This window comes from Puntigrus tetrazona, chromosome 2 (genome assembly GCF_018831695.1).
Source record: "Puntigrus tetrazona isolate hp1 chromosome 2, ASM1883169v1, whole genome shotgun sequence".
Taxonomy (NCBI): Eukaryota; Metazoa; Chordata; class Actinopteri; order Cypriniformes; family Cyprinidae; genus Puntigrus; species Puntigrus tetrazona.
In genome coordinates, this window is record NC_056700.1 from 5,336,705 (window position 1) to 5,460,796 (window position 124,092).

A 124,092-nucleotide genomic window follows, 5' to 3' on the forward strand; every position below is an offset into this window, starting at 1 on the left:
GAAGGTATCACATCGTGATGAGGTTTGCCTGTGAATAGCAAAAACATGTTTATAAACATTTAGTGAGATTCAAAATATTGAGCTACTTGGGTGTGTGTTGAGGTACAAGTTTTGTCACCAGCATTATGGTCATTATTCGCAAAAGAATGGTCAAGTCAATGTTAATTGTACTCAAACACAAAGATAAACTGATGTTGTATTGCCATTAAAGAGAGGCCCTACACCATACACTACTTCAGTTCTCATTGTTCATCCTTCAAAAAGTTTCATATATATATGCATGATATATATACAGAGTAAAAAGGTGTGGTCACATAATAGAATAGTCATCAGCAGTCTCACCACAAAGTGAAACTGTTATATTGCCCATTACACACAGCATCACCTGGTACAACGCTTATTTTGATGAATGACACCACTAGGCTAGTTATTAGCTTGTTACCGCATCACTTAACAGCTAATTGTTCACAACACTATGTTGCCTCAAATGGACTTCTGTGGAATTTGAATATAAGACTGTTGATTGATGTCATCCAAAGACACGACATGAACTTGTACAGTGAGGCAAGACATAAAGAACACAGAAAGGCTGGTTGCACCACAGAAGCTCTCAAGCCAAACACACAGATAGGCAAAGAGCTGAAAGAGGGTAGAAAAGGTGTACAAGCAAATAGGATAACAGCAGCCTCGGAGAGATTGCAGCTCAAAACCGGGGAATAGTGACCATGTTGAGCCGCTTCGTTATGCACAGACATGTAAAGACATGGCTTCAGTTGTCACATGCATCAACTCGGACAGATTCATTTCTTTGTCAGGCTGAATTCCGCAGACAGCACAGCAGCCTGTTTATGATCATGGTATTCTCAGCCTTAATAGTTAAATAGCTGCCTGAGCCCACCATAGAAATTATGAAAGATGCGACAGTTGCACTCAACAATGCAAAGACAGCTGTCACTATCGTGAGTAAATTTCTTGCTCATTTCCGAGAAAACACAGACGATTGACTACACATGTCATTGTACATAAGAAGTAAATAAATGTCAGCAGTAGTAATTTAATTATGGTTGACTAATCGATGTACTTTCTTCTGTTCCATTTGCCTTCAGAATACTTCAGCCACTTCATCAAATGTTTTAAGAAGACACACATTTATGCCGAAAGGAATTAGTAGCAGAGATATATCTATTATCTGAAGAAGAAAATGGTTACACAGACATAACATTGTGCTGTAAAGCTGGTTCATGTTATGACACTAAAGTGAAATACATACCAGTCTGTGTTATTAGCTAAAGTTATTTCAAAGTTCGACTATCAACCTCAGTTACAGTTATTCACGCCTTTCCTTGTAATGAGATTAAATTAATAACATTCGCAATGAGAAGAGAATGTTGCTGTTGTTTTTTTCTCTCTGAAGTGTGAAACAACTCTGAAGTATGTTGTTAGGCGTATTCACTGCTGGCAAAGATGAAGTACAGTTCATCTCAGTGATAATGGACCGTGATAAAAGCAATGAACAGCCACTTCTGGTTACTTCTTCCCGTGTATTTGAGAATGTCACAAATTGTTCACAAATATAGGCAACCATGAAATATAATACTGTCTATTTGTTATTCTGTGTACAGTGTACCCACAACACAGATGGAATTGCAGGTGTGTGTACTAAATGATGTAGCAATTATCTCAATTAGTATATTATAAATTATCTGATAATTTTTCTTGAGTCATTTCAAATTAATGAGAGTTGTAGTAATCACTGTTTTAAACATATTTTTTTGTTGTTGAATAGGCAGTAAAATTTACCAGAAGTTCAACGAGACTGTTGTTATGTTGATCACTTTGGATATAGTTAGTTAATATGAGTTTGTTGCCTATTTATTTGGAGAGCTGTTTGTTTTTTTCAGCTGCATTGTTCATCGATTGAACACATTTTCAAATTCGTTCACACACTCCGGTATCTCATGAAACAATGATTCATTTTCTGCCAGCCAGAGAACAAGACTTCAAATTTCTCAACATATTTCACCTTTGAGAAACATTACTAACACTATAAAGATTGCAATATTTTTATTATGTGTAAGTAAAGATGCTGGTCTCATCCAGCACTGCCACAACTTTTGCTCACTTTAGTCAGACTATTTAATTACTTGACAAGAATAACATCTTTCATTTACCCACTAAAGAACACATAATAAAAATGTGCTGAAATGTGTTTTTGTGTATAGTATAAAGATAAATGTTGATAATTTTGACGCATGCATTTTGGTTCAGAAAGCACAAGAGAAAATGAATCACCAGCTCAAGACAGAGTCTTGAGGTGTGAGTCAGATTTGAAATGTGGTTTCAGTATTATTGAAATAATGCACAACTGAAAACTTAAACTTAATCAACAAATACATGCATGGGCCAGCAAACTTCATAACCAGCTAAACTAGCTTACTCCAACAAATTCAACACATAACACAATCGAATATAGACTGAACTACAGAGTTTGAATTTACTAGCTATATTCCTAACAACAAAAAAATGTATTTAGAAACAGGATTCTACTAATGCTCAATTTGGTTTTAGGATGACTAAGAAATCATGCTGATGGGGCTAAAATTTCAATGGTTCAGGATAAATTTACTTCACATTTAGTTTACACACACACACACAGTTCCACCCTAATTATTTGGGAGTGCACTGTACCTGGGAATGTAAAACAAATAATGGCCATTATTCTCACTGGTTTACCTTCACCCCAGTGCTCAGTTTTGTGATATCTCTAGAATGCACTGAGGGGAGGAAAATGGCTCAGGAGTTCATTGGTCTAGTGTGTTTCATTGTGGCTTTATCACTTGAGTCCATTTATCACTGAGACAGACTGTACTCATCTTGCCAGCAGAACAACTGTAAAAACATTATACAGCATTAGCTGTTTCCGCACTTCCCAGAGAGAAAAACAACAACGGTACTCTCTTATCATTTCATTTCCTAATGTTAATTAGTTTAACTCTCATTATAATATGGAGCACGTACCAGCTGTAATTATAATCAGGGCTGATTAATCCAGACTGTAAGTGCTTAAATGCCTTAGGATAGTGTGTATGTGACTTCACTAGCAGTTTATTCAGCACATGGACTCAAGCAGTTTTGATGGTGCTGCCTGCAACTAATTTTCTCTGCTTCAAGATGTCCAGATATGCCTCTTGCCACTAATTTGCTCAATATCGTGCGCCTTGTCCTTCAAAAAGACATTTGATTAAATTCCTCGAAGTGCCTACAGAGAATCAATACCATGACTAACCAGACCTGAACTTATACAAGGGTTTCTAGAGAAATGGCACTGCTAGTCAACCATAAATTCCCAACCGTCTGCTGACTGTTTGTTTACTCTCTATATGTACAATGTATATAGCATGGAGCGATCAGTCTGTGCAGTTCTGCCTGTGTGTTATGAGAGTCCAGTTGTCTTGATAGTGGCCTTCAGCCTTTTGCATTGTTGTTCAAGCATATCGCATCTTCAGGATTTTCTTGCAAGTTAAGGTCAGCAGTTTGCTGGCCTATTAAGAACAGGGATACTATGGTCCTGTAAAACCAGGTACTGGTAGCTTCCTCACTGCCCTGCATGTCCTAAGCCCTATTGAAAAACGAAACTGCATCTACAAGTTATCAATGTGACAGCCAGCTGCAAGGCTCCTGTATATGTCTGTGCATAGTAGTTCTGGAAGCACTGACCTGTCTCAGTCCATCAATTTCCCCACATTTTTGGAATGGGCTTTGTTCACAACTCTCCAGGGTGCTGTTATCCTCATTGGTTGTACACCTTTTTCTACCACATCTTTCTCTTGCCTATCTATTAATGTGTTTGGACACAGAGCTCAGAACACAGCCTTTTTTGCAATGACCTTGTGTCTTGCCTCCAGCAAGGAAGCTAATGTCGTCTTGACAACTGTCAAGTCAGCAGTCTTCCCCATGATTGTGTAACTCAAGAATCACACAGAGTCCAATGAAAGGCCTTATAGGTGTTATAATTAGTTAATTAGCTGATTAAAGGGTGTGAGTGGCACTGTGTGTCTTCACAAACACACAGTTCATCAAAATTAAAAGAAAATATTTGAATAGAGTCTGTGTGTGTGAATGAATGAATATACATAATAGTTTCACTTTTGAATGAAATTGAACCTTTGATGATATTCAACTATGTGACCACAACCTATAGAGCAGATATATATATATATATATATATATACAAACACACACAAACAGGGATGGACAATGAAACTGAAATGAGTATTATGTGTAGGGCCTCCTCTTGTGTGGCCACACAACATCAGTTTGTTTCTGCAATGACAGATACAAGTCTGTACAGTGGCCAGAGGGGATGTTGGTTTAGCCTCTTTTGGCAGAATAGTGCACACATAATGCTGGGAAGAAAATCCAGCTCAACACAATCCCAAAGTAGCTCAATAATCTTAGATCTACAGACCAAAGTGGCCATGGAACTTCACTTTCATGTTTATCAAACCATGTTTACAGTGTATTGCGGATTATCATCCTGATACACTGCATCACCTTCAGGATATAACTCTTGAAACCATTGGGTGCACATGGTCTTCCAAAATGTAGAACAACACAACCCCCGGCATTTATTCAGCACAGTAACTAAATTAATAAAAAAATAAAGCATCAACAGGTGCTAATATTCCCCAACAGTATAGCTTGCAATGAGTTCATGAATTTTTACTTCTAAGATTAGTCACCATCAGAGATAAAATTGCACTATGCAGCCACAACTATGCTCTCACATCAGATAGTGAGCTTAGATCTCCTGAGGAAAATTAAAATTTTCTTCTATTATGAGGGAGAAGAAGACTTGTACAACCATAAATCATCTAAACCAGCAATATGCATGTTAGACCTGTTCCATCTAAACTATTAAATTTACTATTAAATTTAAACTATTATCTGCTTCCTGTCATAAACTGCATTTTGAACATTATTAATTCATCATTGTCTACAGGATATGTCTCAAAACTCAAAATGGATGTAGTTAAACATCCTATTAAGAAACCACATCTTGATCCTAAAGACTTAGTAAATTACAGACTAACTTACACTTCTTTCAAAGATATCATGTGTTGCATCCTCACAACTGTATTCCTTTAGAAAAAATGGTGTCTGTGAGGATTTAACTGTGTTTTAGACCGCATCATAGTACTGAGATCGCTCTGTTGAGTTACTAATGACCTGCTTATCATCGGATCTGGCTCATCTCATTGGGTGCTATTAGATCTAGCGCATTCAATACTATCGATCACAACATTCTCTGGATGACTAGAAACCATGTTGGCATTAGAGCAGCGTTTTAGGCATGGTTTAAACTATAACATCTGACCGCTATCAGTTTGTGGCATTAAATGAGGAGGCATCACATCAATCACAAGTGAAATAAGTGAGTCTCAAGGTCTGTTAGGACCAAGCATTTTCAACCTGGTACATGTTACCTGGGAGATGACGAGTCATGGTGTTAGCTTTCACTGCTATAAGCATGATACTCAGCTTCATATTTCAGCGCAGCCTGGTGATACACACCAAATTGAGAATCTAACAGAAGGCATAGTCGATATAAAAGCTGGATGATGAAAAATTTCTAATGTTAAATCTGAAAACAGAGCTAATAACTGGACCTAAAACCCCAGTAATATATAATAATCTAGAACACAGCCTATCACTTCTGCTGCCTTGTTAATTCTTCATCATCAGTTAGGAACGAAAAGCAGTTTGACTTAATCTTTCTTCAAAATCATGTTTTCATCTGTAAAACTGCTCATCTTAAAAATATATCTAAATTAATGCACTTATGCTTTCAACCCTAACGCAGAAATATTAATTCATGTGTTTATGACCTCGAGGTTAGATTATTGTGAATGCTTTATTGGGTGGTTGTTCTGCACTTGCTACACAAAACAAACTTGGCTAGTCCAAAATGCAGCAGCCAGAAAGTCCTTATTAGAACTAGGAAGTTATGACTACATTAGCCTGGTTCTATCAACACTGCACTGGCCCTATCAAACATCTAACAGATTTTAAAAATCTTATTAATTACCTATGCCCTGAATGGTTTAGCTCCTCACTGAGTGAGCTCTTATCATAATATAGTCCCACGTCCGCCATGCTCAAAACTCTGGCCATTTGATAATACCTAGAATATCAAAATCAACTACATGTAGATTTAGCCTTCTATCTAGCACCTAAACTTCTGGAACAATCTCCTAACTCTTGTTCGGGAAGCAGACACTCTGCCAGTTTAGATCTAGATTAAAGACACATCTTTTTAATTTACTGGCACATACACACCAACACACCTTTAATATTCAAACTGCTAAAGGATTTTTAGGCTGCATTACTTAGATTTGCTGGAACCGTGAATACTCATTTACAATACGATGTAATGCAGACATCAAAAAGAATGGCATCTATGCGAATGATATCTAATTCTTTCAATCTGTTTTCACAGTTTAACGACTAGATATCGATCAGCACCTAGAGATTATGTTCATCAGAGACCAGAACACCGGATGCGCCCGACGATCACCAGATCCCGATACACACACCACACGCACACACTCAAGTCACGCAGCACTACCTGACACAGCTGCGCGAAATTGAACTGAAGACAAGGAAGCCCAGCTCAGATGAACTGACCCACTGAGTCTGGTTTCCGAAGGTTTTTTTTTCTCCATTCTGTGCGTATGGGTTTTGTTTTGCCGCTGTCGCCTGGTCAGCTTGGTTGTGACACTATCTCTTGGTAGTGATTATTGCTGAATTGACTGACAGAGACTCACTCTGAATTTAATAAGAAATTAATACCTCACAATATGCTGATCCTGTCCTTATACTGTACAGTGCTTGATGCAACTGTTGTTAAAAGGCTATATAAATAAAATGATTGATTTGGATGGAAAATGAATCGTAGTCATTGGCAGTATGCAAACATCTAGCATGGGCATTGGTGCCTAGGAATGCCATGATATTGCAAACAAACCATCATTATACACCACCAAGCTTTACTCTGGACATACAATGTCTGATGGTAATCTCCTGATATGGGAAAGACAGTGAAGGCATTCATTAGAGTGAACAAGGAGCATGCTTCCACATTGTCCACAACTCAAGATTTTCTACTGCTGGCTCCACTGAAACTGACGTTACACTGCACAAGTGACCAAAAATTTGGCTATAGCAGCCCGGCCCATGCATATTGGGACCCTGTGGAGCTCTTGATGGGACAGTTTAGTAGAATCAGGAGAGATGCGACATTTAATTTTTTGAGTGAGTTGGGCAGCTGTGGTTTTATGGTTTTGGATACAGTCTGGGTTAGCATATGACATCCTTTTCAGACAACCCTTTGCATCCACAGTTATACTCCTGTTGAATGTGGTTCATTCTCCTGGTGGTTTGCTGACTTACCCTGATACCTGGCTTTGATCACAAAAATTGCTGTCTGGGTCATGGATGTAAGCAGAAGAGATGTACCAAATTATTTGTCCTCTTTGAACTCTGGATACGTCACCTATAATGTTGTATGCACTTCTGCAATATTTACAAGATCAGCACATTCTCCTGATTAAAACCTTCAACACCTGCCTGCCTTACTGGTTGAATGTGCAGTCAATAAAGATTGTCCACCAGGCCACAACTTAGCCATGAATCTCCAACACTAAATTGGCCAGTGTTTATTTATATACACACACACATATTTATATATATATATATATATATATATATATATATATATATATATATATATATATATATATATATATGTATGTATGTGTGTGTGTGTGTATATGTGTGTATATGTATATAGACAAATTTAGTTGAGTTGAATTTTCACTGTTTTCTGTTCTTAGCAGTTTATGTCACTAAAGTACAAATTTATTTCTTAAAGCTCCATATAAATCCCATATAGAAAATTCCACAAGTTTGCCTGACTGACAGTGTAACTTCTTCACACACTGCCATTCTGTCAAACATTATAATCATCTTCCTACATTTAAGAGATGAATGAAACTACTAGACTTTTGACTGCTGATAGAAAACCAGAGGTTGTGTTGTGGAAAATATCACTTAGGTGAAATGAATATAGCTTTTTCAAAAAGACATTTTATTGATTAAAACTAAGATCTCAAATGTTACAACTTTTGGTTTAACCAAGTTACAAAGATGGTAATAATATATTTCTAAATCCTAATGATTCACTACAAACACAAACAGTAAGTTTTTATCCTCTATACAACACTGTGACAATTAATGTTAAAATGTATAAATGGAAAGTTCTTCACATTATTATTACTATTACACCAACATTTATGGTAAGTAGTTTTAATAAAGTCTTTAATAGTCTAGCTACAGTTTTTCAGAATTTGTATTTGATTTGCAGGTCTTTCAGCATTTTTACCTTCTTGTGCATCTTATAATAACTGTACAATGTCATTAGTGTCAAAAATACTGATGTAACTGCAGAGCTCTCTTTTGCATTATTCAAATTCTGCATTATTGAATCAAATATAAAATTTGCAAATACAACAAATATGGTTACAATCTGCTCCGCATAAGGAATGAACAAACACAGGTCATGAAACTAATTAAATACCCATTTTTCATTTATAAAAGCCTACACAGATAACTGCAACAAATGCTAAAATAGCTTTTGAAAGCATCATATTTCAAAATATTATAGACCCTTGAACTCTGTACTGCTTCATCTCATATGTTAATTGAATGATAACCTCAGAATGCACAATCAACAGTCTCACCTCAACAAGTAAAATTATAATAACTTCTATGCAAACATTGAGAATCATAGAGAATTAATAAAATGCATAATACAGACCAGGATTTTTCAATAAATATACATCAGTATTTACGTTCCTACATCACTATTTTGCTATAATTGTTGTGTCTCAAATGTAACTGCAATAAGTCTGGTCATAATACACAATCTTTTCTTTTCTGGTTTGTTCTAAATCATCATAGTTTGAACATGAATAAATATCTGAGAAAAAATGTTTGAATTAGCAAATACCATAAGCTATATTTTCACAAAACAAATAATATATATTATTAAAAACATGGAAATTTACAAACTGTACATCTGCTATACCATATAATAACAGGAAGGCAAGGTTTAGTAAAAGCCATTGAAAAAGTCTTACCAACTGCTCTATGAAAAAATTACTGATGAAAACCCCTTTTTTAAATACCATTCAAAATGAAAAAGGTGTACATTGATACAAATTACTGCTTTTTCATTAGGACTATTATAAAAGGAGGTTTTTCAAACACCTTAAATAGCTGTTGTTTACTGTACTGAGAGTAGTCTTTTCTCCAGCAGACCTTTGACAGGCTCATGTACATTGAATCTAAACCTGAATCTGGAGAATTTCAAAGAAAAATTAGAATCACAAAGCTACATATTACTGCAAGAAAACACCCATTGTTGAAAGCAGACACATATGGTAGAGCGAAAATAACCCCAAAACTGTTTCCCTCGGATCTCTTTCATTTTCTCCCGCTTGTTATAGCAATTACACGCAATATTCTTGAAATCTTCCAATCCACACACTGCATTTCCTCTATTTGTGTGAAAGTTTTCAAGTGTCACCATTTTGAAGCAGAACAACTCTAACCATTATAATGGGGCCACAAGGAGAATTCACTGCAGGTTTGGCATTATCTGTTGATAGAGGTCGTCTTCAGCTGGAATGCCTGGTTGCAGCCAGGGTCCCAATGAGCAACCACAAAGTGAAGTTGGTCTGTGCATCATTCAGGCCGAACTGGTTTAGTTACTCCTAAGAACTCTTTCAGACTAGAACATCGCTGGTGTTGGTCACAGTTGGAAAAGAGTCTGGAAACATCTGTGTAGAACCAACACAGATAAACTCAGACAGACAAGTAAAATGGCTGATCAACAAGTCTAAAATATTCAAATTTATATACACTTACAGTTTGCAGGTCTCTTACACTTGAATTTACTTTTTGACATGCATTCTATATTGTGATTGCACATCCAACATGTCAAATTGAAGATAAAATATGTGCATATACTGTAAGAATTAGTTCTTAAACTGTTGATTTTATTATTCAAATTTAGTACAAACTCATTCTAATTTTTTTAAAAACTACTGCATTAATACTACAGTATATAATAATCTGGTCTCACAAAATATTTACTTGCATTTTTTCTTATCACTATTGCTTTTATGCACCTTACTGCATGCTCTGCAAGACAGTTTCCAAAGAGAAATGTGCACAGAGGATGCTGAAACACAGGTTCACGTGGACCTGGTACATTTATTACGTTAATATAGATGTATTATGGTTTCAAACTGAAATATCCAGGGACTGGGTCGCTAAAAGCAGAAACCCATCATGCTGTTAACATGCCCTACACCAAATCCAATTCAACCCAACGGCGAGTTAATAAATGCAAAACCATATAAAACACATTTGTTGATGCAACCAAGCACACATAGCTGTTTTGTCAAACCATGTTACGTGGATTGAAGCCGATGTGTACATAACATTCGGGCAAAAGCACTGCTCAAATGTCCCAGCATATTAATATTGTCTTTAGTTATACCACAATATTATTCAAGTAATTGTGAGATAATTATGTTTATTAATTGAAACTTAATTTAAATTCAGTGAAAAGGAATAAAAGGTGTCAGAGTTTTATTGGTTTTAGTGATCATTTCACAGTGATTTCATGTCATGTGATCAAGAGACAAGGTAGAAGTTTTGTAATCTATTTTGTTTCCTTATTTGATTTTATATGAGCTTGCAAATGAATATATCCATATTTATTTTCTAGTACCTGTACTTCATAAGTGCTGCATCCCACTTAATGAATCATTCTCTGCTAGTAACTAAGAATAAGCCTATCAGCTATGGCTGGCTTAGACATCACCACAGCCTGCTTAGAATTTGATTATGTAAAAAGGCTCTTTCTCATCCAACATCCCCTATCAGTCCTGTCATTTGCAAGAGACTGTTGTCCTTCATTCATCAACAGTGCCATTTCAAATGCTATCAAATTCTACTTAATGATATTTTACTTACTCTAAACAGAACAATTATGCAATTTGAAATTGAATAATTGCTGAATGACACTGGCTCAATCATTTCATGGCTGTAATTAAATGTCTGAGAGTAATCTGAGGTAGTTGTGTCCATTCCATTCAGCATAAAAAAAGAGAGAGAGACAGAGTAGAGGAGAAAAGGTCATTGCATGGTAACAAAGGTAAGACGCAAATAGTTATGAAATGACATATTAATACAATCAGGTATTGTGCCACAAGACTGACTTGTCATTTTAACAAAAGGCATCACTAATGGGTCTGTTTTATGTGACAAAGGTAAAGACTAAAGAAATTAAAAACACCGCATACTGTATAACATTGAAAGATAAACTATAACAAAGACAATTCATGTAATAACTTTGCAACAATGAAAGGACCAAAGTTTAAAAGTATGAAAATGTGGTAGAAAATGGATTAAATAAACAAAACTTTAAATGCTTTCAATGTGAGTGAAAGAATATCATTTAAAAGATTTGAGGCTTTTCATGTAAAGACTAGACTGCATCTGCTAAGCAAACTTCTGTTATTAGTGATCTTGACTACCATTGTGATTTTTCAAATAAAAGACATAGCCAGGTTTGTTATGTCACTTCCCTTAAGAAAACGAGTGTACTTAGTATAACGCATTCTGTTAAGTATACTTATAGTCAACTACATTTTTCTCAAGAAACTGTGTATTTGGAAATGAGGTGCTGAGATATGTTACAAAGTTGACTGTTATCCAAATTATAACAAACCACAAACACCAAAAACAGTAGCTATCAACTGTTTAAATAGTTGACATTCAGGCAGATTAAATTCATCTCACTGCTGAAACTTCACTAACGCCACTCAGCTTACACATGCCATATAAAATGGTGTAGCCTATTATTATGGACAGTAAAATAAATATGCATAGTTTTTTGCTGCTTATTTAATTTGGTATGAAATGATTTTATTTGAGTACTTCAACTTTATTTCCTGTGACAATTGAGAACCTGAGATTAAAAGTTAAATCTACACAAATTCAAATTAACTCAAACTTGTGGCATAGTTTGTAATTCATTATATATTTTACAGAAAAATAGTAGTTATCTATATGACATAATACTACAACTATATAGTAATAGAGCAGAAAACATTCAAGTGGAAATAATAATAAAGTTTCAGGGAAAAAAGAGAATTTATACATGCAGTTTTTCTGTGTGCTCAAATGAGCTATGAAATCTTCAATTTGTAATTTAATTTCACTTGCATTACTTCATAAAATGAGTTAAGAGGAAGTAATATAGCATTCCTCTTCCAGCAATGACTGTCATCCACTATTTAATATGACAGCAATGCTATTTAATTTGGTCTAATAAAATTTCAGATGTTAAGAACTATTTCACAGGCTGTACTAAATTGATTAAATATGGATGGCTCATCACTTCTAAATGTTATAAAGGAATACAAATGTTTTATCAGGAGGCTACATCAGACTATGACATTTGTAATGTATTATGCATGTTTTGTTATTAAAATTCTTCACTGGTCTGATATCAAAGATTGCAGGAGTATGAAACAGTAAAACCTATGCCCTAACTATACGTTCAGTTGATCAAGTTTTATATCTAACAGATATTTGAGTCACAATTGTCAAAAACTATGGAGAAAACACAACGCCATACTCACCGGAGATGTTCTGTTTCCTGGAATCTCTGATGGATGTTGCTGACCAAGAAATGTTACTTGTATCTGTACAGCATTTTTAGTCTTCAACTCGCCTCAACTCACAGTTTCCATAGTTACGGGCTGGGAGGAATTGAAGACTGAAAATGACATACAGGAGAATCTTTCTTCATCGACTGGAGTGTGATGAATATCCGGAAACATCACTCAGTCCTTCATGCAGTACATTGATAGATTTGCACCAATCAGAATTTGAGTGGCATGGAACACTGAGCATGAGTAACCTTTCAAGCAAAAAAAAAAAAAAAAGGTTTGTATCTCTACCGTATCTCAAATGTGCAGATTGTTTTCAAATGGATTTCTAATTCTTTAGTGACCTGAAAAACAACTCACTTCCTGTTAATTAATAATGAAACGCTATTTATTGTATGTTATTCAACTGTTTCATTTGGTCTATAACTTCCACCAGACTTAGCCACTGAATTAAATACGTTTTGACTTACGCTCTTAGCTTCCAGCTGCCTGTAGAACTCACAAAATGTACAAAATGACTGACAGGCAGAAAGCATCATGAAAAACCTTCCTGACTGGCTGGAAGCAGAGTTTCCTAAGTTTGGGGTTTGTGTGGACACGCAAGAGGGTGATGAAAAGCTAAAAAATTAATTATGTTTAAAATAACTCATTTTAAAACAAAAGCAAATCAGAATAGTCTTTACTTCTTTACCTGCATGTGACCATTGTCACATCCTGAGGGAAATCCCTGAGCCAATAAAACATCTGATCATGGCCTGTTAACTTGGTTAGTAAGTCAGACATTATTATGAATTATTGGTGAGTCAGCACACTGGAGTACCTCTGAAGAGCTCTTAGATCACTCCTAGTTCTTTGCTGATTTTCAGTTGGGCTATACAAATAATTTACTCAGCACTGAGACTGAGGCTTGCTTTGAATTAATCACTTCATTGACCTAATGGTAATCCCCGCCCCCAAATGGATTTGCTCACTGTTTTGCTATGACAGCTGCAGTGTGAAAATCTTTATCCCACACTTTTGGACACAAAGCTAGTGGAGAGGTTTCATATTACAGTCGGCCTGTGACTACATCCCTGATCAACACTGTTCATGTATCGCAGAGGGTACAATTAAATTAATGCAACATTACCAGTTTTCAGTGTAAATGTTTGTTTATGTTTTTGACTCTACACAAGATTTGCGAGAAAAGTCCGCTTCTTTAGGCTTGTACATAGTTTTTCCCTTTTGATGCATAAACCTATTAAAGCGATGCAAACCTTCGCTTCTTCAATTCTTTTTCCACTCTATGTGCAACTAATACTCAACTGCCATTGGCTCATCTGCATTCAAGGGGATGGGTTACCCGATAGAGTTAATTAGAGTGTATCCATGCAATGTCAAATTCACAGTTAAACCATTCAGTGTTATTTAAATAAAAGCGAAAAAGGACAAAAGAATGATAAGTTTCAGGCATTGCTGTAGAGGATATTAATCTTTTTGTACCTCCCCACACATCAGGACTTAAGAAATTAATATAAAATACTTATCAAGAAAATAAATAAAATACAGATAAACAAAATAACTACAAAAAGAAAATTGTTTAAAAAGATCACCCCTAACTGAGCATATAGATAGATATTTCTTCCCACATTGGTCCGTGCTGATGATTTTTGTCAAGGGGAATCTATGGCAGCTCTTTGAAGGCTATATAATGAAAAATGGAAAATAATAAAATTTGGCACACTGTGTAGATGGCTATGAATATTGATCTGACAAGTTTAGTATCTCTATAAAATAAACTTCACTATCAAAATGCACTTTTTGCTTATAACTTTGAACAGTTTGTCAGAAAATTATGATCTTGGTGTCTGGTGGTGAAGCAGTGGATGTCAATTATGTTAGGGGCAGATCAAATCGTGTGTTTGAAATTTTGAAATTTGTCATGAATTGCAATATTTTGCAACTACAACAATTTGAGCATATCTGCTCAAAAATATTTAGGATCATCAACACCATGTCAACCATGTAAACACCGCGTTTCCCGAGCGTTTGAAGACGGCGCCATTTAGTGTTGCTACATAAATTTTGTGAATTTTTAAAACATTGTTCAAATGATTTTCAAAGAATATTAAAATAAATGAAAAACAGTGTTTCTCCTACTGCTCTCTAAATTTTGTCCAAAAATATGATAATATGATCTTTGGATCGAGCCCCACAGAAGTTACTGAACAGATCTTTTATTCATATTTGTTTAAAAGTTATGACATTTTGAACTTAAGGTGATTGGCTCTCAGGCAAAACTTTGATCAATTGATATGAAGCTTGATGCACTTCGTCAACACCATATACTGGTTGAAAAAACATTGTTCAAATGATGTTTTATTAATATAATTTTCATTCCTGGGATTACATTAGATTTGTATTTTGAAGAAAACCAGTTTGAAAGGAGCATATTTTGCTTTTGGGTTATGTGACAATCAGAGATTAGACTGCACATACAAATTGGAAATCTACACTAATACAGTACACGCTTATACTCATAGTCACACATTACTGATGTTGCAGCACATTAACAATTTGAGAATAAAGTGTAACAATAATAAAAATATGCAGGGTTTGATGTAATATGAGCTAATCGATAGATAGATTTAATCACCATGGGTAGCAAGATATATGATAATGCTTTTTCCTCAGTCAGAACAAAGCATGGCAAATTTCAAATGACAATATCAATGAAAATTCTTATTTGGGTCATATATTCCAAGACATAGTTTAGAATCTATAATTAAGAAGTACAGGTTTCTCACCGGTGCAGTGAAAGACAGCTGCACAATCACCCCAAAACATTAGATTAATCCGCACCAGAGCCACGACTGAGCACAAAACGACGCATAAAATATAATTCTGCAAGGTTTTCCAAACAAAAGAAGACAACAAAGAGGCAAAACACAGCATTAAGTGGAATGAACTGGTTATTTTTACAGTGTAGAGCAATCTGAATGATCTTTTTGCCAGGTTTAGGGAAAATTGTGATATTAAGATTTTTATTAAAGTGGCCCTTGGATATGGCATCATTAGTAGTATATTACCAAATGTGACCTAATAAATCCAACAATAAACAAACATGAATCAACTTGGTTGCCGCAATTATGCAGTTCTTCCTGTGTAATTTCAGAATCTAGGCCTTCAGTTTCTTCCTTTGAAAGTTTGCTTAAACTGAACTGGTCAAAAAAAACTATTTAAATGGTCTATTTAATTAATAAAGAATTAAAAAAATTCTTTAATAAAGAATTTAAAAAAAATGCACCTAGAATGGTTTTACTGTCTGTGGGATGCAAGGTGAAACCTCCTTTAGAGCTCTTAATTGCTTGAATGTTAAAATGTTGCTCATGCTTTTCAGAATGAGTGCAAGGAGCTGACTTGCTTTGCTTGCCATCTATGTAATATTTATGTTTCGTAATATGCATTAAATTTTCTGTTCTCAAGTCATTAAGAGCAGCCTTTTGGACATTTCATTTTGGCTGTGTTTCTTTTTAAGTCTAGCAGAGAAGGAGATTTACTGAAGGAGTATTACTCTTTTAAAACCCTCTTATAGATGCCCAAAACAAGTCTTGATTAAAAGAGAATTTTGGTTTAAATTAATAAATAAAATCAGTTCTGCTCTCAGTTGTGAAGAAAAGTCTTTATGTTGCAGTAAAAGGTATTAAACCTCAATCTGTAAGGTTTATAGAGAGTATTATTCGAATATGTGCAAATATGGCATTACAATCTGAGAGACTTTATGTAGAAATTAAATATTGATTAGATCTGATATTAATGATGATGAAAGTAAAATATTTTTGAGAATGATTTGTAAAAATAGGTATATGCTTTAGTGGTAGGATTATGTATTAAGCCAAACATTGCATACATCTAAATCTGTAGTGGACAGTCTTGATGTTGTAGAACAGTAGTTCCCAAATCTGTCCTGGGGACCCAGGACAGATTTGAGAACCACTGCTGTAGAAGACTGTGATTGACGGATTAGAATGATCTAGAACTGTGTCCAGCACAGCACATTCATATCTGCTCTTTTGAAAATTGAGTAGCCATTGAGAGATAAAACAAATTTTACAAAACATTTAGAAAAAATTAGGAGGGTTTCTTGGAGGAATGCTACATAAATCCTTTTTATTTTAGAAGATCTAAAACCTTTCTATGTTTGGTAGGAGAGTTTAACACCTCATTTAACTCAAGTCTATGTGGTGAACATGAGGCAATATTTAAGCACTAATCACCTATCAACCACTGAGAATATGACAGTTGAGGAAAGTTACATTTCTTAAACAATATAAATCAAACGCAAATCAAACGGCCTCTCCAATTGGTCTTGGAAATGACAATTAGAATGGTTTAATCAGCGAGCCGTTGGAACCGTTGTGCTGTCCAAACCCTCAATGTATTTATCAGCATCCTCCAGAGATTCAAACAAATGTTTCTTACTCTTAGTAATGCTGAATAAATCAGGAAAGCTTTGGCGCCTATCTGGTGGAATTTTGCTCTTATGGCCAAATACACCTTCCTATTTTGTGCCGTCTCAGGATTGTAATCAGCCTACAATTCCAGACTCGTTCCTCCAAGCAGAATGAGTTTTGCTTTATGTGGCCCCTTGAAGGATGGCTTGCCTGTCAGAATAGTGGAGAAGACGAAAAATCATAAAAACAAGATTTGGGTGAGTTGGAGTTTGAGTACACTCGATGAGCTCTGTCAATCTCGATCAGCACGGACACGCTGAAAGCTTGAGGATCCATTTAAGTATCATTTTCACTAAAAATTGACAGGATCGTTCCCTTCCATTCTGGTGAGAAGGTTGTTTTTGCACAACCAGAGGAGCAGCAGTTTCAGGATGGCTGTTCTAGGACCACAGTTCTAGGACCGTAGTTTTTGTGACAGTGCCATCTACTGAAAGGGATCACCAAAAACACTAATTAAAGATGGGTGACATGGATAGCAGATATCAGTCTGTGAGTACCGTACTCAATTAAGTTTTATTTTCTAAAATTTAAATGATGAAATTTACAAAGGTAAAGTTATTGCTGAAAATTATGAATTACAAATTAATTCCCACAAATTAAGAATTTATGTGATAGTTTTATTAAGTCTTAATTTAAATTTTATCTGATTTAATAAATCCTTGTTGAGCTTTAATGACTATAATGAGTAAATCTAGCCAGCACAATAATTCATGTGGATTTGGTTGTAGGACTCATTGTAGGACAGATTATTAAAATGGTGCTAATGCTAATGCTTGCTGTTCAGTAGTGGTATAATAGTATATTTATATTAACATTTTTCATAGGTCATCATCTATGCCCTGGCTGTCCTGTGGAATGCCTGCTTGCAGGAGGCTGAAAAGATCATCCGGATTATCACTAGAGTCAGAGTAGAATATAAATTACTTTTTGCCCACTGCACCAATTTGTTACTGATATTTTTGTTAACACAACAGTGATTCTTCTCTGATAACTATTTCAGTGAAGTGGAAGAATTTAATAGAAAATTTTACAAACAATTGAGGAAAAAAGGTATATATGTTGGTGGGTACTGGTCTTATACAAATTTGGAGTTTGCAATTAGATATCAGTATGATGGATATTCTATATATACCTGATATAGAGATATTAGTTACAATTAAGGATGTTAATCAATATACAGTATAATTCAAGAAACTAAGACTTTGAATAATCCACTTAGTTGTTTTAAGATTGATATAGATTTTTATATTTTTAATTAACATATAACTTACTTTGTTTCAAATTTAGAATTGTGACTCAAACTGGTATTGTAATTAACATCTGACGCATTTTTAATCAAAAATCACACTCTTGATTCTGGCTGGTAGATTAACCAGTCGGACATTGTTGCAACACAACTGATCTTTTCAAAATCAATGCATTATCATTGCATCTGTTCGATCTGAGGCAGTGATATTCGGTGTGATATTTAACAAACTTTTATTCGCAGGGTCCAATTCAGTGTTGAAAAACAGCACCATTATTATTAATATAGTCATTAAAGGGAATAAGAGCCATCTTTATTGCATCTGTCTTGCATGCTGGAAACCGTTTTGTGTATAGCCTTCTTTTGTGCTTTGACTGCTTGGCTAACAATGGACCACATCGTCCTTTAACATTTTGAGCCACTTTTTGCCAGCAGCTTGTTTTTGAGGAGACATCCCCTTTGATCTCTGGTCAAAGATAGCGAGCTAAGGCTAGCATATGATCCTAAATAGCTAACTGTACTTCATGTACAGTGTAGGTCAGAAAAAACATAAAAAGGTCTATATTTCAGTGCCTGTCCTAGTTAAATGTCAACTATTGAATCTTACCCTAAGGTACATGAACAATGTTGATCCTGGATTTTATTGTTTGTGACAGTGGTGATCATAACATGATGCTTCTACCACTTGCATTGATCTGTAAACACTCACTTCCAAATTTATCTTTTTACCGGCCATATTTATTTTAAAATCTTGTATATAACTCCATGGCATATTTAATTCACTTGAATGACCAAAAGTAATCAAAATTCTCTTTGGAAAAGGTTTGCATACTCACAGGTGTCACTGTAAGACAGTTAGACTTTTTTGTTTGTCCGAGTTAACAGTAACGGGGGGTTCTGGCTTAACAATAGGTCAGTTGTATAAAAGTCTAGTTAGTTTTAAACTCACTATAAGCACACTGCTCAGTAAAACTAATCTATCAGAATATGTAATCCTTCAGACACCAGATAAAAGCTATGCAACAAAGCAGGACAGAAGTTCTGATATGACATCACATCTGACAAGGGTGACTGAAACTGTCTTGAGAGACCTGTCTCAATGACAGACATGACTTTACATGCTTCTCGGCAGCTTCTTTGCTGTCTGTGCCTTTGGTACATCTGTATGCATCTAGCATGACATCTTTTCTGAACTATTCTAAAGTTTGCTTAACTTGGATTAAAGCACTTTGCAGTAGATCTGTTATTTCTAAATAGACACACACAGCCAAAACTTGAGTTCTGTGTCCACACTGGAGGAAACATGCTGACATCTTTGCATTATCGTTTTTTGTTTTGTTTTGTTTTGGGGTTTTTTTAAACAGCACATTCAGATGTTTGACAAAGCATATCAAAACAAAGAGGTAATTTATCAAGCAGGATGAATGCAATGTACTTCTTTTCCTCAGACATTGAAAGACTATAAAGAAGTAGGAGCAGGATGCTGACACATAATTAAACTCCACTGAACAAAATGCACTGATATAGTGTCTAAACATAAGTCAAGACTGCATCTGCATTTTTGCTGATGACCATTTTAATAAGCATAAAATAATGGTTTTCCTGCTGATTCACAATCAAAATAAGACTTGTTAAATGACACCACAAAAAAAGAGTCAGAAGACAAACTGCAGTCAATACATTCAAACCATTAGATTCAGGAGAGATTACAGTATGTTTTGAGGGGCATAGAGTTGTAGAGTTTAGAGTGGAGCTTGTCTACCCAAAATTCACACCTCCATGTACGGTTAGTAGACCCGTTCTGGCAGGGTCAAGTATGGTTCTTGGACCTGATTTACCGCCTAAACTGCTCAGTCAGGGAGTTCATTGAGGAAGTTCTGGGTTGAAGTGAAGTCTTTACCACCTCAGCTGGGAGACCAGAAGCTATGAGCGACCAGAACAGGGCTGCTAACAGTAAGCAAACACGTCTCGCGCACACTCATCAGAACTCCCGAAGCAGAGTGATTGGGAGAAAAGTGTCCAGATGAAGCCGTGGCCAGGTCTGTACTATAGCATCCAGTCCCAGGGGGGCTGCAGGAGCTAGAGAGAAGCAGAAGGGACATTGCGCATTCAGATGACTCGCAAAGAGGTCCACCTATGCCTGATTTCTCTATATCTGCTTCAGACGAATCCACCCACGGGCCTCAGCCCCTGCCTCAACAAGGCGCTCTGCTTCCACATTCAGACAGCCAGAAATATGAATTATGAAATATGAATAGGAATTTTTCTGACTCCACAGGAGGATCTGGCGTGCCAGTTTAAACACTGGCCATGAATGCAGACCGCTGTGTTGTCAGTGCGCACCAACATGATGATTTCTCAGGTCTGAGAGAAAGTGCTTCAATGCTCAAACACGCCAGCATCTCTATGCAATTGATGTGCCATGTAAGATGGCGACCAATCCACAGACTGCGAACTGAGCGGCCTCTCATGACAGCCCACCAACCAGTGAGGGACGCATCCGTTGCTAGTATCATGCGGCAACAAGGAGCCCCTGAACACTGGGCCTTGATTCAGAAATCAAGGTTTCCTCCACATATCTAAGGCTCGCACACATCGTTGGGAGACCTTGATTTTGTGAAGAGGATTTCCCCTGGGAAAACCCCTTGGTCTCGAGCCACCACTGTAGGGCTCTCATGTACAGCAGGCCAGAGGGTATCACGCTGACGACGATAGCTGCTATCAGACCCAGCAGGTTCTGAAACTGCTTGACAGTGAGTGAATGGCCTCTCTCACTCTCTTGACTGAACTGAGAATTGACTCAAATCGAGCAGGAGACATTCGTGCCTGCATAGTCGTAATCCCACACCATGCCTAGATAAGTGGTCCTCTGACCCAGAAAATGCACAGTCTTTTTGGTGTTCAGTCTCAACCCCAAACATCTGATATGATCTAGAATGACATTCAATGTCAGATCACTTCACTCTCCGACTGAGCTAATTATCTAATTAGCTCAGTCAGAGAGTGAAGTGATCTGACATCGTGACAAACCAGTCCTTGGACCTGATTTGTGACACAACTTGTTTCAGTGTGAGCATCTTGAACTTCAGCTGTCTTCAGTTGCCTGAGATCTAAAATGGGCCTCCATCCTTCTTGGGAACTATAAAGTACCGGCTGTAGAACCCGGACTCCCTTTCATGAGGAGGAACCACCTTGATGGCCTCCTTCCTCAAGAGAGTTACTACTTCTTGTTTCATCACCAGAGCCTGCTCGGGGCCAACCAGAGTGGGTGTAATGCTGCTGAAACACAGCAGAGGAAACTCAAATTGATAACCTCTCTCTACAGACTGCAGGATTGAGACAAATTTGGTAGTAGATTCCATGCTGCTAAATGGTTTACTATGGGGACTGGTTTTCAGATTCAGAGCGTGGACACGCAGGAGGCATTCCCATAGCATTTTGGACACAGTTCAAGTTCCCAAAAAGGAACTACTTTTTACAACTAAATGAAAGCTGTGCACCTTTGTGGCCATAAGGGGTCTCAAATTGATAAATGTAGTTCTTAAATTCCACTATGTGTGTGACTGTGTGTGACACAGGACCTGAATGTCAAGGATGGGTGGCTGATTGTGACCATTAATGTTAACATTGTACCAAGTCACCACAAATAAAACAATGCATGGGAAACAGCTTTGGTGTGTTAGTTGCAGTAGCATAAGCTATTGTAAAAATAAGCTAACATTAACAAAGATAAGTAACATTTGAATCACTAACATAGCAGATTCATCGAAAATTACATTGTTAATCAGCTTTTTGGCCACAAATAATTAATTAATTAATCAGCATCAACTACATTAAAGAGAATCTCTCTTTATTTAAAGTGAATAAAATACCCTACTTACTGGAGTTAGACAACTACTAATGAACTGAGCCGCAGCCACATACCAGACTTGTATATGTGTAGCACAGGTGAGATGAACTGGGAAAGCCGGCAGTGGGCCAAACCACTGTGGGGACAAGAAGGGGAAATCAACTGTTTCCAAATGCATTTTTGCATTTCTATTCCTTTTTCTACTTACACAGTTATTTTGGTATATAAACATATATTTCTCACAATAGACACCATTTTTAAATGATTTCAGGGGAAGGACAACCCTTGGATTGGGAGGAGTCACCTGGTTTGAGGAATTGATTTTTTTCATTAAGCATCAAGTTTGCACTCTTAAAATTTAAAATGCATACATTTACAAAATAAGTCTATAGTGGAAATAATAAATACACGGTCCATGTAATACAAATATTAATATTCTAAAGTGTTACCGGATTAAAAAAGGTAAGAAAGTACTGTTCAGTTCCTGGTGAGCAATGAATTGGGCCCTTATTTCAAGAGACCAATCTACTTCGAGTATTAAAACGAGCCAATGCACATTGGCATGCACTGATTGCATCCAGCTGCAGATGATCACAGAGGGAGTATAAACAGGAAGCTGGTGCAGTACATATTCAGTGTTTTCCTTTATAGCTGAGTAAGATGAAGATCTTGCCAGATCAGCATCTATTGGGTGTAACTGTATAGGATACGGATCCAGAAATGGTGGCTATGCTTGCCTGGGCCACCGAAAGGATTGGGCTCAAGTGGAAACCTCCACCGTGTCCTGGTCGGTTGAGATTCAATTGTGTATAAATACTACTACCACTTGGTAGGGCAAACCATTTCTCCCCTCTTGATCCTATAGGCACTCGTCGGCTCTGTTCGGCAATGCTTTTGTGGCTTGTGGAGAAGCTGCTTCCACCATACATGCTATGGCATTATTGCAGGTCACTCAGTCTAAGGTACTGGTAAGCTCTGCACCACAACAGACCTTACACTACAACCCACAAAGGTTACCACATGGTCACTGGAACATGCGACATCTACCATGATGAGCACCATCTGTGGTTGTGTCTGGCCAACATGTGTGAGACAGACAAGACACGACTCTTAATGGTGCTATGTCCCAGACTGTCGTGGCTCAGAATGACAGACTGAAAGGAAATGTCTGTTACGTATGTAACCCTCATTCACTAAAGGAGCTGTACCACCGCTGAGCACCCGGGTCACCAGCTTGGCTTCTTAGCGAAGACCTAAATATGTGCTGTACGAGCTGCCTGTTTATACTCACTCCTAGGAAAAAAAGAAGCCTAAGCCTACAATGACAATAAGCAACAGTAAAAGTTAATCAAATTAATTGTGAAAGCTGTTTCTAATTGCTCAAAATACTAAGTCAGTATATTTAAAATGTATCTGTAACGTTGTAAGAATTAACAACCATTTCTGCAATCGTAGCAAAGATAGAGTTGAGAACGGCCATTTATATCAGCTAAAATGACATTCACTTAAGCTATATTAAATGTTTAACTGTATTAAGAATATGAATTAGGAAAATGTTTTTGTGGTTCCTATGACCTATAAGTCTATTAATAAAACAAATTTGTATAGGCAAATTTTAAACATGTAACTTTTCTTAAAATTAAGATGGCTGACCTAAATATATAAAGGTTAACCCTCTTGTTTGTGGTTCGATGTTTCATTCATGTTTTTTTTTTTTTTTATGTCAGTGAAGACAAACCCACTTAAGTTAAAGAAAGAAATTAAGCATTAAGTAGTAATATAATAAAATGCATATATTAAAAGTTGAAATTCAGTTAAAATCAAGTGTTTTCACAATGTTTTGTTGAATTGTTTAATAAATGAAACATTGCCATGGTACTTAAATATGGATTGTAAATGGCCAAAAATTGCGTTTTGTTCACATACCTTTGTTTCATTCTTTGAAAGCTGTAAAACAGATTGAGAATTGATAGGCTGCAGTTCTATGAATGTTTTGCCCTCCAGGTCTTTGAGTCGGCCAGCCTATTTTGCCAATTTGTACTGTAAACTTTCTGGCCTCTAAAATTAAAAATCTTCAGAAAAATTCACATTTCTGACAAGCAATATAATCTAGAATTAAGCCTGAGCCTGGTTTCTCCTAAGGTTTCTTTTGCCTTGCTAAATTGGGGATTTTTTACAATATTAGTATTTGTACACAATATTTACTTGTCTGCAAGTAGAGTGAACCCATGATAAATTAAACATTAAATAAAGCAAAACAATGGGTCATAAAGTAGTCCTCAAATTCCATGGTAACACAAAATTATTTTATGCTAGATAAGAAATTATTTTGTGGAGATAAACTGCTGAATAAACTGAATGTGACAGTCCAAATAATAGTCGGAAATTACATACTGCATGTATGCAATTGGACATTATCTTGAATTGATTGATTAGTAGATGTTATTACAATGTGTGTTATAATTAATATCATGAGTGTGCTGTTAAACAAGTATGGTCCCAACACTGAGTGACCATGTAACTCAGGGAAACAGTCTAGACTACTAGCTAATATCTCCAACAATTTGTTGTCATATGGTTATGGAGTACATTAAGGTGTAGTACAGGAAATACAACCAAGTACGTCTCTGTCCAGCGGGGGTTCACAGAAACAAGTTGGTTAAGGAATTCTTTAGCAAGAACCACTAATGAAAATAATGAGCAGGTAATGTCAGAATTGCAATGGCTACACAAGAGACTAGAGGGAAGGACTCTTTTAAAGGAGGCTGATTTTCACAATGTGGATGTACTAGCTTTCCATTCTGAAGCTACATGGAATGTGAAACTTTATGTTGTGCTCTTTGGTTTGTACATAACACTAGACAAGACAAATGACAAGCTCCATCAATCAAACCAGACTCTGGTGCCTAGCTGTGAAACATATCTGGGATTTAGAGGAAGTTAAGCATCTAACTGATGTGGTTTTCAAACTGCAGAGCTGACAGGCCGTTTATGACCTTTGCATGGCATTCCATCTTTCTCCAGTGAGACCTGTTTTCCTGTATCAAGGCAACACATTGGAACACTCTGCAAGTAGGGAAAAACACATTTGCCCTAAAAACCATCTCTTAGAGCCAAACAGAGTCAACTTTATTTGAGTTAGGGGATTGTTAACATAGTCTGCTTTTTTAAGTTGCCAGAAGCTTGATTTGCCTGTATAAATAGTAGGTCCCTAATCACACGTGGAGGGGACAGGCAGCTATTTACCCTCTTCATCAGTGCCACATCGCACAGCTGACACTTTGACGGATGGTGCAACAAGAACAATGAATTGGATTGTTTCACATGAGAGTACACCAGTAAACCAGTCGCATCACTTTTAACAAACTGACAATGTAGATTGATTGGACCACAACATCTCTGGCACCCACTTTCTGGAGACTCGGAACATCACTGAATGGCTCTGCTTTCATGGAGCAACTTTCTGTACATGTGGTAAGCAAAACTCTTGAGAATCGATCACTTTTGAGCAGACCCACTCAGAATGTGTGCACCAAAACACAAACAAACTGCAGATTCTACTAGCCAGGATTTTTATCTCTTGTGTTAAGTACATATTGGTAACATGGTTTTGCATAATTCATAATTGGCTTTCTTCCTAAATTGGTAGCCAGTGAGATGCTGATTTTTTGTTAAATTAAATAAGCAGAATTGAAATGGAGTAAATTTAAAGAAAGAAAGAAAAAACTGTTATGTACAATTTACCACATGCTGTTCACCCTTGCCACTTAATATAAATATATATATATATATATATATATATATATATATATATATATATATATATATATATATATATAAAACTTAATAAAAATGTCCTTTATTAGAAGTAGACATTTAAACATTGAATATTGAACAATGACATTTTGAGTGAAGAAACATGATTAAATAAAAATAAACTCAGTGTACTTTCATTTTATGTACGATAGCCACAGTTACCACTAAATAATTTAACCCAAAGTCCTCAACATAGATCACAACAACAATAAATAGACTTGCCAATCAATAAATAACCAATTGATAATTTCTTTGAATATAAATTTTACCATTCTTTTAAATAATTTTTTTAAAACTATGGGACTACATCTTTCTTTATGCTTACCTGTTTATTCATGAAAATGTAGATGATAGGATTGATGACCGTGCTTGATTTCGCTAAGATGGATGGCACTATGCTAGCCTCCACAGTCACCAGTCCTGGGGTTCCAAAAGTGGCTAGCAAAGCCATGATCCCATAAGGCAGCCAGCAGAGTAGATAGAAGATCACCATGGTGATCACCATGAGTAGAACCCGTGCTCTCTTTGCATGGCTCATGGGGGTGTTCACACCACTGACCTTCATAATCAAGGAATAGAATGAGATGGGCTATCAGTAACACTGTTAGGCAATATTTGTAAAAACAGATCTAAAATTATCATTAGCATAAAATTATAGCACATTACACTGGCCAATAATATTACAGTGTAAATCAAAACAGCATACATTTTTCATTTATCACAATCTTGTACAGCATGAAATGTGACTGAAAAGCATCTGTTAAGTTAAGAAGACATGGTCAAGTGGATAGAAGTTGGATGTTAAGTCTATTAGCATTTCTCTGTAAAGTCTAGAACACTGCTGACTAAGAAATCTTCCTTTTTACTTAGTTGCCCCAGGGGGATCAATAAAGTATTAATCAAGAGCAATTCAGTATCCTCTCATGAACTGCTCAACAACTCTAGATTGAATGCTAAAGGCTCAGGGACTTTCAGGGCTGTTTATGTACCAAGGGTAACACAAGTAATTTCACTTTTCATCTAGGCGATTTAATTCTGTAAAACCTGACATCTGTCTATGTAATCTATCTAACGATCTGTCTATCTGTCTGCCTAATATGTAAATAATAGACTTTTAATTAAACATTTTAACTTTTAGACAGCTGTTATCCCTATAGTATGATATAGAGTATGGAGCTCATGGAAAAAACATGACCATATCACATTTTAGAATGTTATCAGATCTAATAATATATATATCGGTAGTTGACATATCAGTGGCGTTACAGCAAAATCAGCAAAATGGTGTTTGCTATTTCACACCATAGGACCAATTTTTATTCGTCAACACATATACAAGTCAAATTAAATGCTTTGACAATAAACAAACTCTTATTAAACAATGGATTTTTTTGAAAGCACAAAACACAGAACTGATCAGAACTCCTCCTGCCATACACAGCTATCCCTGAACACAAGACAAATATACAAGCTTGTTCGAATGCTTTCGATTTCTTGAAATAATAATATCTGACTTCTAATTAAAACCTCTTTATGTAGGGTTCTCACATTAATCACCCTTGTTGTGACTGAGCACAAAAGAGAGGAAGGAAGGAAAGTAGACGGACAGACAGGCTAATGGATTGAAAGAAGGCTAATTAAACATCTGAAGCACTGTGAGAAAACAATAAAGTAATTGTGTTCACCATAGGTCACATATTGATCATTGTATCATAATTACCAACCACCATGTGTTAATGAGTAGAGATTAAAAGAAATTTTAGATGTGCATCTCACCCCCTCCATTGTTAGTTTACACAAGGAATAGTCACTTATAGTTAACTATTGTAATATCCTCTCCTATCACTGTCCCAGATACAGATCCAGATGTACAATGTGAGTGGGGAGATTTAGTGAATGGGTGTGGCTTCAGAGTTTCGCTGGCAGTGTGTAATAAAATCAAGCTACACTATCTCATCATTGCTGTAATAAAGTAAATGAAAGCCAAACACAGACCAACCCCCTTCTAGACTTCACTTTCCCAGCACTACACCATCTGAACAGAGTAGTAATATTTCAGTAGATTCCACTCTGCTCACTCGGTCCGTTTAGGGTCACTGGCTAAACCCAGATTGTTCTTTGTAATATGCTGCTTTGAAAATTAATCAAATACTGCTTTAATGAAGCTGAAAGCTGCATAGCCTAAATGCACAGTAAACACAGATAACAGTAAAGCAGATGAAACTGAAAAGTAGTTGTGACTGTAGCCATTGTTCCCTGAGAAGGGAACAAAACGCTCCACTGATGATGATGCTATGTGAACATTTCCATCTGATTTTGTCTGAAACACTTGAATCACAATGTCACTTGTGAAACATCGCCCTATAATGAGTGACAGCGTACTGTGAAAGCTATATAAGATACCCAGAACAAAACATTAGTGCTTCTATTAATCACGGGCATGCTGAAATGCTTGCTTAGCTGACCTTGTGAAAGCTCTCAGTGACACAGTTGACTGTGAAGGTGTTATGAATGGTTTTTAGTGAATTGTATGGTTTTAATAAAAGAATGGTTTATCCAACAATATAATTTTTTTTTCTTTTTTTTTGTCCAGGCAATAAAAGTCAATATTTTGGATCTCACTGACCTCTTCAAAAATAAGTTCAGATCTGTTCCCAACAAGACAACTGAAAAATTTCATGTGATACACATTTTAATTCAAATGAACTACAGTTAATGTACCTGTTCAGTCTGAAATAAAACATTCTTATTGCTTGAATGTATTTATTTACTTTTACCTTAGAGCTGTTTCAATCTCTCCAATCATGCTGTGAGGAAAACAGTCTAATCAATAAGAATAACACCTTTGGTCATGTGCCCATTGCTGCTGTTGCAGAAAATTATAGGAACTCACATATTATGCTCTAAGCAACAGTCAATAGTAGAGGATGAATTTGGACTCTTTCTCTGTAATTTTGCTTTTGGTTTTGTTTGACAGACATCTTAACAAATAAAAATCAGATATAGGCTGTTTAACTTCATTATGCTAAGCAGGAGTCAGAAATAGAAAGTTGTGCAATGTTGTTTCTGTGTGTGTATTAATTGTAACACCTATTTTGACCAATATCAGTTCTAGAATAATAAAGTAAATAATAAAAATACAGTTAGCACTTAGCTATGTTACATTTCTACTTTATGTGTGTCCCACCTACTGTCAGAGAGTGAAAAATCATTTTCATTCAGCCCATCTCTCTCTCTTTTCCACACTGCTCTGGATAGATAAATCCAAACATTCATGACAGAGTGAACATGCCTTTTTGCATATCCAACCAACTGTATCTATGTTCGCTGCCTGTATTACTGTGGGCATTTTGAGCCAGCAGTCTCTATAAAAATAAAGTAAAAATTCTGTTTTGTTTCAGACTTTACAGAAAAAAAAAAAAAAAAAAACTTGTTTTGTGCATTATCTACTAGTAATGTCATTTTTATATGGAATCCATACAGTGTTTTGTTATGGACATTGGAAGTTCACTGGCTTTGGAGTTTAGGGAAGATTAATGCCTTATCAGCAGACCCAGGTGGTATTTTGCAGATGGCTTTTGGCTGATTTTTTGGGGGGAAATAGAATGGATAGTAAACATGGTGATACGTTTTAATATGAGTACCATGCCCTTACTGGTAAAACATAATTAAATTATGTAAAATATAAAATATGCTAAGTTCAGTGCATATGGGAAAAACTGATTGACAGGCACTGCAATATTAAAAAATCTGCAGAGTTTTCTCATGAATTCTGTAGGTGCTTTGAGAGTAAAAAAAAACATACACAGACAAAAACAAATGAAACCCTGTGGCTTACAGTAGTATTTTTACCTCTGATCCACCGCAAAGTCTTCCTGTCCTGAGAGTGACAAGACTTCTTCTTTTTGCTTCACGGCAGATAGACTTAAAAGTTCTTTGTGCTACCTATCTTTCAAACTGATCATTGAAAATCTCCTAATTAACCTACCAACCCACATTCAAGAGTCTTCATAGAACTGCGTGTTCATTTCCATCCACCCTCACGCGTGACATGTCAACATGCTGTGCAATTTTAGACGCTTTCGCAGAAGCCATCTGCTGCACAAACTCTTTCAATCAGAAGTCAGTATCCCTATGCCCTACTCTTCTCATTATTGTTTAAATATTGTCTCACTGTGTCTTATTTGTTATTTAACATTTTATAACTGAATGTGCTTACACTCGCTTACACTTAAATCATATTTCTATTACTGACAAAAAAGATTTTGTATCACATTAAAATAAAGAGAAATATAATCAGCCTATTCTACTTACCTCTGTATGTGAAGTCAAAATTAAGCCCAACTTCCCAGAGGTGTAAAAAAAAGTTGTATAAATACTGTTATATTTTTTATGCAGAACAATTGTTTTGTGTCTTAAGATATCAATGTATCACTGTGAGCCGTAGGGTTTAATTACATTTTTTTACAATGCATGTTTTTGACTCTCAAAGTGTAATGCTAGGTAGTTAGCTAAAACACTGCTGATTGAATTATGATTGAGCACTGGCTATTCTCAGTCAAGTGAATATAACACAAATCGCATTTACAAGAATTGATATTGGTTAGTGGTTTCATCAGTTAGTATGCTATTGGGGATCTGTAAAATAACTCATGGTCAAGAGCACAATCTTGTCAAACACATTTTATCCTCTTGAGCCGTAAGTGGTTCGAAGATGAAGAGAGGCAATATAGGGTGTTGAGAGAATATTTAGCATGCACTGGGAGTGCTGAACTTGCCGACAGTAGTTGATTTAGATGCAGAATGCAACAGCTACATGTTTGACAGTATTTGAAATAGGGTTACTCCTGTTTTTGAAGTTGTACAGAGAAATGACATAATGCAAATCTTTCCAGCGGCACCATACATTATATGCTCCTCAAGGTTTTTATTTATTTATTTATTATTTTGATTATTTTTGCTCTATTCTAATAATAAATCATTTGGTAGATACTTAAAGTGATAAAGTGAAGTACAAGTGTAAGTGTAATGCAAGTGCAATGTTACATTACACTATGCTATTATTATTATTGTTCTTGATTATTTATTTTAGCAGATATTAAGCAGACTGTCTACTAATACTCTAATAAGTGATAGATGCAACGTTACTTATAGCTAGTAAAATGTCTAAAGTGGACTAGCAAAATGACGTGTTACCACTTGCTCAATCAGGTCTGGGTTCGGTTTGATAGCTTCAGGTTCAAGTCGGACTCAGGTTTGTAATTGTATGCAGTACGCTACAATTTCATTGATGCCCACAAAGATTATTGCACACAAAGACACAGCACAAACACAGTAACACTAACGCATGCAGAAACTTTTATTAATAAAATAGCTTTGATCTTGACTGGTTGCATTATAACTGTGTAAGTGGGTAAAATCACTGTAATTCATCTTCATAGATAGAGAGAGGGAAAAGATGCATGTGATTTACATACCCAACAATCATCCCCTCTGCCACCCTAATTAACTCAAATAAAAGTTACAAATAATCAATTTAAATAAATGAGAACTTCATCTCTGTGTCTGATTAAAACCAAGCAGAATGCTAGAACAAGCCATAAGCCACAAGCCACTATTCCTTCAAGTTGTGCATTAAATTATTTTAAGTCACATGCTGGATTATTATTTACAGATAACATGTGTCTGCCATTTGTTGTATAAGCTATATTTAAAACTTGCCTTGTGCCATGATAATCTGTTTCTTTGTATTTGTTTACTGACTGTTGCATGAAATTGTGAAATACAACGTATTTGAACAGTTTGGCTATTCACTGTGAAAATTGATTTCAGGTTCAGGCTCTACAGTGCCACTCAGGTCAGGTCGGGTCGGGTTAGGGAATCTTGGGTAAGGGCCAGGTTCAGACTTCAGTTTAAAACTGTGCAGACCTCTAATATTGATGTCTTTTGCAGCTTTCACAGTCACACCAGGCTTTCACCTGCCAACACATCTCACTGCAATTCGTATGTATTTTATAAAGTAACTCATTTGTACAAAATTCATACAACTTGTACGATTTTGTGTTGATTTGACTAATGGGTAGTTTTAGGGGCAGGGTTAGGTGTAGGCAATTCATACAAATTGTGCAAATCATAAAATGCGTATGATTAATCAAAAATATATGAGTGAGGTTGTACTTATGAATTATGAATTAGCAATCTTTTCAAATATATACAAATAGCTATAGATCGGGCTGCCCTTACTCACCCAGCCATCAGAGTCACAAACTATTTTGCCCAGCATTCTTCATGTATCTCACCCTTTCTTACTCAGCTATTAAGCACACATATCACTCAGTCAGCGATTACCTCATCTCCTAGTCATCCAAGTCATCATCTTGTCTTGACTACCTCCTTGTGCATTTGCGCCTACCAAAACCAGTTGTTCTCACTTTCCTGCCAATCCTCATTATCTCTATAGCCTAATTGTAAAAGTTGCTCCCATTCTTAAACTCAGCCAGGTTTTATCAAAAGCATCCAGATAGACTGTCTTCTGACCGGTAAGCAATTCAGTGTAGTTTGCAGTCAATACGAAGACAGATGGTATCTGAGAAAGCAAGAGAGAGTCTTCAGCAAAGGACAGGCACACAGTTGTCCTCAGGGTTCTCATTAGCCTAGAGCTATAACACAGATACTGCTATGCAGACAGCAACCCTGAGCTGAGTGGATGATTATACTCTAACGTCCATGTAATAAGTCAAAATTAGGGTTATGGAGTGCAGAAGTAGATCAGAGGAAAAGAAATTAACTGAAACAGGGGGCAAATGGACTTATGCAATCTGTGCTAGCGTCCTGGGCTAGTATCATCAGAGAGATAAAACTCCAAGTGGTAATTATATTAGACCATGTATAGACTTACCTGCTGAATACTCTCAGAAACAGAACATGAACCCTGAGACATCAAGCCTGTACACATGCAATTATATTTCATTAGTATGGCAGCAGGCATCTGTACAGCCTTCTGTCATTAGCTGTAGAATATTTGCGAAAACAACCTTCCAAACAAATATTTGATCTTTCAACCTCAGTCAGACACTACTGCTTATTGCTTGAGTTTAGTTTCAGATTCTTGCCATTAATATTGTGGTTGTTTTTGACTTGTAAAAACAAACTAAGCAAAAAAAACACACTGCTGTTTGCTCAAGGAAAGACAAATAGGTTGATCCCATCATATGGGATTTGCCTTTTTGAACTGCAAAGCCAATATAGTCAAACAAAAGAATGTTTTCCATTGATCTAAGTGTTTTAAACAGCAACATTATGAGACCATTTTGCCTCACACCCTCCAGAGTCCCCACTTCAAGCGCTCTGCCCTTTATAAAGAGTAGACAATATAGGGATGTTCAGCGTTTCATTTATGTATTCGGTAGACACTTTTACCCAAAGTGACTTGCATTGCATTCTGGGTAAACATTTTATCGGTTCTTGCTTTCCCAGGAAATCGAACCTATGACCTTCACTTTGATCTATTGCTTGATCTGCAGGAAGACTTCATCCAAAGCCTCACCACACTACACAAAAAAGCTCAGACTAAATCAATCCACAAGATCCTCTATCAAACAAACAGAGAAATGAGGATGCTACCAAACAGAGACAAATGGGCAAGAATACAAAGAAACAACCATATCAATCCAGCTTATTTTAGTAAATCTGGTAGCAATAAGTGATTTTGTACTCTCAATTTTTTTTTACTTAATATTAGAAAAAAGGTAGGGAAAAGGTCTGGAACAACATGAAGCTGACATGAATGAACAGATGAATGGCCAGGCTAATGTAGAGGTAGCACACAGTTAATAGTGATTAAACATCTCTAATTTACATATACTTTTATTTCCTTCTAATCATAGTTTTTGATTCACTTCATAGATAGATGGTTTGGTTCATGTTTTAAAACTCTGTAAAGATTTTATTTTATAAATTTTTTTCTCTTTAAATTATAGAAACAAACAAACAAACAAACAAACAAACAGAGTGCTGTAAGGGGCAGGACTTTTTCAAATCAGAGTGCTTTTAACTCTTCTTATACAGAGAATACAGAGAATTTTGAATATTTCCTATATAAACATTTACTTTATGCTCTCTGACAGAGCATAAAGTACAGACAGAAACAGAGTAAAGAGAAATTTGTCTCAGCCTTAACTATGAGTGCATACATGGACTTGCTGTCAGTCTTTTCTCTTTTGGTCTGAATGTGATGGATTACATGACCTGGATCATGTGTGTTAGCTGTCATGGGGACTTTTCAGCCTTTTTGTACTTTTCATGTCACAAGAAAATACAGCTTCAGATTTCTCTACAGCAAGAAGCCTTCATCTTTGTAGGCATGCTCTCTATTTAATCACCCTAAACCCTATCATGTCTGTCATGCCTCTTAGCATCTCAGTTTGTGGAGGTGTCGCCCTATAAGCCAGCTGAGCAGAGGGAAGTATTACCCTTCAAAAAGTAAAAATACATATAAATAAAATGAAGCTTTTGAGTCATTGTGAAAAACAGAAAAGCCATTCTGTTGAAAAACACTGCAATCTGTGACGCCTAAAGAGCCTGTAAGTGGTAGGGAAACAGTTATAGCATCTTTCGTTCATCTATGTTGCAAAGGCACTGTGGTATATAACCAAAGCCAAGAGCATCGAACAAGCACTTATTTCAATTCTGTAATTTTGATGTCCATTTACCAAGAAATCCAAAAAGCAGAGTGATTTGTATCTATTGATGCTTCAATGCACCCTTATTTTTTCAAGGAAAATTGCACAACTGAAAGAGGTAAATGCTTAGGCTGCTGCATTAGATTTGCAGACCTCCGAATTTAAAGAAATCAGAGAATAGATTTTGAGTCTTTGGATGCAGCTATTTTATATGTGACAAACTGCAAGTCTTGTGACCAATCTAATCATTTTAAAGCCATTTTCATAATATATTTGGCATATACAAGCTTTTTTATTACTCTATATATGCATCCTCCCAGTGAAAACAGATGAAATTAATATCAGATTTACTTGCATACTTGGTTCTTCTCTCTTGTTAATTAGTAAATTCTCAGCAATAATCTGCAAAAAGCCTTATGTCAAAAATATTTAACAAAGACTGCATCTACCACATTAAATCTCATTCCAAAGACTGTATAATACAAATGCACTTATGCTGACATTAAACTAGCTATAATCATATTCAAAATGCTAATTATTATTCACTGGCGCTGTGTGACTCCATCATAACTTGTTAGGACACTAAAATTTTAGTAGCAAACTCATTAAAATGATGAATGCTGTTATGCTAATAAGACATGGGTGATTAATAAAGCTAAACAAATATGAATTTAGTTCAAAAGTAAGTTCAAAACATACTGTGCATAATACGTTACTTTAATTCTGTATTATTTCTTATTTAAAGAACTTTACATGAGTTCTCATATGTGTCCATTAATAGCTAATGAGACATAGAATCCAGTTTCAATTGTTCCTCTGGCCAACAAAGGAAAGTAATTAATCCAAAACTTGCCTTGCATGGACTTTATAAGCAATGTGTGCAGTGTTGAAATGAAACAAAAAATATGGCCAGCAGTGCTAAAAAGGACAAGACAGGTCTCCAGATGACAGCAGTGTCGACTATGTCAGCAAGTTCTAGAAATGATTTTGTCTTACTAGATAAGGTGTGATTTAAGCTTAAAATTGAAGGTGAAAAACAATATAGTGATATTTTAATTGTATTTCTCAAATAAGTGGAATTGCTGGTAATACTGCACATTTTTTCAGCGCTGATAGCGCTGATTTTATGTTAAGATACAGATAGTATTAACTGCTATTAACACCAATTTAATCTGAAAAGAACTGACCCTCAATTATAGAGCAAACAAGTTCAGTAATTGGGACACCTTCAAACTCAATCTTATTATTATTATTATTATTATTATTATTATTATTATTATTATTATTATTATTATTATTATTGCGTTCAAACATCTTTTTGAGTTTGTTAAGGAAAACTAAAACTATAGTGACTTTAACTGCACAAAAGATTCATTTGTAATGAAGCTTAGTATACTAAATTAAAATAAATTAATAATTGAAAATTATCTGCTATTTAAAAAATAGGTAATCCTCAGACTTTATCATAAAATTGTTAAGAAATGTCTTGCTCATCATTTTGTCAGACTAATAAAATTCAGTCAATATATTCCTCATAACCAAACAAAACGAGTGTAATGCCATGCCAGCAGAGTACTGACTGGCTCCACTTCCTCTGCAATCACTTCCTGTATGGCCAGCATAAAGCCAGAGCTCACAAACTCACCCAGCTCACCCTGCCTTACTAAGCGTTCTCATTGTTCATTCTGATTGCTGTTTGTGTATGATCTCTGCCTGTTTGCTCTGTTTGATTCTGACTGATTACATTACTGACCCTCTGCCTGTTTCTGATTCTTGTCTCTCATTTGTCTAATAAAACCCTGCATATGGATTCGAACACCGCCTCAGTGCCCTCCTTACAGAATACTTCACCTACCGAGAATCCAGTGGGGACTGTCAATCTTCAAGCAGCAAGACCTGCTTCAAAGTTATCAGGAACAGCTCAACAAGCTACAGGCTGTAAACGAACATTTTACACACTTCATTCGAGCTCTGCCGTCACTCACACTTAAACCGGTAAGCTTTGCTCTACCTAACAATTTTGATGGTACCGCTAACCAGTGTAAGGGCTTTCTATGCCAACTCCAACTATACCTAATCAGGGCGACAGGCGATCAGAGGATAAGAAGTGCACATTTATCATGACTCTACTAACCAGTAGAGTACTCGATTGGGCTTCAGACTCCGATGGTCAAATCTGGTTTTCGGTAGACTATTTCGCACAACAACTTCAAGAGGTTTTCGAATACCCAGCCAACAGGAAGGATGTTTCCACCCAACTGATTTACATTACCCAGGGTAATCGTCCAGCGGCTGACTACGCTATCGAGTTTAGAACTCTCACTGCTCAGAGTGGCTGGAATGATATGGCCTTGACAGCTACCTTTCGCAAGTTTAAATTCCAAGTTACAGTCTTAGAGTTAGAGTGTAAGGGGGAAGATATGTCCTTTTCAGATTTTGTCTTAACAACCATAAAGATTGATAATCCGATGCGACAGCACCCCAAGACGCAAGAACTACCAACACGAAACTACTTCCACTGTCATGCCTGTTTCCCAACAAGAATCCTTAGTCGTTGAACCCATGCAACTGAATGCTTTACGGCTATCAGAGAAGGAGAGAGAGACGGCGACTTCATAGCCTGTGTTTTTACTGCAGTGAAGCAGGTCATCGCAGCTCAGGCTCCCCACAAATCTCAACTTGCTCCCAAGGTGAATATTGAAACTTTCTCTCTACTCAGTAACAAGGCATTCACATTAACTTACAATGTGATGATTTATCTCTTCATCTGATCAACTCGGGGCAGCACAACCTGATAGACAGGAGACTGGTTTCAAAATTCAACATTCCCACTCAACCTGTTTTGCTTCCAAACCGGCACTCTGTATGACCACCAGTATTGAGAGCCCTCTTACTCAGAATCCCGATAATATCCCTTTATGTCACCAGGACCTTCTTGACATGTTTAGTAAAGCCAAGGCAACTCAATTACCCCCCTCATCGTCCATGGGATCGATCTCGTACCTAATGCCATACCTCCACGAAGGAAAGTTTTCCGTCTCTCTCGGACTGAAAGTCAGGCCCTCATCCTCACCAGCTGCAGCCGGGTTCTTCTTTGTTGAAAAGAAAGATGGGGGCCTGAGACCCTGCATCGGCTATAGGGGTTTAAATAATGTCACAGTAATATTCCGCTACCCCCTTCCATTAGTCCAATCAGCACTAGAGCAATTGCGTGAGGCAACTATCTTCACCAAATTAGACCTTTGCAGTGTGTATAATGTCATTTGCATCAGGGAGGGCGATGAATGGAAGATGGCATTTCTCACCAGCAGGGGGCAATACAAGTATCAGGTGAAGCTGTATGGGCTAGACAACACACCAGCAGTCTTTCAATCCTTCATAAATTACATCTTCAGAGACCTGATTGATCGATATGTCATTGCTTATATCATTTATTCATTTATCATTTATTCTAAGTAGAATCAGACCATACCCACCATGTAAGAACTGTTCTGTCCAGGCTCTTAGAGAACCAGCTCTATGTCAAGGCTGAAAAGTGTGAATTCCATGTCCAGCAGAGGTCCTTCTTGAGTTATCATGCGAGTTATCATGAGGTGAGCATGGATAAAGGAAAGGTTCAAGCTGTCACCGACTGGCCACAACCCACCACTTTCAAGGAGCTACAAAGACCTTCTACCGCCGGTTCATCCGCAACTACAGCACTGTCGTATCGCCCCTAATTTCATTATTAAAGGCCAAACCTAAGAAACTCAGATGGACTGAAGAGGCCAGTCAAGCTTTTATCGCTTTAAAGGGACGATTTACGTCTGCTCCTATACTGAAACATCCTAATCCTGACCTACCATTCGTTGTAGAGGTAGATGCTTCTGATTTCTCAGAGGTGCAAATCCACAGACAAATTACACCCATGTGCATTCTTCTCCAGGAAGCTATCCCCAGCAGAACGTAACTATGATGTAGGAAATAAAAAACTTCTGTCAATGAAAGCAGCTCTGGAGGAGTGGAGACACTGGCTAGTGGTGGCCAAGCACACCTTCCAAGTGATTACAGATCACAAAAACCTTGAGTATATTAAGAGTGTAAAGTGCCTGAACCCTCGCCAAGCCCGCTGGTCCCTTTTCTTTACTCGTTTCTGTTTCACGGATACCTACCGGCCTTGCAGCAAGAATGGAAAAGTGAATGCTCTCTCCAGACGCTGCGAATCCTACAGTAACTCTACTGACCATGTGCCTATAATTCTCCCCTCAGTTATCTTGGCCCTCATCTCATGGGATCTTATGGAGAAGATACAACAAGCCCAGCAGAAAAAACTAGTTCCAGAGAATTTTCCTCCTAACAAATAGTATGTTCCTGCAAATCTTCGACTGCGAGTGATTCAGTGGGTCCATTCGTCCCTTGCCGCCGGACACCCAGGCATATCTCGAACCATCCAACTAACTCAAAACTCCTTCTGGTGGCCCCATATGTCAAGGGAAATCACCAATTATCTAAAATCATGCCAAGTCTGTGCACAGTCCAAGACCCCTAAGGTACTACCCTCCGGACTCCTTATGCCATTGCCCATTCCCCAACGGACCAACCCCATTAGACCACTTTACCACCATACTAGTTATTATAGATCAGTTTTCCAAGTCTTGTCATTTAGTACCCCTCAAGGGGGTCCCCACAGCCATTGAAACAGCTCTAGCACTATTCCACCAGGTTTTTCGGATCTAAGGTATCCCAGAGGACATAGTCAGTGACCAAGGTCCCCAATTTACTTCTTAGGTCTGGAAAGCCTTCTGCAAGCACCTGGACATTAATGTGAGCCTAACCTCAGGATATCACCCGCAATCCAATTGTACGGCTTAACCAAATAAATCGGATGTTATCTGAGAACTTATTGCAATCGAGAGCAGCATCGGTGGTCTAAGTTCCTACCCTGGGCTGAGTACGCTCAGAACTCACTTACCCAATCGTCCACTGGCCTCACCACCTTCCAATGTGTGTTAGGATTCCAGCCTCCCCTGTTCCCATAGTCAGGTGAACCATCCTCAGCTCCTGCTGTCGATGATTGGATTTGTCGTAGTGAGGGGGTGTGGGATACTGCTTACATTCGTCTCCAGAGAGCCATTCAAACTCAGGAACTCCAGGGCAATCAACGACTTTGCCCACATCCTCCCTACCAACCTGGACAACGGGTCTGGCTCTCAACCAGGGACATCAAACTGCGGCTGCCCAGCAGGAAGCTCAGTCCCAGGTACGTGGGCCCATTTAAAATTATAGAAAGAATTAATGATGTAATGTACAAACTTGAGCTTCCTGCTAACTACCGTTTCTCTCCGTCCTTTCAAGTATTGGAGCTGACCCCGGCCATGAAGCCCCAGAACCACCTCCACCTCTAGATATTGATGGACAACCTGCGTATCAGGTGCGTGAGTTGCTGGAATCTCAGAGAAGAGTGGGTCAGCTCCAATACTTAAACAGTTACGGACCTGAGGAGAGAGCGTTGATAGCCGCCACAAGACATCTTGGATTCCTCTTTGACCCCGGAGTGTCATCAAGCCAGACCCGACTATCCAGCATCATGACCACAGGGGCGTCCACTTCGAGCTCCAGGAGATTCTGTAACGCCACACCAGCAAAGGGAGCCGTCACCGGAGTACTGCCTCGGTTCCACTTCCTCTGAAATCAGGCCAGCATAAAGCTAGAGCTCACAAACTCACCCACACAAAGTATTGCCAGCTCACCCTGCCTTACTAAGCGTTCTCATTGTTCATTCTGGTTGCTGTTTGTGTATGATCTCTGCCTGTTTGCTCTCTCTGCCTTTTGGATTTGCCCCTTTGCTTTGTTTGCCTGATTGGACTGTTCACCTGTGTATCGACCCATTTCCTGCTAACCAACCACGTCTCTGGAATTGCCCTGTAACCTGGTAACCAATTCTGACTGCCTACGTTACTGACCCTCTGCCAGTCTCTGATTCTTGTTTCTCGTTTGTCTAATAAATCCCTGCATATGGATTCGAACACCGCCTCAGTGCCCTCCTTACAAACGAGTCTTTGCAGAAATAATAGTCTGAAAATAATCATAATTTGGTCATAACCAAACAAACCCACCATGTTCAAATTAACATATTTTTGCTATACAGAAATATCTGAGAAGCACATACTTATTTATTTAAGCTCAAAAGACCTTTAAAAATGTCAAGGCCTATATTTGTAATGCTTTTAAACCTAATTAATAAAATGGGTCCCACTTCATTGGTGGCCTTAACTACTGTGTACATATATTTAAATTATTAATTTGGTACAATGCACTTACATCATATTAATACATGTAATTAATTTATGTAATTACACCTATTTGGATTACATACTGCACATGGATATGTTTAATAGCTGTGAAGCATCTCAACACAATGCTCAGATTAGACAAAAAGTTTAACTACACTTTAACTGGAAAAGCCTACCAATAATAGCCTGTAGCTTGAAATTAATAACTACCTGTTTATACATGCTTTAATAGTGCATATGTGCAAGTGGGTCAGATGGAACATTTGATAATCAGCTCAAGTCACTGCCCTGATTCCTTCGTGCAGCTCCCATAGGAATTACGATTGATACTCCCTAAGGGAGTTGCAAGAAAGTTAATAATGACATCATATACACCAAATCCCAGCAGTCTCATACCGAAATTTACAAGGACCACTTGTCAACAGCTGTGCCTTCTTACAAATGCCAAACTGTTCTGTAGGTTTTCTGAGTACTTAATTTTAAAACTGGTTGTGTAAGAAAGGACTGTATGTTTTTAGTCAAAACAAAGTAGGCAGACACCCTAAATCAATTAGCAAGGCCTCAGTGACTAATTTCACAAATATCTGGCAAAAGGCCAAGGACCCACATGATGATCAGATGCAAGATTAACATCAAATTACAATCAGAGACTCGATTCAGCCCCTCTGCACAAAGGATCTTGCGATGTGAGGTTTTGTTTGATTGCTGCAAATTAAGAGAATTATAGAACCTGGAAGCTGGAAGTAGACTTTTGTAATGTGCAGAGAGTTAAACTTGAATCACCCATATGAGCAAGAGTTGCTTCTCATTCCCATTATTGTCTCAAACAGCCACAGTATTCTACACGAACATTTAAGGCTGGTTCACAGCAAGTATGATAACAATAAGGATAAAGAAATCAAGAGTTAATTTGCAAAAAAAAAAAAAAAAAAAAAAAAAAAATTAATGCCACTTTAAAAAAAACTGAGCTGATTGCATTATTCTCCACATATAGCACAATCTCCTAAACAGGTTTTGAGACTGAGGAGACGAGGCTCAAAATAAACTTAAATGGATTTAATCTCAAAATGACAAAATAAAGATATAAAGGCAGGCAGGTAGAACAGGCAGGCAGGTAGGTAGAACAGGCAGGCAGGCAGGATAAACACGGGTGTAGACATTGGGTAGGGACCTTGACGCTCGGACAAACAGAACTCAAAACACAGGACTTAAATACACAGGGTAATTGACGAGACACAGCTGATGACAATAACATAATTAACACAGAGGGAAGGTAGGGCACAGGGAGCACATGGCATGAAACAAAAACATAAACACAGAGTCCAGAGATGTGACATTACCCCCTCTCCCGGAAGGTGCGTCCTCGCACCTAAAGGGTAACAAATGAAAACAAACAAAACCAAAATGACTAGGATTTGGGGATACCGGGTCTTGGGAGGAGGTTCTGGTGGAGGACGGATCCCCAGGAGGGGGCAGGCAGAAGGCAGAAGGGTCCAAGGAGGTGTAGATGGAGGAAGGAGCCAGAAAGGAGACAGGAGGAGTCCGGAGCAGGAGGAGATCCAGAGCCCAGCTATGGTGGTCCACGGTGGAGCCGACGGAGGAGGAGCCATGGAGGAGGAGCAGCCATCGACTCCATGGGGCCGACCGGCGGCGGAGCAGGTGGTGGAGGAGACTGAGGCGGAGACGGAGAGCCGAAGAGCCAGGGTGACGTCGAGGCGCTGGAGGTCCAAGGCGACGCCGCAGGCTTCGGCGACTGACACGGAGACGGGGGACGGGAAGGACGCGGCGGAGCCAGAGCGACTGAGGACTGAGGTGAAGCTGGAGGAAGGAGGAGCCTGACAGAGCGGTGGGATGGGTGGACGAGGCAAAGCCGGAGGAGAGGAATCCAGAGGCGACGGATGGTCGACGACAGACCAAGGCGGAGCCGGAGGGACGATGGAGCCTGGTGGAGCTGGTGGACTGACGGACCACGGTGTAGAGGAGGGAGCTAGGAGCCCAGGGGGAGCCGACGGGTCTACGAGCCGAGGAGGAGTCTGGGTCTCGGAGGCAGGACGGTGAGGCGAGGGATCCTTCAACCTCGATGGCGATGGAGACCGGCAGACCCGTGGCGAGCTCCAGATGGTTTGCTGAGGATGAGCGCAGGGGCTGCTGGGATCCATCGACGTGGTGTGGCATGGGTGGGAGGGTGGGAAAACTTGAGGCGGCACTGGAGGAAGCGCACGGGCGCGGGCACAGGAACGGGACGAAAGCGCGCACGGGCGCGGGCACAGGAACGGGACGGAGCGCGCGGGCGCGGGCACAGGAGCGGGACGGAGCGCGCGCGTGGGCGCGGGCACTGGGAACAGGACAGAGGCGCCGCGTGGCGCGGGCACTGAACGGGACAGAGCGCACGCGGCGCGCGGCACTGGAGACGGACAGAGCGCCGCGTGGCGCGGGCACTGAACAGGACAGAGCGCGCGCGTGGCGCGGGCACTGGAAGCGGGACAGAAGCGCGCGTGCGCGCGGGCACTGAACGGGACAGAGCGCACGCGGCGCGGGCACTGGAACAGGACAGAGCGCCGCGTGGCGCGGGCACTGGAACGGGACAGCGCGCACGCGTGGCGCGGGCACTGAACGGGGCAGCGCGCCGCGGGCGCGGGCACTGAACGGGACGCGCGCGCGCGGCGCGCGGGCACTGAACGGGACGGCTGGGCGGAACCAGCGGGCTAACGGGACGGCTGGGCGGAACCAGCGGGCTAACGGGGCGGCTGGGCGGAACCAGCGGGCTAACGGGACGGCTGGGCGGAACCAGCGGGCTAACGGGACGGCTGGGGCGGAACCAGCGGGCTAACGGGACGGCTGGGCGGAACCAGCGGGCTTACTGGGTAGCTGAACGGGAACAGGAACTCAGGATACAGGGGAGGTGCCCAGTCTAAGTCCAAGTCCAAATCCACATCATCCAGCTCCCTTTGCAGATCCAGCAGCCCCAGGTGGATGATCAGCTCATCCTCAGCCGATGTGTAGTGGCGGAGCTCACTCCGCGCTCTCCTGACAGGCGGCTGTCTCCACCGCGGGAGCTCCGTTGCTGGCTCGCGCACCTGGTCTGACGTATACGGCTCGGGTCCTGTTACGCTCCACGGCTCTGTCGCTCTCTGTGACGATGGGTCCGTGGTCACGCTCGACTCCGCCCCCGTGTCAGCGGTGGGCTCAGGCTGGGGCTCGACCATGCGGTGAAGGGATGGGCTAGGCTCTGGATCTGGAGTGGGGCTGGTGTCGTTGTCCTCAGGCGCAACCATCATGGTTGATTTGCAGGACACCAGCACCCACTCGGACGTATGCGGCGAGGCTCTCTCGAGGACCGCTCCCGGACAGCTGCGCTTGGCTGGAGGTGTTAAGTTCGCGGAAATAGAGTTCGAGCAGAGAGCAGTCCGGGTAGCGGGAGTCGTTGGCCAGTTCGAGGAATAGTTCTGTATAGTCCTCGAGAGAGCAATCCCCCTGCTCCAGCAGGCGGATGAGAAGTTTGGGTCTTTGAACTGGGCAAACATGGCAAAAACACAAAAAAATAAGGGGAAAATACGCGCTATTTACTTTTTGTTGGTCCGAGCGTTCTGTCACGGTTGCGCTTTCGCGAGACTGAGAGACGAGGCTCAAAATAAACTTAAATGGATTTAATCTCAAAAATGACAAAATAAAGATATAAAGGCAGGCAGGTAGAACAGGCAGGCAGGCAGGTAGGTAGAACAGGCAGGCAGGCAGGATAAACACGGGTGTAGACATTGGGTAGGGACCTTGGCGCTCGGACAAACAGAACTCAAAACACAGGACTTAAATACACAGGGTAATTGACGAGACACAGCTGATGACAATAACATAATTAACACAGAGGAAGGTAGGGCACAGGGAGCACATGGCATGAAACAAAAACATAAACACAGAGTCCAGAGATGTGACATTTGGCAAAAAAAGATGGTATTGTCCACTTTCAAGGCGTGGAAAATTCCTGTTTTATTACAGTACCCTACAAGCTCCCTCGTTTTTGAACAGGAGCCGATCAATTTTAGTGGATCAGCACACTGAAAGGCTACTTTCACTTTGAAAAGCCACACTAGCTGAAAGGACATAGCTGACTAAATGTGATCAAGAATTAATAATTTCTACTCTCTTTTTAAAGTAAAAAAGTCATTTTCACTGAACCTTGCAAAAGCTATGTGTATTGCATGCAATCACACCCATACAATAGACTTTAAATTAACTTTAATTTTGTAAACATTTTGCAAACGTTACATCATTCAAATGGTTTGTGACTGCAGTAGTCATATCTAAAACTATTGGCGGTTTCTCACCATAGGAACTTACAAATGTGTCACAACTTCATTTGGGGGTTGGATGAGAGATAAAACCGCAGATGGTGTGCACTGCTTGACATGATCATCTGGCTCTCTGCTCTTGTGAAAAAGTGTTTACAGATCAACACACAGCATCACAATTTCAGCCTTGGACATTGCTTCAGTCCTCTCCAGATGAAGGATTTTATTAGTAAACCAATTAACCCTCGTATAAGCTGTTTTTGATGGATGTAGAGATATATTAATAAACTTATCCTGCATCTGGGAACATTAAGTATTCTCTTTTTAGACATGTTTAATTATACAAATACATGGAATGGAGTTTAAATGCATATTCATCTAATTCTTATCTTTGCTCATAACCAGGCTACTGAATTAAAGCCATTTCTATCTTTTGCATTAGTGTGTCTTAAGGAAATGTGCGTGTTATATTCACGAACAAACTTGCAAACATTTTAATTGTCATGATTTATTTAATAGTCATGATTTTTAACAAAGAATCCCACAACAGATGGTAAGGTCCAAAATTTGATCTCACCATCATCACGTCAGTCTAGAATTACACTAGACAGACAACCTAAAACCATGATAGGACTGTGGCAACTTAATATGTAGTGTAATATCCATTGCCCATCATGTTTGGCCCCTTGCAACTGAGGAGACTCAGAAGTGTGATGAGGCACCCTGACACAAATCATTTTCAATGAAAGTGGTAGGTGGAATTTAGAGCAGGCGCAATCTCATAAAACTGCTGTGAATGTGCAATAGATAAGTGGAATGTCTGAGAGCTGCAAGGCTGCCTACAGATATTGTCTATCACCAGGGTTTGCTGCTTAACTTTTGGTTTTATTCTATAAGTTACGTGGATACATGTATAGTACACTGCATGTAAAATTATTATTGCTTTGTCGGATTTGTATATAGTTATATCATAGATATCTCGATGCCGCAGTCTGTTGTCAAAGGCCAGTTCCAGAACAATCTATTGCCATGTAAGGCTTATTTGGCAAACTGCAAATTCAAACTATTTTCCTTTCCAAGAAACAGTCAACTGCCATCTGAATAAATATTTTTGATACAATTTGCTTACAAAGACATTCCGCTTGAACAAATCACAGGAAATGATTTGAGAGATGAAGCTATCAACCATTATGCCAGCAATTTCTGCCGAACAAAGTGAGGAGTAAGACACAACATAATTGAATGTAAATTACAGGCATGGGGCACTGGCTTTATTGATGAGATATGGATGATGGGACATAGCAATGTGCACACTGTCAGCAATTGAAAACCTTCCTCAAATTGATTACAATGAGTCAAGTTCCTGACACAACCAGTACTTCAAATGTCACTCACTCTTAAAAGAAACCATGTACTAAAGGATCTCTCACAGGTGGATAATTTATCTTTGCCTCAGTGTGTCAGTCAAAGCAGCTCGCACAATATGGGAACACATGAGATTTTAATTAAATAAAATGACAGTGAATGAATAGGAAATATGCTTTCAAGAGAATAATTTCTTCGTAAGTGCTCAAAGATTGCATGGTGTTATTCCCCATGAACTTTAGTTATGATTAGTCCAGGTCTTGCGTATAATGAAATGCAAATTGCTGAGGTATTTGATAATGCCTGAAAGTAGCAAAAATGGGCTTTGGGTGTTATTACATTCCCGCGTATCACTGCTCAAACACATATGCTTATATTGAACTTGAGCAAAGTTTTAATTGCAAGATAACTTTAATTCTCATGAATGCATTCACATTTTCAAATGTATCCAGACTACAACAACAAAACTTTTACAGTACTTTTTTACCATACAAATAAACTTTTTCAACTGCAAAATGTATATTTTGTTTAAAAATCAACGAAAATTAAAAAAGAAAAAGAAAAAATGTACTCAGAGCTGCACTCATAATATGACAATGAAATCGTAACATCAAAAAAAAGAAATATTTGTGCGTTCACTCATTAAGAAGTTATTGATCAGACAATACAAAATCAGCTGGTGTTGGTATTGATGCAGATAAGCCTGCACTTTTAGCTAAACTAGTGCAAAAGCTGGATGGTTCATGAGTGACAGATTTTTAGTGCACTAATGGTATCAGCTTTTAAACTTGTATCTGTATGTTGAAACGCATTATTATTATTATTCAGCATATGTAAGATGCGCATATCACTGTCACCCACCATTACGTTATTCCAGAGACTTATACTGGACTTTTTTCTGCACTTGCATTGATTTGTTTTTACTGTTGACATTGAAAATAATTTGACATGGAAATAGTTTGTTTGACATGGAAATAGAAAATTTTCACATTCTTTTGACAGTGAATTGGCGGTGAGAAAACATGCCAGCTGTCTAAGCTTTCAGACACACCTTATAAACACTTCAAAACAAAAGACATGCCATAATTAACATGATTTGAAAACATGATTTTGAAATGTGAACAAATGCCTAACATGGCATGAGGGTTAAAAAACCTCTGACAACCTTCTAAAAGTACTTTAATGATTAAGACGTGAACACAGAATTATTCAAGAGTAAGAAATGCTATTACTTTTTACTTGACAGCGTAGCATTTGAACCAATCAGACAGATTTTTCATTTTGCATTAGATTAAGTATCACAGACCCCTGACCTAATACACAAACTGCCAGTATGTCTTTGAATGACCCCAGGCCCCCGATTACCATGGTAACCAGGACACCTCTGCCAGATCAGATAAACTTTATAACCTAAAAGTATGTAGAGAGAATCTCCCTTCCCACTAATTCTCTCTAAAACAGACACAAACTGCAATGGGAAATTGCTCCTTTCATTATCTCCTAGACAACTTGTCCATGGATTTCCTATAATGCATATGCCCAGGTCATTGTGTATGTTGTTATTGTTCTTATGTAACTGTCTTTGGTATTGTGTTATCTTTTATGTTTGTTTCTTTCTAGAACACTAGTTAATATCACCTCATTTATGCCGTGTTTGGTCTTGAATGACTCGTTTTTACATGATCTAACTGAGAGTTTATATTATATGTTGAAACGTATAAGTGCTCTAAGAATCTTTACTACTTGACTATCAACTTCCAATCCAGTGCATATGCAAATTACTATGCTTAGAGACAAAGAGCCATAAAAATCTCCAAAAGTTGACTTAACCAAAGCAGGCCTCACTCCAATGCCCCACCTCAGTTATCTTTTTTTTGGTCTCTTCCACATCTCACTACTTCTCACCTTCTGAAACGGCACCCCGGCTACTGTTGTTCTGTGGGACAAGGAAAAGATGTGAATTTGCGCCAGGTCTTGCAGCCTTGACTTTCCATTCAACCAAAGATCCTCGGATCTCAGCAGGTCTCTCTTTTCAACTTCTTTTGTGCATACATTACATGAGTTTATGGTTCTGCCTTGCAATTTACGGAATTGTAAATTGATAACATGAAGTTAAGAGTTCTCACTTTAAATCAAGTTACAGAAAATAGGAAGTGTTAGTAATTAGGTGCTTTAAACCAACCTTTATTGAACATTAATTTCATTCACATATAGTGTTAAATGTTAAAATGTTTACAAATACATTTTACAATATTTTATGATGATTTTATTATAGTGCATACCAAATTGCTGCGTGTTTATACATATCTACTATGCAGACTATTCAACAAGCTATGACATAATATACAGTGTAACACCTATGATAACATGCTTGTATGTGCTACAGTGCTATAGTCACAAGTTCTACTGAACGCTACAGAACTTGTAACCCCAGTTGCATTTAGAAAACGCACTCCAGGACAGGAAAAAGGTGGGCCAGATATTCAAGGCTTACTAATGACTCCTGATTGCGCATTCTGCCTGGTACAATTAACAAGGAGAATATGTTCTTCAAGCATGAATAACACACACACATACTGCACTTCACTGCAAATAATTTTAGGCTCAATCTCACTCTACAATCCGAAAGGTGCTAAGTAATCATGAGAAGCAACGCATTGAGCTATGGAGGTGGCTAATTACATGTTTCTTTCACCAATCAGGGTTAACGTAAACTTATGCAGGGGAAGCCTAAGAATGCCACTTACTGAGTTTACAAGCCTCTATTACACGGTCGTACTTAGAAATGCTGTAATATTAGCTGTAGTTCATACCTAATTAAATCCAATCAAAGCTACATAAAATCCACACAGAGTTTTGGTTCAGCACAGAGAATTACCAACAAGAGCACTTGTATCCTTTTTCTTTATACACAGCTTTTTTTCTCTCCTGTAGGTTGGAGTGTTAGTCTTCAGGCTGTAAAAAGCATGTGTGGTTTTGTATCTGTGTGCAAGAAGTCTGCGCCCAAGGCAATGAGCTGCCCAGACTGTAACCTCCACACAGCTGCAGCAGGACTGATAATGTCCAAACTGGTCCATCCAATGTCTCTGTAGGCCCATGAACACATCCAGCACCTGAGGCCAAACTCAGAGTTCTGTCATGTCCTACACTGAGCTGTCTCTCAAAGTACTGCTGAATCACACCAATGCAGGCCCCGATGGCTGTGCTCACCAGACTGATGTGAAACATGCACCGGTACAATCGTTTTTTAATTAGAAATTATATCTACACATCCCCAGCCTCTTCTGACAAGCACGTTTCTCTAGACCCCCGTGTTCTGAAACATGCCTAGTCATTTTGGTAGCGTGACACAAGTGATATGAGATATTGGGTACACTGAGCATTTTTCTGCCACATTATGATAAGTAGAACGAACATTCTGTGGTTGCATTATAAATATCTTGCTATATAACTCATACAGTGATTCATGTGAATCAACAATGATCAATGATCATTATGAAAACTAGCAGACCATGACATTACTTCCATGTTAGTAGAAATCAAGTTACCTCATTTAAAATTTAATTGGTAGTGTCACTATTTCAATTACTTTAATGCAAATTAACGAGTTACATTTGATTACTTTTATAAATGTAAATTTCAGATTTTTTAATTTTTTGAACATTTTATCATTAACACTGATTACTGTCAGACTTTTAAAATTCTTCATCATTTGAATTAAGATTATAATAATTTTATTGTAATGCACAGCAACCACAAAATCAGTGTTGCATTGCGAAAATACCTTTAACAGTTTTAATCTTCCACTAATGAGCTAAACAAGAACACTGCAAGCAGGCAGGCACACTGACTATTACCACATGTAGTAAAGACAAGAACAGATGATTAAACAGAAGCAAACTAGAACTTATATACACACTGGAAATTACTAAATTAACTAGACACACCTGAACACAATAAGACAATTAACAGCAAGTAAAAAATGTTACACCTCTATTTTAGTAATCATTCTAAAGTTAAACACAGAGCATAGCTTAGTATTTGATACTGTTTTGAAATCAAATCTTTGTATATAGCTATGGCAGGAAACGCTGTCATCTAATGCCTTTCACTAAAACAGTTAATTCAAGTAACTGTAATTAAATTACTTTTTTTGACTAACTGTAACAGATTACAGTTACCACATACTCCCCAACACGCTCTATCAAGAGCTTTTTGCTCATATTAAAAATGTTTTAGGTGATTTCAGCCATTTTTTCAGCCAACTTTAAACACACTCTTACTGCAAACCTCACTTTTCAAAAACAATCCACCGTCAGCAAATCCAAAGGCATTTCTATTTTTCTGTTTACAGGGCCATGTTAAAGAAAAAAAAATATCACAGAAATTCACACCAATTTCAGCCAATATCATGAATATCTGCCAAGTGGTAGGGACATTTTTGTGCATTATTCAAAACAAAAAAATGCTTACAGCACCTTACAGCAGTTCCCATATTGTACAACTTTTTGGAGTTTTGTTTCAGAACTGACCATAGCCTTGGTTAAAATCTATAAAACGGGTGGACTGGACAGAATCGATCACCAAAAATGCTGGAGTTTGCTTTCTTCTTATCAGAAACAGTTCAATAAAGTATTGTCTTTTAATTAGTTTTTATTGTCTGTTGTTAAAGGTGCATCTAAAGTCTTATTTCTTCTCACGACTTATATACAATCATGTGTAACTGTGTATGCATTGTTGTGATTAATTGTATCTAAAATAAAAACATAGCTGTAAAAATAGTTGCCTGCTGAAACTGAAATGTATAATACTAAATAATACATGACTAATAGGTAAGTTTGTCTTTACTATACATGTTAGATTTGATTCACCTCATAGTAGCAATCATTACTATGATCGTAGTCAGATTCGTCCATCCTTGGAGTGAGCGTGTAATGTTTCAGGTCAGTCAATCTAATTATGTGTGTAGTTAATTAAAGGTAACCTTTTCAACATGTGTCTGTGTTGTTGTTGCTCAGTAATGTCGTGGATGGAGGGCGGTGTTTGGGTGATAACTGAAAGCAAGTAGATCGGACGTCATACTTTTACAGCAGTCTCAGCAGCTCGTGAAAAATCACAGCTACATTATGCAGGGTATGTGCAGTTTACTGTGGATTGAGCATTTTGAGACTTATATGGTAGTTACATAGCCCCTAGACCTTAATTATCATAAAAATGCCAGGTAATTTCAGATTTGACAATATGGGACCTTTAAACAATTGCACATAATAAAGGAATTATCTTTATATTGTACTTTCTATTTGGAATGCAGCACATTAGGCATTAGACAGCTGTACTGCCCACACAAGCATTGAAGATTATTTTAAAAGCTGCTGAAAATGTCAAGTTGATGGTTTAGAAAGCATGCTTAAACAGCTACTAGATCTCTGTGGTTATAATCAAACTAAAATATTCATGTAAACAGTGATTGAGGTGATGTCAAAACAAGAGTCAACGCAGAGAACATAAATCAGAACTAAAATAAGATGTAAATATTATACAGTACAAGATGCAAAATTATATTAATCATAGACATCCAATTTCTCCAGGAAACACATTAATAAAAATATTTTTTCCTGATCCTGATGTTTACCATAAAAAAGATTTGTACATCTGATCTCAAAAATAACACTTCTGCCAAACTTAATGTATGGAGAACTTAATATCAGACATCAAGAACAATATTATGATGTAAAATACTGGCCACTTTATTTACCAGACCTTCCATTGGTACTACATAATAGGAAAATATGTCATTTCGAGGGGGATGTTTTGGATTAATTATTACATGAATTAAAATATATGTGTACATACACATACAATAAATATGCACACATACAATGTGTACATACGGTCCAAAAAACGCTGGGTTAAATACGGACAAGCAGTTTGTCCATATTTTCCCAGCACTAAGTCACATTTAACCCAACATTTTTGCATCACCAAAACTGCTAAGAATCTGATGCACATGAATATTTTTAAATGTGAAAAGCTGGAGAATCAACTCCCATCACATGAGATGAAAGAAAAGAATGAAAGAGATCAAGAGACACAGAGTTTGTCCGCTTGCGTTTCTGAGCCAGCTGACCGTGCTAATTAAAGAACTTAATGTATTTTCATATCTCTCACACATATAACACAATGTTCTGAGTGCATGTCAACACTTTGTGTGAACTTAACATCAACAGCCAACATGCAAACAAAACAAGTAGTGTGTAAACTTATATAACAGTCACCCAGCTTCTCCACGAAAGTTACTAATGACAAGATTTTCCAAGGGTTTGGAAAATGGTCTTGCTTGCGGCTATAGAAAATTGTCATTTAGAGATATGCCTGTATTCCATATTCGTAAAGGTCGCATTTACAGTATGTTATGCTGAAAAAGAGGCTCAGTAGCCCTGAACTCATCATAAGAACTTTTTTTATAATTGATTACTTTTTTATGATAAGCCAGAGAATTAGTTGTCTAATTTAAAGCAGATTAATTGGTTTTGCTCTCGCTGCAACATACAGCAAAGCAAAAAAAAACTTTATTAAACTGGGAATTTAACACCATCAGCTAGTCTGCTTTATTAGTGTGCTCTCTGCAACAAGGAGGACACTGTTACATTTGTCTACAGAGTGCAGACGTATGTAAATTAATAAATAAAATATCTAGGAGCAGCATTTTGCCTGTAGCTGCAGGAATCTTGAAATGCTAGTTGATGGTAATGTGGCAGATGGTAATGTGGTAAAGTAATAGTTATACAGGTATAGCCATTTATATATATATATATATATATATATATATATATATATATATATATACACACACACACACACACATATGCACACACACACACATATACTGTATATAAAGCTAAGGCAGTTTTGCAGTAATATACCTGCAGCTCAACAAAGAATATCAACTTGCATGCATATTCATAGACATTTATAGATATTTTCCTGCTCTATATTCTACTCACCACACTCATTTAAAGTGATTTGTTTCCTAGTTACTGCAAGTATTATTGGAATAATGTTATACTCCCCTCCCACTTCTTCTAAGGGGCGGCCGTGGCCTAATAGTTAAAGAGTCAGACTTGGTGGGGGAAGTGAATTACCAGCATACTCTCCCCTTTCAATAACATGAATGAGATGAGACCCTTGAGAAGAGCACCGAACCCTCAAATGCTCCCAGGGTGCTGCAGCATCAGCTGCCCATTGCTCTGGGAGTGTGTGTGTGTGTGTGTGTGTGTGTGTGTGTGTGTGTCTGTTCACTACTCACTGCTGTTTGTGTGCACTTGGATGGCTTAAATGCAGAGCTCAAATTCTAAATATGGGCCACACATCCTTTTCGTTTCGTTTCCTTTTCCTTCTACTGTCTGTCTGCACATTATTCTCCTGATTTGCTAGTAGTCAATGTAAATAAAATGTAAAAAATAAAAATAGAAACATTTGACAACCACAATTAAATTATCTTTAAATTAAATTTAAATACATCTTAATTATTGATATTTACACAGAACTATAATAGGATTGTTTTCCCACATGCATAAAGTTTTCCATCTTTAATTGAAAACAGTATCATGCAGACAACCCCTTAGAAGACAAGCTGCTTGCAGAGTTCAGCTTCATCCGGTCCAAACACACCTGCCTGGATGTTTCTAGTAACCTGGAAGACATTGATTAGCTTGCTCTGATTTGTTTTATTGAGGGTGGTGCTTAACTCTGCAGGATATAGTTTTTCAATCTTACAGGATTCTGTTTTACACCACTAAGAGTAACTTCATTGCTAACATTTTACATCTCAGCTGTCAGTCAGTGATTGTAGAATATACGTTTTCATGCATGCTGAAAACAGTGACAGCAGTAAGTTAAAATAGGTTGTTACAATAAGCTAACCAGCAGTTAAACAACTGTTACATTATTATCCTATCCTCTGTGGGTCAGTGGTCAGCACACGCAATTTGCACTTCATTTCTCATCTTTTATCCAAGCACTCTCCATTCCAGCAAACTAAAATGCAACCAAATATGAAGTCATTACTGATATACAACACATCAAAAGACAAGCATTGCCATGTATTATTCAGAAATGTCTGATAAGCAGTATTCGAAATTGAAAGCTTTCACACACAGTGAACACAAATACACACAGTGTATTAATAAAGTGATTACCCTCTGAGATGGGCAAGCAATATTCCAAGTTGAAGAGTTTGGTTCAGTTAAAGGACATTTAACAAACAAAGTGATTTGCTGAATTGTTAAATTAAATTTTGAATTCGTAAGCACTGATGTAAAAAAGAATTTAAAGTTATCTAGCCACAATAAAAAAAGAAAAAGACATTGTTTTCACTATTAATTATTTGTAATATATGAATGAAACCTGTACCTTCCACAGAATAAATTGCACAGAAAAGGCAAGCAAAGAGCATGTACATTTTCAAAAACAATTAAGCACTTAAAAACTCCCTTGTACTCGTGTGTGAATGGTTATAATGTGCAACACGGAAAAGAGTCACTTCCACATTTGTCCATGTGTGTTGCCATAGTATTCATAGGCGGACACTTGCGTCATTAATAGGCAACGATGACCTATTAATGATGATTCATTATTTAAATACTGAATTTCTATGAATTTACAAAACCTAGAGAACTTTTGAGACAAGGTAAGCACACAACTGCATGAAATATATAACACTGTGCAAGTGGTTTTTGGATATTTTATTACAAAAATCTTACATATTGTGCCTTTAAGTATTCGACTTGCACTAAATATAGGCTCAGAGAAGCACTTGAAGGAGAATTATTATTCCCCTTTATACAATAGGTCTCTGGAGTCTCCAGAATGTGTTAAATTTCAGCACGAAATGCACCACAGATCATTAATTATATCATTTTGAAAATGCCTATTTTGAATGGAAGCAGTAAAGGCAGAATATCTGTGCCTGTCTTTTTAAATGCAAATGAGCTGCTACTTCCCGCATCCTTTTCCAGCATAGACCTGCACCATTACAGCTCATACCCGCTAAAAACAACTGTTTTGTTAAAACTTCTGATATACCTTCTGATGCACACATCTGAAGGACATGGACAGAAAGTGGCTTTCAAAGGCATGTAGTAAACTAAGTTCTCATTCACACACAAGTTTACATTAAAATCACACAAATTAACAGCTAGTTAATTATGTCTGTGGCGGTTAAATAATCAATAAATCCACTGCTCTCTTGTCTCCCCAGAGGCTCTCTTATCACGTTCTGCTCATACTTTCTCCATGGCATTTGAACTGGTACAAAGTTGTCTATTACGTAACCAAAATGACGGCAACTTGGGTGGAAGCTCACAGATTAAGGGGTGGTTAATGAGATCCCTATGCAACATCACAAGGGAAGTGAGATCAGACACGTTTTCAGAGGCTTGCAGAAAAAGGCTTACTAAAACAAAATTACTGGGTTAATCTTTTTCACGTTTCCTTTTTCGGTAGATGCAATTTTTTCACTTAAAAACTGGAAAATTTAGATGTTCATGACATGTCACCTTTAAAAGCATTTAAATGAAAAACTAAAACAAACAATAAACCAAAACCATCAAAGACCAGAATGACCAGCAAACAGGCAACCGTTATATTCAACAAGGAACTAAACAAATGCTAGGGATACACAGGGGCTAACAAGCTTAACAAAATAACAAAACACACTAATCAAGGAGAACCGAAGAACAAATGGACTACAAACTGACTGTAAACACCGAGAGATGGGAAGTGGCATAAAAGTCTAAGACAATGCACAGAGAGCATGTGACAAAAACAAGTTGATTTGTCGAGTTGATTTGTGAAGCAAAAAACATCTCAAAATTGAAAAAAAAAACTTTAAAAATTCTCTTGAGCATAACGGATAAATATTGTAACCTTATAGATGAAGACCCTGTAAAAATATATATATAAATAGTATGCCAAATAAAAACGTAAAACTATGGTATTGCTACGCAAAAATTTATCATGCATATGATATGGCGTTCATGTAATACATGATACACATCTACCCGACAATCCTAAGCCTACCCACTGCATATCATATGCATGAGAGAGTCAATTTCTGCATATAAACTGTACACCAAATCAAACCATAAACATGTGCACTTTCATGAGATTGGATGGTATATAAAACAGGTGATTCACAGCTATCCGCATTCTCGTAAAGTAGCCTTGTTGACAAATTTAGGTGAGTAAGAGCACAGTGATATAATTCTTTTAGTGCTCTGTAGTTGGCAGCATCACTTTAGACAAAATAAACTGCTGCAGAAAAGCTAGGTTACACATAAAATGTATTGTGTAATTGCAACCCTTTCTACTAATGTAGTGGAGTAAATAGTAAAGATGCTTATTCAAAAATGTAGTGAAATAGAGAGTAACTAATATCTAATCTAATAACTAATTGGAGAGCATTCAAAAAGATCCTGTAATTAATTGCATTTATACCTCTGTGGCCATTTTATTGAGTTCAGGTATTTTTGGTTATGGAGTTTGGATGTGAAAAGCCATGTAAAGACTCTTTAGTAATCTACTTTTATATTACATTAAATACGCATGTTCAAAACAACATGAAGGGTGAATGAAAGCAACTTTCATTTTGGGGTCAACGTTTCCTTTAGAGATGCTGGCTAGAACTATAAAGTTTTGAGATCCCCTACCAGCACTGTGCCCTTAGGATGCTCCCTGCAGCGAACGGACTATAAGCAGCTGCTAAATATCAAATATCCTAACCTTAATCAAATGTTGAACTACCAAGGGCGCATGCAAAATTTTTAGTTGAAAAACTAATTTCAGATAACCAATGAAATGAAAATGTCACTCACCTGTTTAATAGCATGCAGCAGCTTACCATAGCAGAAGACAATGACCAGGAAGGGGGCAATCAGGCAAAAATAAAGAGGCAAATGATGTAAGAGATGTTATTGGCTGTCTTGGTTGTCCAGTCTACAGAGCAGGTGGTCCCAGGGCCTTCTGGGCCATAGCGGCTCCAACCAAATAGAGGGGCAGAGTCCAGATTAAAAAGTAGACCCAGGACATTACCACCCCACCGGCCACCTTCCTATAGTTGGTGGCATCCGCCTCTGTGGAGCCCATCATTGTACAGTAGCGTGCTCGTATGATAGAACGGCCAGAGAGATAAGTGAAACAATGCCTGCAGAAAAGATAAAGACATTTTTCAATAATGTTACAATATGATTTAGGTTTAAATAGTTAAACGTGTCATTCCATTATAGTAAACCCTCTATCCTTCATTCAGAAGGGCAGAACTCATGTCCTACTATTACTTAAAGACTGGTACTGACTGGTAAAAAGCAGCTCAGATGTCCATGAGAACGTTTTGAAGTTCAGTTGAGTTTCCTGATAAGAAAGTCTTTGAGTTTTTATTCATACTCTTTATTTGTTGTGCAGTTTTAGGTGCATGTGATCCACAAGCCAGCTCCTAAAGCTGAAGTCTATAATTTATGTACTATTCACCTTGTATCCTGTCTCCCATTTACTCTACTAACAGCAGAAGGTCTCGGTAGCACCACAGAGGCAAAATGTTTATGTGAAGGAAGTAAATTCAAATGTTTGAGATTCATTTTATTATTACTCTTACTGAATTTCTATTATCAGTGAAGTGGATAGAAGTAGTGTGTAATTTGAACCTTCAAGCCTGGGACTGACCTGTCAAAAGACTTGGGATTAGCTAAAATTCCATAACATCTTGTGCCATTTTTTCCATTTTCCTTCATTAATCAGATTAATGGACAAGAATGTGTACATGACTAATGCATTGTACTTTGAAATCAGATTATGTAAATCTTAAATCTTTTTATTAGGTGAACTAAACCCTTTAGGTTTCTCCAGAGGTTAGGCTCTAGAGCGTTTATTTGATTTGGAGCAACACACAGTTACGTATACATTTTAATTAGCAAAGATCCTGCAATTGATGAAGTAATCAAGGTAAATCCCTGTGTGTACATCTGTTAGTGTTGAATACTTTAATTTCCAGGTCTGTCAACTCAGACCTGAGATACTTTGATGTCTTTATAACAATTAAATCTCCGTGGCTTGTTCATTATTTTTCAGCATCAAGTTCCCCACAATATCACCATTACTTCTTGTGAGTATTAGGGGAAGACAACATTCAAACCTGTGGACACTGAGTTCAGCTGACTGTGTGATGGTTTGATAAGGAGGCCATATGACATAAACTGAAGTACCCGGTTCAAGGGCATGACCGCAATGAAGCTCACTCGAAATATAATCCGTCTACAGCCCGATTGCTGATCCATTAACTAAGCCACTACACCATGCTGTATATACCAAATACCCCAGTTTTGAGATTCTAGTAAAAACATCTTGATCTTGAGTCTCTAGATGCACTTATCAGATGGCCATTTGAGATGGCCATCTGATAAGTGCATAAAAAAAATTTAAGTTACGTTATAATCAATGAATTTTTCTATGCTGCACAATGAATCTCCTACATGATGGTGACACTTTGTTTGAGATGATTTGTGTTGAATACGACACATGAACAAAAGCTCTAGCAATTCTAGTATTGAATGGATTTTAACTTAAACGTCCTTGATCGGTTGTTTGCTCCAAAAACATAACAGATACAGCTACATTGCTTAATGCTTAACAAAAAAACACACTGAAATAAAACCAGATAATGAAATAATCTCCAAATCTCAAATGCAAAGGATAGTTTGCCAAATCTGCAATGAAATGCCATACAGTTTGAACTGACAGTGCTATAAGAACCTGGTCTGATACACTCAGCCTTTCAACTTGTTGCATTATTTGTTCTTCTTTGAAATATAAAAAAAATGATATGAACAATATGCATACCATGAAAGACCAAAACAACATTGGTCCCCAATGAAAATGGGGATTAAAAATTTGATTGGTATACATGTATAATGTATTACTTTTTATATTAATCAAAATAAAATTTAATTTGTCACGTAATTATACATATTGTGCAATATGCAGTGAAATGTGCAGGTGTTAAAAAATGCTGTAAACAGAGAATGCTTTCAAAAATGGAAGTTTTAAACCTTTTTTTAAATAAATGAACTAAATGCAGTGAAAGAACTAATTAGAAATCTAAATCAAATCTATATTTGGTGTGACGACCCTTTGCCTTCATAATAGCAGCAGTTCTTCTACACTTGCACACAGTTTTTGAAGGAACTCAGCTGGTAGGTTGTTTTAAACATCTTGGAAAACTAACCACAGATCTTCTGTACTTCTTGTTCTTCTTTACGCTGAAGATAGTTATTAATAACTTCGGCTGTGGGTTTAGGGTCGTTGTCCTGGTGCAGAATAAATTTGGGGCCAATCATACACTTACCTAATCGTATTGCATGATGGATAAGTATCTGCCTGTATTTCTCAGCATTGAGAACACCATTAATCCTGACCAAATCTCCAACTCCATTTGTGGAAATGCAGCCCCAAACAGTCAAGGAACCTCCACCGTGCTTCACTGTTTCCTGCAGACATTCATTATCGTACCACTCTCCAGCCCTTCAATAAATAAACTACCTTTTACTACAGCCAAATATTTCAAATTTTGACTCATCAGTCCAGAGCACCTGCTGCCATTTTTGTGCACCCCAGTTCCTAGGTTTTCGTGCATATTTGTGTCACTTGGCCTTGTTCCCATGTCAGAGTTATGGCTTCTTGGCTGCAACTCTTCCATGAAGACCAGACTTCTCCGGACAGTAGATGGGTGTGCCTGGGTCCCACTGGTTTCTGCCAGTTCTTAGCTGATGGCACTGGTGAACATCTTCCGATTTCGAAGGGTAATAAGCTTGATGTGTCTTTCATCTGCTGCACTAAGGTTTCTTGACCGACCACTGCGTCTAATTTTCTCAACATTGCCATTTTTTGTGCTTCTTCAAAAGAGCTTGAACAGCACATCGTAAAATCCCAGTCTGCTTTGAAATCTCTGTCTGGGAGACCTTGTCTGGGAGACCTTGTTGATGCAGTATAACTACCTTGTGTCTTGTTGTTGTGCTCATTCTTAACATGACATGAAACTGTCTTTCACAACCTCACCTTGGAGGCAGAGTTTGGCTGTTCCTCACCCAGTTTTAAGCCTCCTACATAGCTGTTTCTGTTTCAGTTCATGACTGGGTTTCACCCTACGTGTGACACTGATGATCATTAACACCTGTTTGGTATAACTGGTTGATCATACACCCAACTATAATCCTACAAAATCCTTTGTGCAAGTATACCTATAAGAATTGATGTTGGTTTAAAGGCAAAAGATTATTTAGATTTTTCTTTTGTTCGCTCACTTTGCATTTTGTAAACTGACAAAAATAAACAATCATTATTTATATTTCTGAAAGCATTCTTTGTTTACAGCATTTTTTCATTTTTGCACAGTACTGTATATGTATATGTACATATAGGTGACATAGAGGCCATTGAATAAAGTAGCAATATGCATATTACATAGTTTTTAGTTTATGTAGTTTACCATTGTAATATTTATCATGCTCAGCAACCTCGGTATTATTAATCATATTAATAACACATTTGGCAGACATTAATTTAATTTCTTCTAAGTTAAGGAGAGATGTAACTTTAATTTTGATGCACTACATGGTCAGACTTTTTAAAGTGCTCCTCTGGGATCAATGCTCAAGAACACAGTGCTGCAGTATGAAATGACTTTTTGATTACTTTCTTCAAATTGAATCCAGATGAAACCAACAATCATAAACATTTTATGAGACAAGAAGCCATTTGTTTTTGTTTTTGCTTATTCTAATGATAAATTGTCCACATAACACATTAATAGGATATAGTAAGTATCTGAAAAATTGCATAAGATCTCAAGCCATACTGAGGTGGATTCAAAATCTAATATTCTGGCTATGTTAAGCTGCCAAGAGGTGATTTTCCCAAAAACAAAGCAATCAAATGTGATTTGTCTTGCTCTGCAGCATTCACTGGCAGCCTTGTGATGCCAAAAAAAAGAAAAACATTCTTTGCTCAGAAGAGACTTACTGGAGAATATAACTATACTGATCCTTCTCTAGACATACTGTAAAACAAAGAGGTTTCAAAACAATCTGAGGTTCGAGCATGGTTAGGGCATCTGATCTGATCAAATGCAAAAATAAAAATAAATATATACACATATAAACACAGAACAAATACTACTTATACATCCAAGAGGTATTTTTTGTCCCTGCAATGTGCAAATGTTTTACTTTAACACAAATTCTTCAACAAGAAACAGCTTGGGACATTTAAAAAATGACTCCTTTGAGATACAATAACTTTATACATGGTGCACTTTTAAATGTAAAACGCAGGATGTTTTCATTTACAGATGTGTTACACACTGCATGAAAGGTCATTTTCAAAAATCCATAATAGGGGACTTTAAGTCTGAAACATGACATGAGAAATCAAACACACACTTTTGGCAACATTTAACATCGCAAATACTAAATGGATTGATAGTAATGGATTTGATGTATGTGACTGCATGCTGATGACATTTTTATTACAGTTTACTAGTGTTCCTGACTGAACAACAGATCCTTTTTAGCAAATAAGGAGTTACATCTTCAACATCAATGTTATTATCTTCACTGTTCTATGCCCTTCTAATGTAACAAATGTTAATGAATGCTGAAAAACACAGTGGTGACTGTTGTGATTCAAAGTGATGAATGATTCTAAGATACTATGCCGTTCTAAAAAAAGAAAAGAAAAAAAAACTGAAAATGCATTTATCTATAACAACCTCGCTTTCCAACCAAAAAGGTATTTTTGAATCACTAAGCTCACAGACGTGCTAATAGTTATCAAACCCAAAGGCTGAAGTGAGCCTGACATGCTATGTTCTGCTGAGAGGTCAGTGTGCTTGTCTCAGATTTGGTCACATAGACAAAGAAAGGATAAGAGAAGATTTTAACCAATGATCTTGATTTCTTTGTTTGGCATTGTGCTTTTTCTAGCATTTTCTTTTTCCTTACATTTCTGTCTTCATCAGACTCAAGTCCTTAATGGCATCTCCCTCTGTCTCAGCTAATAGTCCATGTACACATTAATAACTGTCCAATATTTTATTTGTAATGATATCTACTAAAATATACAGTCACTGAAACAGTAATCAAAATTTGTGACAAAACTGCATTTTATTTCCTGTAAGTTTTGAAGTCGTGCATCAATAAAACAACAATATAAGTAATATAAGTCAATCTGCTAGACAAATGACATCAATCAAACATTGTGAGAGGAACGAAATCTTTGAATTATGAAAAACATCAAATGCTTCATGTCTCATTTCAGTTAATTTGTGATAAAGGTAGGCAAGCACAAAAAAAAACAGGAAAGCTGCTATCCAAGTGGTGTTTCATCACTGAGCTATTGACTGAGAATCACATCAGTTGAAGGTACTAAATTTACTTGGGCATAAGATTTGCTGCCTCCAGCAAGAACCTTCAGACTCATCTGCAGTTATAAGCTGCAATTCTGTCTGTGTACTGATGTGGACTCTGTCTGTTTGTAATGGATGTAAGAAGATATTCAAAACTGCATTTCTATGAAATTCTTTAAAACACTAAGAGCTTTTCACTTTTTGGACTATATTAAAGCTGTGACATTTAGATTCTTTAATTCCGGAAAATGAAATGGCGGTATACACATTTATTGATTATCATTTTTTTGTTTACATATTACAAAAAATTTCGACTAATTCAACACCAATGAGTGTTACAAGTTTTGCAGAAAACAGTTTGTATTATATTTATGCACGTTTTCTAAAGTGTATGAAACTAGCATTTTTAAGAGTGACACTTGTCTTTTAAACTAGTTTGAAAGGCTTCTCGTCTGTGGTTAATCTAAACTTGCAACTGAATACTTTAGCTACTGATTAACAGTTTTTGAACGATTGATTCCAGTTGAGGTCTTTACTGAATGAAAAAACGTAACATCTGACGAACTGAACAACATAGCTTACAGTAGATGCAGCAAGGCAGTTCATTCTCCAAAACACTCACCTAACAACGAGTTGGCAAAGCCGTACCACACACATCCAGTCTCGCCGATGAGCCATCGCCCTTGAGTGCTCGCCGCGAAGCTGAACGGCGTTCCCAGCACGCAAACCAGGAGATCACTCAAGCAGATATTCACCAGCAAAAGTTGATGGGAGACCGCAGAATCTTGTAGCGGCAGAAGAGCACGAGGACCAGAAGGTTGTTGAGGAATCCGAAAGTGCCGATGAAGCCCAAGGTCACCGCTACGAGCAGGTGGCCGGTGGGACTGAGGTTGCGATAGGAGGAGGACGCCTCCAAATGTTCCTCCACTGCACTGAGGCACAGCGCGCTGTTCGCCCTCCTGCAACTGATCGCGCTCGAGTTGGACGCAATCATCGCAATCCGTTCTGAGCGCACATTGAGCAAAAGTCACTGCATTGTTTTTCTGGGGAGAGCAAAACATTTAATGTGCTGTGGCGTTTTGACAACAGACTGCGATCCATAAAGAGGATAGTTATTTGAAGAAGATTTTAAGTGTTGGATGAGACGCACGGCGATTTTTTTTTTTTTTTTTTTTTTTTTGCAATTGCTGAACTTTGTTGCTTCGGTTCATCGGTTCAAAAGTGGGAATAAAGTTTGGCGTCCCTTTGCTCCACCGTGTGGCGATTACAATCGTCATATGCCGTGGAACTGTAGTCTACCGTTTTGATGTTAGTGTACCTCCTTCTCATCTGACGTCTAAGTCCGTCTGCTCTCCTGAGGATTAGTGGGCGCAACATCCAGGTTAAGAGGACAAAAACCTCCGCAGCGCAGACGCTCCTTCCCGGTTCTGTCGCACGACACATCGCACGATTAACGTGTCAGATCATTGATCGTACGTTTTAGCGCTGTCCATGGTGCTCAGTATTTATGTAGCGTAAGCGTCGACCTGTTTAGAGAAGTTAAAAAAAGAGAGCTTAAAAACCATCGGTCCCTAATTGTCCACGACGATAATTAAATAATCCTGTGAATTTCTCATCTGATAAAATTGCTTAAAAAAAAAAACATAAATCGTTTCAATCGAGCTCGTCAGCATGAATATATCAGCCTGTTGAACAGTCTATGCATTATAGGCTGTTAGGATTACTTTGTAGTCTAGAGAAGAGTTTGCACATAATCGTCACATTCCGTTTCAACCACTGTGATTTTCTGGGTTCCTTAAAATTATATTTATTTCTCACTCTGGATATCACAGAAATTTATGTAGGGCTGTCAGTTCGCATTGAATAAACGGATGCGCGTGCACAATACTTACTGGAGAAGGGGTTGGGGGTGCCCCTCTGTATTGATCTGAAGAAAAGAGCCGGTTTAAATGCATCCTAGGACAGTGCTGGGGGCTTTGTTTGATTTTAAAGTGATTTTAAACATTTTTTTTAAAATGTTAATTAAATAAACGTTAACCTAAGTGTTTCACAATGCAAAATTCAACAGTCGGTATACATGGACTATGAATTGTAATTCATTATTTGTCTGTATCTCATTGATTGTGTTGTATATTTAATTCATTAATGCTCCTTCTCTGGTTCTTTGGCTAGTAAAACATTTATTTGGTAAAAGTAAGGTTTTTTGTGAAGCTCAGAAATTGCCGAATCACTTAATCTTATCAAGGTCTAGAGGTGTCCTTCTTTTCCAATGAATTTGGAGTGTTTTTTATTCTTTGTGAGATCTAATTAGTTTTACTGTCTGCAAGCCATGGCAAAGAGCCACTGCGACGCTCGTGCCCTCTGTTATCATCCCATATAGAACAAACATTTCTCAATGTACACCTCATAAAATAAGTTCACGCTTAGTTAAAGGGATTTTCAGTCAAATTGAAAATGCTGTACTTTTTTTTTTTCTTTTTGCAACTTTTTATATGCACAAGAGGGAAAAGTGCTCTATTGTTTGGCTTGTTAAACCCCATTTCATGCTATAATCTTCTAGTTCAATTGGATGGAAAATAAGAGCGGTTATACAAATCTGCAACTGCAGAAATCTGTTCTATACTGTGGTTAATTGGACCAATGTTCTATTTTACTCAGGGAGCAATTCAATTTAAAAATGTGGATATAGTGTCTGAATGAATAATGCTGTAGCCAACAGTGAACAAGGAAGTTTAGGATCATGTCTCTGACAACTGCAGGAGCTGCACCGAGAGCATTAATCTAGTGAATAACCTGCAGAACAGCAGATGCAAATTGTGCAAAAGTACATTACATGCAAGTAGACTATAACAAATATACTTTTTCACACACACACAAATAATTATTAAGTGAAAATCCAATAGTGCACCGTCAACATTACTGAAGGGCACCTTCAACTTTGAATGACATCGACTATTCAAGTCCGCAATTAATAATATAAATAAAATTAGTCTGTTGCTAAACATCAAAATCCTGAATGCCTCAATTAATGCACCCATCTACTAAGCATACAGAACGAATGCACTGGTGTTAAAGTATCTACAGAATTACAAATTCTATGTATGTTGTTCTAAAATCATATTTGTGCTTTTTCGCTCATCGGAAGCAGCATGAGGGTCCTTACTGATCATCCTTAGAGGAAATGCTGTTATGCTTCAAATCTTACATTTTAGTCGTAAAGCCAGACTGTTTACCTTCAAGTCAACAACATCTCTCAGTTTGAAGGATACATGATGTCGAATGCTAGAGGCTGAGACAGATATAGAGTGGTTCACATTGTGTGGGCTGCATGGAATGTGAAGAGTAATAATTTATCCATTCAAAGAGGCCACTGCGGTGAGCATCTTGTCATGCAATAAAATCCTACATTACCTGATGCTAATAAAGACCCAACCCCTGTTGTGAGCAGGCTAGCATGCGGTGCATTCATAAATAGGGTGACCAAATAAATCGAATAAAAAATGAAATAAAAATTCTCTTATCTTGGTCATATATGGCTTTATTATATTAATCGTGAGATTAAGAGTTTTTCAAAGCATGAGATAAATACGATAAATAATTATTGTAACCTTAATTGAAATGGGATAGACTGAAAAGCAGCAGTCCAAACAAATTAAATTTTGAATGCACATTCTGTACAAAAGATTAAAAAATAAAGTCTTATGGATTTAGGAGAATATAGCGATAAATAAATGAATGATAATCTTTATACCTATTATGCAATGATAGCGATAATAAGGGGGGATGAACCGTAAAATATAAGAGTTTGAGAGCCATTTATCTTATTGTTTCTGCGGTTAGAGTACTGCAATGTGTGGAAATAGCTTGTGTAGTTCAACTAATTAAACAGTCACAGAACGTACTGCGGAAATGGGCCACTTCAGTTCAACTGTGCTCTTTTGTTCCCTGATCTATGTCAGTCAATTTATTTTCAAATTGTATGCGATTGGTGTTTCCAAGTATGTGTATGTACTACGCAATGATATTGTGTGCAATGAGTATAATAACAAGACCTTTTTTTTTACTTTTATTAATGGCTCCACAGTAAAATCTTGACTAGCCTATAAGATCTGATCCTGTCACAGGACAGAAGAGAGAATCGGGCACATTGTCAAGACAAAACTGGCAGTGTATTTCATAAATGGAGGTGGAGCACACAACATTAACACCTTCATGCTGAGTCTCACCAACCTTCTCACCTCTCTCTCCATAGGGAGCCAGCATATCCTATACTCCTGACAACGACCTTGAGTTGCCCACCCTTGTGACTAAATTTAATGTGCTACTAGCAGGGTACACAAACCAACTGCTAATATTTCATGCTTCTCTACACACCTGTGCATTAAAGGTTAAAAGTTGTCCGTTTTTTATGTGTGGTTTGTTTGTCTATTAAACAGATGGCCAGAACGTTCTACGTTAATTTTAAATCACCATCAGAGATTCAGAAATAATTAAATCCAAAGGAGGTTTTCTTTGTTTGTTTGTTTGTTACAGGTTTTGCAGAAAGGTTTTGCAGCCATCACTAACTCTACTACATTTATACAAATATGCAAAATGAACATTTGCTGCATGCTTGATGTTACTGAGCCTGTCCTGTCCTGTCCTCTAAGCAAAAAGCACCTTGTTATGATCTATTTTTAAGTTTTAAATTTAAGCGCTCTCAAACAGGCGTAAAAATAATGGATGTCATGAAATGATGCATGACTCTCATTACCGATCAAAATGTGTGTTTATTTAAATGCAATGTGTGGACTTTACACCGATCTCATGGTATTTGATCCATTTTTTTCTTAAAGAAATAGTTTTACCTTACAGAAATAGTGCAAATCCTATAGTGCATATACATTTTATATAAAAAATGCTTTATCTGGGATCGAACCCATGATCATATGGCACATGATTACATATAATCATATATAACACAATCTGCTACCAACTGATTCACATGTAACCTGACACACAACGCAGATAAACGAGTACAAAGCATTAATATGAAAATGTTACATTGCCAATAGGTTTAAGACCTATACGAGAGTATTGGTTGAAGGACAGGTTGGAGCATTACTTATCATCAAAGAAACCATTGTCAAGATGACACATCATCAGAATCTTGATAACTACAGTACAGCGTGAAGAATTTATGGGTTGTCAATAATGATTGGTGTTGAGTCAGCCTGTCATTCTGAGGCCAAGATCTCATTTTGCAAACATGACAGACTTGATAATGGCTAGTGTACCGAAGTGGTCTGCTGCACTTACTGAGCTCGCTATGATTCGTGAAGTACCACAACAGGCATCTAATTATTTCTCTGTTTTCAGTAAACTGCACATGGAACCAATACAGAGATATTGAAAAGAGATTGCACTGGTTGACAAAAACAAATTAGTGGGAGTCAGCACTTTGAAATATAACTCACACTGATTTTTAATGGAGGCTTGAGTTTTTAGAGCTATGTAGTCACAGTGTATGGGGTAAAACATTACAAAGTCATGAACTAAAATTTGTATGTCAGATGAGATGAAGGAAACAATATGTGCAGTGTTATGGGGACATTCAGTCCATGACTGAGAAAGAAACACTGATCTATCCAAAAGTCAACAAAAGTAAGCTATTTCCTGTGAATTTTCCTAAAAGTAAAAACCTGAGACCTTATTTAAAATACATTTTATATTGTGGCACGTGATGTCTGAGGAGTAGCATTATGAATGAAGGGGGTGTGGTTAGCTATGTATTAAGATCAATGGAATGAGAATGGTAGGTGTTTGTTTCTGGCCGGCAGAAATAGACTGATACTTGTTTGTTTGAGGGCGGTTCGCAGGTGGATCTCTTCGGATCCAGGAGATGGGTCTGACTCGATTTGAGATTAAGTGTTTTAAAATGTGGTTTGTTTTAGCGAGAATAAAGGCATTTCTCAGTTCTACGAAACCTACGGCTCATAGGCGAGAGATTTGTAAATGCCGTTTTGGATTCCTTACAAGGTTAGGAGTTTGTTTGACGTTTTTTATGTTTTAATAGATGATGGTTGTCTAACTATAAATAATAAAGTTGTTGTATTATGTGTGTCAGCTCTACAGAGCCCATTTGTTGCTCTTGGTTTACTTTGAGTTTATTTTTTTGGTTTGTTTGGTTTTGGTTTTGTTAGTCCGCTTGGGTATTTAAACTGGTAATTGGGCCAAATTAATTTGGAAACAGCCCTTTGGGCAGACTAGTTTTTTTTCTTTTTTGTATTTTGTTTGTTTCTCCCATTGCTTATTCCAAGGAGGACACTATATGTCTAATGCTGATGCAGAGTTGAGCTAGATTTGAAGTGGTATTTACGGTTGATGAATTGTGTAAATCACAAGGTCTTCTTTCCTATTATAAATTCATTTGTATGGGTTTTGTGTAATTTTTTTGTGTTCGGCATGGTTTATGCTCAGCTCTTGCTGGATAAACTTATGTGTAAAGTCTCCCCTTGTGATTTTAAAACCATTGTGAAGCCATCAATAAATCTTGGATTTATACACGAACCTGATTCAGTGCTGTTTATCTGAAGGGGTGACCTCTGTTACTATATTATGTTACTCTGCCATTACGTTTCAATTGCAATTGTAAATAAAACTGCAATCATACCTCTCCTCCTCCTCTTCCTTTGCATGACCTGACATGAGAATGATCATCATGGTATGTATAAATATATGTTTATATACATAGTTTTAAGTCATTGTCATGAGATTTTGTTACTCTTCATATAAATAATGTTGTGCACAAAATTGTTATTATGATTATTGTGGTATGTCTAAATAGTTTAATTTTGTTCATCAAACAAATTTCATCAAACAAATTGCTGTGACCATTTAAAGGAAATGTATATTTTCACTTTAACAAATGGGGCATCGTCTCTGCAGTTTTGCTGAGCTGGGTTGTGCCGTTTGACACAAGTGAGCATCTAAAGACTGTGATTGAATTTTAACTCCATCTTGCTTGTCATTATAGGTAAGCTTTACACTACATCCTCATCCCTCTTCCAAGGAAATGCGTGTCATGTTCATCAGAGAATAGTCAATAAAATGACATGCCTGAACACAGCAGTACTCAGATACTTGGTTACTAAGACTTTTGTTGGCAAAACACATACTGTGTCTGAGGGAACAGCAGAAGACCATGAGCATAATTACATTCAAAAGACCATTAAAAAATAATAAATAGTTGTTTCAACTCGAAATATTTGAAAATACTTGCAATTTTTAAGTTACTAAATGTTAATTTAAGTGACAACTGGAATATTCTAGATGACTAAACTAAGCATTTTTAGGCAGCAGGATAACAAGTTATTTCAATTGAAATACAGTGTTTTTACAGTGCAGTATGTGTTCTTTCTCTCACAGTGAGTATTAAGCTGTATCTTAAGCATTACCATTCTAACATGCCTCACAAAGTTGAATTAAATGTAAAACTGTGCATTGCTTTTTTACTCATGGGCGGCAGGTGTATCACATTCTTTTCTTATTTTCTCTGAATGGAGATGCAGGCATGTTTTTTTTTTTTTTTTTATAATTGGAAAGAATTCCAGGCACGAAGCTCAAGCCATAAATGTTTAACAGGTGGTTCCTCTCATGATATAAAAGGCATCTGTCGGATGACATCCCCCAGACCGACCAGAATGATCACAGGCCCACTAGAGCCACTGCATGAATTTTCATGGGAATATGAAGCCCCAGACAAGTATTGTGAGAATGTGTGCACATGTGTGTGTGCGGGTGTGTGTGGAATATAAATAGGTATGCATTGAAGCTCACAACTCTGGGCAGGTGTGGAGGAGATAGGAAGGATATGGTTAGCTTGTCTTTTGCTTGTCAGCCATGCTTAGGGTGATTTTACAGTATGGCTCCAGCATGTTAAGTACAGTTTGTCATCTAACCTTTTTTCACAATAACTTTCATGAACTGGAGGTAATGTCACTAGTCGAGCACCAGAAGTGTACACACCATGTGACATTATGCAAATGCGCGCAGCTTATCTAACAGCGAGAAAGATGATTCTTAGAAATGGAACATGAATGCAGCCCCCTTATCCAGATAACCTGAATAATGTAACATAATGAAAAGGCGGAGCTGTGAAAAAATAAAAAATAAATAAATAATAGCTTGACAAAAAGAAAATAGGCCACTTTCTAAATGATCTAACTGGTTTAGGAGAAGTTTTGACTTTCGCTTATTTCCCAGCACTGTGGGTGCCTCATCTCCCAGGAGTGCAGATCTAGACATGTAGCACTCTCCCTTAAACATAATAGGGCTACATATTCGACTGGGTCATCAGGCCACCGCACAGTCATTTATCAAACCGCTGCTTATTTAAATGCAACAGCGCAGCGAGGAACAGTATTCTATCTGTATTCTGAGGGCCAGTTTTTCATGCTAAAAACGTCTGATGCTCTACAAAAGCATTGACAAGAAATTATCTGCTCATTGTCATCCCGGCACACATCCTTATGATAAATTGAAGGTTACTCTGATAGTGTTTCTAGAGCGAGGGAAGTATAAATCATAATCCATTAGCCTAGGCATACAGAGCTAATCGTTGTGTCTGCTAAATCAATACGCAAAGTTATGTTTTCAAAATGCAATTTCACAATCAATCGCCACTGGGCATTGACGGGACTTATTATGCTGCATGCAAAAGCAATCATCCAGGGAGTGTGGCATGATTACCCCTCTGGTTCTTATATATCTTGTTCACATGGACCTGGTTGTGGGTCTCCAGGGGAATTGATTTTAAAAGAATTTACATCTAAAGCTTCTGGTGTAGCGCTGTCTTATGGGTCTCCATTCAGCTCCTCCTGTTCCTGAATCCTGCCCCTTCGCCTGCTCCATGCCCTCCTCCAGAACCCAATCCAATGGGATTTTTTTTCCCCAGTGTCCAGTCTACACCTTTCAATATGTTGTGTATATTCCATTTGTTGTGTTCTGGTTTAGTTTCCTGTACTGTTTGCCTACGTTCCTGCAACTTGTTTGGCTAGCCATTAGTTCCCACACTTGAGGAACTTTTGAAATCTGTTTTACTTTGAATATGGTTCTCTGTTAATTAAGCCCTGATTCTACCATGGTTTCTGATGCAGCATTGTTTATTTCAGTTGTTGTGTTGAATTTTCTCCTGTATCCTTGTTGGCTTCATTATTAAATGTGGTGACAATATTTGGAAATATTATGGACTTTGCTGCATGAACACTTTTGGTTCTTTTAAAAGAGCTACAAACACTTCCAAGAGCAACTACTGCCTGCATGTTAGCTGCAGCACTCCAAACATTTTCAAACGCACTTCACTGACGAAAGAGCGGAAATCTATCGATCATCTAAACATGTGCCTCTGCCCTGAGTGCCAGAAAGCGAGAGAGAGAGGCTCATCAAAGTCACTGAGTGATAATAATTCAGACTGGCACTGGGCTGTGCTTCCAAAAAGAGATGAAGTATGTGAGGACAGATGGATGGCTTTTTTGCAGACACAACCAAGGCTGTTAATCAAAAGACAAGAGGTCCCTGTGGAACACAAGGCATTAAAGAACTCCTCCTGAGTTCAGCCAGTCAAAGATATAGCAGCTGATGGCTAAACTGAGAAATACAGATTGTCAAACTGTCTGAGTGCCAGAAAGTCTGGTTTGGAGTACTATGGATTTGACTCAAATAGTAGAGAGAAAACAATCATGTTCACTTTGTTTCAGCGAGTCCTCATTCCCTGTGGTCCAATACAGTTTCCTTTTTTTAATTCACAAAAGCAGATAAAAGAAATTAGTAAAGACAAGAACGGGCGAAAAAAATATGAGTAAAGACATAGTAGCTGTGTAACTGCATTTCTCAGTATGGGGGCGGTGCCAGAATGTAGCTCTTTCATAGTGAAATTATTTTGAACTAACCTAACAAAGACAAAAAAAACTCAAAAAAATGCAAAAATGACCACTAGTGAGAGTAAACACTAACTACTGTTTATTTGTTTTTATTTGCAAATGTCTTTAATTTTGCAGGAAGAATTATGCTTATGTAATTATGTATTATTATATACAGGACTGGCAGACCACTAAATTGCTTTATCCCTGCGCAAAGCTGCTGACAACACAGGCTTGATTATTCAGATGTGTTCCACTCACACTTTGAGACAGCTATCCTGTAAATACAAAATGCGATCCATATAATCTCCCTAGGAGGCCATTTTCTCCACTGCACAGGTCATTGTTGTATGCTCTCTACCTCTGTGGTAAGCAAAAATTTATATGACTGAGGGCTAAGGGCAGGGAAGCAAATAATTACCTGAAATTTCTATTTCATCCTTCCTCGTATAATCTCACAGAGTTTAAATGCCTTTTGCTTAGAGTGCATTATGTCATTAAGAGCTTCTGAGCAAGCTTATTTTTTGTAAACCGAAACTAAAACTAAGAGCAAACGACTAATGAAAAACAATGTCGTAAACTGAAATAAAATAAAAATGACAAAATAATTGAACTAAAACAAAATTAAACTAACAACAGTTATTGAAAAATAAATAATTATTATTTTTTTAAATAATTAAACAATAAATATTAAAAATAAATAATTATTTTTGTTCTCACCTTAGCGGGAAAAATATACTGCTTTGTGGCGCTTTAGGGAAATAAATGGCACATCACGCACATGGGGTTATGTGGTGGAGAGATGTAAAGCAATAAAGCCTGCACGGGTCCTGTTTGATCAACCTGCACCTGCAATACTTAACAGAACTCTCAACTCATTTTCTGACAGCATCACTAATTTGATTCTGTACCAGACCAGAACCATTTGGCATTAAGGCCGCAAGTCGGTCATAAATATAAGCCTACTGTTAAATGAGCACTCCACATTTTTTGGAAATAGGCTCATTCTACAACTCCCCCAAAGTTAATAAATTGAGTTTTACTGTTTTGTAATCTATTCAGCCAATCTCTGTGTCTGGCGATAACATTTTTAGCATAGCTTAGCATAGATCATTTAATCCAAATAGACCAGTAGCATTGCATTCAAAAATGACCATAGAGATTCAATATTTTTCCTATTTATGACTTGAATCTTCTATAGTTCTATTGTGTACTAAGATGGGTGAAAAATTAAAGGTCGGGATTATACTCCTAATAATCAAGGACGCTTCCTTTATCATTACGCTGGAATGTTCCTTTGTTTGCAATTGCCGTTATTTTTGAATTTCTGCCGTTATGATTTATGCACAAATGTTCACAAAATAAAGTGAGCAGAACAGTACAGTTACAATATCATAACTTTTTTTGTATTAAATCTCAACACACATAATTAGATAGAAAAACAATTTCTATAGATTTATTTAATAAAAAGGCCTGACTGTTTCATTTTGGCACACACCTATACTTAACTAATTTCCATTTATATACTGATCTGTTAATTCTGCTAAACTTTAATTAAAACTAAAACTGAAACTAAACTATATAAAAACGTGAAATGAAAATGTGTTCACAAAATCTAAATTAACAAACTAACAAATGCCCTTTTTGTTTTTGGGATTCGAACAGTTATTATTTTATTATAGTTAAAACATTAAATTATTGACAATTTACATATAAAAAGTATATCACAAGTTTTAGTGTTTTGTTAAGATGCGTTTTAAAGGCAAACAAATCCTTGTGACGAACACTTCTGTGATGTTTTCTTTTGCTATTGGTCAAATGAGAAAACATATATATCTTTTTAGATTCTGTTTGCCACTGTAGAAGTCAAACCATTATGATAACCCCAGAAATGTGAAAATGATACATTTACGCAAAGAGTAAAAGCATCTTAATGTCAGCGCATAATTCACACACTGATATTGCCTCGATACAATGAACAGAAGGAAATAGAATGACCTAGAATAGGTGATTGTGCATACCTTGGCACAGTCTTTTTATGGTGTTCAGAATGTTTAAACGCCAGGAATTCCAAAAAGAGCGGACACTGTAACAAAGGGGGATTGTAATATTTATAGATGACCTTCCTCCCTCAAATGCATGGTGGCATTTATGTAAAGAGAGTGACATATTCCTGAGAGGGGTGAAGACGGTCACTATCTTCTTGGAGAACAGCTCTTCCTATGCAAACTGATTGCCCTCATCACCTTGAACAATCACAGTTTACACGTGACAACATTTTTAACCCATTAGGCTTTTCTTCTTCTTCCTCCTCTTCTTCTTCTTCTAAGTATCATAATTTGATAAATCAGATGAGAGTTTTTATGTTTCAAAGGCAACAGGCTAAAACGAATGAAATTAGTTACTTTCAATTCATATACTACTGATCCTGGAATATATATGATTGCCTGAAAAAGCAGGCCAGGTGACCGCGCTTTTGACTACAATTTAATGAATAATCGCCATTCTAAGTTCTTTAATTGTCCATTCTCATTTGCCTTCATTTCTCCTTAAAGGAAAGGTCAAAAGGTGCTATGTATGGGCGTAGTATAGAAACTTAGTACAGAATGGCAAGTCACCATTTTTGTATAGTGCTTTTTACAGTGCAGCCTGTGTTAAAAGTAGCTTCACAGTACTAAACATGGAAATAGTATGTTGTTCTCCTCTGGTCAGATGAAACCAAGGCATCTTTAGGTGCTGATCCCACCATCTGGTCTGGATCCGGCTGGCTGGAGTGACCATTTGATCTGGATCAAGTCTAGATCTGGGTGGCTACGGTGATCTAGCATAGATGCCATTCTTCTGGTAACAAGTACAAGGGATGTTATGGGAAGTGTACCTGGTTCTTGTTGACCTAATTAATGCAGTCTAAGAATCCTTTAAAGTGTCTTTAATTATGGGTTATGAAAGGTTCATATTTTGGTTTTGTAAGACACAAACAGCCAGTAAACATGCATGCTTAGTCAAAAAACACTTTCATTTTCTTGTAATATGCGTTTATTTTACCTTATTTATTCGACAACTCCCTAAAGATTCGTAGTAGCAAAATTAAGTTTCCCCAGGCCTGCTCGTGCAAGGGATCAGGTAATATGCTAATACACTCCTGAACAAAATCTTAAGACCAGGGGATACATTAGAAGTACTGCTTCAAAATACCAAAAGAAGAAGCAGAACCAAGAGACAAAAAATAGAAAATAGGCAATTTATGGAAAACTGCATTTAAACTCAAACATGCCGTTTATCAGCAGATCAAATGTTTATGACCTTAGCCTTAAAAAGTTAAAATCTGCACAAAAATATGACTTTCATGTCATTGTTCTTCAGGCAGCAAACACTTTCACGCTTTCCTGATGGCAAAGACAAAAATGGACTTTAAAGACGTTTTCTGTTCTTGAAATCTTTCTCTCACAGGTGACGTCTTATGGTTATTGGTCTGCAGTCAGCATCAAAAGGGCTTTCACTTGGGTCAGAGATCAGCCTGTGTCTTCACAGACAGCCTGCCATATCCTCCAGCGCAGAGCAGGTAATTTTTGGGGGTTCTGTCACTTGACTTTTGAACTCTTTTCGTCTTGCTGAGTTTAAACTCGGCAGTGATGGCATGTTGCAAGTGGGGCTCTACAATCCTGCCACACTCAAACATATTTTTGTGCAGATTGTTTTACATTTTAAATTTATTCTTAACATTTTGATCAGCTGATGAACTGTCTGTTTAAATGCAGGTTTTAATCAATTGCCTATTTTTGTCCCTTGGTCCTGTTTCTTCTTTTGGCATTTTGAAGCAGTACTTACAACCTGGTTATGATCCAACAGATGAAATATGAACACCTGTAATGTTTCCCCTGGTCTTAATATTTTGTTCAGGAGTGTATGTCATCTTGACACCAACATGAAATGGCTTGGGACTCATTTTAAAAACAAGTTGTTTCAGTAATTTAGAGTCGACAATTGAATGACATTTACTTTATACACGGTGCAATTTCAGATTTAAAACATTGCAGGATGTTTTTTATTCTCTTAGAGTGAACACTTAGCGTTATGCACTGTATGAAAGGTAATTTTCAAAAATCCATAATAAGGCCACTTTAACGGATTTGAATTATAAAAATGTGTTAGGTGTTATGTGTAAGCCAGGTTAAAGAGATGGATCTTTGATAAAGTCTTAAAGGAGTTTGGGTGCTAAATATGAAAATGATTTGCCACCTGCAGTTGATTTTGGTATTCTAGGTATTATCAAAAAGAGTATCGAGATCATAGCAGTTCTTATGATGCAATATGAGCCCACTCAAATATTGTGGTGTTGAACCATTCAGGGCTTTATAAGTGAGGTAGCCAGTGCAGTGTTGACAGAACCAAGATAATGTGGTCAGACGTCTTGGTTCTAGCTGCTTCATTTTGAACCATTATAGTAATCTAACCATTATACATTTACATTTATGCATTTAGCAGACACTTTTATTCAAAGCAACTTACATGGCATTAAAGTTACAGTTTTTACATTTTATCAGCCCTTACTTTCAGCACCATGCTCTAGTACTTGAGCTACAGGAAAGCATGATAAATGATATTAATAGTAAATTGTAACATTTTAAAGGAGAACCCAGCATCGTGTTTTTTTAAATCAATGACTATGACAATGCATTTACCATTATGCTATTAATTGATAATTATCAAATAATTAACATTTTAAGTCAAATACCCTTTAGACACATTTTTAACCAGCTTGCATCTCACGGTGTATTTCTATGCAGATTTTGCTCAGCTCAAACAAGCCTAATGTTACTTTAGTGTCACTGCCTCCACACACTTGTGCTGTGAGCTTTCATCAGATTTAAGACTGATTCAACATACGTCAAACATTGAAATGTAAATCTCAACCAAAATTATGGTTTGAAAACTCAACATTGTATCAATGTTACCTTCGCTCCTCTACGCTCTTAAATTGTTCTTCTATACCTCAAATTCTGCATAGACAGTTCAAATTCAGTTCACTAAAACACTATTACTTATATTCTCACATACGGTGAGAGTCTACAGAAATGTAGACAACCCATCAGTTCAGGCATGAAGACACACGTGGACATGCTGTGTGGTGATCCACAGTGGTACAGACTGCATGTAAATGAACAACAAGCCCACATAAGAGATGCAACTCGCTGACACAGACAAAATGACAGCCGCATCCTGATAAAATTCACTGAGGTACATTTTCCCTTGCCTGCTCAGCGACGCAGAAGCTGACTCGGAATTGCTAAAAATGAATTCATAATTCCCTGTATTTCAAGGATGAGATGTACTTGTGCTTCCATCATTTCAATTTTTGGTGTTTGAATTATGTTGTGCCATGCCGAACCTTTCATGGAGGCAAAAAAAAAGAAAAAAGACTTTATAATAACGTTCAGTTGCATAGAACTAATTGTGTACAAGTCATTGTTTATTTTAAATTATTAATTAATGATATTTTTCAATGCTTTGTGGCTGTTTAAAATATCAATGTTTTGTATATATAAATAATGTACAAGTGATTAGATGATGATTTCATTTACGAAACTATACATTCATAAATGATTATTAAGTAATATGCTAATGATTTACAAATCTTTCATAAGTTATCTTAAATAGCATTATGAAATAATCCTTAGTAAAATGTTAATACACTGAAAAAACGAATTGATTTAAATGTAGTTAAAATATTATTTACCAAGAATGTGTTTGATTATTTCATGATATGCTATTTTTAAAAACAATGAACACATAGTTATTCTTTGTAAATTATTCGTTCATCATCATCAACTAATCTCTAATAAATGCCTTACAACTTATATTATAAAGCATTAATAACACATTTCATTGGGATAGATATACATTTGGTTGTTTTCTTTCTCTTTTACGTTGAAGTCGACTTTAAATTCTGCCAGCAGTGTCATTGGTAAGACTCTGTTTTTCAAGTGAAGGAGAAAGGTAATATAGGTTCATGGATGCATAGAGCTTGTGATTTTAAACCAAGTCCCATTAATAATACAAAACCCTCCAAAGACACCTCCATGCGCATTACCCAAGAGACAGTGCAATGAGATTTAAATTGAAGGAGATAGAAGACATATTCATTGAGTTGTTGTTTTTGTTGTTGTTTATCTTGGTCGTCCTTGACTTAATTTGTCTATCAGTATTCACAAGACATTTTTCTCCCACGCGATATCAAGTGATGATCTGTGAAGTCGAACAAATGCAATGGTTACGAGGCCAACCTGCAGTATAGTCATAAACCTACAGACTTACACACATATCGAGAAGATCCTTGCTATCAAGGAGCAATGTAAAAAGAAAACCTTTGCACAGCAACAACCAACCGTTTAGGATATGTCAGCAAAAGATGTGTGTTTGTGATCAGTGTTTTGTACTTGACTTATGTGACCTGTCTCTATAGTTTCTCATATAGCTTAGACTCTAAATTTATCTCAAAGTAAACATTCTACTAAAAAAAGACATATGGGGGATATAGTTCATGTTGATTATGAATGTGTATGGAGAAACACAAAAATATTTCACCTATTTTTTTTTGGCAATTTAGTCAATTCAGTAGGATCTATATGTTCCTGGGTAAAAATAAATGTAACTTAAATGCATTAAAAATAATAAAAATCAGTAAAACTTTATTTTAAGGTGTTTAAGGCGTTACTCACTTTTTAATTACTATTACAAAAACAATAAATTATGCACAATTACATGCAATAGAAATGTATTACTTAAGTAAAAACCTATTCATTCATATGTATTTAGGCGTGTACTAAAATTCCCAGTTTAAGAGTATGCATACTTTTAGCATAAAGAAATTAAAGTGATATATTTGTAATGTGGCAAAAAGTGCTACTAATAATATAGAAATGTGTACTTGATTATAATATTTCAAGACCATGTAGTTAAGCATTATAAAAATGGAATGCATAATTTTATTTCATTTAATCTATAAAAATTTGCATTATAAATACATTTTGTATATATATTCATTAATCTCACTTATTAATTAAATAAGGTATGTTATAACACATTTTAGATCATATTCATGGTGTGTTTTATTACACTTTTCTTTTTTTTTTCCTTAAGCTCCAAAAAGGCAGAGTATTGCATCCTACTGACTAAAACATTCTTCAAATATCTTATTTTTTGTTTAGACAGAAATAAGAGCTTAGAATGGCATTAGGGTGTGTAAAGTATGCATTTGCATTTTGGGGCAAACTAAAACTTTAATGGTGGTTGGCATGCCAGTGTAAAAGATGCTGAAATAACCCAAAGTTCCAAGACTAAGAAGAAGGCAAAAATCACCATAACTCATCACAGACTAGTTTATCAGTTATTTCTAGCTATATGTTACTAAGGCCACACACTATATGTACACATATCCACTGGCAGTCAAACATTTGGATGCATTTAGCAGCAATTAGGTTTGTCATTCACGTAATGTTTCATTTATGGCAGAACTGGTGAATATTTTATTCCTTCTATGAATTCCAATTTAACATATTGTTTGCATAATTTCTAGTAATCAAGCGCACAAATGCTTAATTAGGATGCATAGTGCTCAGGTACTCATGTAAAGAGAACCTTTCCAATCAAAAAGTTTCAAACATCAGTCGAAGGCAGCACATTAAATTAACTAGATGGCATACAGTAACACTCAGGAATCACTTTGCAATCTTTTGCAATCACTCCACAGAGTATTGTAAACACACTGTTTTCGGGATGCTTTGTGTGATGTATAAAATTATATATCCAGTGTTTCTGAGCCAAACTAATTGCGATGGGAATGAAGTTTTGTATACCAGCATCACCTTTGTGATCATTTTTATTATCAAAAACATTCATACATAGAAATATGCAAGCAATATGACTAAGACAGCACATTCAAAAACAGAAGCCTTTTAAAGACCCTTAATCAAAATTGTAGTTTCAACTTGAATGGGAACTCACACTGTACCTTTTGATGCTATAGGAAATGCCATCTGTGTGACCCATGCCTGAAGTATGTGCCTTACACATGACAATCTTGCTGACCAATGACAGTCCATTATGTTACTACTCATGTATCATCAGTATAAGAGGGTGTCTGTAGTAATGTCTATTATGGAATTGCAGTTAACATAACTCTGTATGCTTAATTCTTGTTTAGACCAGTGCTGCATGTTTTAGTGGTGCATATAACTTCCTCATGCATTGTTCGCTTGTTATATTAATCATAGAGGCACAAAACTGCCGGCCCACTCTGATCATGTAAATGAGCCAGCTTCCAAACAAAGAAACATTATCCCACTTGAAATGACACATTTTACAAAGTACATAAGCTGGGTAGGGCCCACAAAACACCAGAGGGCCCCTTTGCTCTTAAAGATGATTTCATTTTAATTTAGTTTTTTAATTAGGTCAGCGGTTATGAAAACATTTAATGTTCATTAATTTTAATATGGTGTTAAGCATTAAACAAGTTAAAGTGTAACAAGCTGCGGAAGAGATATTGTTTCTCAAGCGCTTTCTGTGGGCTGGGTTCGAGAGGACAGTCTTCTGCACCCCATGGCTCAAACCTGTAATAGTCAAAGCAGAGCAGAAATTTAGTTTGCAGGATGGAAATAAAAAAAGCGTCCCCTTTGCATTCTTCAGCCCCTAATTCAAGAAATCTGTCCTGGAAGCACATAAGATGGAAGTTTACTTGTAGGCTCGATGAGCAATTTCTGTCCGGACATAACTGTTCTGCACCCCTGAGTCTCCCGTTGCTCCCTGATCTCCAGCTTGCAATTATCCTCTTTAGTTGATGATGTCTTTTGCAGGTGCCTGTTTATGCTGGGCTACCAGTGACTACCATAGTCAATTGCATTGATGTATTTGTACAAATTTGTCTTTGTATTCAGACACAGACCACAGGGTGGAGATAATCCTACAGCATCAGCAGTTCACATATCATCTCATTAGGAAAGTGGGATACATAACTGGGACATTTTATGGCTTTAGTCCAGCTAATTTAGGAGTTAATTTATCTGCTAGTTTAATCACAAAAGTTCACTAAATCATTTTCACTAGGTATATGCCTTTAATATTTATTTACAGCTAGGTTCATATATATTTGGAAAATAACACCTTTTTCATAATCTTGGCTCTGTATGCCACCAGATTAAAATTTCAATTAAAAAGAAGAAATTGAAGTGCAGACTTTAAACAATAATTCAAGAGGATGAACAAAAATATAACATTTTTACACAGCCCCCCTTTTTCCTGGATTCAAATGTAATTGGACAAATAAATATAAACATAAATATAATGTTCATTTTAAACAATTTGTTGAGAATCCTTTTGCAGGCAATGACCGCCTTAAGTCTGGAACTCATGGACATACACATAGACTGGGTTTCCTTCTTTTTGATGCGTTGCCAGGCTTTACTGCAGTTGACTTTAGTTGTTGTTTGTTTGTGCATTTAGTTTTGTCTTCAGCAAGTGAAATGCATGCTCATTTGGGATGAGATTAAGAGAATGAACTTTTTACCTTCAAAAACTCCTTACTTTTGTTGTATGTTTGGTTGTTTGTTTGCACTATAAAGCATTGTCCAATTATCTTTAACGCATTTGGCAGACAGTATATACTATGCACTATGCATGATTCATCACAGTATTTAACTTTCAGCATTGTAGGCTCAGTTATTCTCATTTACTATCAGTTATATCAGTTATTATCATTAATCAGAATACTGTGGCTAAAGGACATCAATATTGATTGCATACATTAAAGTTGAATATAATTATTGACAATTGTTGAAATATACAAATTAAACAAAGACTAATTCAGAAGTTAAAAGGATGCCCACTGCATTGCAAAACATTTCTTAAAAATGACAATAAAAATAATTTAATGTATCATCTTTGAATACATGGATATATTATAACTAACACGTAGTACTTGAAGAAAAGAAAAACACTAGAGTATTAAAACAAATATTAACAGATTGTGAAAAGCCCTTTTTATTTTATCTTTTCTACACTGTCCAATAATAATAGACAGAATTAGATTTATGTGTCTCATCTCATCTTGTACAGTTCACCACCGTCAGTAAGCACATTAGTGACCAGTAGGGAAGCATTGATCTGTTTCTCTGAATAGAGAAGACCTGGAGTATAGAAAAGGGTAAAAGGTTACAAGTGAGAGAGAAAGAGATTACAGGCATAATACTTTAAAAGCACACATACCTAAGTGTATGGGTGGGGAAGGACAACTAAACAATGTGGCTTTAGTTGAAGTAGCTAACACTATTGACTTTAACAGCTCATTGAAGTCAGATTGAGTGGAAGTGGCATGTTTTTTATGTCTTCAACAATGAAAAGTCCCAGGAGACTTTATTGGTAGAATTGATTCATTCAGTAGTGGTTTATTCCTGGTTTACCCAGACCACCTCATCTTCTTGGCTGCTGTGTGATCCAATAATCAAATTTACGTCCCCATGCTGGAGAATCGATTTCCAATGTGAAAGAGGAGTTAAAGGAACTGTGTTATACCATCCCAGCATGTGACATTCAACACTTTTGTACTGTAAATATTCTACCAATAGTCAATGATGAGTGACCTCACTGCTTTCAAAATTGTATTTCTATTTAAAATACTTTCAACTGCTTCATATTCTCTTGATGTACAGAAAAATCTTTTCAACTTATATCAAAGGAAATTCAAAGGAAGCAGTTTCATTGCTATATAACTACAAATGCTTAAATTTAGCATTATTATAATTATTGCAATTTTGAATTCTTATTATCAGTGTTTGGGGTAAATCACATTTCAGAGTAGAATTACTGAATTCAGAGAAACAACTATGTTATTCTAAATATCTAAAAAATGTTATGTTAATTTTGCCTTTAGAACAATCAAAAACATACATTCATCACCTTCAAAGTAACAAGTTACTCATTACTTTTTTTACACATTACTTTTTTAAATAGGAAGGAATTATCCAAGTTACTTTTTTCAAATAAATAATATCAGTTCCACCAATGTGTAGATGGAGGCAGGAGCGAAGCCTACCATTAAGTCTTCCTAGTAGAACTTGCTCTATAGCAATGTCAACTTAACTGAAATTAAGGGAGTCCTTACCTCTGAAAACAGACATGATCACTGTCTTACATGTCTGGATAGTAAGCATGCTGAGATGGCACTCATGGCTATGGCTATGCTGAGGCCACGGCTCTCATGCATTATAAAGCTGCCCTTGGGCTCTACCCAGGCCAGGCCGCCTCTGTCCTGCTTGCCATACAGCGACAAGCAACTAGAGTCACCACGCTGTTTCTCTTTGTTGGGTGATGTCAAAGAATATGTACTGCTATTGTAGAGAGGCAAAGTCAAACCTCGCTCCTCATAGGCCAGGGAGAAAGCTTCTATTATTTAATGTGATATTCGCTGTTTGGCGACAGCCGACCCTCTATTCCTACCTCCAAAACACACAAAGAGTTGGTCAGATCCACACATCTGAGCTATACGGTTGACATAGAAAATCTATGTCTCACGGGACACAGACTCAGACTATGTAAACCTGCAGAAGCAGGGGAGAAAGCCTCTAAGACCATTTATTTTTAAAAAATGAAATAAAGCGACCTTAGGGATACAGTCAGGCTGCTCTAAGACTTTAACCAGCCCTTCAACATGCACAAAGGACTGATGGACAGAGCCTGCAGGTCTCCTACATTAGTGTCACATATCAGCCTCATATGCAAGGGTTTTTTCTCACGACACATCTAGGCTAGTCCAGGTCTTATTCAGCGGCTACCCTGTAGATCGCTTACCTTAATGCAGCCATTTCCTCATTAGACTCAAAAAGAGTAATTTTTATGCGATTTCAAAGTATTACCATGCTAAGCCAGTTTGGTGGCCAGACATCAAGATCTCAAAAACATGCCCCCAGCACGCGAACAATGCAGAAAACCACACTAACCTACAAGAATAATGATTTAAGAGCAATATTACAAGTTAACCAAGATTAATGTTTATTTTGCCAGGCAAGAATAGTTTCCAAATTGGTTTAATTCATAAACATAAATCAACAAGGAGAAAGGATGTTGTTTGCTCTCTTTTTGAAGTCCTTTTGTTCCTTTGGATATCCTTTTCAGATTAGTTTTATTGCATGGCAGGTTTTGGTTTCAAGAAATGAATCCGCTCCTTACATTACATAAGAGACTGCTTTAGCACTGATTGCACGGCCAGAACCCAAGATGGTCATGGTACTCTTTTGGTCATGGAGTCAAGATGGTCATGGAGTCTTTTTAGCCCTTGGTAAGACCCCGTATTTCTATGGGCAGGTGTGCCTTTACAATAGGCGTCAAGGCATGCTGTTGTTACCACAGATGCATCCAAGACTAGCTGGGGCACTGTAAGCAATGAGTTTGCAGCTTCAGCCTACTGGAAAGAACCTCAACTGCAGCGGCACATCAATTGGCTCAAGTTTCTAGCAGTACAGCTTGCTCTTTGCCGGTTTCGTCTACTGCTTCAAGGCAAGCATGTACTGCTCCAAATACAGTGATGGTAGCACACATCAACTATCATGAGGGAGTGTATTCCTGTCGCATGGTGCTCACCATATCTTCCTTTGGAGTCAGATGCAGCTCAAAACACTGTGTGCCATTTCTGGTTCAGAAGAGCTCAATCATGCAGCCGATACACTTTCATGACAGCTCATGCTCCCAGAAGAATAGAGAATTCATCCTGAGGTGGTTGAGCTTATTTGGAGTCGATTGTTCGTTTTCCAAGAGTCTTCCCACTGCTGTCTATTTTATTTCTTGACCAGGCCTCCCATTGGCACAGATGTGCTGGCACACAGCTAGCCCCTGAGTTTACTCAAGTACACATTTCCCCAATAAACCTCCTTGAACAGACCTTGTGCAAGATCAGAGAAGACAGAAGCAGGTTTTTTTGGTTGTGCCGTTTTGGCCTATCTGGACCTGGTTGGCCAACCTCATGTTTCCTTCAACAGCCCCTCCCTGTAGAATTCCCTGAGGAAGGACCTACTTTCTCAGGGGATGGGCACATTTTGCATTTTGCAAGGAGACTAAATCCTTCTAGATCACACCTCACCCACTTCCTAGTATTTCGTTGTGGTCCTGTCAGGATTGCGGACTGCCCCCTTTGAGCCGCTTCATTTGGTTGAGCTGAAACATCTGTCTCTCAAGACTTCGTTCCTGATCACATTCACTTCAGTTGGGCTTGCAGTGCAGCTTGCTGAACCATTCCTTATGTTAGGATATGTGTGCTTGATTCAAGTTGTTCCCTGTCAGTAAGTTCTGGGTCCTCCATTGGCTCATGCAGTTCCAGATTTGGCAGTGTCCAGTAAAGAAAATTCCATTCCCTTCCCTCCGGACCCAGCATTAATGTTTCTATTTGCCAAGGGTGGTCTTCCACCTTGTAGTCCTGAAAATTTATATATTACTTGTCAGGGGTCGCCTAGGCGGGACTAGAACCCTGGTCTCTGGTGTTCTGAGCAGGTGATATTAGCTCTGAAGCTAACTTCCAGGCATTGAAACCCAAGAGCAGAAGAGCAAAAGAGCCAGGAGACTTGAGTCTTCAAACAAAAAAAAATATCTTTACTAATGAAACTAAAGTCACAAAGTACAAACAAATTTGGATAGCCGAGCTTCCGTAAAACAAGGAACAGAAAATAGACACAGGGGTCAAAAAAAGGTACAACAAGGTACAAACTTGACTTGAGAGCCAGCAACCACAGTCACGTAGGCTCAAGACTGAACATAGATGCAGAGAGCAAGCACACTTATAAAGGGTTAAACACAGGTGCAGGGAATCAGGGCTAATGAAGAGCGTATTAAACAGGATTAGGTACAATGGTGCCATCTAGAGTCTTTGGGGAAGCATAACCAAAGGGTTTAAGGAGGGCATCCCCTGCAGGTTGGGAGTGGAATAGCAGTGTAGGGATGAGATCATTACAGGGCCCCTCCTCTAGGAGCGGCCCTTGACGTTCTTCCGACTGTTCCCTTGGGCTCGGCGAAACTCTGAGATAAGGGTGGGATCTAAAATATCTCGTGCCGGAACCCAGGACCGCTCCTCTGGACCAAATCCCTCCCAATCCACAAGATATTGGACGCCTCCACGAACCTGTCGAGAATCCAGCAGCCTTCGGACTGTGTAAACTGGCTGGCCATCCAACATGCGAGGAACTGGGGGGGGGTTCCTAGTTGAAGACAGAGTAGAGCAAACAACAGGTTTTAAACGGGAGACATGAAAAGTGGGATGCACCTTCATAGCCCTAGGCAGGAGGAGTCGATAAGAGACTGGATTAATCCTCTTGAGGATCTTGAATGGGCCAATGTATCGTGGGGCCAGCTTGCGGGATTCCACCGCGCAAAGAAGGTCTCGGGTTGAGAGCCATACTCTTTGTCCCGGGACGAAGCGTGGGCCCTGCCCTCCTGAGACGGTTTGCATGCACCGGTGTTGTTGGACAGCCCTTAATAAAGCCACTCTGGCCTTTCTCCAGGCCCGTCGGCACCTTTGGAATAGCCTTGTGGCAGCTGGAACATCCACCTCTGGCTTCTGTCCAGGAAATAGAGGAGGGGGGAAACCAAACTGACACTCAAAAGGTGACATGCCTATGGAGGAATGGTAAAGGGTGTTATGTGCAAATTCGGCCCATATTAAATGAGAGCTCCATGTAGATTGGTTGTCTGCAACCAGGCATCTTAGAGTCTTTTCAATCTCTTGATTTACCCTCTCAGTTTGGCCGTTAGACTGGGGATGGAAGCCAGAAGACAGGCTAATGGAGGATCCAATGAGTCTGCCAAATGCCTTCCAGAACCGGGAAGTAAACTGTGGGGCCCGATCAGAAACCATATCATGTGGAAACCCGTGGATCCTGAACACCTGCCTCATCAACAGTTCCGCAGTTTGGCCGGCTGTGGGAGCTTGGGCAAAGGTAGGAGGTGACAGGCCTTTGAAAATCTGTCAACCACTACTAGGATTACCGTGTTTCCTTGAGACCGTGGCAAGCCTGTGATGAAGTCCATCGAAATGTGAGACCAAGGGCGTCTTGGAATGGGGAGTGGGTGCAGCAGGCCATGAGGGTGGGTCCTTGGCTCCTTGTTCTGGGCACAGACCATGCAAGCGGCAACAAATTCCCGGACGTCCCTCTGTAATCTAGGCCACCAGAACCTTCTTTGGATGAGCTTGCATGTCTTAGTAGTTCCAGGATGTCCAGAAGGAAGAGAAGCATGAGCCCACTGTAAAACCTTAGGCGTAGAGAGTTAGGAACAAAAGGCGACCTGGAGGGCCATTACCTGGGCCTGGCTGCTGCATCTGGGCCTTCTTGACCGCAGTTTCAACGTCCCATTGAATGGGAGCTACCACTCTCACGTTGGGGAGAATGGGTTCTGGACAGGAATCCACTTCTGGTGGCTCAAACTGCCTTGAGAGTGCATCTGGTTTGAGATTCTTCGAACCTGGGCGATAGGAAAGAGTAAAGTCAAACCGGTTGAAAAAGAGGGCCCAGCGGGCTTGTCTCTTTGCTTCCCGAATATAAGTAAGGTTCTTGTGGTCAGTCCAGATTAAGAATGGGTGTTTGGCCCCCTCCAGCCAGTGCCTCCACTCTTCCAAAGCCATCTTAACAGCCAGTAACTCCCGGTTTCCAATATCATAATTTCTCTGTGTCGGGGTGAGCTTACGAGAAAAAAAGGCACATGGGTGAAGCTTATTATCACTCTTACATCTCTGTGACAAGACAGCTCCCACTCCCACATCTGAGGCATCCACCTCCAACACAAAAGGCAGCTCTGGATCAGGAGGGTTAGGATTGGGGCAGATGTGAAGAGTCGCTTTAGTTTGTTAAAGGCTTGACCTGCTCTACAGGTCCACATAAATGGCCTTGCTGACTTCCTGGTCAATGCAGAAAGGGGCTCGGCAATGGAACTGAAGTTCCTAATGAATCTTCTATAAAAATTGGAAAAGCCAAGAAAGCGCTGTACCTGTTTAACTGGCGTAGGTTGAGGCCAGTCCAATACAGCTTGTATCTTGCCAGGGTCCATCTGAAGGCTGCCCCTTGATACCCTGAAACCAAGGAAGAAACTTCTGGAACATGAAACTCACTCTTTTCCAACTTCACATAAAGTCTGTGTTTCAGTAGTTGGGCCAGGACCTGTCGGACATGTTGAACATGCTCTGGGTAATTGCGAGAAAATATCAAAATGTCATCCAGATAAACGAACACAAATGTATTTAACATTTCTCTGAGAACATCATTAATAAAGGCCTGGAAGACGGCTGGGGCATTGACTAGGCCAAATGGCATTACCTGGTATTCGTAGTGCCCTGTTGGTGTGTTGAAAGCCGTCTTCCACTCATCCCCTTCACGTATTCTAACTAGATGGTATGCATTTCGCAGATCAAGCTTAGTGAAGATAGTGGCCCTATGTAGGATCTCGAAAGCCGTGGTCATCAGAGGAAGAGGGTATCGGTTCTTGATGGTAATGCGGTTTAGACCTCGATAGTCTATGCAGGGTCGAAGTCCCCCATCCTTCTTTTCAACGAAGAAAAAACCCGCTCCTGCAGGTAGTGTGGATGGACGTATAAGTCCATTGCTCAGGGCTTCCTCAAGATACTTCTCCATTGCCAACCTCTCAGGGCCAGAGAGGGAATAGAGCCTTCCACGTGGTGGGCATGTACCAGGAACTAATTCAATAGTGCAATCATAGGATCTGTGAGGGGGTAATGTGGCTGCTTGAGTCTTACTAAAGACCTCCTGGAGGTCTACATACTCCTGGGGAACTCGGGATAACTCGGGACACTGAATTAGAGATTTGGTTGTGACTGACCTCATCTCGGGGATGGCCATGACCTCTGTGGATTGAGTATCAGAAGAGGATGTTGTTCTCCACATGGGGATGTCAGCTGAGGGTCCTTGAAAAGCCTCTAAAAGCTTGGAAGAGCAGCAGAAAGAAGTATCAGAAACTTGACAGTTAGTTCCCCAGGCCTTAACAACCCCTTGGGCCCAATCAATATGTGGGTTGTGTAAAGTCAACCAGGGAAAACCAAGGATAAGAGGAAGCTTAGGAGAATGAATCAGATAAAACTCTATCTGCTCCTGGTGATGTCCAACCTGTAGCTGGAGAGGTGGAGTACACTGACTAACTCTCCCTGAACCCAGAGGACTGCCATCAACTGCCGTGATACTTAGGGGTCTTTGGAGGGTAACCGGCTGAACATCAAGTCTCTTAGCCAACTCATAGTCCATAAAACTCCCAGCAGCCCCAGAGTCAATAAAGCGAGTGCATGGTGGAGTTGGTTGCTCTGGGTTATTGTAGCTGGGATTGTCAAACCTGAGGTTGCTGAGCAGGGGAAGGATCTTATTCTCGCCCTGGCCCCCCTCCTCCTGGACGAGAGTTGACTTTTCCCGACAACTCAGGACAAGTAAAACGAAAGTGACCTGACTTGCCACAGTAGAGACAGCATTTCTCCTTCATCCGTCGGTTGCGCTCAGCTTGGGAAATTCTAGTTCCACCCAGTTGCATGGGCTCCTCCGGGGCACTAAGAGTTGAAGGCAGTTTAACAGGGTTGGGGACAATGGTGCCATCTAGAGTCTTTGGGAAGCATAACCAAAGGGTTTAAGGAGGGCATCCCCTGCAGGTTGGGAGTGGAATAGCAGTGTAGGGATGAGATCATTACATTACTGTTTTCACATGACCTTACTTCTGTAATTTTTCTCTGCCCCTGATGGTTGCCTGTCAGCATTTGCATCTTCAATTTAAGAAACACTTTCTTAATTTTTGCATTTTCAATTGGGACCTATTAACGCCATTTAAGTTGATGTGAATGCAAGCTGACATCTTATATACCCGTTTCTTATATAGCCTTTTCCACTAGTGCTCAGAGGTGACTGGGGCTCCCAATTGAGAACCCCTTAATTTCAGTTAAGTAAATGTAATGTCTCTGTTCCTTCCTTTAGGGAATGACGGTTACATATGTAACTGAGACATTACTTTCCTATGTGTTGAATGACAACACTCCTGTCCACATGTTGAGTGAAATCGGGAGTAAGAGCAGTGGTGTTGTGTGCACTGTGTGAGAACTCATGTTACTGTAGTTCTAGGCTACATGTCACAATGCATTTACGTATCTGCATAAAATAGATTCAGTATTCCTCAAAATCAATTAAAATAGTCAAAGGCAAACTCTGAATATTATACAAACCAACAATAATTTAATATTTTAAATGAGATAAATATAATTTATGCATTTAATCCCATTATATTAAATATTGTCTTTGCTACTGACCTTCTGTTATCCAATTCAACCACACTAAGCAAATATTTTCAATTTCAATTTTATTGTGCAATAGTGTTGAATTCTCTTATCCTGAATTATATTCTTCATGCAATTTGTTTGAGCTGTTCTCTCCACTGTACAGACATAAATTTACATTTTCTTCAGCCTCAGCCTCATTAATTTCCCTTCTGTTGTAAAAGAACTTTTACATTTGTAAAATAAGAATTTTATATATTAAAAACAAACAAGCAAGCCCTGCTTTTTACTAGGAATGTAACAATACTCATAATATATCATACGGTTTATGGTAACAGTCCATATGTTCACTAAAATGATTACCTGCTGCAACATCTTTGCAATTTCTTTCCAGAGTGTCCCCTTCCAGACTGAGGATGATGACTAGGCTATCAAGGTAATACTGCAAGTAATGGTCATCTCCATTACAGGAGGTCCTGTGAAGCTCCAAGCAATTTTCAAAGGATCTAGAGGAAGATGGGCTTGTCGATAAGGTGCCATAACCAGAAGTCTCAACCATCTCTGTTATATACAGAGGGGACTTTAAAGATAAGTGGCATCCCAGATGATCTCTCTCATATAGGCCACCATGATTACTTCAGCCTCTCAATGGACATGTTGACACCTAATCCCAACTTCATGGCCGTGGATTAGATGTGTCAGACCTGTATGAAAAATGAGGCTCCAAAAACAGAGCCCAGAGCCTGTTCACTCTCTATGGAGAAAGTTGAGCATTTATACAACACATGAGATTAGAGAGGAACTTTGGGCTGGAATGTATAGACGTGTACATTCCCTAAAGAGTTTCTACTCTAATGCTGATCAGCACTGTGAAACAAATACATTCATATAGACTCACAGGAATCCATTTAAGAACTCAGTCTGCATGGCAAAACTTTAGAGGGCAGATCAATATTAGCAGTCCAGTGAAATCACCTTAGAATGCTTGTCAATGGCGTTAACCCACTTAAAATACACAGCAGGGGAAGCAAGAGCTCTGGTCACACTCAATTTCTGCATTAACAGTCGATAAGTTTCCAAAAGGCTGAGAGGCCTATGGTGAGGCTCTTTATTGAACATCTGCTGACAAGATATCTAAATCACCCTTTGATGCTGGGTAATTATTTGTAATCGATAGCAAAATAGCAACAACAAAATAAAATGGAAGAAAATGAAAAAAAAACCACTGTATTATGATGTGTTGCCAAGCTCCTAATGAATAACATGCATTTATGTATTTATTTCTAATCCTATCCTTCACAATTCAATATTTAAATAAAGAGGACACTAAGTCCTGGTCACATAAACAGGAACGAGCTTAAATAGGTTAGATCTCCCTCTGACTTCATTATGAATTGTTAGGAGTCAACATACTTGCCTCATTTTCAGACAAGGACAATTCAGTGATTTGTTAACATGAGATTGCTCCGGGTGGATCACTAAATTAGTTTTGAAGGTGGTCTAGTAAAGTCTAAAAAGTTTAAATACATTTATTTTGATAAATGTATTAAACATAGTGCAGAAATGCATGAGGTGCACAAATACAGTACCTCAGCACACAATTCGCAACCATGGTAATCAACACATTTTAAAATGTAAACATTTCAGTAAAAATATGAACCCATATGAACAGCTGTGGCAACAGCAGTATGCATTAAACCAGTAAAATTTTAAACAATGATAATAATAATTAACATTAAATGTTTTCAAGCTGCAATGCAATGTGGTAAATGCAATATTGTTCAGTTAAAAAACGTTCTAGAATATTTTGATATGTTGAACAAATACTACAACAAATACTAGTGACCTGTTAATAATATGTAATATGTAATTACAGTAATTACAATTATTAGGTAATAGCTATATACTAACCCTGAGCCTACATCTAAATCTAACCCTACGCCATGTAGTTACCTTATATTTCCAGTTCTTTCTATGCTAGGTACACTGTAAGTATATCTAAGATCATTTTCTGTACAATAAATTGCAACCAAAATTTTTTTACATTAGTTAGTAGAACTAACTAACTTTTCGAAAGTTACATTTTTGACAGTGTATTATGTATTATGACAGTATCATTAATTGCATAAATTTAAATATAAAACATACAAATACTGCATTAACAAACCAACACAGGTGTACCAGTACAAACCACCTGATCCCAAGGAAAACCTCAGATGCTCCAATTTCAGTCCCTCTTCTCGTGTTGACGGACAGAATTCTCATTACACAGTCAAGGGTTTTGCCCCCAGACTGTCTGCTCCAGATATGACAGTACCATTAAAGCCACCCGGTCTCATGCAACACAATGAAACAAAGGATAAAAAAAAAAACTTTTTAAACTGTAACACCCTTCTAAGGAGCATCAATCATGTTTGATTATAGCACTGAGGGGTGAGACATATCAGGGATAAACACTCACAAAAAATTCACTATATATATATATATATATATATATATATATATATATATATATACACATTTATAACTTATAACCCATAAGACATAAGGTTAATCTACAAAACACAAAGATTCTGTCCTTCTACTAAAAGTACAGATAAGCAAAAAATAGGAGATCCAAAGGGTCATAAAGGTGTCTTAAATCCACATTGGCTGCACTTTTTAGAGAGACACAAAATAAGTATATACAACTATAAGAACATATTACTGCAGTTTCCAAAAGGAATTAACATTAAAGGCAGTAAATTACTGACACCTTTTAGACAGAGTTTTGATTAATAAAGCATAATTTTCGCACAATTACTTATTACTCATGTGACTTTAAAACAATATTACTATGCTGGGAGATTTGAGAACTGGTGCTTTTAAATGTTAAATGGCGAGAAGCTCTGATTTGAATCCTGTGTAAACAGGGCTTGACATTACCTTTTTTGCTTACCAGCCACTGTAGCTAGTGTTTTTTTTTTCCCCTTATCGTGTTAAATCCATGCATAATCTTTCAAAACAAATTCTTACATTTATTAATAATTTCATAATAAGATAGTATAGGGATGTTACCAATCATACCAATCAACCATTTGGTTGGATGGTTAATAACACTTTTTATAAACTCACATTTAAAGGTTGACTGTTTTCACATGTTGCAGTCACACAAATGTGTTTAAATACTTTATATTTGGCACAATAGATCCTTTTTTAGGTGCCTTTAGGACTTTAGTTTTACTATAAGTTTTGGTTATTTTGCCATTGCCTCCTTTTGGCATGCTTACTAAAGGGCACTTTATTTTCGCTAATATTGCCAACGTGATTGCACAGGCACTATTTGAAAAGAATTGAACTGAGTTGACGATGACATCACTGAATCAATGATAAACTGACTTTAACTGGAAAACCGACTGTTTAATATTGCCCTCTTTTTACAGCTGCTTTACAACAGAAATAAAAGATGCTTTCATTACTGAAACACTATACTTTCTTATTTAACACTATAAAGCTTTGGCGCAATCTGTATTGTATAAGCCTCTATATAAATAAATGTGACTTGACTTGATTATCTGGACTTTGGGTAGAAGGACAGAAACATATCTTCATCTTAATTTGTGTTCTCATGATGATTTTTCGTATTTGGGTGAACTTTGATTGAAAGCTAGGTGTAGGTTTGGGTTGGTTAGCACCTACTTATTACACAGGAATTATAATATTATTTTTGTTAGTCCATTGTATGTGCAAAGAATTTTTAGACTCCAAATATTCAAAGAAACTCACATACTTTTGTTACAAGAAGGCTTACGAAGTGTTTCCACTTTACAGCGCATGCAAATCACAGAAGATTGTCTTGAAAAGACCAAATGATTATTTCCAAGCCTGGATTCAATTACAAAGCTTAGGAAAGGTGAAGGGGTGGCAATGATAATGTGCTTAAAAATGCAATCCATGTGCGTCGACTGAATTTCTTATCGTGCTTATATGCCACATTGAGGTTTTGTGTGACATTTCAGAATGATGAGATTTTTGTAAATGCAAAGGCCATGATTCAGAAAACAGGCTGATTGAAGCACATAACCTGTAGGTTAGGAGAAGATCTCTGGTAATCCACTCTGGCAACACTGGGTGGGTCTGACACACAGACGTACAAACAGCTTGAATGTGTGAACAGGTGATAAACCTGGCAAACTGAATTATGGTTTATATGCTTTCTGCATTTATCCTGCCAAGCAATAAAATGGCCTTAAACATGTATGCATTTTAATCTGATTTATTCTGTGATCAATAAATTTGATTTCATACCTCCAGCCAGAAGCACAGGTTTTTGAATAAACTGTGATTGCAAAACATCCTCTTTGGTAGATAATATTCATACAGAAAAGCTATGCTAAAGGGATGACATTGCTGTAAGTGTGTGAGATATGTGCATCTCCAGTAGAAAAAAAGAGCCAATACTGAACCCAGTTCACTTGGGAGCTTTCGAAGAGGAGAGGTTGTTTGGGTGGGCATCAACGCTTCCTCTCTTTAATATTTGATAATAAGATTCAGGATAGCATTACTTTTGCATCAAAGTGACCCATTTCTGTTCTGCAATGTAAAACACGTTTATCTTTTAAATTTAGTGTTAAAAGGCTGACCAAAAACAGAAAAAGGCAGTTGGTGGTATTTGAATTAAGTCGCAATCCATCAGCTTGTATATGTGACACAAAACCCATCTGCTGCATGAGGAAACATGCTCAGAATTTCTTTCTGACTATTATGCATGCTGGCTGTTGGTCTCACATCTATCAGGATCAGCATGTACTTTCAGCATAGGAAACGTGGTTGTGGTGTCTTGCGAAAGCAGTGTTGCCTGTTCTCTATGAGACTACACTGATATGCATTCTATCTCAGGGAACGCACTTATGAAAGTTCAATATGTACTTAAGTACAGGCTTATTGCAGATATAAGTAATCCATACAATACACAAGTTTTGTCATACCATGAATGAACATTCATGATTTTCTGTATTGCTTTTCGACATTTAAGAGCGAACTAGATTGTTAATAAAAAGGTTTATGATTCAGGGTAAAACATCTTGAGGGATAACTCACCCAAAAAATAATTCATATTAAAAAAAAATGTGTCTAATTTGCTTATTCTCAGGCCATCCTGTCAGCATAGACTAGAATTAGGAGAGTAAACCATAGTAAATGGAGACAAGGAAACAGGTGACAAAGAGTCCAGGATCTGACAGGAAAAGGGAAGAACACACAGCTCGTCTGGTGAGTATCCAGGTGAGTAATGATTGATGAGCAGATAGTAAGAGAATCACCAGGAGACAGCTGGAGAGGTTCAAAAAAAAGACAGATGCAGATGTGGTACAGAAAATTTGTAGGCCCCGCATATGTGATTTTATACACAAGAGTAAACGTTTAAAGCTATATATAAAAATGCTCCACACACTGCTTTAAACAAAGCCCTGTGAATTTTCCACCCCCTCGTTACAAGCTTGTACACATGGCCTAGACTCTCAAAAATGACGATAAAGGACCACTTGTACCTTTTGAGTTTTTAATGAACTGAACAAGAGAATAGCATTTAAACAGTTAAAAAAAGAGAAAAGGGAAGAAAAAAAAGAGAAGAATAAAATCAAATGCAAACCACACTTTCTCTGCTGCAGCTCATTTACGATGATCACCTTTGGGATGCAAGCTTGTAGTTACTGGCAGAAAGTACATATAGTACTTTTGCACTTGAATTGGGTTTTAAAGTAGGAATCTTACCACTTTGTGAATATTTTTAACGTTGTTTGGGAGAAGGGTGAAAGTAAAACAGCATGCGATTAAAAGTAATATATTGTTGAAATGTAATTAAATTAATTAAGAATGTATTAATTTCACAATGTGGTTTTAAAACATGCACAGTTCACAGTGCATTCTGCACTGCACAGTATATGTAGTAGTATAAAATGTAAAATATGTATTGGAATTTAATGATGTAAAAGTTTGTCCAAATAATGAATTAATGAACTGATGAACTTAAAGCACATTTAAGCCTGATGGTTTGTTACCCACTACTGACAAATCATGTGCCTTTTACTGAAAGGGTTAAATTGCATTAACAAAAAAAAAGTTACATACTGAACAGGACAGATGAGCTGATGCAGAATTCAAAACATTGTTCCATGAGACAGTAAACACAGTAAGCGCTGCACCTGAGCCCTCAGGAATGCTGCAATACTGACACCAACAATTGATGAGCTTCAAGTATAGCACAACAGGAACAGTAAAAACTAACAGGCGAGTGCAGAATTATTCATGAACGAGACTCTGGGCTTACATCTTCAAGGCAACAAGGATCATTTTCTTGAATATTAAACCACATCTTAAACACCTGAGGTCACCTTCTCATTCTCATACTGAGAAGATAACAAAAAGCTAAACAACACATTCTCACTCCCTACTCATCACATATTGCCCCTTGGTCAAGGACCCTTTGGCGTCACTTTTTGATGCACAGGGTACCTTTTAGCATAATTTTTCAACAGTCCTCCATTGCATTAAATAAGAAACCCTTTGTCATGTCTTTGGACTCTTTTGTTGTCGTTTTTGTCTTGTACCATGTGCTCTGTGCCCTACCTTCCGTTCCTGTTAATTGCGTCATTGTCTTCACCTGTTTCTTGTTAATTTAGTCAATTTCCTTGTGTATTTAAGTCCTGCGTGTTTTGTATTCAGTTTGTCCGATCGTCGAGGTCCATACGTGGTTTATGTTCTGCTTGCCTGCCTGTTTGTATATTATTATTTTGCCCGTTTAAGAGGATTAAATCTGTTTATTTTACTTGTCGAAGTGCTCTTTTACTCTAAACCACACGTGACACCCTTGGAGTATTAAATTATATATTGGATAATGATGATAATGGTAATGATATTGCCATTACTTCATACGTGTTGGGGTGGGATTTTTCATTGTAAAAATATTAGCATGTAACCCAACCCCTGACCCTAAACCTACCATTTGTCAACAAAACACACAATATAACATGCAGATAATACTATCATCACTATTTATTCAAAAATAATACATTTTCTAAGTCTTCCAAAGCAACACAGATCCTTGTCCAGGCACTAGTCCTGAGTAGACTTGACTACTGCAACGCCCTCCTTGCTGGCCTCCCAGCCTCTACAACCAGACCTCTTCAGATGGTCCAGAATGCAGCGGCAAGGGTGGTCTTCAACGAACCAAGGAGGGCCCACGTCACACCCCTCTTCATTAGTTTACACTGGCTTCCTATAGATGCCCGCATCAAATTCAAATCCCTGATGCTGGCCTACAGGTCAATCACAGGCTCTGCTCCCTCATACTTACACTCATTAATTAAATCATATGTTCCCTCCAGGTGCCTACGCTCTGCAAACGAAAGGCGTCTTGCAGTGCCTTCACAAAAAGGTGAAAAATCACTCTTGCGCACCTTCACCTGGTCTGTTCCTCGCTGGTGGAACGATCTGCCCGTTTCCACTAGGGCAGCAGAGTCACTAGCAATCTTTAAAAACCAACTCAAAACTCATCTTTTTCGTCTACACTTGACCCAACATCGATAGCACTTTCTTCTTCTCCTGCTCCTTCCTATCCTTTTCTTGTTAAAAAAAAAAAAAAAAAAGCCTCGTGTCTGCGTTAGGTAAGACCCCACTCAGAGCACTTATGCACTACTGCCCTTTTGCTGATATTAATTTGCTTCTATATGCCTACCTCATTTGTACGTCGCTTTGGATAAAGGCGTCTGCTAAATGACTAAATGTAAATGTAAATGTAAAATGAGTGATTTGTTAGAAGAATAGGTGCTCTCACCGTCTCCGTCCACAGCTCTTGCTTTTTTCTACAATCTCTGTCAATCAATCAATCAATCATTTTTATTTATATAGCGCTTTTAAAAACACAGGTTGCATCAAAGCACTGAATAGTATAAAACAGAAGAATCCAATGATAGGGATGTATAATGACAAGATTGCACAATTTGTTATTAAATGCAGAGACGGTCTCTGTAATCATTTCTACGATAATCGCTAGAAGTTATACACTTCGAAGTGTCCCCAACAAAACAAGCCAGAGGCGACAGCGGCAAGGAACCAAAACCCCATCCATACAGAATGGAGAAAAAAAACCTTGGGAGAAACCAGACTCAGTTGGGGTCAGTTTTCCTCTGACCGGACGCCCAGCACTTAACTTCCAGTTCAATTTTAAACACAGCTGTGTCAGATAGTGTGACTTAGTGTGTGTGTTTGTGTGTGTGCATCAGGATCTGGTGATCTCTCCACGGTGCGCATCTAGGTGTTCTGGTCTCTGATGAACATAATCTCTGGGTGCTGATTGCCATCTTTTTCGACGTCACAAGTACATTGTGTTTTATGAGTAGTGTTGCCGGTTCCAGCGGATCTAATTAATGCAGCCTAAAAATCCTTTAACGGATTTGAATAAAGTGTGTTGGTGTGTTATGTGTAGGCTAGGTTAAAAAGATGTGTCTTTAATCTAGGTTTAAACTGACTGAGTGTGTCTGCTTTCTGAACAGAGTTACAATACAAATTTGTGTTGTGACCGATCGCGTCATGCTAGTGTGGAATGCTATTGGCTCGTGTATGTCTTGTGATCGATTGCGTCAGGGGTACGGGTCAGGAGTATCTTTTTTAGTTTTTCAGTGATTGAAACCGTGTTTTACTCTCTTCTTCGCATAAAGACATCGCATGACTTCTTAAGGACTGAACTGAATTAAGGAAGAAAAATAGTGTGATAAACAGGATTGATATAGATTGTGTTCATGGAAATAAAGAAAAATAAATCAAGAATTGACCTTTCTGTGAACTCGCTTTGGCAGCATCTGCTAATCTGCCAGTCTTTCAGTCTCTATGTGAATGTAGTTGTTTTTAAACAATCTCTCCAACCTAACTGATACTGTCCTCACCATCTACCTTCAAATCAGTGAACCCGAACAACTATAAAGGGCTAGGCTTACCAGCATTTGTTAGAATGAGAAAAGATATTGGCAGACGCATTTGTAGCGCTGTAGCGCTCAGTTGCTTGCTCCACAGCCAGTGGTGCAGCGCCGGGGGGAGCTTTGGCATTGTCATAAATATCATACACTCACATTCATTCACATTTTTTATGTTACAGAATGTGGATGTGAGCAACATTGTAGATTTTATGACCAAAAACAGATTTTCAGGAAAGAAAGTAATTTTTCATTAAGATTATTTTTTGCCTAGCAATCACTGTGTTGTAGATACAGTTGTTTGACTTAAAGTAGCTGTATCTCTACTTTAATTTTATACCTTGCATTTATGCTAAATTTAAACCCACATGCTAAAACAGTTAGCTGTGTTATGACTGTTTGGGGTAGGGATAGTTATAACAGTTCATTAAAATTGTTACAGCCAACTCCTTCCTTATGATGATTCCCATGAGTCCAATTACATCCTCTATTAAAGGGTTAGTTCACCCCAAAATATAAATTCTGTCATTAATTACTCACCCTCATGTCGTTCCAAACCAGTAAGACCTTTGTTCATCTTCAGAACACAAATCTATCTGACCCTCCAAAGACAGCAACACAGCGGATGATTACGCACACCTGTAAGGAAATGCGGTTGTCAAAAGCTGACAGTGTGAACATAGCCCATGTAGGTCTGCTTGCTCGGTCTGTTTGTCTGCCGTACAGCTCACTGGAGATGGACATGTGCTTGATTCCAAACTGCCTCACTGTGCTTCATCCAGTTAATAACGGATGGGATATCTAAAGATTTTCCAGATCAAAGAAATAGTCCAAATTGGAACACCAGCACACATTGGAATGGAGTGAGACCAGTAGAATAAAAATCAAGTATTATTCCATAAAAACAATGTCAGTCCCATACTTTGGCATTTCCAACAGTCAGAGCCATGGAACTAATTGCAGGAGTTTTAATTTAGTTGTTGTTGTTTTTTACAGAACTTTGCAGTGAATATTATAATACTCAGAATCTTTCATCATAACCCCCATAATAACATATTTCTCTGATGATGTGTGCACAAGACTGTATGAGGCTGTATGAGTTTAATCTATCCATACCAGCAACCTGTCTCACAAATATTTTCAAATAAAAATTAAGGTTGTTTATTCTAACATGGAAGCATATTGGTTATTTTAGTTTTTGAAATGTTCCAAAGCCCTAAACTCAATGCAAATATTGGCATAGTGAAATAAATCATGACAATTTCTGTGATTTTGGTTCCAAATCATGGGTCCTATGTTGTACAGTGAGAGAGGTTCAAATACGGCCATTGTCAAGGTATTGCAACCAAAGATAGCCTACGATACGGCATGATCATTGCTGCTTTAACATTTTTTTCTCATGTTATTTGTGCATTTGTTTTTTTTTCTAAATTTTTGCTGTCACACCATAGGACACAGTCCAGTTTTTATTTCAACTACCCAAAATACATAACTTGCACACTCACCTAACTTAAAGTGCTATATTGTGCTATATTTGCTTCAAGATATTCTTATAGCATCGAAAAAATTTTACTATTTTACCTTCTTAGACTTTTTAAATGGCCGACCAATGAGATCTGTGAGAATTAATTTTTACATTTTACAAAGAAACACTTGTTCACTTAAATCGAGTCAACAGCAATTAAAAAATTCAAACTAAACTGAGAGCACTGCTTGTGTAAAATAATTTATCCTCATTACATTTAGGACTGTAACGAAGTGTCAGAGCTGTCTTTGCATACCCATAGCAATGTGCTGATTTTATACTCATTAATGTCAGTCACAGCTCATATTACCTCGGAGAAGCTGGGCATTAAGCTCCAATGGTGACAGGCAACCTTCAAACTGAGTTCATTACATTTGCAATTGTAACATTTGCAACAAAACACATGCTTACGATTTCTGGAAATATGGCTAAATTTCTCAAAACTCTACACACACAACCACCAAACAAGCACACAAGATGCAAAATGTCAGATCTCTTGCAAAAGCAAACACATCATTTAAAACTATTTTAACTTGTGTTTTTGTATAGTAACTGCACACACATCAAAAACAACAACTACACATGGATGTGAACATGTAAACCACTAAGTGTGTTATGCTTTTTCGGTGTGCAGTGGCATAGTGTTTGTCAAAGCATTCACATGTACATTTATGTACTGTTGACAGGGTATGCATACTCAGTATACTGTAGATTATTTGCATTGTATTTGAATAAGGGATCAACAGTAACAGGCAATAAATATATTTGAAGACTGTAAACAAATAGGCTTGTTACTGTAATGTAATAGGGGGAAAAAAGTGCATAGTGTCTCCTGTTTGGGTCTGGCCACAAAACCTCATCTAAATCACAAGCAATGTTCTCTCTAGATAAACAGTGGGGTACATAGTGTCATTGTGTCACTGGAATGGCATATCCATCCCTGGAAAGCACACTTGTCTATGTCAGCACAGGAATCTTTTATCACTTGGAGAAGAGGAATGCGTTGCTAGAGGTGGTGATTGTATACCTTCCAATGTCACACAATGTCATGAATTCTATTGGGTTCAAAAAACGAAAATGGTGGCAGGTTGAGCTTTAAAGGTTGTGCATGGTCATTAAACCAACTGCGGACCAGAGCAGTCAGGTGAAAATTTACATTCTCCCAGATTACAAACCTTGATTGCATTGATTCCATTCCTCTGGTAACTGGGAATGAGGACATTGTATTTAAGAAAAGTGATGGTTACACTTTGTACACTTTGGAACTACATGTCAACTATATGTTAACTAATTCTTGATAAGTTGCAATTACATGTCTACTAACTCTCAGTAGAGTAGGTTTAAGGTTGGTAGAATAAGTTGATATATACTCGCAAAGTTTTTTAGTATGTTGTATGGTTGTGGAGCCATAAAAATTGTTAGAAGACATTAAGCAGGCCGTCTACTAATACTCTAATGACTGCTAGTTGACACGTAATCGCAAATTTATTTGCTGTTAGTAGAATAACTAAAGTGGAATATTGAAATAAAGTGTTACCAAAGTGATAATGTAGGCAATATTGTAAGGACCAAGGGTGGCATTGTGTGACATAAGCCTAGCTCTAGACTCTCTTAATTGAACTATGGCCTAATCCTGGCTTAGGCTGAGCCCTGTCTATGAAACACGGCCTTAGTGTCTATATCTGTGGTCTCAAATTCAATTCCTGGAGGGCCACAACTTTGCAGAGTTTCTGGTGTGTTCAAATCATTTCGGATAAATCGTATTTACGAGTTGAAAGCACATGAACGCCACCACAAAGTCATTATGAGTGGGAAACTTGTTTTCTTTAAATTTTACTCATTTTCTTTAAGCTACAAGAAAAAAAACGTGTCGGATGCAATGGATGCATCCACAGACTAAAGATATGTAGCGTCTGCAAAGTTAGGGTGTGGCAGCATCTTTGAGCATTTCAGTGCCTGAACTCCTCTGAGAATATCTTCCTTACATTTTCAAAGAAACCACAAGGCCTTACCGGAGTGTTGAGCAGTCGTGCCTTCTCCCGCACACGTGAATTTCGAACACAAGTAACAAAACGGGATCATTTTCGATTGGCGTCCTACACTGAGGAATAACAAAGTTCAGTCCCATATCAGTTACACTCTTGGTGAGAATGCTCTCATGAGCTCTGCATCCAAAGAGGAAAAGGGTCCAGCTAAGCTGTTTTGTTACAGTCTCTGACCAAGTACATGGGTCAGAGGCTCTCACAGGGCATTGGATCATGCTTCGTATCGAAGGACCTGTGATCCAGTTTTTCCAGTGCCACCTTGGCACATCTGGAAACTTGATGGGTCCACACATGCATCATCCACAGAGACATCTTGCTATATATTCAGGCAAATACTCAAACACAGCTGGCAATTGCAGAGTAATAGAGTGATACAATTAGGCTTTAGCATTTTAGAGGAAAAGGGGAAATATATATAATGTGGAAAAAAAATTGAGTTTCTGGTGTATTTTTAGATTGTATTTCAATTTGCATAGGAATAACTTGCAGCTTGGTTAGAGGTAATAAATCAGATGTAACAGTATCTTTACACTGTTTCCAGTTGGAGTGGGACCTGGGAAGCTGATTCATACTGTATATTACAGCAAGCTGGGCTGAATTGATCAACAGAGGGAAAGAGAGATTATACAAATAAGTCTGTTACCATTTTCAAAAATGCAGCACAGCAAAAATGATTTCTCAGGGGTTCAGTGGGGCATTCTGCAAATAAGATGGTGTGTGCATGCTGTAATAATCAGTGTGACAGGTATTAATAATTTGCTCTGGTGTTGGGACATTGAACAATGGCCCAACAGAAAGATGAATGGTCTCTGACATCCAGATCAACGAGCAGAAGCAGAGACCTCAGAACAGACTCCTCTACAGATGCATTTTAAGGCTTGTTTGATACTTTATGTGGGTCCCTGTGTTATGTACAGTAACAGAATTATACAAGTATTGACTCTTAAATCAATGCACAATATTCTTCATAAATATCAGTTTTTCCCCGAGGATATAAAAAGGAATTTAAGATAAATGTCACAAAATCGTGAGCTTCGTATGTTCTTTATTACAGTGATCATTTGTCCATTTGTCTTACTGAGAAAGGGATAGTTCATCTAAATTAAAATTATTAAAAACATAAAAGGTAAAAATTTTGAGAATGTCACAAAATGTAAACGGTGTTATCGCACAAGTCTGTATACGGTCGGATATATAGCCAACTTTACCCCAGTATACTCGCATAAAGTGATACATGCTATACAACAAACCAGATTTTTTTTGTAATACCCAAAATAATGCAAATATTATTCATTGCTCATGGATCTGTAATTTTATTTTGGATATTGGTTATAAATGTTCCACTATAACAGGGCTTATTACTCAACGGCACCACAGAATTAACTCCACATTTCCGATCACCTAGAAAACAAATCTGTTAAACTGGAATTATATGAATACAGATCTTCTGCTTGTCGTACCGATTCACATGCGTCGTCTCCTACCGTGGAGTCAGGGCTTGCCACGTGTCCATACCAGAGTTAGAGCCAGTTGTCACTTTTATCCAGAGGCCAGAGGCTATCACCAGCCCAGCCCTCTTGATCTCTGATTCCACATTAGCTCTGTGTTCCCTCAGCTCCACAATGGTCTATCATCACTAAAGCTCCACCTAAATCCCGTCCTTCGGGCTACACCTTGTCTCTCATTACCCTGGTTTCATCACGTATTTCTAGCTTCACCTTAGCCCTTTATCCCTTTGGCTTCACCAGGATCCTCCTTCCCTCCGGTTCCTCACTCCCTCTGGCAATCGCCTATTCTGCCAGTCCCCCTTCAGCCTGGGTTGTTCTCTGCAGTTTATTAGAGAATTCTGACCACTTAGTTCTTTGTCAGTTGTCACTTTGTCAATGTTGGCGTGACATGTTATTTGTCATACGTTTTCTTTTCTTTTGCTATAAGAACAAATACACCAAAATTACAAACAGTATGAGAGATTCACCTTCAATTTTTCTCACCATAGGACGCATCAACTACCCATATTCTATTATTATGCCGATTACAGCTGATTATTAATATTAGATCCGGCAAATAAAAATCTATAAAACTTACCTATAAATGCTCCAATTTGCATACACAATATTCTAGGTCAAGGTTTTTAGGAGTGCTATATTGTTTGTTAAAATGTACATTTAAGGTTTGTCAAATACTTTTAATGGACTTTTTAATCATACTGAATATATATATATATATATATATATATATATATATATATATATATATATATATATATATATATATATATATATATATATATATATATATATAGCATGAGATTATGAGTGCTGTGCAGGTAATGTGAGCTAGCTAATACTTTTAACTGAAATAAAAGCTATATTTATTACACAAACCTAAGAGTATTAGTAATATTAGGTATACCTAGAATGTTCACATACTTGCAAATTATCCTATACTCCGTATCTTTGTTGAGAAACCATCTAAATAAAGTTGTATTTAGCAGACACAACCAATACTCTAATAATGAAGGCTAGTTGACGTAGTTGCAGTTACTTATCAACAAAAGTTGTATTGTTATGAATTCATTATGTCTTAAGAATACCCTTATAATACAGGCTTCATAAAAAGTGTTACCAGAAAAGCTGCTACAATGTTAGCTGAAACTACTTGGTTTTTGGCATTTCACCAATGTAGCGTCTTTCAAACAGCTTCAGCAGGGTGGAGAACCTCCATGTTTAAGTTGAAGAAAGAAAATATTAAGACACTTACATAGAAAAAGATAAAAAATAATCATTTTAATAAAAATACATTTATATATTTATATTATATACTATAAATTGTGCATCATTATGCTTCTTACACATTTAGGATATCAAGGTTCTAATTGTAAAGCTATTCAGAGCAAACCTTTTGAGCACACAGGTAGACTAGATGGGATATGAAAAAAAAAACAACAACAACAACAACAACAACTAATGAACAGGAAGACATTGTTACTGGGCAACTCACTTCAGTTTTCCTAAAACTATAACAGCATAATGGTAAGACTAGGACTAGATTCCACTCTGGACTAAATCCTCAGATGGTTAGCATTGCAGTATGGTGTTTGCAATTATAAAAAATAAAAAAGTCCCATTCTCAGATTGCCAGGATGCAGTAGAGGATGGTAGACAGCGTTCCGTCATGAACACAGAAGCAGCATCTATGTGAAATCTACACATACGACACTGAGCATTCTCAAAGCAAGGTCGCCAACAGTCAACACACACCACTGTTACACTTCTATTCAGTTATGCAGAGAAAAAGGGTGCCTTACTTTTCACTGTGGGTTCATTTGCCTAAATCAGTCAGAATTGTGTTAATCATTGGTCACTTTTCAAGCAGATCTATGTATATAGACAGTCAGGTTCAAAAATTAGTATTGTGATGCCAACGATGCCACATCATCACTGTACTACTTTATAGAAGCTACTCTTTGAGACTAGCGCTGTTCCAAAAAGAAACGAAAGTAACATAAGCTGTTATTTGTGGAAAAAATAGCTGAGCGCAAAAAAAGGTTCACTTTCATTTGTGCTTTGGTGGTCTTTCTGATGCGTTTTCAAGATTGTGTCTTTACTTTTAGATTGGAAGCAGCATTGTGCAAATCAACATAAAAACAGTTTTGTGACTTTTACTGATGACACCAGCAAAGTCAGTTGGCTTACAAGGTGTGATTCATGAGCAAAGTACAAAAATAATAATACCAAACATGGCAGAGAGAGGGTCTTAAGTATATGTCAACATGGGTGACAAAAGATAATAGTTCAACACAAAAGGTCTTTAACATACACATTAATTCAACAACATTTCAACTAGGTCAGAATTCACGAATTCTTACTGTTACAGGTGACCCACACAAAATAGATTAAATTAAAAAGGCAAATGTAAAACTGACAAATAATCTAATAAAGACCAACTCAAATCAGATGTATATGTATAACCAAAACATCTGAAAATATATACATACTTAGAGGCTTTTAAAAGCCTGTTTATTCACCTCTGGTTTGTAAAATTAAAATGAAAAATCACAAGCAGCACCTTGTTTTCCATCTTTTGCTAATCAACTGGAAAATAAAAAGCAGGTTCTTAAGATGTTGACCTGTGACATCTCTATTGCACCCTAGAGAAAGATTTCAGGAGGAGCACAGTCACTGCCTCATATACGCACACGCTCTCTCACAAACACACACACACACACACACACATATAAGATCTGGAGGTAAAATGTGCTAGGATAGAGTCCTTGTTGGCCCTCAGTGTCCCCTCTGTGCTCTCAACATTCTTTTTAGGGCATGGGGCTTTTCCAACGCATCATCGTCTAAAAAAAAAAAAAGGAGGAAAAAGATTTGATACATAAAATTCACAAAGCACTTAACAATAGGTATCTAAACTAATACATACAATATAAATAAAAAAAAAGAGAGAAAACATTGAAAAGTTTGCATTATAATTAAAAGCTACACAAGCTATACAAAAATGCCAGGCAAGCATACTGAGATGCAGTCCTGCACAAGCAAATAGTAAAAGTGTATAACATTTTTTTTTCATTATATATACTGGCAGCAATAAAAAAACAAAACGCTGACTTCAGAATAACACACAATTTTTTTTTTTCTTGTAGACTCAGCCCCCTGCCTGGAAGTTTTCTTTGAGATTGCAAATGAGCACAGGAACTAAACTGGATTAAAACTATGGACGAGCATGCCTTGAGGCATAATCACTATGTTTATTGACTGAAATTAATTTAGAGTTAATACGTCGCTGTACAGGTATTTATTCAGGACAAAAATTCTCCCAGGGAGGCGGAATTCCTCTGCTTTACTGGTTAAAGGTGTCGCTTTCGCCAACACTACAAAGTGTTTGAATCGCATGAGCAGTTAGGTGAGGTGAATTAAAAAGAGTAGGCCTGGCTCACCTAGAAAACAGAATAGCTAGGCAAATACATTTTGGCCATTTGTTCAATGCAAATAGAAGAGTTGGGAAATGAGTATTAAGAACTCAAGCTTTCTGGATATATATATATATATGCATAATTCTACAATAAAATATCGAACAAATCTGGAGGTTAACATTTTTTTAACAACAGTAAAGAGCATAAACCATGTGGAGTTTGACTTTTCAATCAGATTTGGACCACTTTTATACGTTTACAATACAAAAAAATCCAAATGCAGTTTGCTTAGTCAGCAGATTGATGGGTTTTTGTAACAAAACATTTTAAGGTTTTAAAATTATACATGTAAATCACTGACTTTTTTCTGACTTCTGACATATGACATAATGACATATGTCGAGTCAAAGGTCAGAACCTGGCGAGGCAGTCAGTCAGTCAGTTAATCAAACAATCAATCATTTTTATTTATATAGCGCTTTTAACAACACAGGTTGCATCAAAGCACTGTAAAGCACAGTTATTTATGTTAGAATTTAAAACCAATCGATCTGCTTCAGAGGACATGTGATAACCCCCCAAAAGCCTATAGGTTGATTTTACATCATAATACTTGCGAATAGATACAATTTATGGGGCTTAAAAATAATGGCTGCGATCCACCAGCATTACCAAGCTAGGAAGAGCCACAATGAAAAGAAAAAAACAACAACTCATCATCGTTCGTCTGAAAGAAAAAAGTCATATACACCTAAGATGGCTTCAGGCGAGTAAAATATGGGGTTATTTTTATTTTTGGGTAAACTATTTCTTTAACTAACATAATACAGTTCTTATTAATCTTTGTTAACCTTGATTCATAAAATGAAAAATAAAATTTTTAAGTTCATGTTAGCTCACAATGCATTAACTAATGTTAACAAACACTTATGATTTTAATAATACATTAGTAAATGTAGAAATTACCATCAACTAGATTAATACATGCTGTAGAAGTATTGTTCATTCTTAGTTCATGTTAACTAATGTTGTTTACTGTTCACTAATGAATGACTAATTAGTTAACAACAACGAGCATTTGCAATTCATTCGATCTTCACGTCTGCACTGAGAAAGTGGTTAAAGGGTCAGAGATACTCAAAAAAACAAAAAAAACACCAGATGGCAGCCAATCATTTTGAGAGGCAGGTAGTGATATTTGTAACCAGTGTTTAAAGTTTGCTGATTATACTCACTTACTGCTAAATTAAGTTTTTAAATGATATCGTTAACACATTGGATGTAGTTCTCTGGATGTAGATATATATATTATAGTTAAATATTAGACATGTATTTCATTAAGTAGTCGCCAAGCTTTGCATATTAAAATGACACTACATTTTTACTTTGGGTATTCAGAAAAGGTTTGCATTTTTCCAACTGCATTTGCATTTATGTATGATGACTATATTGGTCCTATGACCAATTTACAAAAAAAACATAGCTTGAGTAGGGGAAATCAAATTGAAATTTGAAAAATAATGAAAGAAAGAAAGAAAATGTAATTTTTCTATTTATCTTTCGTAAAAAGTTTTCTCTCTCTCTTCAGGTGAATGACCATTATAAAATGCTGTTTTTAGTGGCCTCCATGTTTTGAGGCCTGCAACGTGAACATAGTTAAAGACACACCTACCTCAGCTTCGCTGAGCCATAGGAATCTAACAGTTGTGTGCTGGCTAACTCCAGATTCCAGTCACACAACTCAAGAACCTTATGACACTCCACCCTTGTTTTCAGGCCAAGACAGAAGAGCTGCTCCACCTGGGCACCAAAAGAAAAGTTTGATAAAAGAAGAATGTATGAATATACTTCCAGTCTCAGTACAAATAATGTCCCAAAAACAGAGTAATAAGTAAAAAGATTTACGATGTATTTTTGTGTTTTGATTACTTATTACTTATTACAATTAGATTACCCCTAACCAGCCAGTGAATCATGATTACTGTGATGGCTGTTACCTTCAAGTAGTGTACAGCCTTCTGTACATTCCAGCTGTGATTCTGTAAAGCCGTCTGACATTCTTCAATCGTTACTCCGTGGACAGCCTCCTGCACCTAAACATGGCAAATCCAATAACTGTAAATCTATAAACAGTCCTTAAAGTGGTAGTTTTGGAATAGTTAGAGATAGTAAAGGGAGTTCTGCAGTGCATTTAGCTTTTGACATGACTGAATCAAGTTTAAATCTGTACATGTTTGCAAGTGCAGTAACTTACTATTTGCACTTAGTGCAAGTAACCTCTGTTTTCAAATTAACTGCCATTTATCTTCTGTCACCTTGGATACATATTCTCATGAGTTTCTCATCTTCGCCCCAAAATGGTTGTTTAGTTTTTGCCTTAATGGAGTTATCCATGTAGTAAAGGTAGGATCAGAATCAGAATGTGCATATTACGTGCCACTGCTTCCATCCACCATCTTGCTCAACATCTACACCTGATTTGAACTTTTTCAATGTAAGTAAATATAAATTTGTGTGGAGGGTCAAGCTGGGCTGTTCCTGGCTGCCACAATGTTCACACTTAGCGTATTTTTTGAAGCTGTCAGCGTCTCTTTTACATTAGAATCCTATGGAGTAAACAGTGTTTTTAAAAAAGCCCTCAGCACTTTTTAAAACACCACAGCCAGCGTCTTTTTCTGCAGTTCAGAGTGTCTTTTCAATTTGAAAAAGTCAACCACGTCAAGTGCCCTTTGACAGTTGACCAATGACCAAGTGAGTAGCGAGATCTGTCTTTTCTATAAACAACAATAAAAAAATGGAGAAGCTGCTGACAGATAAACTGATCATGCTAGTCTCGGAGCACAAGAAACGTCATTGTGAATTGACATTTTCATCCCTGTTAACTTCAAAAGCCAACACAAGAGCCAACTTTTGACGCTTTCTTGACATTTCTGCAACACACACGCGCTAGGCTACTGTTGCAGCTGTTGTTATAGAAACAAAAGACGCTCTCTGCTGCTTTTTGTAACAGACACTATCAGTGTTTTATTTTACTTGTCAGAAAAGACGGCAAGTGTGAACACGGCATAACGGAATAAGCTATGGACTTTCTTTAAAGTACTTGTTTTGCATACCAGAAAACCCTTCATGTCCAGCACTGTATGCATGGATTTCAGTGCTGAAGTCCATGCTCCAGTGTTAAATTATAAGCAAATCTTTTTAAAACGTATGCTCTTATGATTCCGTGGACAAAATCCTGTGAAATCATCTGTTTTCAATGTAGCTAACCTCGCATTACTTCATGTCTCTTCCCACTCAAACTATGACCAGGTCCTTTACTGCAAAAAGATGGTCACTTTTGACACTCTGAAGTAATGAAACTGTGACACCAAGTATTTTTATTTATATATAAATAAAGGCACAATTTAAAAGGGAGAGCCCTGAGACCTTGTTTAAACATATCCAAAGTTTCCTCTTTGCTCTGTGATGTATTTTTCACTGCGTGAGAATGTGTGTAGTGTGACAGCTGTATTGTTTGTCAGTCATGGCAACAGTAACTAGGGAGGGAGGGTCATTGCGAACAATCAATTAAGACACCACACAGTCAGCCCAAGCCACTCATGAATAATTCATAAAAAGCACATGACAGCTCATATAGGATGCATATACAAGTTTCAAAACAACTACTAATAACATGAATCGGTTTAAAATAAATCTTCGAATCTCTCACCAGTTTGACTTTGTCATGGTTGCTGGTGCTGTCAGTCCTGTTAAATGAGCCATCAGAGCTTACTCGGCACAGGCTGAGTGAGTTCTTCAGCCCCCCTCTAAATCCAGAGCCTGTCAGACTGCTGTTGTTATTGGAGGAGAAATTGGACTTGAGCTCCCTTGTTGATGAACCATGGGCTTGACGGTGGCTGTGTTTACCTGCTTCTTTTCCTCACCACTCTCTGCCTCTTTGAAAAACTTATCATAGCGATCCAAATAAGGAGGCCTCTCAGGCAGGAGGTAGTAGTGCGTGTTGCTGACCTTCTTCCCATCACGTACGATAGGCAGAATGCACGGCCCTTTGGCTGGCTCCTTATCTTTGCCCTGTGCCTGGATGACCTTGGGAGCAGCATATTTGGGATCGGAGGCGAAGCTCTGAGTGGTCGGCATTAGTTTAGCAGGTGAAGTGGAGAGGTAGGATGTGCCGTAGATGGAAGAAGCTGAGCAGAGGCTGCTGCGAGTCTGAGGGGAGCCCACGTGTGGACTTGGTGTGCGAGAGCCTGGCTGGAGAGAGGATCTCGAGGAGGAATCTGAGGAGGACGTTCCTTATCATCCTCATTTCCAGAGATTGGAGACAGCTCACCTGACCAGCGAGCATAATCGCCACCTGCACGTTTGACTGGACGGGGTGGTATGGGGATACGTGGTGGTATTTGTGGTTTGTCCTCAGAAAAAGTTAGTACTATCTGCCGGTGTGGCTCCAGACCAGGGCTAGTAGAGGTCACAGGTACATTAAGATGCCTCATACACTCTTGCTGTAGCTCCTGGAAGATCTCAGTGGACTGCGAGAAGGTGCTGGCATTGCTCTGCCTGCAGGGCAAAAATAAATTGTCTTCTATATGAGGCTTACATTCTCCAGTAGGAGTGCAGGACATACGTGGAGAACATAGTTCATCAGCTCCTCGTTCTGCACTGTTGATGGAGCTCACTTCAAAGTCATCCTCATCTTGTGCTACATCATCATAGGCTGGGGGTGGAGGGAGAGGCCGGGCATCCCAGTCCACCACTGGGGTAGGGTGAAGGGGGCGGGGTAGAGAGCGTGAGGGGCTCTGTGGAGGAGTTCTATCTAAAATGTTCTCTGCATCAAGCGCCAGTTTAGCCAGGGTTGGAATCTGAAGCTCCACCACAGGAGATGGTGAAGGTGTGGCCCATGGAAACTCTTCGCCAAAGTCTATGAGTGACACTTCTGTGGGAGTGCTGCTCCCTGGAGTCCGCACACTGTATGTGGAACGATCACCTAATTTTGTAGCACAGACCCATGCAGCTGGTTTGAGCTTAAGGCCCTTCTTCTTCAGAGAGAGCCGCCGAAGGCCTGATGAAGTTTGGTCCTCGTCCTCAGCAACAGCATCGTAGGAGGGTTCTAGTCACATGACAAAAACAAAATTGTAAACAAATATTTGCTGAAATGTCTGTTGAGCTTGACATGTAATGTAACGACAGGAACTGTAAAGCAGAAGAAATGTTTTTTGTGGTTAAATCTTGACACTGGACCACAAAAACACAAAACGTCACAAAAACACAACTCAACTCTTCGTAGCTTCAACTTCAAGGGTTTGTGAAACTACTGCCAGTATAAATTACTGTCTGATCTCAAAACTAAATGCTTTTGTGCAAGAAAAATAAATAAATGATAAAGGAAAAACATGTTTAATGAATTTACAAAATTAACCTAATCATAAAGTTAACAAGTAAAATACTAAAAAACTAATAAAAAATGAAAATGCTAATGAAAAAATCTAACAGTCTTGTAACAAATACATTAAAACGTTACTACATGTATGTTATTAGAGGCCATAATGTTTCAGCAAAGTTATCTCAGCATTTCAGTTCCAAGTCAGTCAAATGCAGTTCTTAAAAGAGATTTGCCGATGCCTTGTCAAGTAAGAGCTCTGTAAACAGCATCATTTTGGTTTTTAAAAAAAAGGACATTATGGAATCAGATGTTTACCAAATGTCATGTCAGTGCATGAAACCACAGCAAACACATGACAAACAAATAACTAAAAAACTGGAGCAATTTAGAGAAAAACAAAGGGAATGAAAGAGCAAAGCACAAATGCATACAATACAGATGAGCTGTACCTTTGAAGCAAGGGTGCTAAAAGAGAACAGAGGGGGCATAAGCAGTGCTTAAACTGAACTGAGGGTCCACACTTACTCTTAACCAGCAAAGAAGGCTGAGGGGGCCGAGGGGGAGGCTCCTCTGCAGAGCAAGCAAGCAAGTTAAAGATAGCATATGCAACAAAAAAAGCAGGTCAGAAAGGGAAAAAAAACATAAGAACAATAAGTACACAACAGAGAAAGAAGAAAAATGCACAAAGCATGAGGATCTGCATTAAAGAAGTTGTGAACTGAAAATGGCTAAATATTTTAGATTCTGAGAGCCTCTCCCCATTAGTCATTCATTTGGATTACAGGGTCCCCACACTTTTTAATCAATAAGCTAACTTCCAGGCATGTATGATTTCTAGAAAAGCATTTGAATGATTTAAATGTTTTTTTTTCTCCAGTAAATCATTTAAAGTACTCTCAGATGTGTAGTTTACTTGATTTGTTCTAAACTGGGAAAAATCATTCAAATGTTTCTTATATTTGGCTAGACTCATTTGAGGACTACCTTCTCATTGGCTGCAATGTCTATTAACCATTCCTGTTCTTGGTTTTAGCTCATAGCGGCATTTACCAATTTTGAGTGAGAAGAAACACTGCTTTTCAATAAAACAGTTGTGCTGCCTAATATTTTTGCTGAATCTGTAATACATTTTTTTTTTTACATTACATGATTTCTTCTGGACTAAAAACACAATTAAAAATAACTTAACATTTCTTGTTTTCTATGACCATTGGAAGCATGTTTAATAATGTTCACACTTTACTAATTGAAACGCATTGGCTTACTCTTAGCACGTCCAGGAGTTGAGTTGGTCTGGCAGAGTTAAGATCCAGTCCCAGCACATCTGGAGGATCCATGGGATTCCCAAGATAAAGACTGCAAAAGTAACAGAATGACAAAAGCATTTAGCAGCCCATCAGTCTACAGAGGAGACCACTTCTTTGACCTAAGTTTCGAGAAAAACAGGCTCTGGAACTCTGCCAAACGATGATTTAATGACACTGTATAAGCAAAGTAATAAAAAGACAATTCAGATTTTAACAGCAGCCCTTACATTTCACTGGATGTTTTATAGAGGTATTTACAGCTGTGATATCAGTTGATGCAGCCAAGTTCATGGCAGAGCTAGAGTGCACTGTGTTCTACTGCCACCTTGTGCTGATGAAGTAAAGTGCTTAGATGCTGTCATGTACAAAGACTTGGGATGTGGCTCCATGTAAAGTGAATGTAGCAATCTACTTATTGGCCGTGACAGAAGTCACTGTCCATCCAGCGGACAGGCCCTCTAATCTACACACACTTTTCATGCTAGTCCTATATATAAAAAGATATAAAAGAGAAGTGTGGTTCTGTGGGAGGTTAGTAGATCACAAACATGTTTTGCAAGAACAATTGTTACATAACACACTAAAACAACACATACGTGCATTTAAACCAGCTATAGAGTCAGCCAATAGAACGATTAATCAGCCAGTTTAATGTAAAGTTAAACTGATAATTTACTGTGTGGCCAATTAATACTTAAGGTCTCAAAAAGTAAAATTTTAGGAGTAGAGCCACTCTACTCCTTAAAAAAATTGGCACTAGCATTTGAAAAATTAGTTAAAATCTAACTAAAACAGTTAACATTTTTTATTTCAGAGAATACGATAAAAACTGCAGAAATATACGTGACATTACGTTTAAGTGACTCACTCATCGATCCTGTCAGGAAAACCCCAGCAGCGGTGAGGGTTAGTGTCTCCATGGCCTGTGTGAATGAAGCTGTTCTTCAGTGGACGGCTTATGTCATGGGCAGAAAGACCTGCCACTGACGTGACTGTGTTCCTGGGAAACTGACCAACCTTCAGGTGCGCTTGTTCTGACCTCTCCACCAGTAGTTCTCTGCCCTGCAGGACACAGAGACAGTCAAAAGACAAAAACATAGCATCTCTCTCTTATTTGGCTACTTTATTATAGAGGGCTGGGAACTGAGAAATTATTCTTACATACAGTTTTTGCAATCAGTATTGAATAGTTTCTCAATGAGTGAATCATATGAGCAGATTCTTGTTAGTAAAACAATAGCAGTGAACCATTCTTGAGAAATTATCGATAATTCTCATCTCTATATCTAGACCAAATTTTAAAGAAGGCCTCAAAGTGACTTCAGTTCATTTTAAATTTGACAAAATGTGAAGTAAATAAACTGAAGACTTTTTTTTTTCCTTCAAAGGACCCCTTATGTTCTCAACCTAAATTTCTTTCTTTTGTTGAGCACTAATAAATTTTATTTCTGTTGTTGTGCACAAAAATTAATTAAATAATGTGCACCTTTTAATTATTATTTATGGATTGACTATCCTTCTATATTGCATGGCGATTTTTAAAACGAACAAACGGAATATATTTTTTCAAAATAATGATTGAGAAAATTTTAAAATCTATATTCTAAATCATTGTAGCAAGACATAAATGAGTGGCAAAATCATGTAAATTCACTGGTTAAAAGTATTAAATGTAAAAAAATGTCTGGATTGGACTGTTTTTTTTTCTTCATCTTGTCTGTCCTAAGATCACTCACTATAAAATGAAAGTGTCAAATCAATCATGAATCCATAAGCCCCATTACATTTTATATAAAAGCTCACCTGCCCTCTATGATGGTAATGACATCATTCATCTGGATTTGAAGCTTGTCAGGTTCATCAAAGTCTTGCAGGGCCCTCATGTCTGTAGGCATGGTCTCTACTAGAAATTCCCTTAGAGCCACAAAGGTGGGCCTGTCATCTGGTTTCTGAGCCCAGCACTGCATCATGACATTATAGATGTCCTGAGGACAGTCCTCAGGCTTAGGCAGCCGTTCACCCTCTTTATCTATTTTGTGAAGAATCTGTCACAAACACATTTCATTTTTTTCTTACCCAGTAAGTAAATACAATAATAGCATGATCACTACTCAGAAGCAAATGTAATATTAAGCTCTAAATGTCTTAATTTTTTGAGATAACTGTCAAATATCAAAGCTGGTCTTTTATTTAGCAGATGTTTACTAAATGGAAATTCACTAAATGGAGTACATGAGGAGGGGTACCTGACTACCATTTAGACCCAGCCATGGCTCCTGACCATAGGTAAACATTTCCCACAGGGTCACACCAAACATCCATGTGTCTGTTGCGTGAGAAAATGTGCGCGTCTTCAAACTCTCTGGGGCACACCTATTTAAAAAAAAAAAAACACCATTCCAAAATTAGGTCAGTAGAATAAAATACCCGTAAATAAACAACCCACCAAGGGGAAAATTACACGAGGATCATGAACAGTTCATTTAATCAAATCGAGTGCCACAAACAATGACCTCATTCAAATTCAATTTAAATCCTGAGCTCTGGCCTGTGGCTGCATACAAACAAAACCAACCAAATTATTTAAAGCTCTCCGTATCCCTTCTCGACAGATTCAAACCACATGCAAACAAACTCTTCAATTGTAAATATATATCCAGTCTCTCCAACCCTCTCCCTCACCAGGCAAATGGGACTTTGCGATGCTCTTGCATGACGTAATGGTCATCATTCTTAGGCAGCGCCCTCATTAGCCCAAAGTCACCGATTTTGACCTGCTCATTAGAAGCTAGGAGGATGTTTCTGGCAGCCAAGTCTCGATGGATGAAAGCGCTTGGACTCTAGGTAGCCCATACCATTGGATATCTGGATGGTGTACTGACACAAAGTGGAAATGAGGAAATGACCCAGGGTCTTTCAAGCGATCAGCATGGAGCCGAGAGGTGCAAGCTCAGTCACCTTAATAAATAATAAATAAGTAATAAAGACAGTCATTAGGGAAGGAAGCAGAGGAGAAGAGGGCACAATATTAAGTTTCATTTCATTTCACAACTGAAAAATTGGAGACAATGAACACTGCCAATCAGGAATAACTCGAGAAGTCAGTGTCAGCAAATAATGAGTCTAAGAGAGCACACAAATGTCAAGCCTTATTTTAGCTCACCCTCCCTTCTCAAGACCTTGATACTTTAACACCCTGTCTTTGCCACCAATTTGATGTAGACGTTAACTGGCACACTCACTCACCATCTTCATGGGGTGTGTGAGGACAACTCCGTAGAGACGGATGAGGTTCTGGTGGTCAAGAGAATGCATGGCATTGACCTCACGGATGAAGTCATCCAGAGCATCTGGTTGGTTGAGCACATCTGTCTTCAGACACTTCACTGCCACATTGAGCTGAGGAGTACATGTTGAAAGAACAACTCAGTCAGGAAATCAGCACAGATTCATCACAAGTCCCTGCATGAGAACACATCTGGCCTTTGCTGGGGAGAGCTATCAGCAGCTGGACTAACCTGTACACATCACAATCCCACACACGCTAATGACCCCCTCTGAGACCTTTGTCTACCCTGTTGCTGGTCAATACTGAAGTTCAGAGCATAATCGCAGAGCAAATTTATTCCTGTGCTCAGCTTGGACTCTGGGTGAAGCTCCACCTTTGGAAAGAAATCATTTAACATCTGCCATTAATCTGCCTAAATTTTGTCCAGAGCCATCTGCATTACTTCATGAGCTTAAATGGATTTTGAATGATTAAAAATATTTTTACATTTTCAAAGAGAACTGTAAATAAAATCACATCTTTCAGTATGTCACGCTTCTTTAAGTTTAAAGGAGGTGTAAATCAATAACAGTTTTGGATACATGAGTTTGGCGCTTTATGTTTTGCACCTGTTGCTTCTGTTGTGTAGTTGTCTGTAATTGCCTTGCATGTGAAAAGCACTTTAATCAGATTTCTGAGGAGTTAAGCATGTACAGCGTAGAATACAAACACAAGTATCACATTGAGTGCCAGTGGTTTGTTCAAATCATAATTTCTATGTTTGAAAACCAGCAATAGTGATGCTTGCCATAAAGGCTATAATCATTAAGCTGGATGAGGGTGTTTGAATGTTACAGATATGAAAAGAAGAGTTGACATAAATCTCAGCTTGGTCCTGACATTGTTCTGTACAGTGTAATGAAGCAGTGTTTGATCTGCACAGATGGCCACGGGAAAGATGTTCCCACTCAAGTCCCATGTGCAAAGAACCCTTTGGTGTGCAATACACACTATCACTACAGCCTCCGGCTCAGTTCACACGACATCTGACCCTCATCAGGTCATTAGAGGCCCGTCTCTCCCACAAACCTCCTCTGGAGAACACAGCTGCTACAATGACACATAGAGATCAGCCCTGAAACAGGATGTTCACATGGAGCCCTGGAACACTTTAAGGGAAAGGTGGAACCACAGATACAAAGTGTCTGAAAGCTATTCTTTTGTTGATCTCAGTCTCTGAATGTCATAAACAATGTTCCTGCCAAAATGTGTAATAGTCATTAATGCTCACACTTTAAAAGGTCCAATTCTCAACCCTTAAACTATTAACTACAGCTTTTGCCTCAATACACTGCTGATTTCACTGCTAATAGTTAGCAAAGTAGTTATTAAGTTCAGGTATCGGGAAGAATTAGGGATACAGAAAATTTCCAACAAGAATGTGTGCTTTATAAGCACTAATAAACTGCCACTTTGTTAATAATAGGCATGCAAATAAACAACTAGTTAATAGCGAGAACTGTTCTCTTTATTAAAGTGTTAGCTCAATTTCTGATTTCACATGTTTGAGATTTTAAAAAAAGAATAATAAACATATCCCTAAATTCTCAATAGTACAATATGAATCCTAATCTTGAGTACATCCTGGTGTATGACAGAGATGGTGGCATCCGCAAATCTTTTTATTTTATTTTAACAAAGCTCCCTCTCTTTGCAAACAAATGCAAACAGCATTTGTCTCTTCCCCCACTCTCCATTAGAATAAATTCAGAATTGTGATTTTTTTGGTGCAATTCTCCTATAATTCTGGTTCATGAATAAAAAAATGTTTTCAAAAATTTAATGAAGGAGTCAATGAATTTTACAGTGCAAACATCAGTGCAGCATGAAGCTACAAAAAAATGGCACTATTGCAGAGCTTGTGGTTTATTTTTTTTTTCTCCATGCAAGTTAAAGAGAGATTCAGTCATAGTTCCCTAGGTATATGTGACTTTTTTTCTTTCAGATAAATGCGATTCTGAGTTATTAATTGTCCTTGCACTTCTAAGCTCTGTCATTGAAGTGGGTGGGTGTTTCCCCTTTTACAGTCCAAAACACGTTATATAAAGTGCTCACATGGTACCGGTGGTCAATTAGGCCTGTGGCGAATCAACGTTCTTGTAGGCGCAAAGGAAACTACATTTCTTACTTTAGCAAAGGAAAACCAGTGTTATATTGGCTTATATCGAAATCCTCCAAAATTCTTTAATAACCTCGGTTCTAATTCGTGATATTCAGTATTTTGTTCTTTTTCGCATTTGTCACTAACCATATACACCTAGGATGGGTGAACTAACCTTTTAAGCCTCTCACTCAGAACAGGCTTTAGGTCTACTCACCACTTTTCCATTTGGTGTGAACCACTCTCACGCTTGACAACACCGAAGGAACCATCACCCAGTTTCTCAAAGAGAGCAAGTCTTTCTCACTAATGAGACAGGTGAGGGTCTGCTGCTGGCCATCCACTGGAGGAGTGTGTGGTGAGTTTTCGGAACGTACTGGCCGGCTGAGGGATTGAAGTCTCCTTCTGGTCTCTTGCACACTAAACACCTTGGAAATAAACAACAATGAAGTCAAATGAGAGAGAGAGAGAGAGAGAGAGAAAGAAAGAGAGAGAGAGAGAGAGAAAGAGAGAGAGAGAGAGAGAGAAATTCCATAAAGAACTGCTCTTTTCTAATTGGTTATCAGCTCTTGAGGCACTTTGTATGAGGAGGCTGTGAGTTGGCCAAGGAGAGCTGAGCTATCAAGAACCAGAGTGTGGGCTGAGTGAATCCAGGGGCTACAAACTCAAGGGACAAGGAGAATGGACATGAACGAAAGGTGGAGGGAGTGAGATGACTTTAACCCCACTAAAAACAGTGATCATGACTTTAACCACACAAAAACAGACAAAGATCAGATTAGAGGAGAGTGGTGACACTGCAAAAGAAAACAGAAATAGAGAAGGCCAGAACGCAATGTCTGTAGCCTTGAGAGTGAGAGCCTGGATGTGACGTGACAGGCTGAAAATAGAAGAACTGAACTGGGACCAGAGTGAATATAGAGGATCTAGACAGAGCCTTGAACCCCAGACTACTGTCTGATAACCATACACATAGCAAACATATATTACACACTGACAAATGCCTCAATGAGTAACAAATCCAAACTCATCTTTCCATCTCGGTTCTGGACTTTCCATTGACATTTGTATACTGACTCTGAGCCAATGATATTTTTTCCTGACCCTTACAATAGCTTTTTATATTTTTACACCTTTATTTAGACATTAATTAGTATGTTTATAGGAGTTGTTTTAAAGCCCAAGGACAGTTGCTTTCCACAATATAGATGATTCAGATTTAACTGTCCACATAGCTACTGCCACCAAAAAGTCTGTCATAAAACACATTCAAACACAAAACTATATATGCACCCAAACATATTTGCATGAAAGTAACATTTGAAACAGGATAGCACTTACTAAAGCATGCCTACACACTAACAGTGGAGTGAGGAGGCAGATTACTCAGTCTGTTCCCGGTGCCAAGAAGCGGAAACAAACAGGTGTAATTTTAGAAAGCTCTCATCCTCTCAAGCCACTTCCTGTGCAGGCCCAGGCCAAAGCTGCAACTAAAGCCTTCACACAGGCAAGAAATAAGTGTCCAATATGTGTGCATGTGTGTGTGTTGGATTCATTATTTGATATAAGTGGCCAAGTGGATGGTCAGTATATTGAAGATTTATAATCAAACTGTGTGCATATGTGACTTCATAAAAGGAGTTAACGTAATCATTTTCAATTTCAAATGTTCATTATTGTACCATTAGCAAAACAAAAGCTTGACCCTTTTTAACATTAAAGGAACAACTGTATACTTTATTTGTACCTAAAAGGTTTAGCAGTACCCTGCACCTAACATGCATCTTTTAGGGTTAAATAAGGTCCACCATTGTCCATTTAAGGGTACTGCATCAATGGAAAGCAGCTGTACCCCAAAAGAGTAAATTTTTGTGCATTTTTCCTGACAGTGTATGGGAGTAGAGGATATCTGTGTGTGTGTGCTTCATTTAACACAAGTGTGCCATTTCTGGTGCCAAAGGTCAAGATGTCCTCTCATCCCACAAACACAGGAATGTGCCCTACAAGCTGATGGTTTAGACAAGAGCAATCATTTGTCAATCCTGTGTGCATATCACTCCCACATGCACACTTCCTCTCAGCACATACCTGAAACTGGAGCACACACAGACATACAGTCTATAAATGTAAATATAAATGAGTAGGAGATTAATGACGTGGCAAGTAAGATGGAGCTTTTAAAGACAGATTAATTCTGTGGTCTCTCTAATTCTAGCCTTGGCTCTTTGTGCGCTGTTAGAAAATGAGATGCCAGTATGGCACAAATACACACTTAACACACACATTCAAGGAAACAAAACATTGTAGTGGTATTTTAAATATTAAAAACAGAGCAGAGCATGCCAACATAATACACAGTTGTTGCTGTTTACTCATGTTAAAACTGACTCTTTGGTCTACACCACCCAGACATCCAGCTAGGAAACAATTCTCATACTGAGGACACACTATAACCAGCAATACAGAAACAGCTCAAAGCAAAGTATACATTTATTTAGGTCAGTTTATTTGTATGCTATAAAAATATTCTGGGAAAGCAAACTGCTCCTTTTATGCTGTCTGATATAGCTCCTAGCTTATTTTATCTCTACACCAAACCAACCTTCACAGAGTTTGACAAACCTGAAACAGGCCTTTACATTTATAATAACCTAACCCTAAACACATTTACAAATAGATGTAGTTTTTTTGGCTTTTTAATAAATGTATTCAAAAATAGCTTAAGGAGAAGAAGTTAAAAAGAAACTGTGACAAAGAATGCATCCAGGTTGACTCTTAATACTAGTTAATAATACCACTCTGGGTCATTCTTGCCAAATTACAAGGGGTAAAATTACTTTAGAAAGATGCAAACCTTTGTGTTATTTGCATATAAACAATGCATACGCATGCTGCCGCTTACATGAAACACAAGCAGAGGACAGCATGTGAAGGTGCTCATCAGTCACACATAATCAGTCGCTTTCAAAACCATTTATGTTTGCCTTACAAAATGTACTATTTATTGTCTTCATGCAAACATTCTTGCCAAACCAAATACAACTTCTGTTAATATCAAGCATAACATTTATGACA

The 124,092-nt window shown here is 37.8% G+C and overlaps 2 pseudogenes; both read right to left on the reverse strand.

The window, feature by feature from the left end:
- Window positions 1-20,452: 20,452 nt before the first annotated feature.
- Window positions 20,453-64,296, reverse strand: LOC122361108 (annotated as a pseudogene).
- A 43,997-nt stretch (window positions 64,297-108,293) lies between these two features.
- The window catches only part of LOC122361124, a 16,093-nt pseudogene continuing 294 nt past the window's right edge, over window positions 108,294-124,092 (reverse strand).